At 45.0% G+C, this 141,168-nt stretch overlaps 7 protein-coding genes and 2 long non-coding RNA genes across 23 annotated transcripts; 3 read left to right on the top strand and 6 right to left on the bottom strand.

Annotated features, from left to right (window-relative positions):
• Positions 1-843: 843 nt before the first annotated feature.
• Positions 844-6,490, bottom strand: Klk14 (kallikrein related peptidase 14). The gene is made up of 6 exons (XM_034495016.2): positions 6,401-6,490; positions 6,158-6,218; positions 4,207-4,375; positions 2,080-2,333; positions 1,820-1,956; positions 844-1,431 (listed from the first exon to the last, which is right to left on the bottom strand). The coding sequence occupies exons 2-6, from the start codon at positions 6,195-6,197 to the stop codon at positions 1,279-1,281; spliced, it is 753 nt and encodes a 250-aa protein (XP_034350907.1). The 5' UTR covers positions 6,198-6,218; positions 6,401-6,490; the 3' UTR covers positions 844-1,278.
• Positions 6,491-17,380: 10,890 nt separating this feature from the next.
• Ctu1 (cytosolic thiouridylase subunit 1) lies at positions 17,381-28,116 on the bottom strand. Of its 2 annotated transcripts, none has more exons than XM_076932962.1 (3): positions 27,983-28,116; positions 19,969-20,511; positions 17,381-19,202 (listed from the first exon to the last, which is right to left on the bottom strand). In XM_076932962.1, the coding sequence occupies exons 2-3, from the start codon at positions 20,474-20,476 to the stop codon at positions 18,562-18,564; spliced, it is 1,149 nt and encodes a 382-aa protein (XP_076789077.1). In that variant the 5' UTR covers positions 20,477-20,511; positions 27,983-28,116; the 3' UTR covers positions 17,381-18,561. The 2 variants fall into 2 exon arrangements, with proteins under 2 accessions (XP_076789077.1, XP_034350765.1); XM_034494874.2 differs by lacking the exon at positions 27,983-28,116 and adding an exon at positions 23,577-23,702.
• On the top strand, positions 23,791-26,288 carry LOC143442070 (uncharacterized). The gene is made up of 2 exons (XR_013109975.1): positions 23,791-24,172; positions 25,375-26,288. It is a non-coding gene; the product is annotated as an uncharacterized LOC143442070 (long non-coding RNA).
• A 9,218-nt stretch (positions 28,117-37,334) lies between the features above and the next one.
• On the top strand, positions 37,335-46,997 carry LOC117722500 (sialic acid-binding Ig-like lectin 12). Of its 2 annotated transcripts, none has more exons than XM_076932955.1 (7): positions 37,335-37,802; positions 38,009-38,290; positions 38,480-38,527; positions 39,714-39,971; positions 40,868-40,961; positions 41,305-41,386; positions 45,176-45,326. In XM_076932955.1, the coding sequence occupies exons 1-7, from the start codon at positions 37,376-37,378 to the stop codon at positions 45,188-45,190; spliced, it is 1,206 nt and encodes a 401-aa protein (XP_076789070.1). In that variant the 5' UTR covers positions 37,335-37,375; the 3' UTR covers positions 45,191-45,326. The 2 variants fall into 2 exon arrangements, with proteins under 2 accessions (XP_076789070.1, XP_034377580.1); XM_034521689.2 differs by lacking the exon at positions 45,176-45,326 and adding an exon at positions 46,572-46,997 and having other exon boundaries at positions 37,336-37,802.
• A 471-nt stretch (positions 46,998-47,468) lies between these two features.
• Ceacam18 (CEA cell adhesion molecule 18) lies at positions 47,469-77,600 on the bottom strand. 2 transcript variants are annotated; one of them, XM_076932945.1, is made up of 6 exons: positions 77,466-77,600; positions 57,188-57,541; positions 54,613-54,897; positions 51,750-52,025; positions 49,809-49,944; positions 47,469-49,347 (listed from the first exon to the last, which is right to left on the bottom strand). In XM_076932945.1, the coding sequence occupies exons 2-6, from the start codon at positions 57,372-57,374 to the stop codon at positions 49,293-49,295; spliced, it is 939 nt and encodes a 312-aa protein (XP_076789060.1). In that variant the 5' UTR covers positions 57,375-57,541; positions 77,466-77,600; the 3' UTR covers positions 47,469-49,292. The 2 variants fall into 2 exon arrangements, with proteins under 2 accessions (XP_076789060.1, XP_034380889.2); XM_034524998.2 differs by lacking the exon at positions 77,466-77,600 and adding an exon at positions 59,660-59,823.
• Positions 77,601-77,613: 13 nt separating this feature from the next.
• On the bottom strand, positions 77,614-88,186 carry LOC117724914 (uncharacterized). 8 transcript variants are annotated; one of them, XM_076932924.1, is made up of 6 exons: positions 87,557-88,186; positions 86,993-87,062; positions 84,455-84,596; positions 83,257-83,383; positions 82,926-83,018; positions 77,614-79,157 (listed from the first exon to the last, which is right to left on the bottom strand). In XM_076932924.1, exons 3-6 carry the CDS (start codon positions 84,524-84,526, stop codon positions 77,614-77,616), a joined length of 1,836 nt encoding a protein of 611 aa, XP_076789039.1. In that variant the 5' UTR covers positions 84,527-84,596; positions 86,993-87,062; positions 87,557-88,186. The 8 variants fall into 8 exon arrangements, with proteins under 8 accessions (XP_076789039.1, XP_076789043.1, XP_076789035.1 ...); XM_076932928.1 differs by lacking the exon at positions 87,557-88,186 and adding an exon at positions 87,380-87,550; XM_076932920.1 differs by lacking the exon at positions 86,993-87,062 and having other exon boundaries at positions 87,380-88,186.
• Positions 88,187-101,624: 13,438 nt separating this feature from the next.
• LOC143442054 (uncharacterized) lies at positions 101,625-115,763 on the bottom strand. 4 transcript variants are annotated; one of them, XM_076932887.1, is made up of 4 exons: positions 115,621-115,763; positions 111,445-111,646; positions 109,335-109,461; positions 101,625-106,718 (listed from the first exon to the last, which is right to left on the bottom strand). In XM_076932887.1, the coding sequence occupies exons 2-4, from the start codon at positions 111,580-111,582 to the stop codon at positions 104,785-104,787; spliced, it is 2,199 nt and encodes a 732-aa protein (XP_076789002.1). In that variant the 5' UTR covers positions 111,583-111,646; positions 115,621-115,763; the 3' UTR covers positions 101,625-104,784. The 4 variants fall into 4 exon arrangements, with proteins under 4 accessions (XP_076789002.1, XP_076789012.1, XP_076788999.1 ...); XM_076932897.1 differs by lacking the exon at positions 115,621-115,763 and adding an exon at positions 115,576-115,594; XM_076932884.1 differs by lacking the exon at positions 115,621-115,763 and adding an exon at positions 111,737-115,569.
• LOC143442055 (uncharacterized) lies at positions 115,733-127,975 on the top strand. Its single transcript, XR_013109946.1, has 3 exons — positions 115,733-115,872; positions 118,249-118,377; positions 126,407-127,975. It is a non-coding gene; the product is annotated as an uncharacterized LOC143442055 (long non-coding RNA).
• LOC117722024 (uncharacterized) lies at positions 118,979-133,355 on the bottom strand. 2 transcript variants are annotated; one of them, XM_034520962.2, is made up of 6 exons: positions 133,190-133,355; positions 131,563-131,678; positions 130,765-130,936; positions 128,331-128,457; positions 127,972-128,073; positions 118,979-122,923 (listed from the first exon to the last, which is right to left on the bottom strand). In XM_034520962.2, exons 3-6 carry the CDS (start codon positions 130,822-130,824, stop codon positions 120,546-120,548), a joined length of 2,667 nt encoding a protein of 888 aa, XP_034376853.1. In that variant the 5' UTR covers positions 130,825-130,936; positions 131,563-131,678; positions 133,190-133,355; the 3' UTR covers positions 118,979-120,545. The 2 variants fall into 2 exon arrangements, with proteins under 2 accessions (XP_034376853.1, XP_076788987.1); XM_076932872.1 differs by lacking the exon at positions 127,972-128,073.
• Positions 133,356-141,168: the final 7,813 nt, after the last annotated feature.

The raw sequence follows: 141,168 nt of genomic DNA, 5'->3' as shown, positions 1-141,168 counted from the left end.
TGGACACTGACATCTGGCACTGGCTAAGTGGCCTCTTTAATCACAGGGACTTTGCATGACTTCTATGAGGTTTGCTATTACATGTGGGCTGCCCACTGCCAACATGTAGGTTGCACGAGCAGGGCTTTAGAGTGGACTTTTGACCATGTCTTCTGCATCAACTAGATCAAGGATTGCTGCATAGTACCTGTCCAAAATAGACAGATAACTGACCATAGTACATGTGCAGTAAGTGCTACCTGAGAGAAAGTAAGAAAAGGAGATTCATAGTGGAACAGTCTTGTGAGGTCAGCAAAACATGCTACCTCTGGATAATACTCATGGTTCTATGTCTAAAGGAGGAGGTCTGGGCCTGGACTCCTGCTCTGAGTCTAGTTTCAGGTCTGGATTCCAGTTCTGAGACAGGAGGTTGGGGGGTCTGGAGCACTGGGTCTGAAGAAGAAGAGAGTCTAGATTCATGGATCTGAGGGAAGAGGCCTGGGTCTGGATCCCTATGTCTGAGAGACAGGGGCTGGAGCTGGAACCCTGGCATTCAAGGTCATTTGTGCCCTGCCTCTGTGGGGATTGGAGTCAGGGATGCAGGTTGGAGATGAGCATGATAAATGAGAGATTGACTTCGCTGGGACTTGAACTCAGCTGTCCTCCCCTACTCTGATTAGCAGAAGAAAGACTCTCTGTGTGCAGTTAGCAAGGATGAGGCAGCTCAGAGGTGGGGAACCCAACCACAGATGGATGGATTGTGATGGGCAGACCTGAGGGACGAGTTTGGTGCCTGAGTCAGCCACTTTTCACAGCACACGGTGCTCACGGGAATAGACTAATGAAGAAAGCATGGGGGAAATGTGGGATGACTCCATTTTTATTTTTAATTATTTGGATTTTAAAGACAGTAAGAGTTTTGGAATCAGACTTCTTTGGATAGGGATATTGATCCAGAGCATCTGTACTCCGGCCTCTGGGCTCAGTGAGTCTCAAACTGTGACAACAAGCTGTGAGAGGGATTCCAGAGCCAAGACCCTGGGAAGGAAGGTGGAGCCTGGAATAAGGGCAAGGATATTGCATCTGAAGGAGAAAGCTGGGGTCTGGGAGCTTGGGTCTGAGGGAGGAGCCTGGGGTGTGGGAGCCTGGGTCTGAAGGAAGAGGCTAGGAGCTGGAGTCTTAAGTGTGAAGAAGGAGGGCTAAGGAGGACTCTAGTGTCTTGGGGAGGACTCAAATGTCTGATGGAGGAGGCTGTGAATGCACAGAAACAGCTGGTGATAATCAGATGGTGATGGATGATCAGTTGCTTTGCATTGTCCTCTGGATCCAGCTGTGGTAATTGCACAGGTTGGTGTAGACTCCTGGGTAGCCAGGCATAGCACAACGTTCCATTCCCCAGGACACAAGACCCTGGAGTTGTCCCCCACACACCAGAGGTCCCCCAGAATCACCCTGTGAGGAAGAGGAATGGGAATAGAATCAGCCACAAGAGTAAGCATCTGAGACAATAGCCCCACTCACCTCTGACTCCAGCCTCAGGCAGGGGCAGAGCTTCCCTCTGCAACATCCCCACCCAGTCTCCCTCTGTGAATCTGATATGGCCCCTCTCTCTCAGCTGCATCTGTGTCTCTTCCCATACCCCATCTCTGTCTAAGAAGTTTATCTTTATCAAACAGAAACTAAGGTATAATAACAGAGTTAAGTCCGAAGGGTCTGAGTTATCCCTGTATCTCTGTGCCCCAAGTCCTCTCAACTATATCCTCTGACTTTTCTGTTATTGAGACAGAGTGATATCCAAAACCTAGCTTCAAATTGTCCCAGAATGGAATCTGAGCCTCACCTGACAGGAGTCCTTCCCACCTTCAGGGACCCCAGCACAGATCATGCCAGATGTTATGGTTCCAGGGTAGGCTCGCTGGCATACTTGCTCGGACATGATGTTGACATTCACACACTGCAGAGCAGTGGGGTACCTGGCTGATGGGGTAGGGGATATAGAAGGGTCACAACTAAAGTACTATGGACCCAGGAGTCCAGCATCAGCCTCCTCCCTCAGACCCAGAGGTCCAGCTTTGTATTTTCAAGGTGGGGGCTTCTTACCAACGGGACTGGATATGGTCCCCCAGCCTGACACTCGGCAGGGAGTCCCTGGGCTGGCACAGGAGCTGGCCACAGAGATGGCCTTCACTGCTCGTCCCAGTCGCACCTTCCTCTGCAGCTTCAGTAACATGAGGTCATTGTTATGGGCCTGGGGTTGGTACTGGGGATGTGGCACCTGGCGAATCACACGCACCACTTGCTGCGTTGCTTCCCACTTTCTTATGTTGTGCTTGCCCAGGGCTACATGAAGAATCCTGTCCCATAAATCCAAAGAGTAAATGCTGCTTAAAGTCTGACCACAGACCATGTTCCGGCCCCATTTTCTTCCGTGGTGATGAGTTTCCCTCAGAGTCTAACCTGTGTCCCTCTAATTGTGGGCTGAGTATTTTGTGGCCTCTTGTATTCTTCCTTTCTTCACGGCCTGGGCATTCTCTCTTTACCCAACCTCATTTCATGTCCCTTCCTTTTGAGGGATATACTCAAGGGCCATTTGAAGTTTTTGACTCAGTTCCTGAGTGCTTAAAGGTTTCTCAGAGGATTACATCTCCAGACTCTAAATCAGAGTTGATATTCTAGGGAAAACACCATTATCATCTCTGGCTTAGACACGTTCTAGGCAAAGGTCAGGGTTCTAGATTTAGTCTAGATTATGGTATAATTTCTGGATTCAGATATGAGCCTAATGTTTCAGCATAAGCTATGGACTCTGCTTTTAGCTCTGTATTGCAGATTGAATTTGAGTTCTAGATGTCAGTACAGGTTCTCATTTCTAGAGTCATCTTGGGTTCCACTTTGAACAGTGACTTATGATATTAGCAGATTGATTCTGGACACTGGTGAGAGCTCATGTCTAGGTAAGGCTCTGGGTCCTAGACTAACTTTTGTTTATGAGTTGGGTTCTAGACAATGGTTTTAAGTTCTAGGCTGTGGTTAGGCTCGGGTTTCTAAATATTCATCTGAGCTTATAATCTAAACAAAGCTGTCTCAAATTGCACAACAGGTGATAATTCTAGACTCCTGTCTGTGTCCTCAACCGTGAAGCTTTAAGTTCTAGACTAAGCTATACATTATGACCTATATATAAGGAAATAGAATCTGGTTTTCATCCTTGGCTCTGTATTCTGCTAGACTCTGTTCTGCTCTCAAGTCTCTGGGTTCTAAGTTAAATTTTCATTTTGGCAGTCAGCTAGGTCACAGTCATGGTGTGAGCTATAGCCTCGACTTTCACTTCAAGGCTGAAATCTGAGCTTTAAATTCTGGTTGCAAATCAAGGAGGAACTGGGTTCTAACTCACAAATTATGGTCAGTATTCTAGGATTCAACCTCTGGGATGGAGTCAGGGTTTTAGGATGCTCAAAGAGGATCTGGTAACTAGACTCAGAGATCAAAGATATATCTAGAACAAGTTCTAGGTCCAGACTATTCTTCTGTGTGTGGGGTGTGCATGCAATGGCACACACATGTAAGCTTGAAGCCAATCACTTTGTTTGAGATAGGGTATCTCTTGTCATTCAGTTCTGCATCTTCCAGGATAGCTGGCCCACATGCTTGAAGAAATTCTTCTGATTCTTAACCTCTCTATAGGAATGTTGTGATTACAAACATGTATATTACTACATCTAGCTTTTAGGTGAGGTCTGATGATTCCAATTCAGGTTGACCAGCTTGTATAGTAAACACTTTACACACTGAGTCATGTCCCTTGGCCCTGACTATTCTTACAGTTGTGTGTTCTAGCTGCAAAAATAATTTCCAGACTCTTGTCTGGGTCATGTGCTCAGAACTGGGATCTGGGTTCCTGGTATGTTCTGAGTTTCTAAATGTAGATTATATGCTAGTCTAGAATGGGCCATTGCTGTTCCTGATGTGGCAATTGGTAACTGGATGAATATGACAAGCTTGTGACTTAGATTCTAAACCAACTGACTGGCTTTGTTATCTAAGCACAGTTCTAACTTGATGGCAAGGGCCCTGCACTCTGAATTATGCCTCTCAGCCTAGATCCTTTTCTAGTCTCCAAATCAGGACCTAGCCTCTGCACTGTGTTCTATACATGGATCTGGGTTTATAACTGACCTCTGGGACCCCGGGATCTGGAAGACATTAAGAACGAGGGAGATTACTCACGGGCGGGCACAGTGAGCGGCAGTGATGACCCACTGGTCTGACAGCAAGACTCCACCACACAGGAAGCGACGCCTGGGTCCTGCTTGTAGAGCAACCTGCCACGGCTGGGAGTTCTGGATACATGTGTAGCCACCAATAATTTTATGATCTCCTTGGCTCTGGACTATGGCTATGGGGAAATGGGTTGGAGTGGGGAAGGGAAAGGATATGAATGAATGTCCTCTAATCTCCAATGGTGTACAGTGCCCAGCAGACAGAGATCCTTCCATAAGGCTCAACATCTAAACCAGCTGCCTCTTTCTGCTCCACCAAGTGTGATACACATTCAACATTGTCCCCAACCAAACAGGACTTTTCTGACCCCCTCCCTCAATTGACCTTCATGGTTTATGTTATGTGTCCATGTCCACCTCAGCCAGGACCTGGCCACAGCCACAGCCTTTGACTCCACCCTCCCGTGAGCACTTTATTTCTTTTAGGTTGAAACAAAGTCTCACTATGTTCCAGGCTGGCCTGGAACTCCCTGCATTCTTGCTACCTCAGACTCCCAAGTGCTGGCCTTCAAGGCACACACCAGCACTCCTTGTTCCCCTGAATATTTTTGGTTTTCCATTTTTATGTGGTATGCATATGTATGTGTGCAGATCTGCAAGTATGTGGGTACATGTATTCATGGCTGCATGTGTATTTATCTGTATATGTGTATGTGAAGGTCTGAAGTTATGTTGGGAATCTTCCTTGATCACTTTTCCATGTTATTCACTGAAGCAGAGGCTCTCAAACTAATCCAGTGCCTGCCCTTATGGGTAATCTCACTAGCCAGCTTCCTTTGGGGAAACCCCTGTTTTGCCTTCCAATGCTGGAATTAAAGGATGTCCATCACAAATAGCTGTCATGTTGGCTCTGGGGATCTGAAGTCTAGTCCTTATGGTTGAGTGGAGGTGCTTTAACTGCTGAGCCAGCTCCCTGGCTCTCCAGTGCTCCCCTCAGAGTGCCATATGCCACTTCTATCCTTCCTCAACCTCCTCCAAGGAGTTCCTGTGCCCTTCCAAAGCCTCCTACTCAGTAGGTCCCCAGAGCCACTCTTTCCCCAGACTGCCCCCACACTTTCACACTCCACTTTCATCTTCCCTGACATGACCAAAAACAGCCCCACAAGCCTCTTCAGATAGAGCCCACTTGAGATGTCAGAGCCTTCTCTAATTCCTTATTTTCTCTATCTTCTGTAGCTGCCTCTCTCTGGAATCCTATTTCTTGGTATCTCCAGACTTAGAATGTGGGCATGAACTCCTAGTTAAGTGAGATACTCAGCATCAGCCCAAGCTACCCCTTCCTCTGTGTGTATATGCAATCACCCCCTGCTCAGTGTGTGCCCAGCTACCCTCCCCTCAGTGTATATGTGTAACCCTGTGACATCTGGTCTACTTGAGTCCCAGTACAAGGCCTAGAGATAAAGATGCTGTGTGGGACCCAACATGAACCATCTCAGTGGGGCTGCTCCCCTGTGTCTCTGATCCTGACTCATCAGAGATTCTTTCTCGAAGCATAGTATGTCTCCACATTCATCTTACTCCTGGGCCTTCAGATCAGCTAGTAAATGAAGCCAAAGATTAACCTCAGGTGTTATTTATCACTGTCCATCTTTGTTTGTTTTGAGACAGTGTCTCTCAGTGGCCTAGAACTTGTGGACTAGTCTAGGCTGGTTGACCAGTGGCTGACAGATGCTCCTGTCTCTGCCTCTCCAATGATAATTACAATACCCCACTGCTTCCATTTTGTTTTAAAGGAGTGAGCTCCAGGGGGTCAAACTCAGGTCCTTGTGCTTACAAGGCTGAGCCATCTCCCAGCCCCCTGGACTTTTTCTTGCCAGGCTGTCCCCCAGAGCATACTGATAACCCAGAACACATCCTTAGCTCATCTCAGAGTTCCCAGGGGAACATAGTGCTCTTACCTACAGCCAAGGCTTGGAGTATGGTCAGTAGAAGGAACATTCTGGAGCTGGAGGTCCAAGTCTAACAAATGCAGAGAGGAAGTAGAAGGGGAAAAAATCAAAGGAAGAAATCAGGGGCAGTGAATATCACTCACACTGAGACCTAGACCCTCAGTGACATGGAGTCAGAACAAAGATGTAGAGGGCAGGGTTAGAGAGGATGGGGGTCACAGGCTCCCCAGGCTGTGAAGAAAAGATGCCTACCAGGATCCAGTCACTCTGGCTCCTTGCAAGCTTGAAGAGGGAGGAGTGGTGTCTCTTCCAGGACACGCCAGCAAAGCCTTTTATCCCTGGTCTGGGCAGCTGGCCCTGCCCCCGACCGCCCTTCTGCCTTTTGTTTTTATTGCCTAGTTTCCATTCCAAGATTTTTCTGCTCTCTTCCCTCCCATCTCTGACCAGAGAAGCAGACACAATTATTAATGGGAGCCTGCCTGGTGAAAGAAGCTATAATCTGGAAAGAATGGAGGGGAGGAGGGGAGGGGCTGATCCTGAGCAGGGAGAGTGAGAGAGGTACCCAGCCTCAAAGAGCATGCAGTGGATGGGTAGGATCTAGGTGGGGGCCCTAAGGATGAAACTGGGAGGGGCAGAGGGGAAGAAAAGGAAAGGAAGAGGGAGAAAAAGAGAGAGGGAGAGGGAGAGGGAAGGAGGGAGAGAGAGGGGGAGAGGGAGAGGGAAGAAAGGGAAACAGGGAGAGGGAGAGGGAGAAGGAGAGGGAGGGAGGGGGGGAGAGAGAGAGAGAGAGAGAGAGAGAGAGAGAGAGAGAGAAGAGCAAAGACTTAGAAAGAGAGGGACACAGACCCAGAGAAAGTAGGAGAGATAGAAGGTGAGTTTGGGTGAGCCTGTAGTGAGCTCTGGAGCTGGGGGTCCCATTGCAATCTTCCCCCTCTTGGTCCCGCCCCCAGCCTTTTAAAAGTATCTAATGATTATAATTTGTCCCTCGGCCTTCGCAGGCCCATTCTTGGACCACGCAGTGACTCAGCCTGTAGTCTCTTTCCTCACCCCACCTCACTTCTCAGTGACTTTCCTCTCAGAAAAGCTCCTTTATGCCTGTCTCTCGGGGATAGTCCAGGGCCCATCTCCACACCTGTGGGAATCCACATCTCTGGCTTTCCTTGAACTATTTCTGCTAACTGGGGGTTTCATTTACTAGCTGATCTGAAGGCCCAGGAATAAGATGGATGTGGAGACATACTATGCTTCGAGAAAGAATCTCAGATGAGTCAGGATCAGAGGCACAGGAGAGCAGCCCCACCGTGACGGTTCATGTTGGGTCCCACACAGCATCTTCATCTCTAGGCTTTGTACTGGGATCCAGGCCCACCACATATCACCATTGGGGTGCTTCAGAGAAAGGAATGTGGGTTTCTCCTTTGTGCCTGTGAAACTAAGGCTGAGTATGTAATCATCTCCATTAAAACTTTAAAACACAATAAAATTCCTTTTCCTCAGAAGAATGCCTTGAATGGTAGTTGTTGTGTCTCACGCCTGTAATCTCAGCACTTAAGAGGCTGAGGCAGGAGGATTGCCATGAGTTGATGGCATTTTGGGTAATAAAGTTTCAGGCCAGAACAAGAAGAGGAAGGAGACCAAGAAGAAAAGGAGGAAGAAGAGGAGGAGGAGGAACAGAAGAAAAAGAGACAATCAAGAGGCCATGGTGCAAAAGGTTGGGGAATGAAGCCATGAAAGAGAGAAGTCACCATGACCTGCCAACCCATCACAGCCTTGTCACAGACAGCATCTTCTTCCCAGATTCTCAGCTCCACAGGATGGCAGTCAACCTGCTCAGCATCGTTTTGACTTCCAAGGCATGATTATTTAACAATTTGTGATGAATGAACGAATGAATGAATGAATGCATTACTGACCAAGTGTATGGCCTCAGCTCTAAGCTCACTGCCTGGTGAAACAGGTCAGTACAAAACTAAATTCTGTTAGAACCCCCAGGCATGGGGACCCAGTTCCAGAATTCTGCAGATGAATAGGAGTTTGCCAGGGCGGTAAGTGACAGGAGGAAGCACAGTGAATACTGTCAACAGGAAGAGGGTGTGCATAGAGGCCTAGAGAGAAGAGAAAGAGACAAGCAAGGGCGACATACTGCAGAGGCTGAGGTGATGGGATGGCAGTGGGGTTCTTAAAAGGGAGTGTGAGGCACTTCAGCATGTTTGCTGGGAGCTCTGGGAAGGTGTCTGGCTAGAGCCAGTGATGTGTCAGAGATTCCAGAGCATCTGCGATCTGTCCATCAAGGAGAAGGTGCATCATGGAGACTCAAGGAAGCCTACAGCCGCAGAGGGCCAAACGTGACCTGGGCGCTAGAAAGGAGCAGGAGGGAGACGAGAAAGATAGAAGTGTCCCTATAGCTGACACACATTATTATTTCAGTAATCTGTTGTATGTAAGTGTGGTGCAGGTGTGGAGTGTGCACACATCTAGGTGCGCATGCCTATGTGCAGGGGAGGCCAAAGCAGGGTACCTGCTGTCCTGGCCTGTTCCTCTCTTTCTATTCCTTTGAGGTAGGGTCTCCTGCTGAGCCTGCTGCTAGGTTGGCAGCCATCGAGTGCCAGTGGTCTTTCTGTCCCCACCATCAAATTGCTAAGGTCACATGCTTACATGTGGTCAAACATGGCTTTTGTATGTGGATAGTGGGAGTCTGAACTCAGATTCTCGTGCGTAAGTAGCCGGCCATCTGCACAGAACCATCTCCCCTGACCCCTGAGCATCTTGCCTGCAAGTACCACATGTGTTCCTGATCACCACAGAGGCTAGAAGAGGGCTTGGGATCCCAGGGACTGAAATTACAGACAGCTGTGGGACAGTGTGTGGTTGCTGGAAACTGAATCTGGGTCCTCTGTTAGAGCAATAAGTGCTCTTGACTCTGAGCCATCTCTCCAGCCCCAGCCTGGACGCTTCTAAATGGGACAGTGGTCTCTGAGGACAGAGGACAGCAAAGAGGCATCTTTGGAGATAAAGGGCTTTGGGGTGTGTTGTGTGGGGAGAGAGCTGAGGAAGCCATGGTGGGGAAGAGGAAGGAACAACTGGGTATCCTGGGAGACAAAGGCAGCTGAGTCTTTTTTCTTTTAACTGCTTTTCAGGACAGGAAAGTGGGACTAAGTGTATCCACACTGATGTGCTCCATGGGTACCACCCAACTCACCCACGGGCTTCTCTTCCTTTCCTCTCTCCCCGCCCCTCCCTTCTTTCCTCCCTCCCTCCACCCCTTCCTTCCTGTATGTGATGTGTGCATGTGTCAGTCTTCGTATGTGTTCACATATGTGTGTGAAGCCAGAGGTTGATGTTGGGTGTCTTCCTCCATTTTTCGCCACCTTAAAAATTACATTTTTATACCCCCCCCCCAGTGTGTGTGTGTGTGTGTGTGTGTGTGTGTGTGTGTGTGTGTAGGTACATGTGTGCAATTCAGAAGGCAACTTAAAGGAGTTGATTATATCTTTCAACTATGTGAGACCTAGAGATAGAACTCCGGTCCTCAGGTTTGGTCGTAAGTGCCTTCATTCACTGAGCCACCTTGCCAGCCCCACCCCTGGTTTTAAAAGATGGGTTTCTATATAGATCAGGTTTGTCTTGAACTCCTTCCCTCCTTCAGCCTCCAAAGTGCTAGAATTACAAGCATCGTCTACCATGTCCAGCTTTCCCCAGCTATGTTCTTTTTATTTTTATCTCAACAGGGCTTCACATAGCCTAGGTTTGCCTCAAATTTGCTAAGTAGAAGAGAATGAGCTTGAGAATTCTGTTGCTCTTGCCACCACTTCCTGAGTGCTGGGACGACAGGTGTGTACCACCATGCCTGATGTATCTAATTCTGGGGATGGAGCCTGGGAATTTAGAAAAACACGTGCTAGAGAGGCCCTCAATCCAGTGAGCCCCATCCTCAACTCTAACTCTGTTCTCTATGCAAGCTAGCTTCCTCCCTCCCTCTGTTCTCCAACCTACCTTTCTTCCTCCTGCCTCAGTACTTACGATTAATGTTTATTAAGCACCCAAGTACCAGGGGCACCGTAATAAACAAAACTGACCAAATAAGAAAAAAAAAAAAAATCCTGCCTTGGATTCTGGAAGGAAAAAAAGAGTAAATAAAGGCAACGTGTAGCCGGGCGGTGGTGGCGCACGCCTTTAATCCCAGCACTTGGGAGGCAAAGGCAGGTGAATTTCTGAGTTCGAGGCCAGCCTGGTCTACAGAGTGAGTTCCAGGACAGCCAGGACTACACAGAGAAACCCTGTCTCGAAAAACCAAAAAAAAAAAAAAAAAAAAAAAAAAAAAAAGGCAATGTGTAATTACAATAATATGTCATATAATCTTAGAGACTATGTGAGAAAAAGCAGGGGCTGGAGAGATGGCTCAGAGTTAAGAGCGAGCATTGCTCTTGCAGACACTGGAGTTTGGTTCGCAGCCACTTTAGGCTGCTCAGAACTGCCTATAAGGCCAACTCCAAGGGATCCGATGCCCCACTCTGGCCTCTTAGGATGCTTTACTCATGTGCACATACACAAACAGACATGCATGCCTACACATAATCAAAAATAATAAAACAAATATTTTGTTAAAAGGGAAGCAGGACGCTTTGGGGTAGAAGGGTCTGGCAGATGCAAGACCACAGGGAGGCTACTGTATCTGGAGAAGAATGGAAATCCAGGGGGCGTCATAGAAAGTCTGTAGACACTGTCTCCTGTCAGTATTACAGACTGGGAAACGGAAGCTGGTTGAGAGGAAGTTCCAAGTTTACCTAGCTGAGAAGAAAAGGAAGCAATGCACAAAACCCACAACTGTCCCGAATCTTTCTTCTGGCCACCCCAGGGAAACTGCCAACTGCGTCAGCACACTGTTTATGCGACCAATGAGATTTCACGTATGTTGAGCAAGTTAGCGCTGGATCCGCCCCTACCTGCGCAAGAACGGAAGCATCCTGGTGTCGTTCTGACCCTCCATTGTACTAGACAAGGAAGTCAAGATGAAATCAGAGCTCACGTGCTCAGGGTTGCACAAAGCCATGTGGCCACATGGGGATCTGAACCTACATGAAGGGCTCTTCCCAGCTGTAGTTGGGAAATATTCAAGTGGACGGTACAGCCAGTAAGTGGTGAGATTAACCCCAGATAAGAGGAAGGACGCCCATTCCATTGTCCAGGGAAGGAAGAGGGAAGGGCGAGGCTCTCTGTGGGGCGTGGGTCAGGTGGCAGGAAGCAGAGGACGTGCTTGTCTAAAGGCTTGGATGGTTTTTTGTTTTGTTTTTGTTTTATTTTGTTTTGTTTACTGAGAGAATTCACCCAGATCATCTTCAAGACCACACACACGCTCAGATGAGGCAGGAAGTACTGGAAATGACTGGGAATTGATGCCCAGGTTCCTGCAAGGGCACTGTTTTTGGCAAGTGGCTAGAACAAGGAAGCCAAGAAGGCACCTGCATTGATGCTGAGCCAGGGGAGTTGAAGATGGTCAGGGACTAGGTTGGGGTGAGAGAGAAGAAAAGACAGGAAGGCTTGGTGGTGGGACCTGCCTTGGGAGGGACAGGTGTTTGGGGAACAGGAGATCAGCTATGGGTGTGCATCTACAGCACCCCCTAGAAATGTGCCTCAGAAGGGGAGTCCTTCCTGGAGGAGATAAGAGGCCCAGCTGGGCTATGGAAAAGGGAGTGGGGGGTGGGAGAGGCAGTCTGTGGCCATGGGAAGATTATAGACCTCTAAAGTTGGTAGTACTTCCGGGTTCTTGATCTTATATTGACAGGTGCTGGGTTAGGCAGTATATAAAGGACATACCTTGACCCCCTGCATCTTCTCTGGGGGTCCAATAGACTCCTGCTTGCTTGTTTGTTTGTGACAGTGTCTCGAGTACCCAGGTTGGTCTTGAACTCTGTACGCAGCTTGAACTTCTGCTCTTCCTGCCTCCACAGGTCTGATTTCTTTTGGAGGTGGCGGTAGGGACTCTTCCCTGTGTTAGGTCTTAATTCTCCTTACACATGTTGACACATATTTTACAGGTGAGGAGACAGATTTGAGTCCCAGCCCTCCTGACTCAATGTCCCTCTCTGGCTCTAGGACTCATGTGGCTCTCTGATTACTCAGACTCCCCCGGCAGAGGATGTATCTATGGAATCCAAAAGAGGGTGGTGTCGGATGTCCTGGAACTGTGGTTTACAGGTGGTTGTATGCTGCTTGAGGTGGGTGCTGGGAACGGAACTCCAGTCCTCTGGAAGAGCAATACGTGCTCTTAATCACTCGGCCATCTCTACAGTTCTATCTCTAGATGTTTCTAAGTCAGCAGCCACCCGAAGCTGCTAATGCCTGCTAACACTGGGCATCCTTCATGGTGGTGGATGCCCTCTGATTCCTCCGTCTGTGCTATATCCTATTTATTACTGATGAAGCTCCATGGTCCATTAGAACCCAAACTGTTTCTCTCCTCAGCAGCTTAGGTCAAAGGCTAGGAGTAGTCTCTAGGTGCTGACCACATCCCTGTCTCCCAGCATTCTCTGTGTAGCAGCTGTGGTCTTAAAGCTCAAAACAGCACCTTGTCAAAAGCTGCCTAAAACCTAGCTAAGTCCTTGCTGGAATTATACTAAGTTCCAAATGCCCCAGGCACCAGCATCTAGATCTTTCTTACCTTCCACCCTTACCTTCCCACTATGTCCTCTGCCTCAGACCCCTGTGTTTCCTTGATGTCCTCAACATGGATGGTGCCTTTACACCTCAGGGACTTTGTCATTGCTGTTCCCTCTGCCTGGGACATGCTTGCTACCCCCCCCCCACACACACACACACCTATGCCATCCCTCCAATCACCTTCTCTGAACTGTGCATTCTCTTCTGTCTCTGCCTTTCTCACACTGCATGCAAGCATTTATCACTGTCGAATGTCCTTCATTGTTTTTATTTACTTTTTTATTCAGAATACAAGTCTGTCTCCAACAGCTTGAGTGTCAGCTCTGATGAGGAAAGATGTTCAGCTCAGCCCCCTCCATTAGAACCCTCATAGAAAGAAGGAATGTGTCTCTCAGAGGACTCACCCTGTCAACCAGTGAATCTACAGTATTAATCTAGTGTCTGGTACATGCGATGGGGTTACACGGGAGCAGGCCAAGCAAACAAGATCATCTCCAAACCTAGTTCTAGGTGCGCCCATCATTTTTTTTCTCTTCAGACTTGAAATCTGTCTCATTACTCAGCTTTGAGACAGTATACAGCTGAAAAAACAAGCAAGCAAGCAAACAAACAAACAAACAAACAAACTGTAGAGTGATTGCTGGAAAAGCCTAACATGGTCAAGTCCCAGGAGATAAGGCTTCTGAGCTCAGGGCATGGGATACCTACCACTGCATTAAAAAAGAAGACTGGGTTCTCTGTGTTTCAACAAGGGCGGGGGGCAGGGGAGGCGCAGGCTTCCTTCGGGATGCCCAGCTCTTTTCCCTGTCTCAGCAAGCCCTTGGTCTCTCCAACACCCTCCAGTATTTGCTAAGCCCACCTGAGTGGAAAATCTGTTCCCTTGGCTTATCAGGAGGGCATCTCTTGTATTTATATCATCTTTTAACAGACTTACTTATTTTAAATTGTGAGTGTGTGTGTGTGTGTGTGTGTGTGAGAGAGAGAGAGAGAGAGAGAGAGAGTGTGTGTGTGTGAAGGAAGCATGGGTGCCTTCAGAGACCTGAAGAGGGCATTAGACCTTGGATCTGGAGTTACAGGATGTTGACAACTGGCACACCAAACTCCAATCCTCTGCAAGGGCAGTGTTAGCTTTTTGTCTAGAAAACACAATAGGCAGTACTTGCTACTTGCTCTCAGTGGATAAGCTACCTCTCTGGCCCCTATTTACATAGTCTCTGAACTCACACAGGAGTTCTTTAAAACACACCTGGCGTCAGTAGGATTCACAACTCGTGGTGCAAGGTTTAAGCCCTTGCACCTGTTCTCAGCATGACCAGGTATTCCACACTCTCTCTCTAGTTCAGATCCTCAACCTGTGTGGGCCTGGTTGGTCCGTAGGCTCCATGGCCTCTCCCACAGAGCTCTTGGTGTTTTGAGACAGGACCTCCTCCTTACCATGTACCAAAAATTCATGATCCTTGTGCTTCTACCTCCCTGGTGCTGGGATTAGGGCTGCGTGTTCCAGCATACTTCATTTATACAGCGCTGGGGATGGAGCCCAGGGCTTTGTTGCTAAGCAACCTACCCACTGAGCCACATGCCCAGCCTAGTCCTGTCTGCCTTGAGTCTTTCCTGGCAGGCCCTGTTCCCAGCTAGAGCAGTGTTCTGCCTCCTGCATCTGGAGCAATGCCTCCCCACAGGGACAGGTGCCTCTTGTTGGGGACTCACTCGGGTCCACCATTTTACCAGACACCACTTCCCTCTCTCGTGCCTTTCCTGGCCTCAGTCTTACTCAGCTCTTGGGTCTTGGTTCAAACATCACCTCCGCATTCTATGACGCACCACACCGAGCTGGGCGCCCCACCTCTAGCCTCCCTTCTAAAGTCTCACAATGGCAAAGGTGACATGTAACCCTCTGGTCCTGACTTGTCAGTGCCTGCACCTGCTTCCTTCACTAGAGGGAGAGCCCACTGAGGGCAGGGACCAGAGCTGAGTCAATTATTTCCTCAGCAGTCTAGGCTGGGCCAGACTCAGAGATGTTAGGAAATGTCTGCAACCATGATTCTTATCATCCCCTGCTGGGAGAGCTTCAGGGCTTGCTTCTGCATCTCAACCCCTGCCCCTCACACTCTCTCCTCTGTCACCTCTATCCTGTCTGCCAGTCTCAGATTCTAGGTTAGCCATTCCCTCTTCCAGGAACACTTTCCAGCAGTCAGCCAATGACTGCCTCACTTTGTGTAGTTCTCTGCTGGGATTGGGCTGTCTCCCTTAGGCCACCCCTTTTCTGCATAAATGGACAGGACGCAATCCTCACCGACACCTGTCAGAATCGGACTGTTGCAGCACGTTACGTTGTATGCGCCTTCCTTCTTATGTCTTCTCTCCTTTTCTGGCCTCCCTCTATCTTCCCGGCCCCTTTCTTCTTCCTCTCCAGCCTTTAGGTTCTGTCCTGAGCGGTTTCTGCAGTTAGCTGCGGTACAGTCTCATGCTCAGAGTCTGTGCAAGGCAAGAACAGAAGCATCTTTGTGGAAACCCTTCCAGTTCCAAGGCTCTCTAGATTTGGAGGCCAATGCTGTCTGAGCCTGGGCTGGAGACCTAGTTTTGGTGCTCAGATGTGGTCACAGCGCCGTCTTGTGGTCAAAGGTGAACACAGCCCTTTTCTTACACCAGAGGCCCAAGAGTTGGGCAGAGTCGCTGAGATGCTCCAGAAACAAGAGGCGATCCGCTGTGCATACATTTGGAAGCCTGTCCTCTGGCTTCCAGCTTAAGGACCTAGAGCCCCTGCTCCCTCCCTGAGTCACAATTATGTGAGCCTGAGCAAGTTACTTCACTGGGTTGCATGTTCATCTACCATAAATGAGTATTAACCAAGCACTACTCTCATATTACTGCACTAACCAGGGAGGAACGCCCTCTTGGCACGGGGCCAGCCCCACAAGCGGGGAAAACTTGGAGTTATGCAATCTGCCTAGAGAGTCTTCAGTTGCCCCCTAACCGCCCCCAGCCCCTCCTCTGCTCCCCCATCCCTGTCCACAGCCAATTCTCTTTACAGCAGCCAAGGGATTTTTAAAAAGCGGTTATTGGATGGACCCAGAATAAAAGCACCCAGGAGACTGGCTTTCACTGTTAGAATAAAATTCAAGTCTTGACTCCACACACCTGGTCCAGCTGCAGATGCCTTGAAGAGATCAAGGTTATTCCTGTACCTTTATACCCTAGCTCCTCTTCTCCAAGATACTTTTGAAATTTGTCTCTCCCCTCCCCTCCCCAACTTTCTTTATATGGGTTACTGCTCAAAGGTCACCTCCCCAGAGACCTTTCCTTCATGGCTTCTTCATCCTTCCCTCTACTCTATTTTTAACAAACAAACCTTTGTGCTGGGGATGTAGCTCAGAGATAGATTATCTAGAATGCCCCTGTAAGGGGTTGAGGGTGTGGCTCCGCATGTTAGGTCCTTAATTCAATCTCCAGCATTTGAAAAAGAAAAAAACAAAAAGTGACAGTCACAATCACCTGATGTTATTTGTTTGCACATTGTCATTTTCCCCCCGGGGCTGTAAATTCGTGGAGGGGCTCCTGTCTCTGCCCATTGGAGTTTCTTGGCACCTGCAGGAGGACCAGACAAAAGGATGTCCAATATTTGCTGAATGAATAACTGACCTGGTGCTTTATAAGCCCAGGAGAACCTGATGGAGGAAAGGAATTCACTTCGGCCTTTCAGCCCTATCTTAATTCGGAAAATAGGGACCTATTTTCAAGGAGCAAACAGGTCATTTCCATGAGGACAGGGCCACAGAGGCTAAGGAGCACCCTCTGCACCTTGAGGTGGGACCTGACACCACCAAGTCTCTTCTTGGGGAAGTTTCCTCAGCCTCTCAACTTCCTAATATGGCAAGGCAGCAGTCAGAAGCCTGGAGCCCCCTGGTGGCCAATCCCAAGCATGCAGTGTCAAACTGGATATGATTGGCCAACTACTTTGACAATTGGACTCTCATCTCCCAAGATGGGAGTGAAGGCAAGACAGTTCCATTGTCACAGTAAGAAATGGCGGCTTAGAAAGGTTAAGACAGAACACAAGTTCTGTCTCCAAAGTCCAACCTTGGGGTGCTATCCTTACCCACAACAGATACCAGGAGTGGGTAAGGCAGTCTGAGATATATATATATCATATACACATATGTTGTATGTAAGGTAAGTCACCCTATTTTAGAGAGGACTGGTGACAACCCCTGTAGTCCTTGAGGTTGCCATGGGGAAGAAAAGGTACATATGAGCACCCCAGAGCAAAGATGAAGTCCCCTGGCTGCACATGGACACTCTTACTTTCCTATTGCTGCAATAAAACACCACAACCAGGGGCTGGAGAGATGGCTCAACGGTTAAGAGCACTGGCTATTCTTCCAGAGGTCTTGAGTTCAATTCCCAGCAACCACATGGTGGCTCACAACCATCTGTATTGTGATCTGATGCCCTCTTCTGATGTGAATGAAGACAGCTACAGTGTACTCATATAAATAAAAAATAAGTAAATCTTTAAACAACAACAAAAAAAAAAAACTAAAAAAACAAACAAAAACCAGTACAACTAAAACCATCTTGGGGAGAAAAGGTTTTATTTCAACTTACATTTTAGGTCACACTCCATTACTGAGAGAAGTCAGAGCAGGTACTGAGGCAGAGGCCATGGAGGAACACTGCTACTGACTGGTTTCCTCAGCCTGCTTTCTTACAGTATCCAGGATCACCTGCCTAGAGACAGGACCGCCCACAGTGGGCTAAGCCCTTCCACATCAATCATCAGTCAAGAAAATGCCCCACAGGCTTTCCTGTAGACCAATCTTACAGAAGCATTTTCTCAGGTGATCCCAGCCTATGTAAAGTTGGCAAAAACAAACAAACAAACAAACAAACAAACCAACAAACAAACAACACAGCCAGCCAGGACAGTGACCCAACAACCATGTGGAAACCACAAATTTGCTTTGGAATCTATCAGCTCAGCAGACCACTAGCTTCCAAAGACCCACAAACTAAGAGAATCATCAGATAGGGCCTAAGACCAGCAGAAGGGATTTCAGCTTGGCTGTAACCTGTCTACATGAAGTTCACACAGGCATATTTGACCAACGTCTTGATGAATGACTTTCTATTGTTCTAGGGCTGTAAATGTTTGTCCAACTGTTGCCACGGCAGTATTTCTGGGGCAACCACAATTCACGTACCCGGCCATGGAAGGTCCCAACTGGTTCAGAATAAACTTTCTCAGATACCCGTAGGTGCAAGAGCTGTGTGTGGATGAAAGAGGGACAGTGATGATTATGAATATTTCTATTACTTATGTGACTTTGTTTACCTGACGTGGGAAACAGAAAAGGAGGGCCTGGGCTACCTGAGCCCACAGAGACCCACAGAGGTATGCAGGAATGCATGGTTGTTGGTCCCTTCTCTCTTAGACCTGGCGACCCTGCCTGGGGCTCCCTGCATTTGTACAAGGTTCATGTTGCTGTACAGGGCACATCCCTCCATGGGGTACAGTCACTCCACAGGGTTCAGGTTGCAGGGCGCAGATCACTTTAAAGGTGTAGGCCACTGCATGGTATAGTAATCTGCGGGGCTCAAGTGGCTCTGCGGACACTCCACAGGGAAACAGGTCAGTCCCAGATTACAGTGCACTGAAGGGAAATCACTTCACAGTGTATAGATTACTCTACAATCGCAGGGCACTGGGGTACAATCACTTCCCTGGGCACAGGGCGATGTACAGTGCAGAGCTCAGGTCACTCTGCCACGGGGCTCAAGTCACTCTGCGATACACAGGTGGCTCCTGCCCGGTCCCCTCCATTCCCGCATGGGTTGGCTTCATCTTTGGGTTGCTTGCAGGAGCAGGGTCCTGGTGGGGCCACAGGGTCACTGGTCACTCGGCTTGGGTTCCCAGGCTGTGGCGGCTCAACTTGCAGCACCCGGCGGCCCTTGCCAATGGCCAGGCGCGGCAGACCTCGGTTGAGGCCATCTAGGAGCGCACAAGCCTGGCAGAGCTTGTGGCTGGCCAGCGCTCCGCAGCGGGCGCAAGTGCCCGGAGGAGGGGGCCTTGCTGCGGGAGCCAGAGCAAGGCGCTCTGCCGAGTGCACGAGGTCCAGCACGGCCGAGGGCCTGGCCGCCTCCAGGAGCTTAAGCAGGTCCCGAGCATGGCCACGGAAGGCCTCTGGGGCATACACACACTCCTCGGAGAAGTAGCGGAGGTGGCGGAAGTGGGCGTACAGCACCACCTCCTTCTGCGAGGCAAACTGCAGAGGCCTGCACCGGGGAAGTGCGCACCCCTCGCCCGTGGAGCCCAGCACTCCACCCCTCGCCAGTCTCCCAGCATCACCACGCAGGAAGTTCATGAGCACGGTCTCAGCCATGTCGTCAGCGTTGTGGCCTGCGAAAGAGAACTCAGGTGAGGGGGGGGGGGGGCAAAGAAGAGAAGGAAAAAGGGTCCCCGCTCATTTCCGGGTTTGAAAATTTACCAAAATCCACCAATCCCTGAGCCAGAAAACCCACCAATCGGGATTTGCTTGAAATGTCACCAATTCCTACCTTAGAAATCTTCACCCTGAAACTGCCTCCCCGTTAAATACTCTATATAAGCTTGTGCCCTGCTCAGTCCTCCAGGACTTCTCACTGGAGTAGAGGCAGCCACCTCCTGTGTCACTTTCAATCAATCTCTTCTGTGTGATTTATTGTGTGACTTTGTGGTATTCTTTGGCTCCTGACTGTCTGGATACCTTTCCCTTCAGAGCTGCAACACAGCACTTATAGCCTGTTGTTCCTGCCAATGGCCAGGTGAGGCCACCAGGAGTGCACAGACCTGGCATTTTTACATGAGGAGCCCCCCTCCCCCCCAAACCCCTGGACAACAGGGAAAGTGGAGAAGAGGCCAAGAATCCCTGGAGCCTGTAAAGGACCCTGTAGATCCCCCCTAAGGAGAAAATGTAAAAGGGACCATAGAGACCCTGGGGCCTGGGAGAGTGAGGGGGGCGTTGGAATACTCAGAACCCAGAGAAAAAAAAGAAGGGAGTGGAAATTCTTGGGGCCATAAGAGAGGAGAGAGGAGAGGGGAGAGGGAGACCCCACCCCATCCCACTCTCTTGCACTTCCTTGCACGCTACTCTTCTACATCTTTCCTGCTGCACTCCAATGCTCACCTGTCACAATGTGTGTAGCTCCCACAAGGCGTGCACCTTCCTCCAGAGCGCGCCTCCGCAGCACCCCGCAGAAGGTGCAGCAGGAGCGACTGCGGCCGGAGCCCGCGGTGCTGCGGGCCACGGCGTCCATCGTCCAGCCCCCAAAGAGATCTTCGTAGGCCACGATGGTGAGCGGCAGCTCCCATCTCGCCGCCTGACTGCGCACCGCCTCCAGCGCAGCATCGCGGTAGCCGCCGATGCCCTCATCCACGGCCACCAGGTGCAGGGTGATGCCCAGGCGTGGCGCAAGCTCGCGCAGCACGTGTGCCAGCACTGTGGAGTCCTTGCCACCAGAGGCACCCACGGCCACTACAGCGCCTGGCGGCAGCAGGTGCCCAGCAACCACAGTATGCAGCACCTCAGCCTCAAAGGCAGCACAGAAGCAGGAGCCGCACAGAGCCTGCCCAGAGCGTGGGCGACGGAGGGCAGCACGGGTCTTGTGACAGGAGAAGCACGTCGGGGCGGGCATCTTGGAAAAGAAGTGGGTCGCCTAGGATGTCTACACTGTGGAGGAGAGAGAAGGGAGTCATCTGGGGCGTCTAAGTGTAGGTTGATGGGAGAGAAGAGGGGAGCGGACCACACAAGATACCCAGAAAGGAAGCTGATCATTCAGGATGTCTGCACTTTGGAGCTGAGGGGAGAAAGAAGTGGATCACACGGATAGTCTGTGTTGTGGGGAGGCTGTGGAGACGGCATCCTACTGAGTGGCCCTTACACAGGGGAGCCCATGGGAAGAAAATGTCCTATACCAAGAAAATAAGAACCTGATGACAGGGTTTCAGGGAGACAGAGGAGAAGACATTCAAGAGATAGACAGAATTATGTCTGTTTTAGGAAATGGAGCAGAGTTTTGCGGTTACTCTTGCTACAGGCTTGATCATAGACAAATTCTAGGACTGGCCAGAACCCAGAAGAGCTTGCTATTCGGAAGCAGAGGGCTACGGATGTTTGTACTTTAGTAGGATACTTCAGGACCCGCATGCGGTCCTGATTACTTCCCCTGGAAGGCATGGCGCCCTCCTCTAGGCACGCAGAAACTGCTTGCATCTCCTCTCTCTACATCATCAGCTGTAATGAACCAGTAAACACTCTCCAGGCTCAGGCCTTCCCCCCTAGACCACCTCATCTCCAGCTTGGACTATCTGGGAGCCTCTTGCCTTTGAGAGCAGGTCAGGCTGTTCCTGGGATTTACCCACAATGATCAGAATGATCTGGCGAGTATTTGTTTACTGTCAGGAACGTCCATGAGACAGGACCAGTGCCACTGAACCCTCTCAAACAGATCTCAACTCTGACATCACCTTTCACCGAATACTGTCCTGCAGTGGAGCTCAGGCCTGTCCTTCCAGATGCTCAGACTAGAAGCCCTGATGTCTAGGACCACCCAGATCACTCATCCTGTAGGGGAGCCTCAAAATTCGAAGTCCAGTCTTGACTTGTTCTCCAGATGTCCCTAGTCCATCCTCAGAACTCATGCTCTGATCCCCTAAGAGCACAGCCAATCCTTTTGTGGCCCCAGGTGCAGACACTTCACACCTACCCCATAGCCAGCACTGTAGTAGAATTCCAGTAAATCACTGTGTCTGGGGTAAACTTTAGAGTGAAATGGCCGCCTTTCACTGTATCTAGAGTAGACATCAAAATGAATAGTTGTTTTCTAGAACAACTCTGTTCTTGAAGAAGTCATTGCAGAGAACAGTGATCGTTTTCTATTATCTATTTTCTGAAGGAGCTTTATGGTCTTTGCATGACCTTGGTCACAAGACAGTCCTGGTACACATGCAATGTCTTGCATTATTGAGTATGGCAAACAGTCCACAATAGGGACCAAAGTTGCAGGGGTGTGTGATGTTTCCTTCACAAAACATATAAATTAGAATAGGGACTTTGGTATGAGAAACCTATTTTACCCACCCCACCCCCCCGCATAAAAACAACTTTTGTGGGGAAAAAAAGGCTACCCCCACCTAAATCCTCACATACTATTTAGCTATGCAAAAAATTAATTTTAAATTAATTTTTTTCCATTTTAAAGAAAAATTTCAGTTTCATTTTCTGCTGCCCAAGAAGCATTTGTCCTAAAGGAGACACAACTTAGAGTAAACGCTAACTAAAGAGAGCCCACCATTCAGTTCATTGACGTTGGGCCTCCCGCTGCGTCAGAGCCTGATTATATTCCGTAGTGACCCTCTTTCTTCGATTGTCCTGCATAACTCAGAGCACTGCCGCAGCCGGCTTGTCCGGGTCACCGGTCTCTGCCCTGACCTCTTTTCCTTCACTGTCCTTTACACTGATTGCATATAACAACCTGCCGATCCAGCCCAGTTATCTTTTTGACAGTTCTGTGAATGATGCTAGCCCTTGCTGAATGACAGCCTAGGAGGCCCCGTGGCTCCTCCCGGAAATGCTCTCGAGTACCCCAGGAACACACCTTTCCTCTGACCCAAAGAGTTCTTTCTGATCACTAAGCCCAGCAAGCATCCCTCAGGACTCTCTTATCTCTCGTGGCTGAGCACTGCCCCTTGAAATGTATCCTCCTCAGCTGTTGACTCTATCCTTCCTCTTGTCTGGATTAGGTCCGCACCAGTGTCTCACCACTTCTCCCCAAGTCCTGCCCAGCAAGCCTAAGAATCATCTGGCTTGCCGGGCAGTGGTGGCGCACGCCTTTAATCCCAGCACTTGGGAGGCAGAGGCAGGTGGATTTCTGAGTTCGAGCCCAGCATGTTCTACAGAGTGAGTTCCAGGACAGCCAGGGCTACACAGAGAAACCTCTGGGGGTGGGGGTGGGGGGGGGGTGGGGAGGAATTCATCAGGCTCAGAGGTGCCTCCAAACGACCCACTTAGGATCTTAGCAGGGCACCTTTCAAGTGCTTCCCAAATCTGTCCCTTCTGCCTGGCTTATCTCTGTCTCCTGAGAGTACCCACCACCTTCTACTCAGCATTTAAGCAGAATGGCAGGTAAATACACTCTCTGTTCTCAGCCATCTAATCCTGTAAGGGTGTTGCTGTTGTAAGGAGTAGTTTACAGGCACATGCAGAAACAGAAAACCGGGAGAACACATCAGTAGCCCTGAGCTGATGGAGGGAACCAAGCAGATAGATACATCAGTAGTTTTTAGTTGATGGAGTGAACCTGGCTTATGTTAAATTAAGCATAATAATTAAATAAATATCTGGGATGATGAGGAAAGAATTGTATACAAACAGGCTGCAAACCCTAGAGGTAATAGCAGGCGTGGTGGTGCACGCCTTTAATCCCAACACTTAAGAGGCAGAGGCAGTTGAATTTTTCAAGTTACAGGCTAGCCTGATCTACAAAGCAAATTCCAGGGGTGCCTCCAGGTGGCCAACTCTCCTAAAGGGCAGAAGAGGAGTCTCCAGAACACATTTGACAGGGGCAAGAGAAGGCAGATGATATGTCACCACCAAATGAACAAAGCGGCCTGGCAAGAGACCAGACTAGGAGATCCTGGCCAGAACGCGAGTGCCAAATCCCTAGAAAGACTTTCAGCTCTCCGGTGGCACCACGGCCCCAAGCACGTCGGACCCGGGGGAAGAGGAACACTAACCTGAGTGGAATGGCTCTGCACTCTGCCTGCCACGCGGAAGCCTGGCGCGGAAAAAAAAAAAAAAAAATCCTGAAACTACAACTCCCATAAGGCCTTGTACTGCTTTGCCTTCGACTTCCAGAATGCAACAGCTCTAGAAGAGAGCTTGTAACTCTACAGCAGTTGGACTCCAATTCCCAGCAACACTTGAGAGTACGGCTTTCCTTCCGCCAAATGCTTCCCCAAACGCCGGACTCTGTAAGGCACACACCCGAGCCATGGAGTCTGAGCTGCGAATACTGCTGTTGCCCTGGCAACGCGAGGTCACCAGAAGGGATACTTGAAATCAGAAGTGGTTGAAATCAGAGTGGCTGAAATATAATTTCCTAGTTTTGTGAATTATCATACGCTTCTGCTGCTTGCTTGCTTCTCTATCTCTCTCACTGTTCCTCCTTCCCTCCCTCCCTCCCTTCTTCCCTCCCTCTCTCTTTTTTTCTCTCCTCAGGATCTTAACATGTAACCTAGGCTGTCCTGGAGGAACTAGCTATATAGACCAGGCTGGCCTTGAACCCAGAGACCCACCTGCTTCTTCTGCCTACAGAGTGCTAAGATAAAAGGTGCGTGCAATCTCTCCTCTTTCTGTCTTCCTTCCTCCTTCGTTAGAAAGGTGGAAGGAGTCCAGGATGACACACAGCTTTGTAACTATTCTAATATCAGTAAATTGTCGTCTTGTACTGTTTAAGGTCACCGGGAACCTGCCTCTGGAGGTGGAATTACCTGGCCCAGCCCGACTTTAGACCCAAGCATTTTGTTTTAAAGGTTTCTCCAAGACCACTTACTCAGTCACCAGCTGGCCCCCTGGTCCTGTGAAAAAGTGAAAGAGAATAGCCAAATAGCCTGAAAGTGGAAATGCTGTGTCCTTAAGAACAGGGGAGTAATTTCTTAGAAGAAAGATAGTGTATCCTAGAATACAGACGGGATGGGAACCATTCCCAGATACCTCATCCTCTATGATATCTGTGGTGGGAACGGCTAGCTGGGAGTCCATCTACCTGGGACCCTCTTCTTCAGGCAGATGCTCCTGCAGACTGGTGTGGTTCCCGGCTTCACGGGTCTGTTTCTGCTGGGTGTTTGTTCACGTGACCTGGTCCCCCGGGTCTTTCTGCAGTTTGCTATTTATGCACTTGAAATGAAAAGCACTCCTATCGTGGATCATTCTCCAGTTTCAGACAGCTTTCTACCGCTGAACCACACCCCAGCCCCTCACTAGGGGATTCTAGGTAGGGCCTGGATTAGTGAGCCACTCCTCCCAATAGTGCCAGTCCCTATGAGCCTATGAGGCTACTTTTATTCAAATGACCACAAATGTGTTACAAGTTGACAACCCAGCTTGACCATTACACTGAAGGAGGGAAAACCGATATCTGCTCACCATTGTTGTTTAAGTAGAAATTCTCACATGTCTGTCCCAGATACTGCATTTCCTGTGGCACTATTACCTTTCAAGAAAATAGCATACATTGAAGCTGGAGAAGCCTCAATTGAAGAGTTCTTAGTGTAATATGTTTAATATTTATACCCAATGATGACATATGGGGTGGGGGCTGAAATGAAAATGTGCTAGCTCAGCGACATAACTTTATTTTCTTACCTATGCACAAATTGTGTATTTACAAGCTTGATTCTACAACTAAACTGCTAGCTCTTTAGACATCTCTTTCTGTCTGTGTCATTCTACTGAGCTAGTCTGCCTTTCTCTTGAGGTCCTCCAAGCCCATGAATTCTTCTCTAGAATTCTGTTTTACCTGTGTCCTGCCAGGTGCTTCTCAGTTGTTCCTGCAAGCCCAGAGAGAAAATCCCCAACTCTGACCCAGAGCTTCTTCCATGAAACTCTTTCAAGCCAAAACAGAGAGCCACAAGGAGAGTACCTAGACAGAGCAGCTAGCCACCTCTCAAAAGTCCAATTGCTATAAAGAAGTCTCTAACTCCTTCTCTACAACCTTGGCAGGCTGAACCATGTCACCATCATAGGGGTTGGAGGGCTTCAAGTCAAGCAAGTAGAGGCTGGACCATTTCACCTTTATGGTGGGGCAGCTCCAGATTGTCCAACTGACTTTGTCTTGGGTCAAAGAGCAAAGACCACAAGACCTCTCCCAAGTAATTTGCCTTAAAATAGGCAGGAACTTTCCATACTTTAGCATTCTTATCTATGGAGACTTTTAGGGCACAAACTGCATCTCTTCAGGACACACCCAACTGCATCTGACAATGGCAATATCTTTCTAAGCTTCAGTACCAACCTCCTCTTCATCAGCATCCCAGACAAATTGACTCCAGCTAAGTAAAGGAAGGAGAGAGACTTTACCACACTACAGAGAATCAAGTACCAATACAGACATCTAGTTGATCCCCTCCATGAATGGTACCTTTCCTCAAGGCCGCCAGCTTGTCAGGCTGAGCAGGCCTGAACACACTGTTTACCCACTAGAGACGAAATAACAATGGACCTGGGAAGCTGCCTGCTTTGGAGACCCGAAGTTTGCCACAGGAGTAGAGTTGAATAGACTGCCTGCTGAGCTTGCTTGTTACACCTCCGCCTGCCTGTGATTAAGGATGCATACCCTTCACCCTCGATGCTGAGCTGAAGTGCCTAAGAAGACTCTTCTTGTGGGGGTTGGTCTTCCCCTTTTTATTTGATGGTCTTACATTAAACTTTGAGCCTTGATCAGAGAACTTTGTCTTGGCTTCATCTCTTCCCGCCCGTTTCCCTATTCTCAGCCTCTCTTACAGGTGAACCCGGTTCAGCTGTTGCTGCAGGAGGCAACACCTCCACAGCCTAAGAGCTTCAGGGGACAAGGGACTCAAAGGAGAGCTCATGAGTTGGCATACTTCAGCCTCAGTTGTCGACTATAAATTTAAGTTTTCTATGAATCATAATCAAATATCCTGCAACAGGTTGGCTATGGATTTAATTCGGTACACACCTGTTGAAGACCCCCATACTCGGGAGACCCTTCCTCAAGCCTCCGGAATCGCGACCACCCAAAGATCACAAGAAACCATACCTGGATGCAATCAGCAGAGGTTTATTAGGGAAAGAGCTGGCAGCCAGCGGTCTGACCAGGTACTCGTGCTGGAGTCAAGGTCCGACCCCCTCGGCCAGTCCTTGGAGGGTTTTAAAGGGAAAAACCACAAACCAGGGGAGTGGGATGGGGTTGTTAAAGATACAAAACATGAAAACAGTGGAACAATTCAGAGGTATTCACTCTAAATGATTAGTGTCATGTGGAAATCGCCCTGCATTCTTCTCAAAAATGTGGTTTTTACCATGCCATTGTGCCCTATCCGGCCATTTCAGATTGCTATCTTTACTTTTTCCGGCTATAGGGCTAGGGCCCCACCTAGGTGGTAGCATCTTTATCTGTAATCAGGAATGTCTTCCTGCCTTGGGCGAGGCTTGAGGAATGTAATCCAGCAAGTGTCCTTCACCTGGAAGGTGAAGGCCTGAAATCTTATTTTCAGTTCTGTAAGGCAAAAAATCTACACATATTTCATAAAATGGCCTTTATAATTTTTCACTCTACACTGTAATCTCAGCTTGTGGGATGTGGTGTAAGGCCCACTAGAAAAAGAACTCACGATCCATGGAGAACTGCAGACGCACCCCAAATCACTCACGAGAAACACAACTTGATGCAAACGCAAGAGGTTTACTGGCTAGCCAGGGCTGTCTTCCCTTCAAGCCCGCGCAGGGGCCAAGAGATTCAGCAGCCCTGAACAAAAAAAGTTTACAGCTTTTAAGGGTGAATCTACAAACCAGGTGGGGGTGGAGTTAGGGAAGGGGGAAGGCTGAGAGTGGAGTTAGGGAAGGGGGAACAGGTCACTAGGTCATCGGTCATCGATACATTTGATCTCAAATTCCTAAGATGCATGGTGTGTCACTTTATAATTGGCTATTTTGAACTAGTTTCACACTATATATCATGAGCTCCAGTTCAAGGGGGTCAGGCTTATCTCAAACTTTTAGCATCCTGGCACCAACTGTCTCAGGGCTATTAGTTCAAAGCGCGGCCAGGCTAATCTTGGGCCCATAGCATCCTGATACCATGAATCTTAAGGTTTGTTTAGTTAGGGCCATCTGTTCAAATGGTCAGCTAATTTCCTGGGACTGAGGCAACACAGTGTTTGACTTACAGGTTTTTATGTCTTTGCTTTTAAGAGTAGGGTTCAGGGGATCAACTTATGATTTTTCTATCTTTCAGTGGGAGCGGCAGCATCTGGAGCTTAAGGTCATCTGTGGCTACATAGTGAGCTTCAGGTCTGCCTACATTCCATGGAGCTTTATCTTAATCAGTGAATAAATACTATCCAATGTTGTCTGTTTAGTACAGTGTTTAATTACTTGGAAAAGTAAATTGTCGTCTTACCTTTCTGTATTAGTCACAGATCCTGTGGGCTGCTGCTTTGCTCATCTTGTGCTGAGCATCGAAACTTATCTGCATCTTCAGTGATTCGAATCAGTAAGGATGCACTTGGCTTCACTGCGGCTCCAGTTTTGCTCTGGGCTCTTTCAGGTATAAGATTCTTGGGAGCCTTAGCTCACAGGGGACCTCCTGAGTGAGCCAGGCAGAGTTGTGAGTCAATGCAAAAAGCAAGAGGAATTTTATTGTTCCAATGCATTGGGGTCGTCCTGTACCCGAAGGAGAGGCAGCAACCCCTGGTAGCCCGTTAGGCCATTTTTTATAGTTTTTAGGGGAGCAGCGTTAGGCACAATGTGATTGGCAGAACAGTGTGACTTTTTGAACTGATTGGTCTTTAGAGAATGAGGTGGCAGCCGGGCAGTGGTGGCACACGCCTTTAATCCCAGCACTTGGGAGGCAGAGGCAGGTGGATTTCTGAGTTCAAGGCCAGCCTGGTCTACAAAGTGAGTTCCAGAACAGCAGCCAGGGCTACATGGAGAAACCCTGTCTCGAAAAACCAAAAAAAAAAAAAAAAAAAAAAAAAAAAAAAAAAGAAAGAAAGAAAGAAAAGAAAAAGAAAAAAGAGAATGAGGTGGCAAGGGTTGGTCCGTTCTGTGGAATGTGTCTATGTGCTCTGGGCCTTCCCCACCCACAGGTGGGTTCCCTCCCTTATGATCTGAGGAATGTTAATCAGTCATCCAGTAAGTGTCCCATGACCTTCCCAAAGTTCCTGAGCTGACCAGGAATGTTAATTAGCCTCTGGGGGGCAGGGGGGGGGGAAGAGGGTAGACAAGTGTTCCAAAGTTCCTCTTCACAGGAAGTTACACTTGAGAAGGCAACCTTTGCTGGAGGCTGGATGGTTGACCTCACTCACCCACAAAAGCTACTCTCCATAAGAGGCCAAAAGTTTCTCAGGCTTCTAGAAGCCCCGTAAATCTATGACTAGGGATGGAGGTTGAGCTATTGGGGCCTCTAAGCCTCTCATTCTCCACTTTCAACTAGTCAACACAGCTATAGGCAGACTAGGGAGACATCTCGTTCAGTAAAGTGCCTGCTAAAGACCCGAAGCCGGTCTGCAGAACACACATTCTAAAAATCTAGACATGGTAGCATGCACTTGTAATTCCAGACTCATGGAGAGACAAAAAGACCCCTGAGGTTTATTGGCTAGCCAACTAGCCTACTTTTAAAGCTTATGTCTGAGAAGCCCCAGGTCAATGAGATTGTCCTCTGACCTCCACTTGCATGCAAACACAGGTGACTCTCCCCACATGAATGTACCCTTCACACACATACATGACCATAGGTTCAATTCATATTTTAGGTTGGGGTCTGGGAATCACCACATAAACCACTCAGACACCAATCTCAGTCAAATAGGGATAGCTTATATTGAATGGCACACCACAAGACTGATTGATCAGGGCCACAGATCAGATTTGGGAGGTGGCTGTGACTTTGAGTTAAGATACTACAGAGTTTTTAAGCCTAAAATCCACAAGCATCTGTGCCAAGTTATTTCACCAATCAGGATGTAGGGATGGGAGACTTCCTCAGGAACAGGTCTTGCTTGTACACTTATCCTGCTCCTATTGGTAGGGGTGCTCAACTGTGGTGGGGGACTTGCCTAACATTCATGTCTTAACTTGTCAACTAGGATGTCAGTTACCCCTGTACATGTCTCTTTCTGCCAAGTAGGATGTCAGTTCCCAGGGAGGTCTTGGGAACTTAAACTTTACTTGACCCCTACTAAAAATGAAAATCTTATTCCAAATAGCTTCTTATATTGGCGCAGGTGTCTCTCTTATGTTGGGGTCCATCCCAGAGGTGACTTATAAAAAGAAAAAAATCACAAAAGCTCATACACAGGTGCAGGAAGTGCTGCCTAGCAGTTGGTTCTGATCCAAACTTCTTGTGGCTAACTATACAAAGCAGTTCTAACTGACTTCTATTGTGATTGAAGAACACCAAAGCATAGACTATAACGGGATATGTAATCAGCTCCAGTGTGAGAAAGTTTCCTAGTAACAGTAATTACAACATTTGAGAAAGTTTCCTCATAACATTAGTAACAGCACAAAATGGCAGGCTAGAAAGGTAACAGTTACGTAGGCCTTAACACTTTAGAAGAGGCAGAGATGATGATATGGTTGCTGATGACAGTGGTGGCGGTGATGATTAGTGTCTCTTATACTGAATGGAATGTCATATTTGTATAGGAAATACTTGTGGCTGTTTAGAGACTACTTCCTCCAGCTGCTCACTCACCTGAGCATCTGATGCCTTGCATGATCTGTGGTGGGATGGAATCACACCTCTCAGGGGTGATAAGAGGATCAATGAGACATGCACATAGAAAACAGTTTAGTGCCTTCACTTCCTATCCCTGAGGATGGACAGAAGGATCAGGAAAATAAATCAAGCCTGTACCTCTTCTGGGTGTCTCCTTCCCAGTGGACATGGACTGTCCTCAGCATGTCCTTGTTAGCCCTTTGACTCCAGACTATGGCTTCTGTTCTGTGTGACCAGGCTCTTCTGTGGGAGCAGCAATGGCTCAGTCTCCATTGACACCATGGACAGCATCTCATCCTCTTCTTTAGGGCTCTCCACAACCAGTCTGTCCTGGGCAAAGACAGAGGGCATCCTCAGCTCTCATGAGCATATCGATCACCCACTAAGATGTTACTGCCTGTAGTGAGAATTGTGCTTTCTTTGAAAAACTCAGAAATACTATGGGAATATGTTTTCATTTTAATCCCAGGTGTGGGATATGGAGCTGCTTCAGATTGTCCACAGCAGGAGACTATGATTTGCCTTGTGCTCTGGCAGGGATGTAATTTTGCCAGCTGCAAATAGTTTTTTTTACAGTTGTATGACATTTGAAATTCTGGGGACTTTTCAGAGGGTATATAAATGCTAGAGCCCGGATAGGTGGGTGGGTGTTGTTGCTGGGGTGGTGGTTGGTTATGGTTGGGGTTGGTTGAGGTTTGTTAAGTGGTTGTTAAGAAGAAACAAGAAGCTGGGTGGTAGTGGCGCATGCCTTTAATCCCAGCACTTGGGAGGCAGAGGCAGGAGGATTTCTGAGTTCGAGGCCAGCCTGGTCTACAGAGTGAGTTCCAGGACAGCCAGGGCTACACAGAGAAACCCTGTCTCAAAAAAAAAAAACAAAACAAGAAGAAGAAGAAGAAGAAGAAGAAGAAGAAGAAGAAGAAGAAGAAGAAGAAGAAGAAGAAGAAGAAGAAGAAGAAACTAGAAGAAATTAGATGTCCTGATGGTGAAGATCAAACTTGCCCCAAGAATCTTGACACTCCCAATCAGCAGGAGGTAGTCTAATGATAATGTTGCCCCCTTTCCCCTGTATCCTTTTTTCTCTCCCATCTATTATTAGGGGGCTGTAGTGGTTTTAATAGGGTTGGTCTCCATATATTCATGTGTTTGAATGCTTGACCCACAGGGAATGATACTATTAGGAGGTATATCCTTGTTGGAATGAGTATGGCCTTGTTGGAGGAAGAATGTCACTGTTGAAGTGGGCTTTCCCAGTCTTCCCCTGGTTCCCTTTGGAACAAGATGTAGAATTCTCAGCCCCTTTTCCAGTGCCATGCCTGTCTGGATGCTGCCATCCTCCCACCTTGATGATAATGGACTGAACCTCTGAACCTGTAAGTCAGCCCCAATTAAATGTTGCCCTTATAAGAGTTGCCTTGGTCATGGTGTCTCTTCCTAGCAATGGAAATCCTAACTAAGACAGGGGTTAAAGTGTGAAAGAAAAAAAGTATAGAAGGATGGAAGAAAGAATAACCTACAGAGTGGCCAAAGACATGCTACAGCTGCCCACTAGATCTGTCCTATCTGCTTTTTCTGGAGACCTGGAGGCACAGCATCAGTGTGCTCTACCAGGCGAATGAATGAGTAATGAATGGAATGAATGAATGGAGTTTTATCCAAAGTACCATGGGACACAGGCAACAATTCATATGCATCAATTCGATCCCAATAGATAATAGTTGACCAGTGGCGCATAAGGCAGAGAATGCATGCAATTAGACAACTCCTTGCCCATACTAGCAAGATTTTTATGGCAAGATCCTACAAACCATGAAGCTTATCAAAGACTCGATCCTTATAGCACAGGGCGATAATCAGTGCACTGGCAGATTCAACATCCAGGGAAGGTGTATGTTCTTGAAAATGATACTTTGTCTTGTAGAACAAGCAATCTCCCTTGGGTCTCTTGTATAAATGGCATTAGTTCAGTTTGTGAGGGGCCATCCTTGTGACCCAATCCTTACCTAAATGTGCCGGCTAGTTTTATGGCAACTTGATACAAGCTAGAGTCACCAGAGGAGGGAGTTTCAATGAATAAAATACTCCTATAAGAGGACTGTTGGCAAACCTGTAAGGCATTCTCTTAATTAGGGATTAATGAGGGATGGCCCAGACCATTGTGGCTGATACCAGCCCAGGACTGGTGGTCCTGGATTCTCTAAGCAGGCTGAGCAATCCACAGGGAGCAAGTCAGTAAACAGCACTCCATTATGGCTTTTGGAACTTTGTCTGCCTCTAGGTTCTTGCCCTGTCTGAGTTTCTGCCCTTCCTGATTTTGACAATGAAGTGTTATGCAGAACTGTAAGTGAAATAAATCCTTTCTCCCCACGTTGCTTTTGGATTTGGTATTTCATCACAGCAATAGAAACCGTGACTAAAACACTAAGCAACTCACCTCCAAGGGACTGAAGAGATGGCTCAGTAAAGTGCTTGCTCCAACAAGCATGAGGATCTGAGTTCAGATGCCCAGCTCCACATAAAATCCGAGTGCAGGGAGCATGGCTGTAATGGCAGGGCTGGAGTGAATTAGGCAGATGCCAGGGGCTCACTGGCCAGCCAGGGGGAACGACTGTCTTAGGTGTTTGTTTGTTTTGTTGTTGATGAAATACTCTAACAAAAGCAACTTATAGGAGAAATATTTATTTATGTTCTAAGTTCAAGATACAAGTCTATTGAGGCAGAGAAGTCAGGGCAGGAGGAGCTCGAAGCATCCACAATCAGGAAGCAGAGAGCAATGCATGGAGGTGCTTGGCTCACCGTCTCCTTTTCATACAATCCAGGATCCCAACCTAGGGAATGGTACCACACACAAAGTGGGCATCTTCCCACCTCAATTAATCTAATCAAGATAAGCCCCCCACAGGCTTGATGAGCAGAGCCCCATCTCCCAAGTGATCTTAGATTTCATCAAATTGACCATCACAGAACCTGCTCAAAAAAGTAAGGTGGGGAGTGACAGAGGAATATACCCAAAGTAGAATTTGGGATTTTCTATGTGCATGCAAGTGTACCTCCCCCACCACATACACATTCCTTCCACCCACAGGGACCCACCTGTTATCCCCACAGCCTTGAGGATAAGGATCCCAATATTTGTGTTATGTAGGGACTTTAGCACTTCCATTCTGAAGCTCGGTGTCTTCTGAAAATGAGGAAGTGACACTATATATATCTTCTCAGTTCCTATGGGCTATGTGTCATAAGTCTTCCTCTCTTAGATGCAGATCATCAGGGCCTTTTCTTCCTGTCCTGCTTTCTTTACAAACTGGGGACAAGAGGGAACCAGACAGGCAATGGCTCAACCCTTCTGACCACTGAATTGCTGCAATTTCTGGTAACTAGGAGAGAGAGTATTTGAGCAAAGATGGGGTAAAGGTTGGTTGCCAATTGAAAATTCAGAAAGTGATGAGAGAGAGAGAAAGAGAGAGAGAGAGAGAGAGAGAGAGAGAGAGAGAGAGAGAGAGAGATTGTTAATTGAGTGTAGGCCGACCATCTGACTTGGCCGGTCAAGATGGCACCGGCTTCTGGTTCGACATATCAGTAAACAAGTGCACTGTGCATGCGATCACCCCCTCCCGAGCGGGGTATGCTAATGAGGTACCACAATCCTGACCAATCACCCCCTCCCGAGCTGGGTATGCTAATGGGGTATGCTAATGAAGCACTGCAATTCTGACCAATCGAGCACCTCCACACACTTTCCCCACCCAGGGATGAGGGTATATAAGCAGCTCGTCCTGGGCATTCAAGGTCTCCTCCTGCAAGAATAATGAAGTGCTTCTGCAATAAAGGCTGTTGAGAAGGATCCGGTTGTTTGCATCTTCCTTGTTGGTCGAGTGGGGCACGACAGTTGAGGATGGTGGCTAGGCATGCTTAAGCCCACATGTATTAATCAGGGTTCTCTCAAGGAACAGGATATTTATAGAATGAATATATATATGTATATATATATATATCCCATATGTGAGATATATATATATATATATCTCACATATGGGATATATTAGAGTGATATAATGATATACAACCTATGGTTCATCTACTTCAACAATGCATGACTACCAATGGAAGGACAAGGATCCGGTAGTTGTTCAGTCATTGAGGCTTAACGTCTCAGCTGGTCTTCAATGCTGGAATGCCAAAGAAGTGGGCTCTACTGCAGGAGAAGGTGTGGCACAAATTAAAGATGGATTTTCTCATATCAAAAGATCTATATTAAAGGTGTATTTTCTCACCTCAATAGATCCAGATTTAAAGTAGGTCTTTCCATTTCAAATGATTTAATTAAGGGGAAAAAACCCTCACAGGAGTCCCCAATCACTTGGGTTTTGACTAATTCCAGATGTAGTTTCGTTAACAACCAAGATACAAGGAACAAATGTAGAAATAAGGAAGGGCATAGGTGGATGACCCCGGAGGCTCGAAGTGGGAAGTTTCTTGGTGGCATTTCTCTTGTGGTATATCTCTGGGCCACTTTTCTGATGTGTTATATATTTTCCCTATCTTAAACGTTTCAAGGAAAACTGATGTAAGTCAAAAGAGACTTGACCTCTCAGGATCATCTCCAGTTTCTCCTAGCTCCCACCACAAGTTAAACATAGTCTTCTAGAAATTGCTGACCATTCTTAAGGAGAGACAATGCAAGGTTGGTGTTTCTCACTTTATGTCTGTTCAAATGAGCTCCCCCCCCACCATGACCCTGAGCAGACAATGGTCCTCTGGAGCTAGGCAAGAGTAAGAGACAACAGCAGGGAAGAAATATGTACTGGGGGACTGTGGCCATGACCAGCAGTAAAGAGCCTGTCTGAATACCAGTGAGAGGCTAGGGGCATGACTCAGTAGGAGAACCCCTTCCTAGAGTCTCCCAATGAGGCACTGACAGTGTGGTTCAGGATTAGAGTTCCTGCCTAGAATCATTCCCCAGTGAGGGGCAGGGGACATGGCTTAGTTGTAGAGCATCTGCCTAGCGTGAGTAACCCTGAATTCTGCCTACAAGAAACCTACCCTTGTACAAGGAAAGGAGTTTTACCTCTTTTAAAAATCTGTGTTATTGTAGTTTTCAAGGTCAATGCTGGAGCACTAGCAGCCCTAATAGACCAGGCTTGGTCACAATGACCTTCCATACACCAACGAAAGACATGAGAAAGAGAGAAGAGATTTGATGTAGTTTGGACACACTGGGAAGAGAAACAAAGAGTTTCAGTGACCCTCAAGTCTATCTGCAGGGTCCTGATAAGAAGTTTAGGTGTAATTACAGGGCGAGAGGTATGTATGATTAAGAGTCCTGGTCAAGCTCTGACACCACCTATCTTTGACACATTCTTGTTTGGCCCACAAGGTGGTCCAGGGAGTTTTGTCAAAACTGTGGATTCTTCCTGGGAGGTGAGTTCTGACCTGTGAATACCATCTGGACTTTAGCATTTCCCTTACCCCAGCATGATATTCCTGTGGAAATTTTAACTCTTTGAGGCCCTTTGTCCCAAAAAATAAGATAGCAAATGGAAGGCACAAGCATCTCTTTAAAATATCTCCTCTCTTGCTAGATCAGCTACATTGGATTTCCATTTGACAGTCTTCGCTGTCTACCACGTCTCAGTACACTATAATATTTCAGCCTCCATTTCCCCTCATCTACTGTGGCACTCCCCTCTGTAACCTTGCTGTATTTTGGCTTGTGCCGTGTTTGTTTTGGTTCGTCCGTTTTGAGCCTGGGTCTGCTGTAGCCAAGGCTTGGCTGAAACTCACTACGTAGCCAACCAAAACTGACCTTAGACTTCTGACCCTCTCGCCTCCTCTCCCTAAGTGCTGAGTTTGCAGGCACAGACTACCACACACAACTTGGGTGGCACAGGAGAAGGAACCTCGAGCTCTGTGCATGTGAAACAGACACTCTACCAAGCTAGCTACATGTCCAGTTCCCTTGATGGGTTTTCATAGGAAGAATGGTAATTTCCACCTGTTAGTGGCAGTATATAAAGAGTTCGTTGCAGTTTTACTCTTAATCCAGCTAACTTCTAAGTAATCGAGACTGGGCTATGGTATTGAGTTGTCAAGCTTTAAGGGCACAACAACTGAGCAGTTTTAGTCTATTTCAATCCTCTAAACGGATCTGGCTATGTCCTTGTCAAACTCCCAGTGATACTTGCATTTTAGTACTGGTCTGCTTCTCTGGGCTCTAGATCTTTCTGCATGTCTCCTGGACTCTCTTCTCATGGCGAATCCCCACTTCCTCTCTCTGTTTCCCCCTCCCTGGCTGGGAAAAAGTCCAGTCCTATTTTTCTCCCCTGTTCAGTCATTGACTGATCAGCTTCTTTATTGACCAATCAGAGAATAATTGGGGAACAATGTTTTGCAACCAGATATAGGGGCACAGAAACCAGCATTTGAACAATACAAAGACAATCTTTACACACTGCAAAATAACATTTTGCTTATTACATACCCCTCTATAATAACTAGCCATTCCGTCTGTGCTGCCTCCACTGAGTCTCTGGCTGTGAGATACTCCAGGGGCCTGAGAGCTATCTCCTAATTAGACAATGGAGCTTTGGGAACAAGGCTCAGGTCACTGTGCAGAGATGGTGTACCTAGGACAAGCTGCTAAAGGGGAGGGATGCTTCCCAGGCTGTACCTTCCAGTCCCTCTTCTTCCCTATGCCCTAGAACCATCCCCATCTTCACCAATATCATCAGCCTCAGGGGGCTCTGGGGGCTCTGGGTGGAGCGAATGCATTTTCACTGGGAAAAAAAAAAGTCACTCAAAGGCCAAGGTTAGTACAGAGAAGGAGGAGAGGGGGTCAGGCCCTGAACTGGTGAATGTGGGAGAGGTCATCTTTGGTCTCAGGAGTAGATCTCAGTGGTAGGTGGCTGATACTCAAGGGCCAAGGGTCCTGACAGTGCCTGGGTCTGAAGCTCCTCCTCCGGAGGCAGCCACTGTCCTGGTCCTCACCCCTGCTTCTGCTGGGGCTCCCCCCAGGCCTTGCATCTCTTAGTTCCTCAAAGAATTGCCTGGAGAGACAGGCTTCAGCTGGACATGCTGCTGTTTCTGCTGCTGCTCTGGAGGATAAAGGGTGTGGAGGGTGGGATTGATGCCATGAAGGGTTACACCCTCAACGTGGAAAGGAAGATGGTAGTGCAGGAGGGCCTGTGTGTCCTCGTGCCCTGTAACTTCTCCTACCCCAAGGAGACATGGAATGACTCAGACTCAATTCATGGATACTGGTTCCGGAAAAGAGCCAACAGAAATACTGATTCCCTGGTGGCCACAAACAACCAAAGGAGGTCGGTACAGAAAAATACCCAAGGTCGATTTTTCCTGCACGGAGACCTGCTGAGGAATGACTGCTCCCTGAACATCAGAAAGATCAGAAAAGAGGATGCGGGGTCATACTTCTTTCGCATGGAGAGAGGAACTACAAAGTATAGTTATCTTAAGAACACGATGACTCTGAATGTGACAGGTCAGGGGCATGGGTCTGCAAAGATGCCATGGGGGTGGGTACAGGGTCATGGGTGTCTCAGGGCAGGGCTGGGATACGACTGTGTCTTGGGAGCAGTTGGGTCTGAGCATCAAGGCTCAGGGGAGGAGCTGGATCAGAGCCAGGGCTTCCTCTGAAGCTGCACCTCACCCCATCCTGATGCTCCATTTCTCCCCTTTCCTCAACAGCCCTCACTAATACCCCCCATATTCTTCTCCTGGAGACGCTTGAAGCTGGCCATCCCAGCAACCTGACCTGCTCTGTGCCTTGGAACTGTAAGGGGAGTGCACCCCCCATCTTCTCCTGGACTGGTACCTCTGTGTCATTTTTGAGCACCAACACCACTGGTTCCCCAGTGCTAACCGTCATCCCCCAGCCCCAGGACCATGGCACCAACCTCACCTGTCAGGTGACCCTGCCTGGAACTGGCCAGGTGACCACAAGAATAACCATCCGTCTCAACGTGTCATGTGAGGCTAGGCTGCGATGCCTGTTTTTCTAATGCAAAGTGGTCCCCAGGGTGGGGTCAGGGTCTAGACACTAGGTCCTAAAATCCTGATAAGGGAGCTTGTCAGGGTGATGGCCCCCTGCCATACCCACCTAGGCAACTGCTGGGGACAGAGGGTGGTTGATGAGTTCACTGTGTCATTCTCTCTTAGATGCTCCAAAGAATCTGACAGTGACCATCTATCAGGGAGCTGACTCAGGTAAGTGCCATCTTAGGTGAAGATATAGAATCTCTTCAGCTCAGGCAAGCTTAGTCTTCTTTACACTGGACTCACCTTGGAGACAGAGGCTCCTTGTTGGGGAACCACTGGATCAACTACCCTGAAACTCCTAGGAGTTTGCACTGGCCAGTATTAACCCCTCAGTTTTCCCGATCTGCAGTGCCCCTTGAGCACTGCAGGTACAGGCTGACACACACACACACACACACACACACACACACACACACACACACACACACACAGCAGAGCCGCACCATCCAGAACCCTCTCCCCATTTATGGATCTGCCTGCATTCCCCCAGAAGCCGTGCTCTGGGCTCTTGTGCAAAGAGACACAGCTACACAGTTGGGCACTCGGAACACATACAGTGCTCTGTTTTCAGAAGCTCTATAAGTGTTCAGTCTATATGTGACCAGTGTCCTGTCCACATAGGCTGTGAGCCTGGGCTTGTCCCCCTGAGGTTCTAAGAGGAACCAGATGTCAGTAGCAGAGATTATCTTTGGTTTCCATGACCACAGTACCCAGAACTGATGGATATCTAATTCTCTGGGTTTCTAGTACCAATGGGCAGCAAGACCATGGATTTCCCTGTGCCACCAGCAATGAATAGTGAATAGGTCTTGTATCTATGACAACAGTGTGTGTCTTTGAGTGATCAACCCCTAAATGCAGGGACTGTGGCTCAACTGATAGACTACTTGCCCAGCAGGCACAAAGCCCTGGGTTCCATCCCCAGGAACACATATGCTGGGCACAGTAAGGCACACCTGCACTTGGGAGGTGGAAGCAGGAGGATTAGAAGTTCAGGATCATCCTTGCTACATCATGAGTTTAAAGCTAGCCTGAGCTATCTGAGACACTGCCTTCAATCCTCAACATCCTCTTTTCCCCCTTCCCCATCCCCCATCTCTGTTTGTCTGACTCTCAGCATCGACTCCAAGTGTACACCCAGATCACATGTTCTCTTTAATTACAAGGCTTATAGTCAAGTAGTTCACACTGAGATGAGATGTTTAGGCTCTTGCTGTGGTGATAACTGAAAGCCCATGTTTCCCTATTCTTTGCTCCCTATTGGTGTATCAGTGCCTGTGTGTCAGTGCTCTCTCTGGATTCTACTGTCACTTTTCTTAATCACATCACACTGACTCTGTCTCTTTCTCTACAGTATCCACAATCCTGGAGAACAGCTCATCTCTTCCTATCTCTGAGGGCCAGTCACTCCGTCTCATCTGTAGTGCCGACAGCTATCCGCCTGCAAACCTAAGCTGGTCCTGGAATAACCTGACTCTGTGCCCATCAAAGTTGTCCAAACCCGGGCTCCTGGAGCTGTTTCCAGTGCATCTTAAGCACGGAGGAGTGTACACCTGCCAAGCTCAGCATGCCCTGGGCTCCCAACACATTTCCCTGCTCCTGTCTCCACAGAGTGAGTGGCTTGTGGGTCAGAGGCAGGCAGGCAGGGGGAGGGTAACACCTGTTTCATCCTGGCAGTGTTCCCATTAGACCTTTTAGCTTTGGGGCCGGGGGGGGGGGGGGGGGGGGGGGGGGTGGAACCTTAGCTCCAAGTCTTGCTGAGCCTCCTACTGTGAGGAGGGTGTGGGTCAGGGAGGGGAGTTTCTTCACAGAAGCAGCTAGTCCTACAGAGGGGCTGGGACTTAAATGGCTGAGCCAAATTTGAGTACAAGGTCCTTGCTTTGGTGGCCCAGAAGGAAAGGGCATAAAATTCAAGGGGAAACCGAACCAAAGCAAAACAGTGTAAAAACAAATGTGAGACAAGTCACTAGTCAAACCTGTGTGGTGGCCCGGGTCCCATCCCGTCCCTTGGGGAATTCTAGGCAGGCGCTTAACATCTGACCTATATCCCCAGCCCTTGTTTTTTATTTTTATCATGAGATAGGCTCTCACCAAGTTTCCCAGGCAGACATTGAACTCAGTTTATCGCCCAGAAACCCCTTGAATTTGAGAGCCTCTCACCTTTGTTTCAGAAGTAGCTGGAATGGCAGGCATTCTTTATTACATCTGGCTGGGGTGAAGTATTCCTTTGCCTGTTGTGAATCTGAGATTGGAACCCGGGACCTAGTACATGCTGAGATACATTTAATGATCCAATTTTAAAATGCAAAATAATTCTATGCTGAAAAGGATACCAAACTAAATCAAGACCAACTGCTGTCCAGCTTTTTATATCCCCTCTGCCTTCTATTGTCCCTTTCCACTCAGGTCCCTGTTCTGATATCTGAGCTAGGGCTGAGAAAAGTGGAAAGTCCAGCTTCTTGCATGGGACTAGTGGAGGAGAGGTTTCTTAGCATTCTCTATCTACAGGCAGTTCGACGTTATCCAAAATGATGATGGGGACCCTTGTGGGTTCAGGTGTCACAGCCCTCCTTTTCCTGTCTTTCTGCATCATCCTCCTGGCGTGAGTATCACCCTTGGTGGGGAAGGAGAACCCAGGTGGTAAGGGATAAGCCTGCTGTCTGACCCTGAGTCCAGGCCTTGGGGAGAGACCTAGATGGGTGGAGAGTCTAAAGTCAGGGGAAGTTGTGGTCTAGGCAGATGGTGATTGTGTAGAATTCAGGAGTGTTGCAACCCTCAGCCTCCACTGTCCCAGATGGTGGGAGCCACTTTTCAACACAGGAGCCTCTGTGACAGGAGAACTGACCACCATTCACAGACTTAATTGCAAGCAGAGGGTGGGGGGAGTCTGACACTGTACCCCTTCCTACCCATACTGAGAGGCTCCTTGGTGTCCTTACACACAGAGTAAGATCCTACAGGAGGAAACCAGCCAGGCCAACTGTGGTAGCTTCATATCCAAATGCCCTCAAGGCCTCAGTTTCTCAGGTGAGTGACCAGTGTGACTATGTTCAAGCCCAGGGTCCCCCTGCCTGGACTCCTCCTCTGAGATGGATCCCAGTTGTTCTGCTGAGGGTAGTCCAGTTGGGTGTACTGCAAGAGGACCTCTCTAGCCCATTTCCCAACTCGATGACTGCAGACAGTGTCCACACTGCTTGCTCTCTCTGGCTGGGCAGGGAGAAGGATTCATTATCTTTCTCCCTGTCTTCTTTTCTACCTCAAGTAGACAGGTTCTCATCCCATCTCCCTCTTAAGGACACAAAGCTGCAGGATCCTCTTTGCCTTTTGGCTCCTGCCATGGCTGTGTGTGTGTGTGTGCGTGTGTATGCGTGTGTGTGTGTGTGTGTGTGTGTGTGTGTGTGTGTGTGTGTGTGTAGGAGTGTGCATGCATGTAGATGCACATGTAAGAGGAGGCTTGGGCTTGAGATTGATGATTGGAATCATCCTCAGTGGCTTTTCACCTCGTTCATTGAGGCAAAGCCACTTAACCAAACCCAGAGATCACTGATATGGCTATTCTCAGTAGCCAGGGATACCCTACCTCTGCTTTCTAAAGTTAGAATTATGGGTGGGCCACCACATCCAGCTGGCACTTATATCATTTCTGGGGATCCAAACACTGGCCCTCATACTTCCACAGCAAGCACTTTCTCACTGAGCCATTGCCCCAGGTCCCATCTTTTCATCCATTTGTGAAATATTAAGTACTAACAAAGACCAGATGCTAAGGACCCATCTATGAAGAACCTTGGACTCAGTCATGTCTTACTTTAGAGAGAGGTGGTTATCAAACCACTCTAACAAGCAATAATGACAAGTAAAAGATAGAGACATTTATTGTGGGTAAATGAAGGTACAGAAACTAGGAAGTGCCCAGAACCCAGAAGATAGGCTGTGTAGTTGGTTTGTTTACTACTGTCTGTCTCTCTGTCTACCTATTTATCAATCATCTGTCTTCTATCATCTATCTATCTATCTATCTATTTATCTATCTATCTATCTATGCTCTAGATTTTGGTAGTCCCATGTAACATAAAATTCACTACTGTTGCCCTTTTCACATATACAGTAGTGTAACAGATGTCTAGGACTTTTCATCTTGAAAAACTAAAACTGCTACATACCAAATAACAGCTCCCACTCCTTCCAGGCTTCCCTCCCCAAGCTCCTGACGTCCATCACTCTTCTTTCTCTTCTCTTCTTTTTCTTCTCCTCCTCCTCCTCCTTCTTGTCTCTCTCTCTCTCTCTCCCTACCCAACCCCCTCTCTCTGTGTGAGATTCTGACTCCTGCAGATACCTCCAATGTGAGACCATACTGTATTTTTCCTTTTGTAACTGGTTTACTTCATTTAACACATCCTGAGGATCCATCCATGTTGTAGCATACAAGATTTCTTGCCTTTTTAAAAGGTTGATTCTGCTGTATGTATTATATCATACATTCTTTAGCCATACTTCTGAGTTTCTTCTACCTGTTTACTGTGGTGATGTGCACATACATAAACGTGAAAAATCAAGATTGTGTTTTCAATCACACACACATGCACACACATATACATGCACACACATTGTTGGCTCATGTGGTTCTATTTTTCATTTTTTGAGAATCTGTCAACAATTGCTATTTTCTGTTTCCTTTTGTATTATTTTAATAGTGGCTATCCTAGTGAAAGTGAGGTGTTATTTCTTTGTGGTTTTAGTTTGCATTTTCTAATAATAATAGTGAATATTTTCCTGGAGGAGTATCTATTCCAGTTCTTTGTCTATTTTTCTAGTTGGGTTGTTTGTTGTTGAGGAATTCTAGATGTTCTTTAACTACCTCAGCTCTTAGTCCCTCATCTGATGTATGGCTTCTAAATATTTTCTGTAGGTTGAATGTGGTTTTGGTTAGTGACGAGGGAGACTAGATTCTGCCATTTGATTATTCCAGGCAGAGGGAGGAGCAGGCACATCTATCTATCTATCTATCTATCTATCTATCTATCTATCTATCTATCTAGTCTGTGCTTTAGATTTTGTAGTCCTCTCAGAAAGGGAAGTCAGCAGGCATTGAGTGGGAGAACAGCCATGAAGACTGTGTGAAGAGACGGGGAAGGATGGGCAGCACAGGAAGTGATTTTGAAGAAGTTGAGTGTGTAAATCATTTCTGAGCAAACAGACCACTATGAGGAACAAGATAACTGTAACTTCCATGGGGAAGAAACAATCTGTTACCTCTGTGGATGCCTCTGAATGCAACAGGAAGGAAACACTTCAGCAAGGGGAGGACAAAGACAGAGAAGGAATCCTCCCTAATGGAAGGATTCTAGAAATGATGTGGGGGAAATGTGGACTGGCTGATGGATCACTCATGAAGTCAAGATGAAGAGGATACATGTAGGCTGAGGGTAGGGTTTGAGTGACAGGAGATGAAGGATGATGAGAGAAAGAGGTTGGAAGCAGACTCGGAGGTTTACCTTACCTTGAGCAGACAGGAGGAGAGAGGTGCCAGTCACCGAGGGCAAAAAAGGAGTGGAGATTGTTTAATTACATGTGTGAACACACCCAAGTGCAGTACTCATGGAGGACAAAGGAGGGAGTGGGATCCTCTGGAGCTATAGGTAATGTGGGTGTTGGAAATTGAACCCTGGTCCTCTGGCAGAACAGTATGTTATCTTAAGCTCTGAGTCTTCTCTCTCTCCAACACTGAAGGTACTGTTTTACTGGTTGTTTTGACAAGGGTTGATGGTTCAGGTATAAACACTGCAGGTACACAATGTTTCCAGTTATGCATTTTTAGATTTGTGAGTTTTCTTTTTAAGGTTTTATTACATTTTTACATTCATTTATTTTGTGGTTTGTGTGTGTGTGTGTGTGTGTGTGTGTGTGTGTGCATTAGCAATCAGAACACAACATTCAGGAGTTGGTTCTCTTTTTCCACCATGTGGGTATCAGGGATTGAACTCAGATCATTAGGCTTGGCAGCAAGCATCTTTATCCCTGAGCCATCTTGTCAGCCCAGCTTAGAAGTTTTTAACTTAACACCACACAAAAGCAATACTCATTCTGTGGAAACCATACTTGCAAGTTTGAGTTTTGATTATTTACTAGAACCAGTAGCATGTGATTCAATACTCTTCTGTGATTCTGGGCATTAGCCATGTGCCACAGCCTCTGCTCTGTGGCTCCAGGGCCATGAGGTGTGTGGCCTATGGCTTTTCTTCTCTTCTCTTTTTCTTCTTCCTTTGTTTTAATGTGGCTATTCAATACTTTACTATAAAGTAGACATTGCGTTCAAGGATTTTGTTCTACTGTAGCTACTGTTAGTGTCCTGGGTGCATTTAAAGATAGACAAGAAATCTGAAGTGGTAGCCCGGAGGCTAAAAGTGCTCCCTGCTACTGCAGGAGACTTGAGTTCAATTTCAGCACCCACATCAGCAGCTCACATCTGCCTGTCACTCAAGCTCCAAGGGACCCAATGCGCTGTTTTGGCCTCCATGGGTACTACCCTCACCTGTTCACATACCCACACACATATACACATACATGAAAATAAAATTTAAAACATTAAATGTAGGCAGGGTTCAACTTGGTTACACCTTGGGTTACATGAATTAAAAGCATTGTCTTTTCTTTCTTCAGCCTAGTGTATGTGTGTTTGGGTGCATGTTCATATAGTTTTTATCCAATCTGGATTTTAGCTTAGTGTCACCTATGAAGCTCCTCCTGCTTACACATTTACAGGTTCTAGGTGTTTGGGGCATGAGCATCTTAAGGGGGCATTCTTCTTCCCATCAGATAAAATTTCTTTGACTAGCTGTTTCTTACCCTGCTCTACTGTACTGGAAGCTTCTGGAAGCAGGCATCACACCTGAATCAAGGCACTGCATCCGTCACTCACCCTGTCCTGCCCGTATCATGAATCATAATTAAACGTCTGTTGACTCATTTATTTTTGTTATGTGTCTTGCTGTATACTCCTGTCAGACCCAGTAACCGTGATGTAGCCCAGACTTGCCTTAAGCTCACAGGAATCCTCCTGCCACAGCCTCCCAAGTGATGGGATTACAGAAACATCATGCTGAGTGCCCAACAGATTCTGTTATGACCACCTTCAATTAACGAATGATGGGCACAAGGCTGGGGCTGAGGAGATAGCTCAGTGGGTGCTTGCAAGCATGAGGAGTTGAGTTTGGATCACCAGCACCCAAGTGAAACCAGGCACAGTAGTGCAGACCTACAACCATAGTGCCAGTGTAGGGGCAGAGACAACTGGACCTGGCCAAAATGGTAAGCTCCAGGGTTAGCAAGAGATCCTGTCTTAGAAAATAAGGTGGACAACATAAAGGAAGACACCTGATACAGACTTTTGCCTCAGCATTCACGCATGTACACACACCACACAGATGTAACACAGATACCAAAAAGGAAGAGGCCATGGTCCTATATCTCTCATATCCATTCCACCTTAGAATATCCAGCAACTACCTGAGAATATCACACATGTGTCCCTAGTACAATATAGGTGTTGGGGGTCAGAAGAACTAGATTATGCTCGTGACTGGAACTTTGGTTTGGGCTTCTCTTTATGGCTTGTTACAGTAGCACAGACTGACCTGGAACTCCCGTGTAGACCACACTTGTCTTGAACTTGTAATCAGTCTCCTGTCTCTGCCTCTGTCGCTTAAGTCTAGCATGGCAGCTGTGCACCAGCTTTCCCAGGGAGCCTGGTTGAGCTGCTTACTTATTTCTATCTCAGATTCACATCTATAAGCCAGAGACAAAAGTACTGTCTTGCTGATGGAGCTAGGGAGATGGGATGCCTGTTAAGTACTAAATGTTCTCAGAAAGTAAGAATGAAGGTGATTTCCACAAAAAAAAACAAAAACAAACAAACAAACAAACAAAAATGCACATGGTAGGCTGGAGAGAGGCCCAGGTTAAGAGAGTGTGTTGCTCTAGTGGAAGACCTGAGTTCAGTTCCCAGCACCCACATCGGGCAGCTTGCCACCTTTAACCTCAGCCCTAGGGAATCAGATGCTACCTTCTGGCATCTGCAGGCACTGCACCATAGGTGTATATACCCCTATACACATACATGTAATTTAAAATTAAAAATGTTTGTGGGTGAGTAAATGTGGGGTTCCAGGAACCCCTGCTGTCCTATCTGACTCTCTCCTTTCCCCCTTTACAGAGTCCCCTGGTTGAATCCCGGGCAGATGACAGCTCTGAGCCCCTGCCTTCTACAGTTGAGGTGGCCTTCTCCTCCACAGAAGAGGAGATACATTATGCATCCCTCAGCTTTCATGAAATGAAGCCCAGGAACCCCTGGGAGCAGCAGGACACCACCACAGAGTACTCAGAGATAAAGTTCCACAAATGACAGCATGGCCATGACTGTGGCTGGAGGGAGCATGGCAGCCACAGGAGGCTGGCTCTGGAGAAGGATTTGCCTAGGTTGGCATGTGCTGCACAGGACTTGAGAGACATTCCTTTCCTGACACAGGTGTTCTGCTACTGCCCACGCCCCTGCACAGCCCTGTCCAACCACTATTGTGCCTTGGAAATTATAGGCTTGACATTTTTCTCTTCTCTTTTCTCCTCCCTCCCTCCCTCCCTCCCTCCCTCCCTCCCTCCCTCCCTCCCTCCCTCCCTCCCTCCCTCCCTCCCTCCCTCCCTCCGCATCTCCTTCCTTCTCTCACTCTCCCTCCCCTTCTCTCTCTTGTTTATTCAAGACAGGATTTCTCTGTGTAGCCCTGGCTGTCCAGGAACTTGCTCTGTAGACCAGGCTGTCCTTGAACTCGTAGAGATCCCCCTGCCTCTTCTTCCCAAGTGCTGGTATTAAAGATGTGCACCACCACTACCCAGCACTTGACTTTATTGTAATTGTATGTGTGGATGTTTTGCCTGCATGTACATCCATGCACCACATGGTGCCTGCAGAGGCTGGAAGAGGTCATCAGATACTCTGGAATTGGAGTTACAGAGGGTTGTGTGGGGTCACATGGATGCTATCATCTGCAAGAGTAGCCAGTCATCTGCAAGAGTAGCCAGTGCTCTTAACCACTAAGCCATCTCTCCAGTACTAAGATTGATTTTTTAGATGTAATTTTTACTTAAAAACATATATTATTTGCACAATGATAGGTTTTGTATATTTTCTTCCAAGTGTATCACATATTTTGGTCATGCTCACCTCCTTTTCCTTTCAGCACCCCATTAGTTGCTGGTCTCCTTTCTCTCCCCAAATCCCTTCACAGTTTCATGCTGTATGTATTAGTTACCTTTCTTGTCTTTGTTGATAGGATGCTGACAGAAACATGAAGGATGAAAAGGCTTATTCTTGCTCATGATTTCAGTCTATCATGGTGGGGAAGGCAACATGGTGCTCAAGTGGGTACATGTAGTGGGAGATCCACATCTTGATGGACCAGAAAGCAGTGAGCTCAAGCCAGAACCAGATGTAGACACCATCTTCTATAAGTTGGGCCACATGTCTGAAAGATTCCATGGCTTTAGAAAATACTGCAACTAGCTGGGTACCAGGTGTCCAAATATATGGGCCTTTGTGGACAATGATTACATTTAAACCAAAACTAGATGGATGATAGGTAGACAGATAGATAGATAGATAGATAGATAGATAGATAGATAGATGTGACAGAAAAAGGTTACTAGATGATATGTAGATAGATGATATGTAGATAGATGACAGAAAATAGAGACATAGAGATGATAAATAATGATAGAAAGGTGGATAGATGATAGAATGTAGATGAAATAGAAAAGGTAAGTGGTAGATATAAGATAGACAGACAGACAGATAGATAGATAGATAGATAGATAGATAGATGATAGAGAAAAGATGACGATAGATAATTTGACAGAGATGTTACTCCACTCTGCTTTGCTATTTGGGACACACTACTGAATGTAGCTCAGAAAAGGTGCAGACAGAGGCACTGTGGGTGCTGAGGAGCTGCAGAACATGTCTTAACTTGGTTTATTTTTAAACATTAATTTATGTTGATGCCAATGGCTGGGCAGGGCAGAGAGAGGTGGTACTTTTAGGATTCTCAGGCTTGGGAGAGAGAGGAAGGAGGAACAAAGAGAGTAGCAGGCATTTGCAGGAGAGAAGAGATGCCATGCCTGAGAAGATGGCAGGACAGAGAGGCATGGCCACCATGTGAAGGAGCCGGGAAGGTGTGGCTTGGAGTGTGGCCCAGTTGGGCAGACCTCTTGGTCCAGAGGAGCAAAGATAGAACACAGAATTTATTAAGTGATAACTCATGATTATCAGTGGGAGGTAGATTAACCACATGGAGGTTATTAGGAAGTGGCCCAGCTGTTGTTCTATGTAAGGCATAGAAAATATAAAGGCTATGTGTGTGTTTCATTTGGGAAGGTAAACAATTGGGCAGCAGGAACCCACTGGTGGGACTGTTTATTAATTATTTATTTCTACAAAGATAGGTTATTGGAAGGGGGTACCATTGGAGAGAGGATTGGAAGCCCAGTCTCTTCCTTTCTCTTTGCTTTCTGAGAAGCCAGAATGTATTGCTTTGGCATGGGTCCAGTGTCAGGGGCAGCCTTGCTTATACACTGAAGGCCTAAAATCAGCAATCGGCCTAAGTCAGCCTGCTAACACATGGTCTTGGGTCTCTGTGGAAAAACACTCAAACAGATAGCTATAAGACATTGTAAACAGGCAGCTTTGGTGGAAATTTACCAGCCTGGATAAAAACAAGTAGTCATAGGTCTTGTGGATAGTCATAGACCTTGGGTAGCCTTGGTGGTTAGTACTAACTTAGATAAGGACAAGTAAATCATAGTCAGAGTCATAAGTGACCCATTCCCTGAACCTTCACCCAGCCGATACCCTGTTCTGGAGGATATCTGTACTCACCCTGAACACCTACGCTCCTGCATCATCCCCTTCCACACATCTTGTCTTTTTTTGTATATAACCCCTGTGTGAAAAAATTAAAATCAGCGGTTTGATCAGCCTATGGACAAGCCGCTCGTTCTTTGTGTCCCCTGTCCTACAGTTCTGTCTTCCAGGTCTTCTGATCCCAGTTCAATGCCCCGTGGGACTGAGACAGTCCAGTAGCAATGGGGCAACAGACTATGAACTGAAAGTTCTGAAACTGTGATCCAAGATTCATCTTAATTTTTATAAGTACATTGACTCAGGTATTTTGTTACAGTAACAGATAGCTGACTGCTACCATCACCACAGTCATCACTATCTCTATCACCATCATCCACCATCCACCATCACTATAACAGCATCATCTCATTATGTATCCCCTAGCTATCCTGGAGCTCACTATGTAGACTAGGTGTCCAGTTCTGGACAGTGTTGCCATCTGTCCATGTCTTCTGGGTCATGAGGCCAAGCCCTGACCCCATGGTGTAGAACAATGGTCACCTTCTGAAGCAGAATAGGAACAGGGTGTAACCCAGGATTCCACACACGTAGGCACTTCCCAGGGATGCCAATAGGATGAGAAATATCACCAAGGATCCTGGGATGTAGAACTCTTTGTTCACAGTGGGTGGTGGCCCTGGATGGAGAGGACAACAGGACAATCAGGACACTCATTAAACTCATCTCTTCACTCACTGTCTCAGCCAGAGTTTCTATTGCTGTGATACAACACCATGACCAAAGCAACTTGGAGAGGAAAAGGCTTATTTTATCTTACAGTCTATTATGAAGGGAAGGCAGGACAGGAACTCAAGCAGAAATCTGGAGGCAAAAAAATAAAGCATAGGCCACGAGGATCAAGGATTACAGGCTTGCTATTTGATTTGCTCTGCTTTCTTATATAGCCCAGGACCACCTGCTGTTGCCCAGGGGTAGCACCACTCACATGGACTGGACCCACCCACATCAGTCATTGATTAGGAAAATATCCCACATATTTGTCTACAGGCTAATATTATGGAGGCATTTTTCTCAGTTAAAATGGTCTCTTCCCAGATACATCTAGGCTTATGTAAATTGACAAAAACCAACCAGCACACTTGGCCACTTGTTGGGAGCCAACTCCTAGCAGAAAGCGGCTTTCAACTTTGCAGCCATCTTGGACCATATATTTTCAGGTTGATACTTTTCCACCCTGACAAGAGACTTGTTTTTCTAGCATATTTTTGCAAGCAGCCCACAATAACTGAGCACACTCTGACATCTTGTTTTTCTCAGGTATATCCAGCCTTCAGCTGGAGTCCACACAGCTTAGTGCCCCTTCCTGGGCTCTTTCCCTGATTATGTCACTTTCTCTCTTTGTGGAAAATGACTGAGCTGCTAGGGAGAAATGGGGGCTTTCCTTGTTTGCAAATCCACCACAAGTTCCTCTTTTGAAACCAGAATATCTGTTTCTACAGTGTCGAAACTCTCACCCGTCTTCCTGCTCTCTCCTTTGGGGGGGGGGGGTACTACACAGATGCATGGAGAACAAAGGCTGTGGGGTCAGAGTCCCTTGTAAAGGATCTCTCCACTTTCCCATTCACTATGGAGCCTTGGGTCAGGTCCTCAACTATGTTTCTTTCTTTACCTGTGAGACAGAGGTGGATGGGGTGAATGGTATTGAGCCACTCACTATGCCAGGAGACCACGATGGTCACACAGACCAGGACTGAGGCTGGCACATAGGAAGTAAATGCTGGCCAGTCTTGTCTCTGGTGGACTTTGCTCTGACTCCAGGACTGGGGACTATGCATAATTGATAGAGTGAGCAGCTGTGGACAGGTCCTTAGAGGATGAGGAGGGAGGGCGTCACTGAAGGGCTCTGGCAGGCCTTGCCCTTCCCCATTTCCTCTGCCTTGCTAAATTGTTAGATTACATTCCTAAAGCTAGACATCAAAGTCTATTCCCTTATTTGGTCACTTCCTCCTCCTGAGGCAACTGCCAAGGTCTAGCTATCAAAGTACTGAAGTCCAGAAATCAAAAGCCCTCTTTGGCTCACCTAATTAACATGGCCAATCGAAACAAAGCAATTCATCCTAACACTGGACTTCTCCCTTTCCCTTTATAAACTGTCATTTGTTTAAGGACCACATCTGTTTTCCCTCTATCCCGAGGCAGTCCTTTGTCCTTTGGCGCAAATACCCCTTTTCTTTCTCTCCCTTGTTCCTTTTCCCTTCTCTCCCATCTTCTGTCACCTGTCTTTGTCTCTTATTCCCCTTCCCTTTGTCTTTCTGGGGCAAAGATGTCTCCTTTGTGCTGAGAAGTTGGTTCTTGGTGTGTCCTATGCTGGTCCTTTCATGTCACCAGAAGCTGTGAGTGGGGTGAAGCAATGGAGGGGATTCCCGCCTAGACAAAAACACATGGGAGGCGAAGTCTAGAGGGCTTGGTAGTTGCACTCACGAGGTGGCTGGATGGTGACATCCCTGTAGAAGGCTAGCTGGGTCTCCAGGTTCTCCACAATACACCGGTAACTGCCCATTTGTTCCCAGGACAGACTGGGGAGGGTCATGTTCTCCTCTGAGATGCTTAGGAAGGAGCCGTTATGCATCCAGTGGTACTTGGGTTCTGGCCTGGAGAAACAGTTACATTTCAGCTGCACACTGGAACCAATAACAGCAATCAGCACGCCATCAAAGAAATCCGGCTGGGTCCACAGTGACACATAGTCGGGTCCATCTGCAGAGAGAGGGAAGGAGACCACAGCTATACTTATGATCCCTTGGGATGGCATCTTGTCCAGAAGACACATGGTGTCCCTCTATGTGCAACGAGCCCACTTCAGGTGATAAATTGAAACAGTAAAGGTAGCTTCTACTCTGAGCTCTTGTGGGCTAAACCTTGGTTGCCCTGCACACTATATATAGTAAACAGCATATAGCAAAGCAGAAAAGCTTAACACACCAACTGTGTTACAGGAAGCAAGCCAAGCTCTGAATGTATATCACAGTGTGTAATCTACAAAGCTCATTGCTATGAGATACAAAGCAGGGGTGGCAGGAGTAAGGGCGTACCTTGGGGGGGTGGGGGCTGCCCCCTGTGATTTCCCTGAGAAATCCTGCCATGCAACAGATCTGGTGTAAGGAAGGTTACTGTGGAGAGGGAGCAGAGGGGTAACCTGGAGAAGGGGTAGGGACAGACAGCGCCAAGAGGTCAGAGAAAACTGGGATAGAGAAAGAAAGGACGAGGGGATGGCCAGGAACACATGGGAATAGAGAGAGAAAGAGGGAGTGGGGAAGGGGGGAGGGAGAGAGAAGGCTGGGGTGATCATCAGTCTTCTTCATACACTGCAGGTGCCCCACCTGGCGACAGGTAATAACTCAAGCTATTGCTAGGTCACTGTTGCTAGGTCCCTGGGAGGAGCCTAGTGGAATTGTCTGTTAACCAACACTCATGTCATTCGATCCATAAATGTTTCATCTTACAGATGCAAATCTCAGAGGAGAGGAAGAGGGTTCAAGTGCCCTGTTCATACAACAGCAGCAACTACTTAGGGCTTAGCCACAGTCTAGGGGCCCTCAGTCTGGGTTCCAGCTTAAAACCCATAAATGGCAGCATGGAGGTGAAGGGTTGTCTGTCCTCCTGTGAATTAGTTTTCTTCAGATGGTGACAGAGAGTCCATCTTAGGAGTTCCTAACTAAAATGTGAAAATCGTTTGCAGTGTCTGATTGTGATTTTCAACTGAAATTGAATGTAAGAAACAGCTGGGTGTTGAAAGCTCAAGAGTGCCGGGCAGTGGTGGCACACGCCTTTAATCCCAACACTTGGGAGGCAGAGGCAGGCGGATTTCTAGAGTTCGAGGCCAGCCTGGTCTAAAGAGTGAGTTCCAGGGCTACACAGAGAAACCCTGTCTCAGAAAAAAAAACTAAAAAACAAAAAAAGAAAAAGAAAAGAAATAATAAGAAAAGAAAAAGAAAGCTCACGAGTTGGTGTTTACGAGTTCCTCGTGTTTGTTGGTGGGGCTGGTACTGTGCGTGGGATCCCGTGGCTTCATGCATGCTAGTGGGAGGAGCTCCGCTACTGAGCCACACCCACCTCCTCACTGGGGGATTCTATTCTGAGACTCTATCACTGGCCTGTCACTCACACAAAGATTAAGCTTTTAAATCCAACTAGCTGTTGAAGATAGCATAGTCAGTGCAATGGGACTGAGGAAAAAAAAATCGAAGGTGATTTTCCTAAATTCAGAAGAAAACAACAAAATTAGTGAACAGATTTGAAGGTTTCAGAGAGTTAACTAAATTTTAGCCTGAACATAAGTGAGGACGAAGAGATGGCTCAGCAGCTAAGAGTGCTTGCAGAGGACCTGAGTTTGGTTCTCAGTGTTCCTCCCACATCAGGCAGTTCCTAACTGCCTGTAATTCCACCTTTAGGAGATCAAACACCCTCTTTGGCCTCTGTTGGCACCCACACATACATGGCGTATACTTACACAGATATACACATATACACATAAATAAAAGCAAATAAGAAAGGTAAACTTGTGATCTGAAATGAAGAATAAAATATCGATTGTAATCTCTCTGTCTCTCTCTTTCTCTCTGTGTATGTTTGTGTGTTGGAATTATATATATGTGCATGAGTGCGTGGGCACAGATATGATTTACATGTGCGGGTCAGAGGTCAATATCACAGGCATTCCTCAATCACTCTCAAGGCATCTTTATTTTTTTATTGAGACATTTGTTTTCACACAATATATTCTGATTATGATCTCTCTTCTTTCGACTTCCCCCAGATCCTCCCCACTTTCTTACACACCAACTTCATGTTTTTTTTCTTTTCCTCTATTCAAAAGAAACAAAGCAAACAAACAAATGAAACAGAAGAAGCATCTCTCTGGCATAGAATTCATCTATTCTGGCTGGTCAGTGAGTCTCAGCAATCTGCCTCTACCCCACTAGTCTTGGAATTATAGGCTCGAACTGCCACATTCAGCATTTATGCAAATGTCAGGGTTCCCAATTCAGGTCCTTGTTTGAGGACAGTCATTCCCAGCCCCACTTGCCTCTCCCAACAAAACAAACAAACAAACAAAAACCCAGGTCTCAATAAACTCATACTGGCCATTTCTAATCTAAGAATGGGACTGTGTCCCTCTCCTGAAGTCCAGTACCCCATGAGGAGAGCAGTCATGAACCCACAAAGCTAAATACCCAGAGCTGGGATTAACCACACCTAGCTGGCTGCAGGCTGGCTCAGCCATTTTCCTGCATACGTACTAGAGTCTACCGCTGGCTTCCCTCCCACTACCACATGCACTCACAAGCCACAGTCAAGCGAATCATCTCACTTCTCTGGAGTATTTCTGGGATATCTTCTATGGCACACTGAAGATTGTGGTCGGAACGACTGACTCTGTGGATGACCAGAGTCTTGCCATCCGGGGAAATCGTCATGCGGTTACTGCCTGAGGTTGGTACAGAGTTCACATACCACTTGATGTTCGAGGAGTTAGTAAGACATTTGGCAACCACCGAATCTATGCCTTCCACCAGGGTGCTCGTATTGGCTGAGGCGTTGGCTGAGATGCCTGGATTGCTTCTCAACTCTAGATGAAGCAGAAAGAACAGGTCAGGTATAGTGTCAGCTTCTTTAAGCTTTGGGGCATATTGAAGAGATGTGAAGAGCCCTAAGATAAGGCAAAAGAGAAGCCCCAGCACTGAGAGTGGCAGAGGAGGGAGTGGTGGGGAGCAGGCTGCACAGTCCTGGGCAGGGCCTGAGCCACTCTGTACAACTGCAATAACAGCAGCTTCTTGGTCATGACTAGGGGGCCTAACGGCTGTTTTTTTCCCCCTCTGTATGACTATGTGAATTGTATATAGAACACGTTGTTTATGGATGAGAATGCTAACACATGCCACACATGCACTGAGGTAGGGCCACTTGTCACCTCTGTGTACCCCAGGTTAACTGAAGGTTGCAGTTGTAACCTTCCATGGATCCAGTATGAGTGCTGAAATTACAGATGTATTCCACATCCCCAACACTCAAACTCAGATCTTCAAAGCTTTCTTGGCAAGAGCTTTACTTACTGAGCCATCTCCCCAATCTTGTCACCTACTGCTCCCTGTGCCAGTAGTTGTAAAGTCCAGGGCCCTCATCTGAGGAGCTGGGACAGGTGGCTTTGGAACTAGTTATAACAACTCGATCCACTGTCTGAGTTTCATTCGATTCACCAAATTCTCTTCAAACATACAGAAAACAAATGGTAGACATTTGCCCTTTTTACAGATAAGGCTCAGGTTCACAGAGTATAGACTAAGAAACACAGTGTATAGACTCAGAAATAAGCAGAGGGCTTCCTGTCCTCAGAAAACTACATTTCCCCTTGGTCTTAGGACACCAGTGGGAGCTGTCAGCAGTGGGCAGATCTCCAAGGCAGCCATACTACTTTCTCCTGGCCTGGAGTGACTATCACTGTCATGGAAGGGACAGCTATAATGAGCTACAAAATACCTGGCCCTACAGTTATGGCAATAAAAATAAAATAACAAAATGATAGCTAAGTCTACGATCATACAGACATCAGGAAATAGCCTCATCCTCAAGCCCAGAGGAGGGGAGGAGGAGGTTCTTCCCTAGGTAAGTCTCCATACGAGAACACAGTCTTCACTATCACATTGTGAGATTCAGGGGACTCAGCCAGGACAATGCCCAAACTTCTGGCCCACAGAAGTCACATGAAAATAAGCTAGGACATGTCTGTGGTTCTAGCACTCAGGAAGCAGAGGCAGGAGAATTGAAAGTTCTAGGCCAACTTGGGCAACATAATGAGTTCCAGCTAGGGATTTAGGTCAGTGGCACAGCACCTGTCTAGAATCCCCAAGGGTGGCTGGGGTGTGGCTGTCTGGGGTGTGGCTGTCTGGGGTGTGGCTGTCTGGGGTGTGGCTGTCTGGGGTGTGGCTGTCTGGGATGGGGCTGTCTGGGGTGTGGCTGTCTGGGGTGTGGCTCAGCAGTAGAGTGCTTGCCTAGCATATGGAACACTCTAGGTTCCATTCTCAGTACTACAAAAATAAATAAAATTAATTAGTTACTATTTGTTTGTTTGTTTTTCAAGACAGGGTTTCTCTGTGTAGCCTTGGCTGTCTTGGAACTTGCTCTCTTATAGAGATCCACCTGCCTTTGCCTCCCAAGTGCTGAGATTAAAGACATGTGCCACCACTGCCTACTGTTTTTCTAAATAGCAGTTCTCAACCTGTGAGTCACAGCCCCTCTGAGTGGTTACATATCAAATATCCTGCATATCAGATATTTACACTATGATTCATAACTGCAGCAACGTTACAGTTATGAAGTAGCAATGAAATAATCTTATGGTTGGGGGTCATCACTACAACATGAGGAACTGTATTAAAGGGTCACCGCATTAGGAAGGCTGAGAACCACTGCTCTAAAGTATGGATGTTACACAGCAGTGGAAAATAAATACTCTCTTCAACAAGTGAACTGAGTCCTTGGACGTTCAGAATGACCCGTCTCGCCGGGCGGTGGTGGCGCACGCCTTTAATCCCAGCACTTGGGAGGCAGAGGCAGGCGGATTTCTGAGTTCGAGGCCAGCCTGGTCTACAGAGTGAGTTCCAGGACAGCCAGGGCTACACAAGAGAAACCCTGTCCCGAAAAACAAAAAACAAAACAAAACAAAACAAACAAACAAAACAAAACAAAACAGAATGACCCGTCTCTGCAGGAACAGCCCGAGAGCCACCTTCATGGCTGCCAGGGTCACTTTCAGGCAACATAGACACCAGAGGGCATGCCCTCCAAGGAATCTCCCTGTTGGAGCCCTTAGGACAAGCTTCCTTTTTTTATTGGGGCAATTGGTTGCCTGGCCAACTCACTTATGATCTCCAGCCAGCCAGTTGCTCTCTGGGTTCCGTTGCTAGTGTCCACTTCGACAGTATAGAAGCCTGTGTCATTTACCGCTGCCATCCTCACCACCAGGCTCCCTGTACGGGTCACGTTCTCACGGCCACTGTACATCGGTCCAGGGTGTCGGGTATTGGGAGGTTTATAGCTGAAAATCATGTTTGCTGTACTGTTGCCTGTGCCCCGATACCAGCTGTACTCCAGGACATCTTCTGGGACATTTTCTAGGGTCAGGATGGTCCGGTACTTCTCCACTCCTATGAGTGAGTCTGGGCTGATGAAGATCTGACCAGAAGCCTGGCAGATCTCACAAATCAGCAAACTGGCTGAGGAAACCAAAGAGGAGGGAGAGTGAGGAGGGGAAAGGGTAAGGAAGGGGAGGAAAGTGGGGGATGAGACCCAGGTAAATACTTTCTTTTTTTTTGCTTGTTTGTTTGTTTTTTCGAGACAGGGTTTCTCTGTGTAGCCCTGGCTGTCCTGGAGCTCACTCTGTAGACCAGGCTGGCCTCAAACTCAGAAATCCGCCCGCCTCTGCCTCCCAAGTGCTAGGATTAAAGGCGTGTACCACCACTGCCCGGCCAGGTAAATACTTTCACAATTGTATAACTGTCAGAATTTGAATCTTTAATGTCTCTCATGGGCTCAGAATTTTGATCCCTTGGTCCCCTGCTGGTGGCACTATTATGGGAGGCTGTGGTCTTTTGGGGGACAAGGTATTAGTGGTAGAAGCATATCACTAAAGGTAAACCTGTAGAGCTCACACCCAGCCTCTGGCTCCTGCTCTGCTCCATGCTCCTGGCATGTGCTGCCGCGTGAACAGCCTCTACCCCACCCTGCTGCTGCATGACCTGAACTGCTGTTTCACCATCCCCCCACCCATCTGCTAGACTGAAACTGAGTCAGTAAATCTTCCCTCTCCTGTTCCTGTCAGGAACTGTCACGGCGGCGATGCCAAAGTAACTCATACTATAAATAAAGAAGTCCCAGTACAGCTGGGTCTAGAGTTGGCTTAGTGGTTAAGAGCACTCACTGCTCTGGCAGGGGACCTGGCCTTGGCTCCCAGCACCCAGAGTTGGGTGGCTTACAACTATTGTAACTCCAGCTTCAGGGTCTCTGATGCCCTTTTCTGGCCTCCATGGGTACATGCATACATGTGGTGAACACAGATACATTCAAGCACACACATACATACACAGAATAGAATACACTGTTAAGAGTTTCCAGTTGAGCACTGACCCCCCCCGCCCCCGCCCCAGCGTCAAGTCCTTGTCTTATCCACTCTCTCCTTATCCTCCCTCAGCCCCACCCACTTCCCTTTGTTACTCGACCCCCAACTCATCCGTCACACGACAGACATGTGTATCTCAATAAAACACAAGATGTGACCCTGCCCTCCTCTGTTCTATAGCCTCCTATGTATGCTGGTCCCCATCTCCATACACAGATCTCTGCTCCACTCTCCCCATTTGCAGCCTCCCTGAGAACTCACTTCTTCATCCTTAGCTCTGACGTCTCCTGACCAGGCTGGCCAGGTGTCTCCTCGGGGCTTCCTAGCATCCAGAGATCCTCTCACCTTACCCTTGATCACTTAGATTTTTAGTTTGAGGGAAGACCCGTGAGGCCCAGGCAGGCAGGGCTTGCTGTGCCAGTCAGCACTGGGTAGATAGCTCTCATGACCATCCAGGGAACAAATGCAGGGAAGTCTCTCTGAGACTGTCTGACACAATTTTGATTGCAGATCTGAATTCATTGAAGTGGGTGTGGACAGGGTAAGACTTGTTACCACCGTAGACACAAGTTGGAATCGCCTGCTCTGTAATGTCTGAGGTTTGACTATGGGGGAGGTAAAGGTACCTGAGACCCCACTCTATACTGCAGGGTGAACACTGACACATTCAAGGCCAGTATCCGATCCTAGCACATCACAGTAGTTGTGAGTGTCAGGGAACATAAAGACTCCTGGAGAAGAAGGGGGTTAGAAAGGGACCCAGGCTGGGCAGGAAGAGACTCCAGATAGATAGGGGAACCCCAAGGAACACAGAGTGATTGCAGGGAGGTGAGGTCCAAGTTCACCAGTTTACATGGCAGGTAGATAGGACTGAATTCTCTCTCTCTCTCTCTCTCTCTCTCTCTCTCTCTCTCTCTCTCTCTCTCTCTCTCTCTCTCTCTCCCCCACCCACCCCCATATGTGTATGTGTATGTGTGTGATGTGTGTGTGTTCCTGCTGTGGTTGTGTGTATGCATATGTTGTCTGTCTCATTTGTCTGTGTCTCTATGGGTGTGAGATATACCCAGATGTATTTCATGAAAGTCCTGCTGAGGGTCCTGTCTCCAGTTCTCTTCCTGCTGCTTGTATCATTGGGCTTCTGAGCTATGCCTCAGCAGATCGGTTTCCTGATCTTCCTTCCCCTCGGCCTCAGAAAGCAGATTCTCTCCCCTCTTACCCACAAGGGTGAGCCACCTCCAGGGGCTACAGCTGGGCCTGGAAAGGTTCATGACCTTCTTGGGTCCTCCGGAGCTTGGCAGGTTCTGCAATGTCCCAGCCCTGGCCTCCTCTCTTCAATGTGGCTCCTCCTAGAAAGGACTCTGCCCCGCAGTGAGGGTGGACCTATGGCTGCAAGTCTTATCTTTATGGTTCTATGTTGTCCTCCAGGGTCTGCTTATCTAACTTCTATACCTATTAATATTTTTATGATTATGACGTAAACAACACCAGCTTCTTGTTAGTTTTCAAAAACTGGGAAATATGGAGAAGCAGTTACAAAGACAAGAGCATCATGTGCCTTTTGGTTGGATATTTTTTTCCAGTACTGGGATTGAACACAGGACTTTGCATGCTAGGCAAATGCTTTACCATTGAGCTATATACCCAACCACAAACAGCACGTGTGTGTGTGTGTGTGTGTGTGTGTGTGTGTGTGTGTGTGTGTGTGAGCTGAGAGGATATGAAGGAATATGTGGGTCCTAGGTATTAAACTTAAACTCAGGTCATCAGGTTTGGTGTAAGTACTCTGAAAGCAAAAGACGATTACATTTTAATGTATGTCTCCTTTCCATTCTAGCTGGCATTCATGTTCAGGACTGTGATTAATCTTTTGATCACTTTGTCTCGATTTATGACTATGCTCTTTCTACAGAATAACTTTCCATGACATACTCCCTCGTGTTCTTCACTGGATCATTTTTAAAGGCCTGCACTGACTCCATTCAAGTGAAACTTCATGAAGCCACACGCACACAAGACACATCCAGCAACAAACCACTACACGATGGCTTTTCTCCCTTTAAAACAAAGGAAAAAATTCCTACCATCTAGGGCAGCCATGGAAATGGCCCAGGGCAAGGCATGCCTTTGTTCATGGTGCTGGTGTAAACTGACTATAGCTTGCTTTCTACTGTGGTGATATAAACACCATGATCAAAAACAACCTAGGGAAGAAAGAATTTATTTTAGCTTACAACTCTCAGGTCACAATCTACCACTGAGGGAAGTGAGGGTGGAAGTTTGGAGGCAGGAACTGAAGCAGAACCCTTGAAGAAAAGCTGTCTAATTACTTGATTCTCATTGGTTACTCAACCTGCTTTTATATACAGCCCAGGACCACATGCCCAGAGGTGGAACCACCCACAGTGAGCTGGGACTTTCTGTATCAATTATTAGTCAAGAAAATGTCCTACAGACCTGCCTAAAGGCAATCTTGTGGAGGCATTTTCTTAATTGAGGTGCCTCTTCCTAAACATGTCTTGGTTTGTGTTAAACTGATAAGACCCAGCCAGCACATAGACCCACTGTGCCCCAGCTAGGACCCTCTATTGCCTTTTACCACCTTCCTGTAATAGGATAAGCCGCTGGTTACATCAGAACTCTCATGACCTAACTCTATGTGGACATACCCTCAGAGAGACTCTCTAAGGCGAGTCTGATCATTAAGTTGACATACTATCACAGGAAAGATGTCTCTGAAGTTAAGAGCACTTGCTGCTGTTGCACAGAACCCAGATTTGGTTCTCAGCATCAACATGGCGGATCACAATTGCCTGTCACTCCAATTCCAGGAGAACCAATACACTCTGCTGGCCTCTGTGGGCTTCTGCATGCATATAGTTCGCATAAACTCACCCAAGCATACATACATACATACATACATACATACACATGAACAAACAAAAACACAAGGTGTGTGTGTGTTGGAGAAATAGCTCAGTGGTTAAGAGAGGTTACTGCTCTTGCAGAGGACCCTAGAGGTTTTGGTCCCCAGACCCTATGTCAGTCTACTTTTGTACTCTAGCACCTGGGGATCTAATGCCCTCTTGTGCCCTTCCCCCCAAGCCTTGAGCAGGCCTGAGAGACCTTGTTTACCACAACAGACCAAGTGATAGGATCTAGGTGGAGTTACCCACCTTGGCTGCACAGAACACAGAAGCAGAACTGCCCCTGGGCTTGCCTTGAGACATCTCTGACCATGACCTAGAACGGATTATGGATTATCCCACCCAACTCCGGCTGAAACCAGGAGGGGTTGTGGGCTGGGCCTTCCCCTTTAAATTGAGAGATGAACATTAAAGATTTGAGCCTTGATCTGAGAACTTTGTCTTGGCTTCATCTCTTCTCGCTCTCCGTCCCCTTTCATTCCCAGCCCCCTTTTCAGGTGAACCCAGTTGACTTGTGGCTACATCCTCTTCTGGACTACATGGGCACACACATGCATATGATCCACCTCCAACACCCACACGAACACACAAATTATTGAAAATAAAAATAAATCTTAAAAATCACCCATTAAAAAAAATTATGCACCATAGCTAGATAGTGAAATCTTATCTGGGGAGAAAAAGTAGACAGTGTTCTCTCTGTATGTCGTTAAGTCCTAAGTAATTTTGACAATGTCCCAGTTACTCTGTGATGTTTCTGTCTCCTACCTCCTGACCCAAGATGGCAGTGGAAGCTTTGCCAATGTGTCCATGCATCCGAGAGCAGGAAGTGGGAGGTCTCAGGAAGAATCCCTCAAGTGAAGGACACTTTCTGAGAGTGGCTCACAGCACTGGGCTGTAACTCAGGGAAGCAACCTTAACTGGAGGAAAACCAATGGACGTAAACTTCTCTGTGGCTGTCTGTCCATATGAGGTCCTTTCTACTGAGGAAAAGGGAAAACAGGAAATTCTTCCTTGTACTTGTTTTTTTCTGATGCCAGGAATGGAGCTCAGGGTCATGCATATCCTAGACAAGTGCTCTACTGCTGAGCCACATGCACAGATTGTGGAGACAAGATCATGGATTGTAGCCTAGGCTACCCTCAAACTTGTGAGGCCCTCATTTCTACTTCCTGAGTGCTGGAATCACAGCTGTATTACACCATCCCTGACTATCTCTACAGTTTCCTATCAAAAAAGCAAAAACACCACAGTCCTTCCCAGGGCAAAGGACTTCCATTCAAACAGACATCTGGAAATACTCTCATGGCCACACCCAGATATGTTTCATCAGCTACCTGGGCATCCAAACACAGTCACACTGGCATACAGAGTTAACTGTTGCATTCGGGTGTCCAGATTAGCTGAGCCAAACTTCTTCTTACCCATCATCATCAAACTCAAGGGCAGATGTTTACCTCTGTGGTGAGTAAAGCAAAGCTACCACATTGCCCCTGTGGCATGAAGAACCATGGACCAGCAGACTCTTCTTCCTGGCTCATAAGATAGCACCTTCTCAATGGAATCTTTTGTAAAAGCACTAATTCAACTCACTAGGATTCTACCTCCTGAAGGTTCTTACCTCTTAGTACCACCACCATGGAAGTTAGAAATACATGTTTTGAGGACACTCAAATATTCAGGTCATTAAAAAAGAGTCTGGCCGGGCAGTGGTGGCGCACACCTTTAATCCCAGCACTTGGGAGGCAGAGGCAGGCGGATTTCTGAGTTCGAGGCCAGCCTGGTCTACAGAGTGAGTTCCAGGACAGCCAAGGCTATACAGAGAAACCCTGTCTCAAACCCCCCCCCTCAAAAAAAAAAAAGAGTCTGGTGTGGTGGCACAGACTATAGTGAGAATTCTGGAATTCTGGTTTATTAAAAAAAAAAAAAGAAATATTATATTTTTGCTTTAATCCTTGGTGTGGGATATGAGGTTGTTGCAGGATATTTTGATCACATTTGAACCCCAAGACTGTGCTATTTACTGAAAACACCTGTTTCTAGTTGTGGTGTGGCTCAGCCCTTAGGACATACCTTTAATCTCTCTGCCTGGAACAGACACACCCTTAGTACACACCTTTAATCCCAAACAATGATGAAGGTTAAGTTAGTTTGTAGAAGGAAGCACCCATATTTGAAAGTGAGTCAGATAGGATATGCCCAACTCTCACAAGAAGAGACAGGAAGGAGAGGCTACTTAAGAGAGCTGGGGCAGAGGGGGAGAAAGAAGGCAGTTTTAGTGAGACTGAAGGTTGTCCAGAGAGGCACATTGGGACAGATTATGCAGGAGACTACTGATAATAGAAACCACTAAGGCTCCCCAGTACTCAGTGGTGGGGAAAGAACATGCAGAACACATCTAAGTGGTGTGGGATTTCCATGCTGGATACTTGAGCTGTGAGAACATGGTCTAGTCTCAGAACCGAATGCCGAGCTTGACACACCCTTGTCTATACATGCTGCTCTAGTACTACAAGTCAAGGCTGATCCAAACATAAGCCCTGCTCTACAGACTACAACAGAGGCTTAGAAATGTTGAGTTGTTCCCTGAAGCAGGACAGCTCAGGTCTCGTATTACTGGAAGGCTTGGAGGCAGGGCCAGGCTACAGAAGAAGAGGTTCAACATTTGTATAAGACAGCTACTTCCTTCAGAGGTAGCATGGCATTGAATGGCTTTGGACCAGCCTCCCCTCTGTGGCATCTGTGAAAAGGGAAACAGAAAAGGCTGCATGTGAAGGACTAGACAGAGCCCTGTAGGGCTAGGCATAAATGTGACAGCTGCAATGGGATGGACCTTGTGCCCTAAGGGTGAAACATCATGGGGGATCCTGTGCTCATTTCCTGGGTGAACAATCTGGGGGTATTCCTTTAGCAAAACTATCATCCATCCAGACTTCATCTCTTTGTTTCACACCTCTTAACACAAGACATGCCAATGGTGAGAGAAGAGCTGTGCTTGTTGGTCCAGGTTTCTTGTTCAGGAATTCCAAATGAGGGTATCTACTCCAACCTTGGCCAAGATCAACCCAGTGGACATCAGTGAAGAAGACCAGCCCAAATGTCCTGATGCTTTACCCAACATTTTATTAAGCTTGGATGAATGGGTCCAAGTACCGCCCCTGGTATGAGTTGCTTGCTGTCTATTGCAATATGATCTGTTATTGAAGGCCTTACTAAAAACCAAAACAAAACCAACCAAATCGGTACATAAGGTCTCTCGATGATATAAAACCACACTCAATCAGGATTCATCACTTAAGGGTCCCCCAGTCAGTGCAGTGAAAAGGCTTATCTTCCATCTAAATTCTCTGATGTGTGCTAAGTCTTGACTTCTAGTCGAAGGCCTTCCCACAATCATTGCACACAAAAGCTTTCTCTACTGTATGAATTTAGTGAGCCAGCTCTAGCCACTGTATTTCAAGACATCTCTCCTACATGAAATCTCTAATGAGAGATCTTTCCAAATTTAAAAATGCAGTATCTACATGTAACGAATTTGATGATGCCCCTTTAGTTGGAATCTATTGTTAAATGACAAACCATAGTCGCTGTGATAGTAACAATTCTCCTCACACTCGTTTTGCATTATGGAACAGTTCCCCACAGTAATGGCATTCATAAGGCTTCTTTAATGTGTTTGCTGAGGAGATGACAATGCTGACTTCTAGAGGAAGGGCCTTCCTCATTTGTGACAAGTGTTCTCTCCCTAGTGTTAAGTGACATCTTTGCAAAGATGACCTGCTACTGAAAGCCTTCCCACATTCAGGACACACATATGGCTCCTCACTTGTATGAGCTGGTGATCTTGGGTTGGCTCTCAGAAGTCAAGCATTTCTCACAGTCACTGCATTTATAAGACTTCTCATCAGTACTGACTTCTGACTAAAGGCTTCCCCACACTCGTTATATATGGTTTTCTCCAGTATGAATTTTCTGGTGTAGATTGAGAAAGAATTTCCAGCAGAAGGTCTTCCCACAACAAACCATATGTAAAGTCTCTTCCCTGTGTGAATGTGATGATGCACCTTTAGGCGGGATCTATTACTGAATGGTTTTCCACAATCCTGACAGCTGTAAGACTTCTCCCCAAAATGAGTTTGAAGATAGGATGTAGGCTCTGACTCTGGAGAATGGAATTCTCACATTTGTGACATGGACTTGTGAGTTGGGCCTTAGCAGAGAAGGCTTTCCCCATTTACTACATGTGTCGGGTTTCTTCTGCCCTGTGTGCCAAGGACTGACTTCTGATTGAAGGCCTTCCCACACTCAAAACACCTAAGATCTCTTACCAGTATGAATTCGGTATCTTCAGATGGGTTCTATCACCAAAGGACTTGTGACTGAATAATCTCCTACAGGCTTCACATGCATGAGGCTTCTTATGTGAGTTCCTTGATGGGATTTCACCTCAGATTTCTTGAGGAAGGCTATCCCACATTTGTGACAGTCCAAGGGTTTCTCTCTAGTGGGTGTCATCTGGTGTTCATGAAAAGCTGACCTGCCACTGAAGACTTCTCACATTCAGCACACTCAGGTGTTTCTCCCGAGGCTGACGTTTCAAGTGGTTGCTCATGGTTAACTTTTCCAAAGTGACAATGTTTGCACATCTTCTTATGAGCACTGTTACACTTAGCATTACAAGAGCTTTCCGAAGAGTGATCAGATGCAACAGTGATGTTAAGCTGCTGTGTGATGCTACCTGGATTCTGACCATTTCCTTCTAAGTTAGGGTTAAAACCTTTTACAAATGGACATTTAGAAGACCGTATTATGTAGAAATACAATGGTACATCACGGCATTGGTTTTCCCAGGCACTACATTCACAGAGGCTGTCTGTGTTCAGTATTTTCTTATTGAGGAAGGTATCAAGACTCAAGGATGGGATCTGATTCTGCTGATCTCTCTTTGTGGAAAGAGTATCTTGTGTATTGTATGGACACATCACCTGTCAATTAAAAAAAACCTATGGCCTATGGCTTAGGCAGGAAATAGAGGTGGGACATCCAGGAGCGAGAAAGGATTCTGGGAGAGACACAGAAGGGAGATTTGCTGGGAAGATGTAACAAGAAGGACACATGGTACCTAAGCACAGGTAACTACCCACGTGGCAGAATGTAGGCTAGAATAAATGGGATATTTTAAGTTATATCTAGCCAGAGAAGAGCCTAGCTATATGGTCAAGGTTTTGTAAATATATTTTGAGTATGAGTCTTATTGCTGGGAGCATGGGGCTGGGAGCAAGAACCAAGGACTAACTTTTACATGTCTTTGTAGGGTCAACATCCTGCCACAGTTCTTGTGAAACAGAACACCTTGAACCACCTCTTGTGACTTCAGGTGTTGTACCACTTTGAACTAAAACTTTCTCAGCAACTTCCTGTGTTGCGGTGTCAAGCCAAGATTCCCCTTCTAGGAAGAGAAGGAAATGAAGGAAATAGGCACAATAACAGGATGGAGAAGGAGTCACATAGAGTTCACTTCAACTGAATACAGAGACATCTGAGTCAGGTTCTACTGATGCCGATGATGGTAATGAGTGGAACATCCTGCAGCCGTGTGGTACGTCAGACACTCATCTTTACAGCCCTCAGCAAGTGTCAGGCACCCATGCCACAGTCGTACTAACTACGGCAATGTACCTATGCTCACTGTTTTAGAAAATAACAAACTGAAGAATAGACTGCTTCAGGGAGTGGCCAAAATTACCTCACTCCTCTGCAAGGAAGATCACATTTGGAGATCCAACCAGGTCAACTTTATATAGAGTACTCAGATTCTTGGCTGTAGTAGGAAAAGCAAGGCAGGGAAAAGACAAGTCTTTCACAGGGTACTCCTGGAACAGCACCAAAAGTGCAGTAGGGAATCGGAGCAGAGGATTTGAATGGCTTGGGGAGAAATGCATATTAATGTCCGTCTATCCATTTCATGTGCTTATGGCTCTTGTTGCATTTTTGGACTGAATCCAGTTATTCTTATGCTAGAGGCCCTCTATCCATGAGCTAGAACCCAGACCCTTACATTTTCTTTATTTTATTTGTTTGTATGTTTAGATAACATCTCATGCAGGCCTAGGTTAGTTTTAAATTAGCTATGTAGCTGAGGGTAAACTTGACCTTCTGATCCTCCTGCCTCCACTCCGAAGTGTTATGATTACAGATGAATGCCACCATCCCCAGCTACATTTTCACTCTTAACAGGAACTTTACACATATATTGGCTTTGCTTATGCCCTGGATCTTACATTATGTATCTCCAGACATATTCTTAGAGTATTCCTAACTTTTCATGTTTTAGAGATCATATAAAGATTTTAGTTTACTACTAAATATGTCTAATGTAACCTATCAGAGCCATGCTGGAAAGCTTTTCTGTAACTCTCCAATATATCTCACTCAGGTGGACATGGAAATAGCCAGTGTACTCTAAAAAGTTCATGCATGTGCGTATGCAAGAGTGCCAAAGGTCCATGTGTGGAATCAGAAGATAACTTAGAGAAGTTAGTTCTTTCCTTCCACCATTTGGGTCTTGGGAATCAAACTCAGGCTTGGAGCCAGTACTTTTACCTGGTGAGCCACCCCATCATCCTTCCCCTTACTTTCTGAGACAGAATCTCGCTGAACTTTAACATTTATCACATTGATGATAAACCTGAAGACACTATTTTTGGATGGATGGATGGATGGATGGATGGATGGATGGATGGGAGAGAGAGAGAGAGAATTTACAAAGATAGGCAGAAGATAATATTTCCATCTGTTTTAGGAGATTTTCCATATTTGTTTCTGGAAACTCAAGGAATTCTAATACAACTAATGGTGGAATAAGGCGGGAAGAGCATTAGCCTTGGTACCGTTGTTCTGTTTAATGAAGGACTGCCCGAAGTACAAGCCAACATGAAGGGCTGGAGAGTAATTGCCTTCAAAAGTTAGACACAATGGTCTTATCCTACATGTCAAGTGTCACTGCTCCATGAAGCAGTGTTGAACTGGAAGAAAGGAGCAGACAAAGCAAATTGAATGTGAGTAGAGGAGGTGAGTGAACTTTTTAGAGTTCCACTCAGGTACCCTGATTTCCAAGAGGAAGCTTGCCAGTTCTTAATGTCCACCTCTGAGGGAGTCTAACATTGGCCCCACATCTGCATTTATAATATAATACATCTAACACTGATTGCACATACTGGGAGCAGGAAACAACATATATGCCCATGGGGCAAGAAAGTAGGTGGACAATGGCCCCAGAGCACTATCTACTTCTATGTGGGTAATATGTCCCTCACTTTGATACCTCTTGTATGGGAACTTAGCCTTCTGTACTTGTGTCTCCTTTCCTTTTTTGATCCTAAAGATGGTTTCCACCCTGAGACTGGCACAGCCAATGAATTAAAAAGATGTGACTTAGATTTTAAACATTTATTCCAGGAGCTTCTTGGGTTCTAGAGCATCCAGTGAAGCTTCACACTGTGTCATCACAACAGTCACCATTTCCCATTGGACCTAACAGCATATCTAGGGATGTAAAAGGAATTAAACTGCAGGGCCACCATGGCAAAAACCATTAAATACTTCTGATGTCCCAGTGTGTTTGGCAAAGGAAAGGAAGGAAATCCTCAGTAAGGCCCATTCTGGATGCCCAGGCCAGCTGTGTTCACCTATGACAAGAGGTGGTTGTAGTTTTCTAACATCACATCCTGGTACAGACATCTCTGGGCAGAGTCCAGGTGCCACCACACCTCCTGGATGAAGTTCACAGTCACATCATCAAATGACACTAATCTCTGTAACATGAATGATGCATGCACCGTTGAGGACTGGGAAATGACACACAGGGCTGGGCTGGTGGTGACTATTCATCAGACTATTCACTAGGCTTCTTATAAACACCCATTTCATGTTCCATTCTAGGGATAAAGGAAGCTTTCTTTAAACAAAAAGTCTTGCTATTATATATAAACTGTTTTCTTTATCAAGGATGCCAGACACGATTCAGTCTAACCTGAAAGAGTTGACTCTTCAGAAAAGAAAGAGTTGACTCTTCAGAAAGAGTGGAAAGATCGACCCTACAGAAGGACAGCCTAGAAGACAGTTACAAACAGCAGCACCTTTTGTTCAAAAAAAAAAAAAAAAAAAAAAAAGGCTATGGGGCCATCCTGGGGTCTTCATAAAGGAGGATTAAATTGATAACACCTGAATCTAATGATATACTTTTATTTCAGCAGAGAGATGACCAGATATCCAGATGTGGTTCGTGCCTGATAGAAAGCAACAGTGCGCACACGCCACCCACACTGTGAAGTGCTCTTCCAAATTAATTCAACTGAAATCTGATCAAGCCTCTGGACCAACGCTCTCCAGTGACAATGTAATGAGCACCTTTAAGTCAACGGCTCTCAACCTACCTCATACTGCAACCCTTTAATTCAGTTCCCAACCACCAGATTATTTCATTGCTGCCTCATAACTGTAATTTTGCTACTGTTATGAACCTTAATGTGAATATCTGATATGCAGGACATCAGGTATGCGACCCCCAGAGGGTTGTGACCCACAGGATGAGAACCACTGCTCTAAGTCATCTCATAATCTCTGGTAGTCATATTCAAAAGAAACAGACGGAATCAACGGAATCCTATAGCTTACTTAGCATCTCCAAAGTATTATTACTTCAAGATACTAAGCTTTCGGGGCTGGAGAGATGGCTCAGCAGTTAGGAGAACTTATTCTTCCAGAGGACCTGGGTTGGATTCCCAGCACTCACATGGTGGCTCACAACCATCTGTACTCTAGCTCCCGGGGAACAGATACCCTCTTCTATCCTTCACAGGCATCAGGCCCACATGGAGTGCACAGACATACCTGCAGGCAAAATATCCACACATATAAAGTAAAATGCAAAATAAAAATAAAATCACATATGCTAAGCTTTTGAAAATCACCCAGAACCTTGTAGTAGTAGTGGTACAGTCCTCTTGGGAAGCAAAGGCTTGGGCCAACCTGGTCAACATGGTCCAATCGTATTTAAAACAAAACTAAAGGCCAGTGAAATATCAGAGAAAAACAATCAAAGGATTGATGACATGGCAATCTGAACACATGTATGAAAGAAGCTTTTGGATAGCTGTTATTTCTATGGACTGAAATATCCAATGGGGGAGTGAGGATGGGAAGGGGAGACTCTTCAATAATGCAGCTCTCTGCCAGCTGCACAGGAAACTCTGGGGCCTTTTAGCATTCACGACTCTTCCACCATGCTGACACAGGGCTTTCCAGTGAAACAGGTGCCCGAGGTACTAATGCCCCTCAGGTAAACAAAAATAAACTCACTGGTTTACCAAGCTGTGCTCAATGGAAAGCAGTCCCTTGGTCTGTAGTTGTCTTCTTCATTTTGGGTACAGGAAAAAAGAGTCTACACAGGCAAATCTAAATGAAGAACTCAAGAGGCAGCATAATCAGCACGTCACAGAAGGATAAGATGAGGGGCACCTGTCTCCTGTGGTCCACTAAACCATTTCAGAAACCTGGACCCCAGGATCTGCTACTTCCAGTGTCTGTCTCTAGTTCTGGAGATCTGAGCCCAGGAAAGCTCTCGCTTGCTTCATATGACCCATCCCATTCTTGTGCTTCTAGCCCCTGGGGCTCCTGGGATAATTTCCTATCAGCAGGCATGTTTTCACTGGTTTCTACTCTTGGTATCTCTTGCTAGAAGATCTGAAGCTAGAAGCGGGGTGAGCAACTAGAGGTTCTAAGCCAAGCTGCTGGGCAGAGGTCAGCCGTGGCATCACCTGAGTACTGCAGTCTGGATGATGCTGGAGAGTCCTGGGAAGTCAATGACCCTGTGACCACTAGCCCAACACTGACCTCAGGACCCAAGTAACCCACTATGTAGACTTGGTGAAGCAGGCAAAGCTTAGGGAAGTCCCACTCTGGTTATCAGAGTCTAACTTAGTCATTATCAAAGCGAGGATGCAGGTGATGCTCACCAGCACTGGGTGGGCGTCTGATGAAGATCAAGGCTCATCATGACCAGGCACCCGCCTGGCACGCGGCAAATACAAATCAAAACCAGCAAGCTACCAACTTCATGTTTATTTAAATTTCACACAACCACTTCAGTCACGCACAGTAACCTTTAGCATTGAGGCTGGGCGCTATTCTGTAATTTGCACTATGGTCACAGGGTTAAGAGCAGACAGGGATCCGTCTCCCAGGACACACTGCCCCATTGTCTCATGTGGTCAGCATCCAGAAATAACCTTTGGTTGTTCCTCTTGACTTAAAAGCTCAAGGGGAAATTTCTGTTTTCTATTCGGTTTCTACACTAGTTCTGTGTCCATACATGACACATCACACACGCTAGTCTTTTCTGACACATCACTTAAATTCACAGACCCAATTTCTTGTGGGGTTCAAACACCTGCACTTGTGCACCAGGACCTCAAGTTACAGATGACATCATGCCTGTCCATAAGGCGTCCTTCACTACAGCACAATGCCAACATTGACACAAATAACATTTAGTATCCTTGCATGACCACAAAACTACAGTTTTACCTTCTGGTCATTGAGGCCTTGAAAGTTAACAGACATTTCCCAAAGAATCTAATTTACTGGTTTCCTAGACTTAACCCCAAACATGGCTCAAATAACATGTCCCAATATAGAAGCAGTATCATTTTGGTTACCTGTCAATCAGACAGCATGATCACAGGGTCAGAGGGACAAGATAGCACCGGTTCATACACATACACACGTCCTAAGGACACAAGTAAGGACTACATTTTCTTCTTTTCTTAAATCATCTTTTCCACTCCAGAAAAGAACATTCTGGATTGGAAATTCCCCAGAAGCCCTGGAACCTACACAAAAGCACCACCCCCAGCTCTGCTGACCGGGGCCCAGAGGCAAGTGTACATGTACTTCTGTCCTGGCATTTGTTCTATCCCTCTAAGTTTTACCTCTGGAATAGAAAAGGCATACGCAAAAATTGAGAATCATTATCTTCCCAGTTTTGGCACAAACTGTGGATAAATTAGTTTTCCATTTTTATTTTCTTTATACTATTCTTCTCTTCCTGCGAGGCAGTATTTGTCCCAGTGCCAGTCTGCCCGACCGGATCTCCACTCACTCCCCAGCCATAAAGTACTGCGGTTGCTACGTCACAGCCTTCAGCAACCGGACTCCACCGGACTTCCGCCCCAGCTCAACCACTGCATGCCCTTACGGCCACCTCAGCCATCACTCAGCACAAGCCAGCGCTCAGCAGCACAGCATCCTCACGCCACCTCAGCACACTCGAGGCTGCTGCTCAGAGCTCTGCATTCGGCCCGCAGGGGCCCCGTCCAAGTACACTAGGGAATCCCTGATGTAGTATTCCAGATTGTCTCAGTGTTCAGTGGAAATGGTCACTCCCAGCCACTTCTGTTTTTCAATTTCAGTGGCATTAGGCTCTCTCCCGAGAAGTCACGCCCACTAACACTAGTCCTGATGTGCCAGTACTACTGATGATTATTCCTGCTACTTGAGGAAGTGTCATGGCAGTACTCACAGGATCACGATATTGGAGGACAGAATTAAGGAATCTGTATTCAGTACAACTAAGAAAGAGATGGGTAAAATTAAAGGAAAAATGAACTCAAGAACATATCAAAAAGATTACACAGCAATATCAAGTTAGCTTCATCCCAGAGAAGCATGGATGGCCAACATATATAAATTAATAAATGTAACCCACCACATAAACAGGTTAAGAAAAAAAGCTACATAATCATCTCATTTAGATGCAGAAAATACCTTTGACAAAATCCAACGTTCTTTCATGACTAAAGAGTCCTGCAGTGTTTGAAGATATAAAATACAGCAAGACCACAGCCAGTATCATCCTAAACGGAGAGAAACTCAAAGCATTCCCACCAGGATCAGGAATAAGACAATGTCCACACTCCCTTTTTATTCAAATGATATTTGAAGTTTTAGCTACAACAGCAAGACAACTGAAGATCCAAGGGACACAAACAGCAAGGAAAAAAGTCAAAGCATCCTTATTTGCAGATGATATGATTTTATACACAAAAGACCCTGAACACTACACCCCCAAACTTCTATAGCTGATAAACATGTACAGAAAGTAGCAGGACACAAAATTAACACACAAAAACTAGTAGCCTCCCTATATACAAATGACAAACATATCTGAGAAAGAGATCAGAGGAACCCAATTGCCACAAACAAGCAAACAAACAAGCAAACAATTTGGGGTAACTCCAACCAAGCAAGTCAAAGACTTGTATACTACTACTACTAAAAACTTTAAGACACTGAAGAAAGAAATTAAAGAATTTATCAGGAGATAGAAAGACTGCCAATGCTCATGGATCAATAAGATTAATATTGTGAAAATGGTTATCCTACCAAAAGCAATCTACAGATTCAGCATAATCCCCATCAAAATTCTAACACAATTCTTCACCAAAACTGAAAAAAAAAAAAAAAAAAAAAAAAAACCGTTCTTAAACTTCATATGGTAACGCAGAAACAAAACAAAACAAAACACCAGACAGGATAAGTAAAGTCCTGAATAACAAGAGAACTGCTGGAGGTCTCACCACTCCACATTTCAAGTTAAACCACCAAGCCACTGTAATAAAATCAGCATGGTATTGGCATGAAAACAGACACATTGATCAATGGAATCAAACTGAAGTCCCAGATATAATTCTACACATGTATAGACATCTGATTTTTAACAAGCCAAAAATAACAGCATCTCCAACAAATGTTGCTGGTCTAACTGGATAGCTACATGTAGAAAAATGAAAAGATCCATATCTATCACCCTGCATAAAACTCTAAATGGATCAAATACTTCAGCATAAACCACATACACTGAAGAGAAAGTGGGGAATGGGTTTGAACTCATCGGCCTAGGACTTTCTAAACAGGACACTGATAACAGGGGCATTAAGACCAACAATAAATGGGACTTCATGAAGCTAAAAAGCTTCTGTACGGCAAAGGACACTATTGTTTAGGACAAAGCATCAGCCTATTGAACGGGGAAAAGCCTTTACCAAGTATACATCTAATAGAGGTATACATCTAATGTATCTAGATTATACAAAGAACTTAAAAAAAAAACAAATATCAAGAAAACAAATATCCCAATTAAAAACTGGTTGGGTGGTAGGGAAACGTGCTGTTTCTGCAGAGGACCCAAATTCGATTCCCAGTATCCACATGGTAGCTCTCAACCATTTGTAATTTCAGTTCCAGATCTGATGGCCCTTTTGGCCTTTGTGCAGGCAAACACTCATGCAACATGAACTACAACAGTAATCTCCAGTGAAGTCACGGATTTCCTGAGGTGTGAACAAATGTCTGCTTCTTCCAGATAGGGTCCTGATAACAGATCAAAGTAATGAGTCCACCAAAGTCCAACTCAGTGAACCAATGACTTAATGGGCTTACTGGAGTAGGGATGGAGGTTATAGAAAGCCTTGTATAGCTCAAAGGCAGCTGCATCTACACAAAGCCCATCCCAGCATGGGCAATGAATGTATTATCTGGAACTGTCTGTACAACTTGCAGGCAACTTTATGATCAGAGACCCTCTTGTGCCCAGCAGTAAATACTTTATAACCTTGATGAGAGGCCCATATAAATCTTACAGTTTGGTTACTTCCTGAGACTTGTGAGTGGTTTACTTCTGGCATCTTTTAAATGTTTCATTTCAAATTATATGCATCTGTTGGTACAGGAATGTACATGTGAGTACAGGTGACAATAGGGACCAGATCCTCCTGAGCTGGATTTACAGTTGGTTTTTGATGCTGGGACTCGAACTTGAGTCCTCTAGAAGAATAGTAAATGTCCGTAACCACTAAGCCTCTCTCCAGGATGGAATGTTTCAATTCAGAGGAAAATGCTATACAAGAGACCCCAATTCTGTGGATCTCTGACTACATTCTGGCAAAAGCAATGTGTCATGATAGTCTATAATGTTCACAAATTTTTGTCATTGCCATCAACTAACCAAAATTTAGCTGGATCACATCTTTTTAAATTTTGACAATTATGGATAATGTCAATTCTCAACAGGGTTTTCACTTAACCACTGTACCATAAACCCCATTTTGCTTTTTCATGCTGGGATTAAATGCATAGACCAGCACTAAGCCATACCACAGTCCCTGGGGACTCCTTAGATCTTTGTCACCATCACATAAGAACTATAGTCTCCTTATAATTTGTAACTATGTACACATATCTTCATTTGAGAGAAAGTTCACATGTGACCAAGACCACATAATAATAATGGCCACTATATGACTCCAGAATACTTTCATGCCCTAGAAAGAAACCCTGCACCCACAACCATGATGCTGTCCCTCCCTGTTCTCCTGTGGCAACCACTGAACCTGCTGTGTATTTGTGTATACACAGCAGTGTATATCTGTATATTTTCCTCTTTTGGACTTTGCACAGAAGTGAAGCTTTTAAAAAAAGGTGGTCTTCTGTCTGCTTGCTGCCACTACTGTTACTTCTGTGTTAGTCTTCACCTGAAAATGCACCATCGAGATCCTGACCAACAGGGTCTCTGTCATGTGGACAACTCCATTTCCAACCCTCTTGGCCTCTCTTAGCTGCCCTTCCAAGTCAATGTATACCTCATTCAGTACTTGAGGACTCTGCAGTGAGTACTGAGGCCTGGATGAGGATAGTGACATTGCTGCCACATAGGGGGCCCCAGTGGCGAGGGAGGGTGTATGTGGACTTGGGAGAAGATATCTCAACACACATACGTACTTAAATGCTGGCTAGACCTTACACTCATACAAATGAATGAGCAAACATTATTAGATGTGACAGATAATGTGTGTCACTTGCTTTCTGACACTTACAAAAACTCATATAACAGGGAAACGACTGCTACAATTTTCCACAAACTTTGCAATAATTTCGTAAACACATACCTCAAACAAATAACTACAGAAAGACTTAACTCAAATCATTATTTGAGATTTCATTATGTGGCAATAGTTCTTTAAAAGTCTAATACAGGGCCAGGGAGACGGCTCAGGCAGTAAAACCTTTGTCTCACATGCATGAGGACCTGAGTTTGGCCCCACAGAACTTAGGTGAAAGGCCAGGAATGACACATTTGTAGTATCAGTGATGTTGAGATGGGAGTTGAAAACCAGTGGGTCTTCAGAGCACACTGGCCACCTAGGTTAGACTACTTGGGAGGGTTCAGACCAAGAAACTCTATCTCAGTCAAAAGAAGGAAGGTGTCTACAAACGCCTAAGAAATGACACTGGAGGTTGCTGTGGATGTTTCTGCTTGCAGACACACATCCTCTGAGCATCAGTCATCATCATCAGAGCAGCTGTGTTCACACTGAAGTGACCCTTGAGGTTAGACCTGCTGTCTCTTTATAATGTTTCCTCATAGGAGGGGTGTGAAAGGCCATCAGTCCCTCAGCTACTATCTCAAATGCTCCTCCTTGTCAAATGAGTCTGTAGCCTCACTGTCTTGAAAGATACTAAAGTAGACTATGGTAGATTAACTAAAGAAGGGATGCCATCTATGCAGTTATGGGCAAGTTGTCATCCATGCTGGGGTGAGACTTTTAAGTACTGTGGCTGCCTTGGGGTCACCCAGGCTCCTGAAGGTATCCCTCACTCATGTTCTTTAAGTATGCCCAATAAACTCACCAATTCCTAAGTTGGGCTTTGGTGGAATACTTGAGAGGGGGTAGATATTTGTTTTCTTAAGAAAGGTTCTCATATTACACAAGAACCCCCACAAACACGTGCACCCAGACTAACAGCAACGTATGAATGTGGGTATTTGTACTTCTTACAAATTCTTTATTCTTTTCCTCAGGTATAAGAACTTATGTGTTTAAAATAAGCAATACATAAGCTATAATTAGGTCTCTTTATTTTAAAACATGGATAAGGAATCGACTTTGTGGTAAAGCCTTTCACATGATCAGTATCTATAGTGTCAGGTCTACTGAAATCTGACTTGCATTTGAAGGACTTTCTGCATTCAAAACCCACCTCAGGTTTCCCTGCACAGAACGAAAGACAAGAGCCTTCAGCTGTTGAAAACTTTCCCCGTCAAGGACATTTTCTTCTGTTTCAATCTGATGATGTTCCTTCAGCTGATATGTATGACCGAAGAATCACCCGCACACGCACAGCGCTCCTAAGGATTCTCACCAGTGTGACTTTGTTGGTGAGATGACAACTGGGACTTGCGCAGGAAGCCCTTCCCACATTTGTGACAGACAAATGGTTGTTCACTACTGTGAGTTCTACGATGTGCTTGTAATGAAGATCTGCCACTGAAGGCTTTCCCGCACTCAATGCACACATAGGGTTTCTCACCTGTGTGAGTTCTTCGGTGCTCACTCAGTTGGGCTTTAGAAGACATGGCCTTCCCACAGTCGCTGCATATGTAAGGCCTCTCCCCAGTGTGAATTCTCTGATGTGTGCTGAGTACAGAACTGTGGCTGAAAGCCTTCCCACAATCAGGGCACACATAAGGCTTCTCACCGGTGTGTATTCGGTTATGCACTTTAAGGTGGGACTTTCTCCTGAATGACTTCCCACAGTCACAGCATTTGTAAGGTTTCTCACCAGTGTGAATTCGACGATGCACAGGCAGGTGGGATTTATTACTGAATAACTTCCCACAATCTCTGCACTCGTAGGGCTTCTCCCCTGTGTGAAATCGGTTATGCTTCTTCAGATCTGATGCATAAACAAACAATTTTCCACAGTGGCTACATGTGTAAGGCTTCTCCCCAGTGTGAATTCTCTGATGCGTGGTGAGGACTGACTTTTGGCTAAAGGCCTTCCCACAGTCAGAACACACATAAGGCCTCTCACCTGTATGTATTCGAAGATGGACCTTTAGGTGGGATGCGTAACTGAATGACTTCCCACAGTCACGACATCTGTAAGGTTTCTCCTTTGTGTGAGTTTCATGACATGCTTGCAGGCTGGATGTACTGGTAAGTGATTTCAGACAGTCAGGACATTCATAACGTGTCTCTCCTCTGTTTGTTCCTGGATGAAAACTCAACTCAGATTTCTTAAGAAAGGATTTCCCACACATGTGGCAAATAAAATGTGTCTCTATGGTGTTAGTTGTTTGCTGCTGACACAAAGCTGACCTGGCAGTGAAGACCTTCTCATATTTGGTATATCCAACTGGCTTGTCTTTTGAAAGAATTCCATGCTGCATAAATGGTTGCTTAGGGCTAAGAACATCTGCACACTGGTCACCTCTGCATGCTTTCCCTCCTGTGCTGTGAATTGTACACACAGCACTGGAAAGGCCTTGTGTGAAGAACCAACAAGAGTCAGCAATGCCATCAGGCTGCTTTGTGGTGCTGCTCTGATGCTCACCATCTGCTTGAAGGTTGGGCTGCAACATCTTTTCACATGGATAACATCTTGGGGATCTCTTTTGTGTAGAAATGAGGTGGGGTCCTAGAGGAATGGATCCCCCAGGTGCTTCACATCCATCACAGTTGTCTGTGATTAGTGTTTTCTGGCTGAAGAAAATATCAGGACTCAAGGGTAGGATCTGGTTTTGCTGATCTGTCTTTTTAGGGTCACCACCCTGCCACAGTTCGTCCATAACGGAACAGTATGAACCACCTCTGGTGACTACGCCTGAGACATTGTTTGGAAATGCAGCTCTCACACACATTTGCTGGGGCGAGTCACGCTCTGGCTCCCCTGTTGAGAAAAGAGATGAACAGACTCGGTGAGCATGATGGAGGAGAAATCAGAGTCTGAACACAGATAAATCTGGGTCAGGTAGTAATGATTTTGATGATGGTGAGAATGGTGAGAAACGCTATCATGGCCCTTACAATACGCCACACACTTATGTAATATAGTCACTTTCTCTGCAGTGGATACATAAATTCATTGAATCCTCACAATCATCCCATAGTGCACCTATGCCTCGCTTTCCTCATGAGGAAGCAGAAGCCTCAGTCAGTGTGGCAGGACGCTTACACAATTTGTTGGGAAACTGGGTTTGGCGAAAGACAACCAATTTATGTAAGAGGTCTAGTGATTATATATATATATATATGGAGAGAGAGAGAGAGAGAGAGAGAGAGAGAGAGAGAGAGAGAGAGAGAGAGAGACAAATAAGTAAGGGAGAAAACAGACATGGCTACCACCGGGCACAGTCAACGGGCAGCCAAAATCAAAAGAAAGGATGTAAGCCATCTTCTCACCCGTTTCGTTGGTGTTCCATTTTTTTCTTTCCCTCTGTTTGTAAGGATGACCTACAGACTTCACCATGCTCCACAAGCCTTTCTCCTAATCTTTACATTCCCAAGTTTTTATTTTTTTCTTATTTATCTACTTAGTATGTTTGTGTTCATATGTGTACATGTGTTTACTCATGCATGTGGAGGCCCACAGGTTGGGTGTCATCTTTAATCACTTTTAATCTTGTTTTTTGAGATTCCCAGCACCCACGTGACCACTCACAACCATCTGTAACTCCAAGTCCAGGGGATTCAACACTCTCTTATGGCTCTGTAAGCACCAAGCACACATCGGGCAAACAGGCATCCACGAGGCAAAATACTAATACACATAAGATAACTCCAATATAGCGCAATAACATCAACATAAAAATGGTCAATGACTCCTAGGCATTTGCTCCTGCCCTCTAAGTCAGTGGCTCTCAACCTGTGCGGGTTACAGCCACTGGGGGAAGGGTTGTCGAATGACCCTTTCATAGGGGTTGCCTATCAGATATTCTGTATATCAGATATTTATATTACAATTTCTAACAGTAGCAAAATTATAGTCATGAAGTAGCAACGAAAAGAACTTTAGGGTTGGGGTCACCACAGCATAAGGAATTAAAGGGTCCCAGCATCAGGAAGCTTGGGAACTACTGCTTTAAATCAACTAAGCTTGCTTGGTTTGCTCTTTTATTCCAATTCAAAATTACTTTATGGAGTAACCAGTCCATGTACCCTCAGAATCAACTCCCATGTCACCTCGGGCTGAGGGTGATGCTACTTCCTATGAACCCCGAGAGCAGGTCTCCCCACATCCTCATGCTGATGGCTGCATCTCAAGCAGCCTTTCCTTAAACACTCAGCACACACAAAGGCTATTACACACTGTCCACTCCAACCTGTTTCCTTCCATTTACTTTAGCAGACACTGAAAAAAAATCGTCTAAAACAGAAGAAAACATTATCTTCTGCTTATCTTTAGGAATTGAATACATATAATTTTTTATTTGCTCAAACTGCTGTTTACAAGGCTTAACTCTGATGAAACAGCAGCAGCAGCAACAACAACAGAGAAGACAGCCTAATTGACAGGTTATATGCAATGGGGAAGACCAGCAGAGCAGACATTAACAGAGACCTGTAACTGTGGCTCAGAGCACAAGTGAGGAAAACTACTTTGGGACATTTGAAAGAACTGATGAATTCTACATCATACAAAATAATTGAATATTTACATCAAATCATCAGGAAAAAGAGAAAGAAATAGACTTTTTTTTTTCTGTAAGAGAAATTGTCAATAGAATATTAACCAAATTCCTAAGTGGAACCCACAAATATCATTAGGAACAAGTTTAAATCAGGATATAGGGAATTGGTTTGTACTGATCTCAGCGGCATTAAGAAACAGTCACGTAAGCTGAGCACTAGAAGATAAAAATGAGCAGGAAACATGAAGTAATAAACTCAAGAATACAGAAATGCCAAGAAACCAAAGTTTCTCATGCAAAAACGCTTTCCAACTTGGATGAAGACAACCCTAGTTTTTCCTGTCTCAAAACTAAGGAAGACCAGTCCTCTAAATAGCTAGATCTGGTAGCAGGTTTACCACACACAGAGTCCGCATTTTTTTTTTTTTTTTTTTTTCGAGACAGGGTTTCTCTGCATAGCCCTGGCTGTCCTGGAACTCACTCTGTAGACCAGGCTGGCCTCGAACTCAGAAATCCACCTGCCTCTGCCTCCCAAGTGCTGGGATTAAAGGCATGTGCCACCACTGCCCGGCAAGACTGCAGATGCTAACACCCACATCATCACAGTTGGAATGTGAGGCCTGTAGGGTTTCATTTCTGTTGCTGTGATAAAACACTCAAACAGAAAGCCACTCAGGGGGAAAAGGACTTATTTTAGATTAGCATTCTAGGTTAGAGTCCATCAGTTCAGGGAATTTAAGGTGGTGGGAAACTGAAGCAACTGGTCACATCACAGGCACAGTGAAGAGAAGAGGAAGACTGAACACATGCATCTCAACTGCTCAACTTGATTTCTGTACTCCTGCACAGTCTGTGACCTGACTGCAGGACAGTGCTGCCCACACAGCTGGGCCTTCCCAGGTCAACTAATGCAATCAATACAGTCCCCAGAGCCATGCCCACAGACCAACGTAAAAGACAATCCCTCATTAAGCCTCTTTCCAGGTGGCTCTACATTGTTTCAAGTTGATAAAACTAGCTAAGAGAGCTGAAGAGAATGGCTCTAAAAGGCACTTCCTATGAGAAAGTATGGCTGGGCTCACAAGGTGGCTCACTGGAAGGCTCACTGATGACCTGAGTTGACTCTGCACGTTGTTCTCAGACCTCCACGGGGGTGAGTGTCCTGGGCTTACCCAGAGAAATAGAGACATAAAGGTAGTAAGAGCCAACAATACGGAACATATTAAACAGGAATACAGTGGTGCCACAACTAGGAGGACACAAAAGAAGATCCAGGATGAAAAAGGACACTAATGAAGAGATAAATAAATGGGGTGAAAGAATTAGAAGACCACAAAATGATAAATCATACAAAAAATAATATATACATAGAAAATCTAGTTATATAACAGATATAATGAGACACTCTAAAAATTATGAAAAGATATCACAGAAGGGCCTAAGGAGATATAGCTCAGTGGTTAAGAGTGCCTGCTGTTCCTCCAGAGGACCCAGGTTCAGTTCCCTTCACCTACATGGGTGCTCATCACCTCTACCTCTAGCACTGGCACTCTTTGGGCCTCTTCCAACACACACACACACACACACACACACACACACACACACACACACACTCAAAAATAAACAAAGAAAGAAACACTTCCTGTACTCACCATACAAGCCATATATATATATATATATATATATATATATATATATATATGAAGTTGATAATATCAACTATTGACAATTAAGATGTACAAGCAGAAATCTATGTGTGATTTCTGTTTCATGATTTCCAAACATGGCCTGTGAATTTGTACAGACCATCAGAAGTAAACTTAAGCAGGCTTATCAGCATGGATATTACCCAGTAACGACCTTTCTGTCCCTATTACAAACTCATGACAAAATGTAGAACAGTGTTTACTACAGCACTGGCAGTGGGGGTGGGGGTGATGTAGGCACCCACTACTGAGGGGATAAGTAAGTCAGTAGGCTGATTATACCCCTCAGCTATCTATCTCCATCTGGTAATAGTCACTCACCTTGACCACACCTCTGATGTGGGAAGTCAATCCTCCCCATCTGTGTGTCCTTTACGTTCTTCATCTTGAGGATGACCTCTGGCCTGGGATACCCTGTGGATGAGAAGGATACTGGATTGTGTGCACACATCTTCTGGGGCTTTAGAGGGTATCAATGAACTCTGCATGGGCTAAGCACACAGTTCGACATCAAGTGCTGTGCAGAAAGTAACATTGAAAAGGTGCCCAACAGAGTGATCAGGAACAAGTAAGAAACACGACAGACTTGTCCGCCAAGTTCTGCAAAAAGAATATGAGGCCTGCCCTGGATCCCCAGGTCAGCCATGCTCACCCACTGCCAAGAGGTGGCTGTAGATCTCCAGCATCACGTCCTGGTACAGGCGTCTCTGGGCAGAGTCCAGTTGCTGCCACTCCTCCTGGCTGAAGTCCACGGTCACATCCTCAAAGGACATCCACCTCTGTGACAATATGCTCACTGTGAATTAGTCCTTGAAAGATACACTAAGTAGATATATGTGTTTAGTGAACCCCCCCTCCCCATCATACCATTAAACTTCCCACAAAAACAAGGATTTCACATTTTATGTTCAGGTATAAAAAAAAGTATATAAATAAATATCCTGCCATGTATTATATACTATGTCTCACCCACTCCCACCCCAAGGAGGAAGCATTTCTCTACTAAAAGTATGCAGGCTCACAGCTCTTAAGCTACATTGTGCTTGTCCAGAGCGGTGTGGGGTTCCTGGGGTTCAACCTGACAGTATGAGCTTCATCGCTGTGAGAAAACTCAGACTGGTAAAACAGCAAATGTAAAGACTCAGCGTGGGCTAAAAAGGACCATTTACAAATATACACAGAGACAATGTTGGGAGGGACACACTAAGGAGCAGTTGTCGTGCTCCATAGAGCACAGCAGCTTAAAGTGTAACTGAGATGCTCAAAGTATGGTAGAACACCGTTCTCCAGGAAAAAAGAGAGTGAAGGAGGAGAGGTAGGGAAATTTGCAGCGAATTTAGGGAGCAAAAGCAGGCTCTATTGGAGGTCTAAAGACCCTTCCAGAAGTAATAAAAACCTATCAACTGGACACAACTGGGTGGGAGTGGGGGGTGCCATTTTGGGGATACAGCTTTCATAAATCACCAACTATGCTGGGGGTGTCAGTGACACAACTGCCCAAATTCCTCATGCCTATGGAGGCCACCCTTCATCTGTGCTCCAAAGAGTAAGCCAAAAAACTCTGGTTCTGCAAGCTAAACGTGAATGCACCTACTTCTTTGACCAGCTAGTCCTCTGTCTGGGTTGAACAGGAACAGGACTCCCTAAGGAGTCATAGATGGTAAACCTAAACCCAAGAAGCCCCACAATGACCGTATCATGAGAAGATGAGGGAACGCTGGGATTTCAGCTGTCCAGGTTCTGTTCTCAACTGGAGGATCGAGGTTGTCCCAGGAAGAGAGTTCATAGTCTGACACTGCCAATGTCTCCACTCTAGTTCTGGAAATGGAACCAAAGTCGCCTCTCCTCACCTCACATGACCCATGCGGCTCCTCTGTTGTCAGCCTGCGGGGCTTCTGGCAGAAATTCACGTCGGCAGCCATTTCCTCAGGACTCAGGTGAGCATGTGGAGCCTCTGAGTAGAGCTGACAGGCAGAACTCAGCTTCCTTGTGCTAGAAAATCAGCAGCATGAATGACTTGGACTGACCCAGGAATCTACGAGGACACCAGAAGGTCCTAGAAAGGCAGTGACTGTGGGACACTCAGCCAACATTTGCACATGATTGGGTCCCTCCATGACAGGTATCAGAGATACATCGATGAGTAGTAGACATGGTAAAAAAAAAGCCCAACTCTTTCTTTTTCTGTTTGTTTGCTTTGTTTTTTTTTTTTTTTTTTTTTTTTTTTTTTTTTCTGTGTAGTCCTGGCTATCCTGGAACTCACTCTGTAGACCAGGCTGGCCTCGAACTCAAAGATCCACCTGGCTCTGCCTCCCAAGTCCTGGGATTAGAGGTGTGTGCCACCATGCCTGGCCCAATTCTTACTTTCATGAAGATCCAGAAAACAAGCAAACAAAAGACCATAATGCGTCCCATAGGCATTAGGAATCAGCAGGTCCTTAGCACTTGGCTGGCAGTAAAGAAAATATACATAAAAGAATACTCTTTCTGTTTAACCATGTTCTAATCTACTAAAGCATCTCATTTACCGTTTAAGCTGTTGTATTCTATGGAGAAAGGCAGCTGCTCCTTAATTTGTCCTGCCCAGCATTTGTGTGTGTGTGTGTGTGTGTGTGTGTGTGTGTGTGTGTGTGTGTGTGTGTGTGTTTGTAAAAGCATTCCTTTTTAGCCCATGTTGAGTCTATGTTTGATATTTTACAAGTCTGAGGACTCACATCCCTGAGCACCCACATCCCTGAGCACCCACAACCCTGAGCCCCCACATCCCTGAGCACCCACAACCCTGAGCCCCCACATCCCTGAGCACCCACAACCCTGAGCCCCCACAACCCTGAGCACCCACAACCCTGAGCACCCACAACCCTGAGCACCCACAACCCTGAGCACCCACAACCCTGAGCACCCACATCCCTGAGCACCCACATCCCTGAGCACCCACATCAGTGGCTCACAACCACCTGCAATGCAGCTGCAGGAGCATCTGAAGCCTTGGGCCGCCACATGCACCGAACTCATAAGCACACATCCCCAAACAGGCACACATCGCATGGTTAAGAGTTGAAGAACAAAAATCGACCAGGAACCAGCAAGTGTCAACTCAATCTTACTTAATTTTCACTCAATACTTTCAGCTGTATGTCACTAGAATTTGCATACCTGGTTGTCAAAGGGGCAAACGAGGCTGCCTGCTGTTTCATAATCAGACTCAAGGTCACTAAGGGCAAGGGATGAAGTCTCTCCTCTGCCTCATGGAAAACAGCACACATTATTCCTATTATCTTGAGGCAGAGTAGAAAGACAATTATGGTGACAGACCAGAGAAAGCTTGGGAGAGGAAAAGGGACCTTTATTCCTAGGGTCCCAGCTTCTCTCTACGTGCTGAAAGATGAGCAGCTTCAGACACTACTGAAGCCCAAAGCAGCACGTGTTCTCAAAAGGCATCAAGTTTCAGTTACTTAGGGCCACACTATACAGACAGCTCGATTCAGCTTAGCTCCAGCTACAGACAGATATAGACCGCGGCTAGTGTTTGCTACCCATCCCCCATTCCACCACACACCCCAAACCACCCCTTAAATATACAGAGTAGAAGTGACTGACAGCCAAGTGTGCCTGACAGCAACCTGCATACATGACAATGTCATACATCTACCAGCTTTAAAATAAACAGGGAAGAAAATGTAGAGGTGAAAAAACCCCACAGGGGTTTTTGTGAGGAAACAGAAAAACGAAAGCGGAAGGATAAGATCCCATTATAACTTGTGTCCCCTGATTACTCAGCCAATGAAGAAAAAATAAAAATAAAAATTTCTGGGAACTTCAAGTTACACTACCCACTCCTGTAAAAACCAGCACTCAGGAAGCAGAAGCAGGAGGATCCCTGCCAAGTTTGAGGCCAGCCTGGTCTAATTCAGTAAACCTCTTTGGCCTAGATTCTGCCTGGGGGAAATTCAAATTAGCCACGTCGGGCAGAAAAAGAAGTAATGAACCGTGACACACTTAGGGCCACACTATACATTCCAGACAGTTGGAGTGACACAGAGATTTAGGATTGCTGGTCAAGAGTTTGCATAATAAAGCTGTCAGGCACGGTGTGGTGGCTCCTCCCTTTTACCTTAGGAGGTAGTACCAGCAGGATCCTCCAAAGTGGAGGCCAGGGTGCTAGGTACTGCCGGATGAGGCTAATTTGAACTTCTCCTCCTCTCTCGGCTTTCACCGTGACTAGTCTTTTCAATAGCGGTACTGCACCATGGCCAACCTGTGGGGGCTGCAGGAGAACGATCACTTACCCTAAAACTTGTTTATAGTACCACCCTGCTCAACTGCTGATCACAGACCCTTGCCATGTCCATAGGGGTCCCAAGGCCATCACGGATTCACCCACATACCTTCAAGGTCCCCAATATTCGTCACGGCAATTAGGAAATTTTAGTATTTTCTTTCTCAGCACCAGCTTCCCTATGGGAAATATTAGGAAAATGGCCCGGATCCCCAGCGTTTGAACCAGCTCTTCTCCCAGCTCTGCTGGCTCGAGTCCACAGCTACGAGCCTGCAGATTGTTCCATCCCTTCTATCAATTCTGACACTGCTCAGGCTCGGACAGACCAAGGATGCTGCAGCCCCAGTGTAAGTCAAAACGGTGAATAAACTCATCTTCTATCTTTATTCACTTTTTCACCTCTCGCAGGCCAGTGTCTGATCCGGACTCCCGCCAGTCACCGACTATGTAAACACTCCCCGTCATGCAAGCAGCACAGTCGCCCTCACGGACTCACCAGCCCCAGGCTCACAGTAGCGGGTTCCATCGCCATCCTCTGTGACCCTGCTCTCCCAACTCCCACAGGACGCCCACCTCAGCTCAATCGCGGCATCCCCCTGCAGCTGCCTCAGTCATCACTCAACACAAACCAGCGCTCAGCAGCACAGCATCCTTCCCGCGCCGCGCGGCTCACCTCACACTGCACTTCAGAGAGCGCTGCACACGGCACGCCGGGTAGCCGCTCAGGATTCCCCAGTATTCAGAATCCAAACTCCCACGGCGTCCTGGTAACGATAACAACTAATCACGTGAAAATCTAACCGGAAATCGACGCTCTAGGCTACTTCTGGTTAAAATTAACTTCACCTCAGTCACCTTTCCGGCGGAAGTCGGTATTGCCCATAGCCCCTATTGCTTGCAAGTACAAAAGTTGTATTACGCATGCCCACCACCACGTGCGAAGTAACGCTTTGCCAATAGTTATAATGGTGTACAGTCTGACCTCACCAGCCCCACGCGTCACACCCCAACCCCATATTGTCATGGCTATGTCCATAGTTCAGTTATGCGGAAGTCATCATACTTCACTTTCGTTCATCCATGGGCCATTGTGAAATGTCACTGACTTAAAGTTTGAAGCCCCTTGGGTAGACATACATTTAAGAGACAGATATATTGCATATTCCTAAAATTTTTCTCTGTATTTTCACACGGACTTAAGACTCTTTTCTTCTAGTTTTCTAAAACTTGAACGCTAGGAAGAACGGTTAGTGGGAAATGGGAAGTGAAGCCATATGGAACATTAAAGGTCTAAAATGAGCCTTCTTGTACACCATCTGTAATACCAAAAATTAACCTGTAAACCCCACCTACCCAGGGACTTCCTCGGTAACTTCCAGTAACTTCCTTGGGTGCTGGAAATTGTAGTTCTTGGAAAATATCAACTACATCATGGCAAAGTTTGTTCTTATATACTCTTGGGACACATGGCTGGAGGCCATTCTCAGCTGGGAAATTTCAGGGAATGGTTCTGACCTAAGTCCATCTTTTGGTCAGTATTTAATATTTAATAAACCGTGCTTTAAAGTTGACCCAAAAAGCTGGAATTGGTTTTTCTCTGATGAATCTCAGGATTAAACACATCCTGGGAACATGTCATGGTTCCCCGAGGAAAAGCGTCTATTCTCACTTATAGGTAGAATACAAAAAACAGAAACAAAACAGAAATAAACAAATAGCAACAACAAAACCCAGAGCATAATAGAAACAGTGTTGAATGGGCTGGTGAGAAAAAAAAAAAAAAAGAATGAGGAGAGGCCAGTGAAAATAACCAGAACAATAGAATGAATATTGTTATTCCTAACGGGAAGTATGAGAATAAACTGAGATACGGTGAAAGTATCTCCAGGGCTAACCCACGCTAGCCCTGGCTGGCCTGGACTAGTTACATACCATGTGTTGGGATCATAGGCATGTGCCACCATGCCCAACTCCACATATGCTCTTTATTTTTCCCTCTGAGAAAAGACGACAAAACTGTGACCAGAGCTTTAGGGCCAAAGGGCAGCTCCTGTCGTCCTATAAGAGTAGGTGTGGTTATTGGACCTTGGTCTGTCCAAGCCTAGGCAGTGTCAGGATTGATAGAAGGGATTGGACTGTGAGGTCTGCGTATGTGCGTAAGCTGCGGGTCCAGCCACCCCTCCTAGTCATTTGTTTGCAGTTTGTCTTTAACTGCACATGGATGGGAGTAGGGTGAAGGGTATTTGTCCCCTAGTGCTCAGAGAGTATCCTGGCTGGGGAAGGGGTTAACTGAAGAGAGAAGTCTATTCAATAACAAAGAACTGACCATCCATGCTGGGTGAACAAGTGTGACTGCTTTAAGGCCCACTGCTCCTGTGGTGTGTCAAAATATAAAGAGTATAGCCCATTGTTCATGCTCTCTAACTAAGTGCAAGGAACTCACTGGTTGCCCAGGTTGAGCACTGGTGGAACTGTACTTTGCTTTGTTGTTGGGACCCTAAAAGGATGGGTTAGACAATGTTTACACTTCCCCAGCGAAGGAGTCCTAGCAATACTTATGCAAACTGGACATTCTACCATACTCCTCAGCAAAGTTGGCAATTATACACCCTGCTTTATAGACAAGAATTCATATCAAGTGATCACTAAGTAAAACGAGATGTTTGTGTCTGATGTTACCAGAGGAGTTGGAGGAGGCGAGGCTGGCAGAAAAAAGGTTGGACACCTCTTGAGGACAACAACCAGCGTCACAAAGATAACATGGCATTGAGCAGGTTTTCTATTGTGTCCTCACCTCTGTGGTGTCATCCAAAGCCAATCAGACCAGGCTGGGTGCAGGAGGAAGAAGTCCAATGGGGCCATGGACAAAATTAAGAGGTTTGCAATGAAAGGAATGGTTCTGGTGCCATTTCTTAGTATAAAATTGCTTATACATTCATCTCTCTACCAAAAAAAAAAAAAAAAAAAAAACTTCAACTCTGAGTCATAGTCTCTTGGGTTCGTGTGTGTATGTATGTATGTATGTATGTATGTATGTATGTATGTATGTAGAAGGTGAGAGAAGGACTCCCCTTGCTGGGCAAGTTCTCCTGCCCAAGAATGCCTCACTAGGATGTATAATCCAATCTAATCATATAAAACTGTGAGTATCAGTGAGGAAATCCTACCAAACCTCCCCATCACCTCAGCCTACAACGCTATGCTGCAGGTGCATTTTCTCTACCTCCAACCCCATCTCAGGATCTAGGGATGTGGCAAAATCCACAGGAAGTCTACGAGAACCTGGAATGACAAAGCCAAGGACATGGTGCAGGTGAAGGAGAATATTCTGATTATCTATTGCTACATCACCATAAATTTCACTGAATCCTAATATTTGGAGATACTATTGCCTTTTAAATTTTATGTGGACCAGGATTTAGGAAGAGCTTGGGGGAGTGGCTGTAGCCTTGGTTTTTCATACATCTGATGAGGTGCAGCTGGGTATCAGTCACAAGAATAACAACCTGGAAACTGGCTCAATCTTTAAAAATATTTAAAAAATTTTTGAAATAAAAATTTAATTACATAATTTTCTCCACTCCCTTTCTTCCTCCAACCAACCACCCTTGTTCTCTCTCTCTCTCTCTCTCTCTCTCTCTCTCTCTCTCTCTCTCTCTCTCTCACTCTCAGATTAATGGCCTCTAATTCTCTAATTGCTGTTGTGGATCTATATGTGTTCCTAGATATATAAATGAAACCTACTCATTCCATATAATATTACTTGTATGAATATGATTTCAAAACTGACCATTTAATTTTGGATAACCAATTTGGGACTTTTGCTGGAAAGGCTGTTTCTCCTACTCTCAGTTCTTCCTCTGTGGTTGAGAGTCTCCTGAAGTGGAAACTTCTAGTTCTCTGGAAAGTCAGTTCTGTCAACTGACATTTTGCTGAGGCACATGGGTGAAAGGATGTCTTCCTAAAGCAAACACTGAAAAACTTTTCCTGACGCTGACACAGGTGAAAGGATATAGCAAACACTCCATCACTCCTGTGATGGAATATATATATATATATATATATATATATATATATATATATATATATATATAACCTCACAGATAGTGGGAGATGAGTACTGAGCACTGGTTTGGTTTGCTCTGCTTCACTATTCTTTGCTAAAGACATACATTGTGTTCTTGAGCTCATCTTGTGGTAACACTACCACTGAGAGAAACTCACCCAAGAACTGCTTGTGAGGTTCTTAGAGCAGCTTGCCACTTCTGCAGCCTTGCCTCGGGCCAGTTGGTGAGCCTGGAGGTTTCTTCGGGATTGAACTACAGCTGCCTGATGTCCAATTGCTGAAAGGACTGGACTGTAGCTGCTGGTTCATGCTTGGTGTCTGCCTGCCTAGAGGACTGGTCTACAGCTGCTGAATCGTATTTGGTGTTTGCTATGGGACTGAACAAAGAAGATCAAACTTGTCCCCAAAGAACTATTGCTGAACAGGTCCACTTCCCCCACATCCTAATAACTTCTCTTCCTCACTACCTCTGCTAGGTGGAGGGCTAGAGGAGAGGTTGAACACCTATTAAAAGTAGGTTGCAAAAAAATTTATGCCTACATATTGGTGCTGATCTTGCCTTTAGGAGTCTTACCACCTTTTTGCATTCAGAGTTAGCATTTTTGAAAGACAAAGATTTGATCAGTGCTTTCCTAGCTTCTGGATCTGATACTCTTCTATTTACAGCCAGAGTAAATCTGTAAAAAGTCAGCGAATATTTCTTTTGGACCTTGCATAGTCTGAGTAAATGATTCAAATCCTTTTCTTGTTTCTTCAAACTCTTCCTAAGCACTCAAAGCTGCTGTGAGACGTAATGCCAAGTCAGATACCAGTTACATCACTACCTCAGCCTGTAAATCTTCGCTTAGCAACTGATCTTGGCAGATACTGATACCTCTGGGCCTATTTCCCTGTTCAATATCCTTAACTTCTTTCCACTATGATCACCATGGTAACCGAGGACCAATTTCTAATGTTACTTTTGTCATAGCTTTCCAGTCTAGGGGGATTATTCTATTTTCAATCACCCAATCATTAATTTAATATCTGCTTCACAAATGTTGAATGCATATCATATGAAGTAACACTTTCCTTAAAGTATTTTAAATCTAGCACATCTACAAGATGACATCCAATTTCTTCATATCTGTGGGGTGTATAGTAACCAGATAAGCAAAGGTTGATTTTCTAACAACCTTTGGCTAACTGTCTTTCATTTCATTATATGGAGGCACAGTAGGCTCTGATCTTATTTAATTCCTCTATCTTAGCCGAGTCTTCCACATTTTTATTTATAAACTTTTCTATTTTTTTCTTCTATGGCTTGTCTCTACTCTTCATATTTCTCTTTTTCTAATATCTCTAAAGCCTCTTTCTTTGAGAAGGCACAGAAAGCCATCCTGACTATTAAGACTAAAATAAGAAATATCAACATGATCACAATCAAAATTGGTATTGTGCCAATTCCAGTAAAGTCATCTATCTTCATCTTGTGTCTTTATTTTTAGACCATATAAGATGGCGTTATTGAGGGTCCAAATGCTCTGTTTTATTTTTTAAATTTTTTCACCCTTACTGCCTGCTCACGTAGCAGCAGGCTGATGTACTTTACTCTGGACCGTAGCCTGTGCTGGCATCATGTTGTTGGCCCTGTGCTTGCTGCCTTTGACATCTGTGCATGCTGTGCTGAGCCTCCTGCCAGATTACTGTGGACACACTTCAGCCTCTCTGCCCCACACGCCTTTATTCTGTGAACCTACCCTTCCTTCTGTTGTTGTTCTGTCCTAGTGACAGCCTGCAGCACAAGCTGAGGAAGACTCACTGTATATCGCATCAAGGCCTTGAGTTCAGCTACTCTCCTGCTGAGGCATATCTAGTATAAGGATTATAGAAATGCGTGACCTTAACTGACATTTCAATTCAAGGGTCCTTGTTTGGTCCCTTCTTAGTCCTGAGGACACCCTTGACTACAGGCTGCTGCAACCCATGCCAAATCTCCTTCTCATCGATGGGAACAGTGTCAGCCATACCCTCTCATTCCCTCTTGGGATGCTTCTTAGAAAACCTCCAGCCACTCTGCCTGGCTGGCACTGGACCTGAAGGGCCCCAACTTAATTGCTTTTGCAATCATATTTGGATGCAATGTCCCTTAGATAGCCAATCCACATGGCCACCTAACATCCTAGAACGCAATGTTATTTGGGACTTATATAATTACTGTGAATGATCAAGGAAATGGAAAGAGATTCCACTCCCTACATTCCCGATTTCTCTTATCTCTGCTCCAAGCCCTCTCTCTGTTCTTCCTGTTTCCCCACCTAACTCCTCTGAGCTATGAACTCAAAATCACATCAGATTCAGCAAAGGAGCCTCCCCATTATTGGCTTTAACCTTCAGTTTCTTTTCCCCACCCCTCCCCATCTCTCTCTCCCCTTCTCCCTCTCCAGCCACAGGCTGCCCTTGATCAGCCCTGTCTGGCATCCACTTTTAGCCTACTGTCAGTCTTGCAGTATGGGGACATCAAACCCAGATCCCCTTCTTGCTGGCCTCATAGGACTTGCCATGTATGACTGAAGCCCGGGATCCCTCAGGCCTAATCAGCCATCTCCAACATGAAGCCCTGGGTAGTCATCATGGTATCAAGGCAAATCATCTCCTTCCTTCTGGACACTGGAGTCTCTTACTTGGTCCTGATGAAGTTTTGGGGACCCACCTCCCTTCTTCATTCCTCTATTGATGGAACATAAGGATAGCATTAGCAACATCACCAAACCCCAGCACATAGTTGTGTCTTTAGGGGTATCCCCCTTGCCTATTCCTTCCTAGCATTACCTGTTCTGTCCCCTTGCTGGGCAGGGACCTCTTAGTCAAAATGGCATTTCCTTTGGTTCCCTCCATCTGCTAAACCCAGGCTTTCTGGCCAGTCCCCTTCTCTTCCTCCTGCAAATCATACGTTCTGATATATATATCTTCTCTTTCTGGCCTCCCATATGCATTCATAAGTGTGGGACACTCAAAACCCCTCTATAGCCAAACATTGTTTCCCTCTCATCATCCAGCTACATAACCCTTTCACTCTTGTCCAGGGTGAGACATCACCCACACACTTGGTTCTGGTTGTTTGGAAAGTTTATCTGCCTATTTTTGTGCATGTAGATGGCTATGTGTTTTCTGGTGTGTACATAAGTCTTGTGGCAAACATGGAAGCTGAGATGGAAATGGGTCAGACTCCGGTGGATGTATGGATGATGGTTGCCATGGCATGTTTTGTTTCTGACTGGTCTCCTTTGAGAATGTGAGCTTTCTGTACTCTGTTTATTGGTTGTGTTTTGCCTTCTCTGCCACTGCCAGCTGCCAGCCACCAGCCACCACTGCTCATGCCACTCACCACAGCTGCTTTGATAACCAGGGCTCAGACTTTATCTCTGGGCTTCCTGGTCACTAGATTCAGTTTAGTAGAGAATCAAATGTCTTTTGAGTATGTATAATACTAAAGTTGTTTTATGCGGTCCTGCTTTATTTGAAAACTAGCTCTGGAGCTGGGTTATGGCTCTCCATGTCTTTTGACCCAAGCGTGTTTGTTTAAAAGTTTTCCCCCAAACCTAGGTTTCATGTCAGGTGTGCCACATGACTGTGACAGGGAAAAGAGAACAAAATAAGACAAAAGGATTTAAAGGAACTTGCTTTTCAATGACTGCTCTCACTAATAACTACTCATGTGTGATGGTTTGTATATGCTCAGCCCAGGGAGTGGGCAGGATTCGAAGATGTGGCCCTATTGGAGTAGGCCTGTCACTGTGGGGGTGGGTTATAAGTTTCTCATTTTAGCTGCCTGGAAGTGAGTATTCTGGTTGCAGCCTTCAGATGAAAATGTAGAACTCTCAGCTCCTCCTGCACTATGCCTTGCTTGGATCTGCCATGCTTCCTGCCTTGGTGATTACGGACTGAGCCTCTGAATTTATAAGCCAGCCCCAATTAAATGTTGTCATTTATAAGACTGGTCTTGGTCATGGCATCTATCCACAGCAGTAAAACCCTAAGACGTCACGTCTCTGGTGAATGGTTAGTTGGGAAATGTGAAAGCTTGTGTAAGGTCTAAGGGTCTAAGAAAGTGAGGATGTTAAAGCCAGTGCTTTAAGGTATGTAAATATAGGTTGTAAAAGTATTTAAAAAGTAATCTAAGGTTATGAAAAATGTTTCAGATTTCCTTCACTGTCTAATTTTGAAGGTTCAGAGTTTTAATATTGATCAATGAAGTTCTGATATGCTGATAAAGCACTGATTACTATGATCAGTCACAAGCCCAAGATTGTAAATTTCCTTTGGTTGTCTTCTAAGTATAGACTTGAAGACGCTTCTCACTGTGCTGAAGACATCTCTGCCAAATCTATATGTTCAGCTTTCTGGATAGAAAAAAATGTTCATGCTTTTAACCTACAGCTTCTGCTTGACTTGAAGACATGAAGACATTTGTTAGCTACTTTTTCTTCAATGTGAATTTCTGTACCAACAGTGGTAATGCTAATGCATCTAAAACTTTTGTCTCTTTTTGTAAACAAACAATCAAACAAATAATTCATATAAGCTTCAGAGAGTCCAGAGATTCATAATATTTGGCTCCATCTCTCACAAGTCAAACAGATCTGTTCGGGGTTGGTCCTGTGCACTGTGTATTTAGATGCTGATTTCAATGCTCAGACGTTTGTCCACAGTCCAGATGAATGGCATGGTCAAGTATCTTTGGTCTCAGTGTTATGTAAACATTCTTCTTCATCACCTTCTGGTTAGTCAATAAAGAGCTGATTCAACCTATGACTGGGAAGAAGAGGAAGGAAGGCTGGGGCTCTGACACCAGCCAAAGGAGACCAGAGAGAAAGAGAAGAGGAGGAAGAGAAGAGGTGGCCATGAGGCTGAGGGTCTAGAAGGAATGGTGATGAGCAGGTCACTAAGGGATTCACCATGAGGTCGTGATAAGAGAGCAGCTATGAGGACACTCATGGTCAGAACTAGACAGACCAGACTCAAACTGCAAGTAACACAGTGCCTGTGGCTGGGAGGTAAATAGCTTAAAAGGTTAGAATAGCTTAGGACCTTCCTGGCTTAGGTTTGCAACTTGTTAATAATACCAGGTTTCTGTGTCTGTCATTCGGGAGCTAAAACAGGCATAGAAAACCCCCAGAGAGTTTCATTTACAGACTCTGGATAGTTACAGCCTAAATTTCCCCATTTGCCTATTCCCGAGTGTGTAATCTCTCTCCCCCCTGGTCTTGGGACTTTCCCCCTCCCACAACTACCAGGACTATGGGCCTGGAAGTTCCAAATGTAAGATTTTCCAGTTAAGTTTCTAAATTTTTATTTCTGTCCCTAATCTATATCTGTTTCAGCAAATTTCCACTCAGATGACAGGCGCCATCCAGGAATTAGCTGGGAACTATGAACTGTTCCAAATGGCTGCAAGCCCTGGACTTGTTGGAAGCTGGTATGAGCCAGTGCAGCTGATATGAATGTTCCCTAGCTGGATCTGCTAACCAGATGCTTCTGATGAATGCCCCATTAGCTGAATCCCTTCCAGACCTTTGACTAGCATTCCATCCTTCCTGGGCCCTGATAACAACATCCTAATTGCAGCAAGAAGTGGTTGCAGAAGAGAGCACACCACTCTTTATTCTCCTTATTCTCTACAATGGCTGGAGTGTTAAATCAAAAGGAAACTCCCTGGCAGAGGGGACAAAATAGCTACTTATAGTGCCTACTGGCATATTAGGAAAGGTACCTGTTAAAATAAAATAGACCCAAACCTATCAACAGGTAGATTCATTAGCTCAAATAGTTTTACAACCTGATAGGGCATTTGACCTGCTTTATGCAAGACAAGGAGGTTATTCTATGGCTTTAAGAAAAATTCTTGTTTCAATTTAAACCACTTAAAAAACATTAGAGACAACTGGAAAGAATTATATCTCCTAACAGCAGAGAAGGGTGGCCTTTCCTCAGGGAGGAATGCCGCTTCTATATCAACCAACTGGATAGTGTAAGAGATAAGATCCAACAGCTCCAGACAGATCTCCAAAACTATTAGCAGGCCCTCAATACAGAACTAGAGGCCTGAGACTCCTCTTTACACCCTGATGGTGAAGATTAAGCTTGCCCCTATGGACTAACCCCCATATAGCAGGAAGTAGTTTAATGATGACATCACCCTCTTTCCTGACCCCTGATTAGTTATAAATAGTAAACAAAAAAGGGGAAGAATGTAGGGTAACAGACCAGTGGAAAACCCCCCTGCTTGTGGTTTGACTCTCAACTCTGAGATTTAAAAATCCCAACCCCCATGACTAAGCATTAATGGCCAAACAATATTTCATGGTTAACAGATAAGCACTGTGCTTTTCAACGAGCTCACTGCACATGCTCCAAAGATCCTAGAAAAGCCTATCCTTCTATCCAGCCCTGTGATGTCTCTCTTTTCATTCGAAGGCAGCCATCATTCTGAGTTTCTCCCTAATAAATCTGTGTGAGATTTGTTGCATGGTGTGATTTTGTGTGTGTGTGTGTGTGTGTGTGTGTGTGTGTGTGGTATTCCTTGGCTCTTGACCATAAAATGCCCTTATGCTGGAAAAAACTTTTATACATTTCCCTACAGGAAATACCATATGAGCAACAGAAAATGGTCAAAATCCTGGTCCCTGGCAGCCTCACAAAAGGCTCCTCTCCCAGCTCTTCTGGGAGCACTGGAACACTTGGTCAAACCCGTATCCCCTGGCTTTTGTAAAAATCTCTTTTATTAGTCTTGAAGATGCTGTGTCCCCAGTTTGGGTCAAACTTGAATAAATTAGTTTCCCCCATTTTTATCTACTTTATGTTCTTTTTCTTCTCTTGTAGGGTGTGTCAGGTCTCACAACAGGGCCCCACTTACACTCCTGGCCAAAAAGCAGAGAGGTTGTCCTTACAGACACACACCAGCCCCAAGCTCTATTGATGCCCTTAGCAATCCTGCTCTCTGGACTCCCATAGGACTTTCACCCCCACCCAACCATGGCATCACTCTGCAGCTGCTTCAGCACAAACCAGTGCACAGCAACATGGCATCCTCCCTACTGCCGCCACTCAATTCATACCGCACCACAGAGAGCTCTTCATACAGCGTGTGTGCCAGGGCCCTAACGTCTGCCCACAAAGGCCACAAGTCCTTGTTGCTAAGAGTCCAGATTCCCTCTGTATCCTGGCAAAGATAACACTATCAGACCACCTGAAGATCTAAGCATAAACGAATATTCAAGATCCCAGTTACAATTTCCCTCAGACTTTCTTCAGGAGAAGGTCAATGAAGCACAAGTTCACTAACAATTGTGGAGCTCTGACCCTTTGTTAGTTGTTTTCCTTTAGAAACTGTCATGATGGAGGCCATTCTATAATGGTACTGAAGCCGCCATCAAAGTACTTCACTTTAGTACAGTCAGAAAAGGCTTCAGAATGTTCATGTGTAAAGTCTGTCTTACATTGGCAGGGGACTTAATTCTCTCTCTCTCTCTCTCTCTCTCTCTCTCTCTCTCTCTGTGTGTGTGTGTGTGTATAAGAGGTAGTGACACATCATATTATGAAAAAAATCACTCTCTTGGTATTTCCCACAGACTTCAAAGTTTTCTTAGTTGACTTCTTTTTTAAATTGAAGTGAAGCCCTAAAACCATTGAGGCGAGGGTCTGAAATGAACCTTCTAGTGTATGACATTTACTGAGAGCACTTCAAGGTCGCATGAGAACACAATGTCAGAGTGGGCAAAGGGACAAGGCTTGGGGGAGGGCAGATGAGCTGTCTCTTATCTCCCCAGAGGGCTCCTGGTTAGGACTCAAGACTGCGATTGGCAGTGCCAACCTCTGTGACTAAATGAAAGGCTCTGTGGCTCTTTATGCCATTCAGTTTCCTCCATCCCACCCTTCACTCTTCCAATGGTCCTTCTGTGGCTAATGAATACAGGACAGGGACAGACTACAGCACACCTGTGATTACACCAACAAAGATCAATCAGTGGGAGGCCAATTCTACCTCTTCAAGGAACTGAGGAAAACACAACAACAAACTAGCCCCTGCTCATCAAAGCATGGAAAAAGTACATAGGAGAAAGGCCTTTATGTAACAGATATAAGAGAACTAGCACTGTGTATATAATAAGGAAGGAATAAAATCAGAAATGGGGCCCTGAGGATTGCCAGGGCAGAGCTAGAGAGGACTGTGGAGATCGGATACTAGCCTGCCTGGCAGTAGACAGTTGGTTTGAGGCAATACTTAATTTTAGGGCACATTTGTTACACACAAACAAGGGCTTCATCTCCTTTGTCTCTCTTCCTCAGTGGCTCACAGAACCCTAGCATCCACATCCTAGAGAAGCTAAGAGCCCATCCATGCCAGTATCCTGACCTCTGTGCTGTATCTGTGAGCCAGGGACAACCTTACCTGGATGGCAGCTATCTTACCTTTCTGGGCCCTAAAAACCATCCACACTCTTCAGTTCACTGTTATTGTAGAACGATGACACCCAAATTATCTGCCTAGTGACCTCTCCAGGTGCTGGTGTAATTGCACTCAAAACTGTTGAGGTAGAGGCTCCTGAGTGTGGAGCTACAACACTGAATGCCTGAAGGTGTGAGAGAAAGGGGAATCAGAGCTGGGAAATAAAGGTAGTTGTTTCCTGGAGGTGCATCTGAGGGGACAGAAAAGGGTCCATAACCTATCCCTCTGCATTTGTGTTCTGTGTGGTAGTGTACCCTTTCGCATATTTTTCTAAAGATGAAAAATTTTCTCTTCCCCAAGATACTGTATAAAACCCCCAAGTCCATGTCTCAATAGGAGCAGACCCAGCTACCAGGGAGCCCTTCCGAGCTATGAAGCAGGACCTCTTCACCTCAGTTCAGATGGTCATCCCTCACCCTCCATTAACGCTAGAGAGTAACCATGGCTCATAACCAGTGTCATCATCTGTACACACGTGAGCTGCCAGGTTACTTGTTTCCACTGCTTGTCATTCCTCTGGATAACTGACACCAGAGGCAGAGGGCAACTTTCATATATAAGAATTGTGTATTTCAGGCGCCTCCGATTCATCTGCATCATTCCCAGATCCTTACTCAAGTTGAAGTGATTGTTCTAGGAGACAGAATCACATGGACAGTATTCCGAAGACACAGCTAATAGTACATCCCAGAGTATTTTGCTTAGTTCTCTTCAAGAAATGATCCATATCCAAAGCATACCTTGATCCTGGGTTTGTTCTCTGGGGTGTCAGTGGTGAGACTGGCTGTCAGAAGCACAGATGGTCCCTGTTTCCCCCGAGAAACCCAGGGCATGAGTGGACCCCAATTCTCTGGCAATGTTGTACTAATGGGCAGCCACTGCTGATTTCTTTCTGCTAGCAGAAATGTGCAATCATCTTGTATTTGCATTATGTAATTGTATCTTTTAGATCAATTCCTAAATGCAAAATGTAGCTGGATAAGGTGGCATTCTGATACTGTCCATGTGATTCTGTCTCCTAGAACAATCACTTAAACTCGAGTAAATAAGGATCTGGGAATGATACAGATGAATCAGAGGAGCCTGAAATACACAATCATGGTCATGTTGCTCATGATGGTGGACAACTCTTGATGGATATCAAAGAGATAAGTTTCTACCTACTGAATACAGGACAAAACACTTTGGTTTGGTTCTGGGGATGAACTGTGAGACAAAAATGTTAAGCATAAAAAGTGAGACATTTCTATTTCTGTAATTGTATAGCACTTGGACTTGAGGTTGGGTAACACCTGAGTTCAGAGATAAAGGAAGATCTGGAGATATATGTGTTCTCTCTCTCTCTCTCTCTCTCTCTCTCTCTCTCTCTCTCTCTCTCTCTCTCTCTCCAAATCCTAACATTAAGAGGAAGGTCCCACGGTACAGTTAGCAGTTTACTTCAGCCTCATCCATATTTCTAAAAGACCAGACCCCTAGAAGATGGAATTGTGGTGCCCATCAAGATCTGCTTTTTGAGATCTGTCTCATTTTCCACATTGAATGCTGCTCTAAGATGAGATGGTTGGGAGAAGTCAGAGCTTGGTCCTGGGTTCTTGTGGGACCTAGATATAGGTGAGTTCTCAGCACTGCCCTCAGCAAGTTGCTATTGCTGCAGAGAAGTTGTAGACACACACATCCATGATGGATTATAGTAGATGTAGGGGGATAGCTGAGTGAGAGGTTTAGAGGGCTGGGGGATGTGGCAAAACTGAGTAGTATGTAACAGGAAAAATGAACTTCTGTGTCATTTTCCAGGATGTAGCATGGTGTCATTTCTTGGTACAAATGGTACCTGTAGGTGCATACTTCTAATAAAAGTATCATCAATGAGAATTATCTTCTTTATGCACCTCCTAAAAGGCAGTGTAAAGATGAGAGAACTGCCCTCATTGGAATGCTCAATCCAATCTTAGCTAGACCTATGGACATCAGTGAGGAGGATCTGCCCAACTGCCCCATCACCCCATCCTAAAGTTGGGCTTAGTCTTAGGAGACGGGGCAGTTGATGGCAGCTTGGCAAAACTAGCCAGGAGGAAGAGGTAGCTGGTGGAGTGCAGGCTGGCAGGAGCATGATTTTGGAGCTGAGCTGGAAGCATGGCCCTGGGAAAGGAGAAAGTGTGTTTTTAAAAATTACACACAACAACATGGTTGGGTGACAAAGGGGAATATTCCGATTATTTGTTGTAACGTAACATATCAAAGTAAATCTTAATGTTCTAAAGTTACTGTTCAATTTCAAGGTTCATATTAAGTCAGAAATCTGGGAAGGATCATCTAAGCGGTTGTGGTACTGGTTTCCATACAGCTGATGAGGTATAACTGAAGTCCCAACCATAGGAATGATGTCCTGGATCAATCTTCATGTGTTTTATGTTCATGTGTGTTATGTTCTCTGGGCCTCTCCACATTGGCTGTTGGATTTTCTCATAGTATATTGGCTTCAATATGACTTGATTTACTAAATGACAGGGGAAGGCTTCATGAACAAACATTCAGATAAAAATTATAGATGCTCTACTGCTTTTAGTGTAGCCTAAAACACCATGTTATTTCTGTTATTTTACTCATTGAACTTAAAGATGATAGAGACAGACTCATCTTTCAATAGTGTAGTCAGACTTACATTGTAAGTACCTGTTGGATGGGAGACATTATGATAGTCTTTTGTAAAAGTACCATCTGGTAAAGGTAGTGGCACACCCTGGTAGTCCTAGCACTTGGGAGGTAGAAACAGAAGATTCAAGATTTCAGAGCCATCCTCTGCTATACTGAGATTAGAATAGAGCCTGGACTACATGAGGCTTGGTCTTAAAAAACAAACAAACAAACAAACACTGAAATAAACAAGAAATAGATGGTCTGAACCAATAAGGAATATTCATGTCCAGAGGGTCCTAATGAAAGCAAAAATGAGGAGTAACAATAAGGAGTAGATACCTGGTAGGTTAAGGCCATTGTCTTATAGGAAGAATAGCAACATGAAATAAGCTTAGTAAAAAAGGAACTGAAAACATAGGAACCAGAGTGAGAACAAGGGGGCACATAAGTTCAGGAATAGTGGATGAGAAAACAATGATTAGAGAAGGTACTGAGATGTAAGAGTAGAATCAGGAAGGCAGGCTATGAGCTTACATGGGCATCCCAGAGACCTCTACTGGTTTTCCTAGATTGGTTTAGAATTGTTGGCAAAACAATAAAAACTTATTTTCTCACCATGTTTAGGACTAGGATGGAAATCAATATACTGGCAAACAAATGGCTCATTTTGGAAATAACAAAGGAAGAAAGCATTCTTTTTAAAGCTTTTGTTGCTAACAGTCATCAACATTCCATGGCTTGGAGGTGTGTCACTGAAATCTCTGCCTTGATGATCCTGTTTTCCAAAATTTTTGAGTCTTCACATGACTTTATAGTAAGTATGTTACTAAGCAGATTTAGGACCAACCTTGACCAAGTTTGTCTGCATCCTAAGTTACTTACTTCTACAAAGAAGCCATTTCTACCAGGCCATTTTCTGAGGCTCTGGAAGAGTATGAATTATGGAGAAGCATTCTCACACCAGCACACATGGACTGTGGAGGCACTGGCATCAGTTCATGAATGTTCCAGGTTTCTGTATCTCATGGCACCTTGAAGGTGATGATCTCCAGGAACCTGAGACTAGACATGGTGGTAAAAAATCTAGTGAAAGGCCTAGAGTCAAAAATAGCTACTTTGTCTGCTGGCCACCATGCCAGGGACAAACCCAGCACAAGCTGTCCCTTCCTAGACAGAAACGAGGAAGGTTTTGTGACATTTAAAAAAATAGGGCTGGAGAGGTGGCTCAGGGGTTAAGAGGACTAGCTGCTCTTGCAGAGGTCACGAGTTCAATTCCCAGCAACCACATGGTGGCTCACAACCATCTGTAATGGGATACAATGCCCTCTTCACATTAAATAAATAAATAAATAAATCTTAAAAAAAAATTAGTATCATCTTGTAGAAGAGGGGGAGGAAGGATTGAAGGAGCCAGAGAGGTCAAGAACACCACAAGAAAATCTACAAAATTAATTAACCTGAGCCTTTAGGGGCTCGCTGAGACTGGACCACCAGAAGAGCATGCATGGGAAGGACCTAGGCATCCTACACATATGTAACATATATGCAGTTTGGTATTCATGTGGAACCCCTATCAATAAGAGCAGGGGCTGTCTTTGACTCAGTTGCCTGCTTTTGGGCCCCTTTCCTCTAACTGGACTGCCTTATCTAGCCTCAATAGAAGATGATGCAACTTAATAGGCCAAGGTGAGTTGATATTCATGGGAGGCCTCCCCTTCTCTTAGGAGAAAGGGAGGGAGAGGAAAGGAGGGAAAGAAGGTGAGAGGGAGGGAAAGTTCTGACCAGAATGTAAAGTAATTAATTAATGAAAATAAAAATAAAAATATTACTATCCAGCCAGGCATACTAGTGCACATCTTTAATCCTACCCCTTGGGAGGCAGAAGCAGGCAGATCTCTGTTGAGTTCAAGGTCAGTCTGGTCTATATAGTAAATTCTGGTACAGCCTGAGCTACATAGTGAGACCCTGTCTTATGTTAAGAAAAAAATTTTACATTAAACAAAAAAAATCTATTGATGTAATGTTGATGTAATTTCCAATAAACGTTTCTATAAATCCTCAAAACCTTGTAACCTTAACTTCAGAAGGTCTCAAATAATTAGTCAACATTTCTTCAACATGCAAAGAAACACAGTCCATAAAATATCTACTACAGTACAGGCATTTGTGCTTCTTCCTACAAGTTAATATTTCTCAAACATATAATTATATTTATGTTTAAACAAGCAATGCATAGCTTTTTTTTTTTTTTTTAAACTGTGGACTATGGCTTGTATAGTTTGTGTATGTATTGTGTGTAGACACCTGTGCCATGTTATGTGTGTATGTGTTTGCCTGTAGTTTGCAGAAGACAAAGATTTTACCAACTGAGTATTGTTATCTTCCTAGTCTTATTTAGATCTGTGATAACTTTTCATTAAAACCAAGGGGAATATTTTGATGAGAGAAATGGATGAGGAATTGACTACAATAAATTCTTTTATATGATCAGATAAGTGCCTGGTATGAGTACTTGAGTCTACTGAAATGACACGATTTTGAGGGACTTTCTGCATTCACAATACATGTCTCTTCCCAGTATTGCATGGATGGTACACCTAGAGTTCATGACCAATGTCTCACAGCTTCAGGAATGGTAGTATTTGTGACCTTGACTATTTGCCTTCAGCTGATACATAGCAATGACAGATTTCCCATAGGCAGAGAATCACTATAGTTTCTCTGCACTCTGAGTTTGCTCATAGGATGTTACTTGTGAATTCTGCAGGAAACCCTTTTCACCTTTGTTATGGACAAAAGGTTTGCCCCTACTGTGGATTTTACAATGTCTATAGAAAGAAGACTTATCACTGAAGGCCTTCCCACATTCAGCACACACATATGGTTTCTCGCCTGTGTGAATCCGTTGATGCTCTTTGAGATTGGCTTTAGAAGACATTGCTTTCCCACAGTCGCTGCATATGTAAGGCTTCTCTCCAGTGTGAATTCTCTGATGTGTGCTGAGAACTGACCTATCATTGAAAGCCTTTCCACACTCAGAACACACATAAGGTTTCTCCCCAGTATGAATTCGATGATGTACCTTCAGGTGGGATGCTCTCCGGAATGACTTCCCACAGTCAGAGCATTTGTAAGGCTTCTCACCAGTGTGAGTTTGCTGATGCATCTGCAGGTGAGAGTTTCTTCTGAATGATTTTCCACAATCATCACACTTGTAAGGTCTCTCACCAGTGTGAATTCGATGATGCACGTGTAGGTGCGACTTTACACTGTATGATTTCCCACAGTCATGGCATTTGTAAGGCTTCTCCCCTGTGTGAAACCGACAATGCTTCTTCAGATCTGAAGCATAAAGAAACAACTTCCCACAGTCACTACATGGGTAACATTTCTCTCCATTGTGAATTCTCTGATGTGTGGTGAGGACTGACTTTTGGCTGAAGGCCATTCCGCAGTCAGAACATACAAAAGATCTGCCATCAGTGTGAATTTGATGATGTATCTTCAATTGGGATATTTTCCTGAAAGATTCCCCACAGTCAAAGCATTTGTAAGGTCCTTCACTGGTGTGAATTCGATGGTGTGCAAGCAGGTTAGATTTAATACTGAAAGATTTCCCACAGTCGGGGCACTCATAAGGCTTTTCCCCAGTGTGGAATCGACAATGCTTTGTTAGATCTGATGCACAAACAAACATTTTCCCACAGTCACTGCATGTGTACGGCTTTTCTCCAGTGTGAATTCTTTGATGTATGGTGAGAACTGACTTTTGGCTGAAGGCTTTTCCACAGTCAGAACATGCATAAGGCTTCTCACCAGTATGTGTTCGAAGGTGCACCTTTAGGTGGGATGTATAACTGAATGATTTCCCACACACGTGGCATTCATAAGGTTTCTCCTTTGTCTGGATTCCACGAAGCACTTGCAGGCTGGACGTATGCCTCAGTGATTTGGCACAGTCAGGACATTCATAAGGTGTCTCTTCTCTATGAGTTTCTGAATGGGAGGTCAATTTAGACTTGTGAAGAAAGGTTTTCCCACATGTGTGACAGATAAAAGATGTCTCCATATTGTTAGTTATTTGCTGTTGACAGAAAGCCGTCTCACCAGTGAAGGCCTTCCCACATCCAGCATATTCAACTGGTTTGTCTTGAAAATTAATTTCATGATCCATAAGTGGTAGACTAGGAGAAAGAATGTTTCCAAACTGACTCTCATTGTATGATTTCTCTGTTTGATGAGGAACCGTACACATCCCATTAGAAGAGCCTTGTGTAAAAAAATGATTAGATCCAATAATATCATTAAGCTGCTTTATGGCATTGCTTTGACTGTCACTATTTGCTCTTGGAGGTACATATTGTGTAGACATGAAGTGGGGTTCCAAAAGAGTCGATTCTCCAGTTTCTTCATAGTCACAAGCACTGTATGCGTTCAGTATTTTCTGGTTTTGGAAAGCATCAGGACTTATGGGCAGGACCTGGCTTTGCTGATCAGTCTTTGCAGCACTGTCATCATCCTGCCAGAGTTTCTCTAACACGGAGCAATATGAGGAGCCATGTCTTGTGACTTCACTGGCTGTATCACTTAGAAATGAAGCTTTCACAAAAATTTGCTGATGTTGTGTGTCAAGCTGCAGTTTACCTGTAGAGAAGAGAAAGATGAAGGAACAGGCAGTGAACAGGATGGAGGAGGCATCACACAGAACTGAATCTGAACGGTGAGAAATCTGAGTCAGGTAGTAAGTCATGCTTATCATATGGATGATGACGCTAAGGAACACTATGTACCAAATACCCCTCCCCCACACAGCTATGTCTCCTTTGCTTGTGTTATATGTGAGGATGAGAGCTACAGTTAGTGGCCAACATCACTAAGCCGATTTCTGGGGAAGATTTGGTTTGGGCAAAAGCAAATAGCTCAACAAATAAGAGACTTAGCCATACAGATGGAGTACACAGGAGGGGATCTGCCAAGGCTATTATACGGCATTGCTGGTGGACAGCTAATATCTAAAGAATAGGCTGCAGAAAAGATGTCAGTAGTTCCGGAGAAAGGCATATTCATGTCCTTTGCCCTTTTTCTCTCTGGTTTTGGTTAAGTTCCTTTGTCTTTACTATGGTAGTGAGGATCAAAGCGGAGCCTCACTCATGTTAAGCAAGTATTCCACCCTGAGCGATAAACTCACTCTCAAATTGTTATTCTTTATCAAAAAAAAAATAGGAGGTAGACTGGAGAGTGGTTCAGTGGCTAAGAACACTTGTTGCAAACCTAGTGCAATGGAAACTCCCTGGAATCTATAAGGGTGACCCTAGGGAAGGCTCCTAGTAACACGGGATATGAAACTTGAACCAGTTCTTTTCTGTAACCAGGAAAGGCTTCCAGTGGAAGCTTCCACCAACACAGCCACAAAACCTTCTACCTACAATTTGTCCTATCTGCAAGATGTGCTGGAGTAAAGGTATCACAGAATTTGTGGGAGTAGCCAACCAATGGTCCAACTTGAGACCAAAACCACAAAAACACGACACCTGACACTATCCAGAGGGCCAGGAACTAGAGGCTGGATAGTCCTGAGGCCTAGAATAGAACCAAACCAAACCAAACCAAACCAAACCAAACCAAACCAAACAAAAACCAAACAAAAACCAAAACAACAACAAAAGGCAACAGAATGATTCTTTCAGAAATCCACCTGCCTCTGCCTCCCAAGTGCTGGGATTAAAGGCGTGCGCCACCTCCACCTGGCAGAATGATTCTTAATAATATTCTACTATACTTGTAGACCAGAGCCTAGAATAACTGTTATCAGAGACGCTTCATCCATCAACTGATAGGAGCAGATACAGAGACCCACAGCCAAAACAGTAGGCAAGGCTTGGTGAATCCTGCAGAAGAGAGTGAGGAAGGATTGAAGGAGACAGAGGGGCGAAGGACACCATAAGAACACAGACTATAGAACCAACTAACAGGACTAAGATTGAACCAAAAATCAGGAAGCCTGTATAGGTCTGACCTAGGTCCTCTGCAAATGTTATGATTGTGTAGGTGGGTGTTCTTGTGGGACTCCTAACAGTGAGCTGGGGCTGTCTCTCACTCTTGCCTGCTTTTAGGACCCCTTTCCTCCTACTGTATTGCCTCATCCAGCCTTGATATGAGGGGATGTGCCTCGTCTTATTGTAACTTGTTATATTATGCTTGGTTGATATCCCTAGCCAACCCCCTCTTTTCTGAAATAAAATAGAGGAGTGGATCTGAGGGAGAGGGGGTAGGGTAGTTTGAATAGGTTTGGCTCCCACAGATTCACGCGCTTGAATGCTTGGCCATAGGAAGTAGCACTATTAGGAAGTGTGGGCTTATAGGAGGAGGTATGGCCTTGTTGGACAAAGTGAATGTCTGTGTAGGCAGGCTTTGAGGTCTCCTATGCTCAAGCTCTGCCCAGTGTGGAATCAAGTCTCCTCCTGCCTGCCTAAGGAAGTTGGTCTCCTTCTTGCTGTCTTCTAATCAAGATGTAGAACTCTTGGCTCCTCCAGTACCATGTCTGCCTGCAGGTTGTCATGCTTCCTGCCATGATAATAGACTAAAACTGAAACTATAAGCCAGCCCCAAATTAAATGATGTCCTTTAAAAGAGTTCCTGTAGTCATGATGTCTCTTCACAGCAATAAAATACAAAATAAGATTAAACTAAGAAGGTGGTGAAGGGGTTGGGAGGAGGGGAATATATGAGAGAAGAATAAACTAAAAAAACAAAGACCATTTGTTGTTCTTGCTGATGACTTAGATTTGGTTCCCAGCAGCCACATGGCAGCTAAATCCTAACTATAATTCTAAGGAATCTGATGCCCTCTTCTGGTCTCCACAGGCACTGCACACACATGGTATGTGGACATGAGAAGGCAAAACACCCATACACATAAAATAAAAATAAAGCCTTAATACGCATACACCCCAGATTTAGTGTGTGTGTGTGTGTGTTGTGTGTGTGCATATGTAAGTGTTTGCACTTGCATGTGTTACACATACCATGGCATATATATGGAAGGCAAAATACAACTTGCAGAAATCAACCTTGCAGGCTCCTTGAGTAAAATTTACTATTGGCAACACAAAGCAACACATGTAAATAACCAAAAAGGAATGAAACATCAAGACAAAAGAATGAAAAAATCCTAAAAGACTTGGTATTCCACCATGTTCGGAAAAGAGAAACAAGGAAAGTAGGCCCAGATCTTAGATGCCCCAGGTCAGCCATGCTCACCCACTGCCAAGAGGTGGCTGTAGATCTCCAGCATCACGTCCTGGTACAGGCGTCTCTGGGCAGAGTCCAGGTGCTGCCACTCCTCCTGGCTGAACTCCACAGTCACATCCTCAAAGGACACCAATCTCTGTAATAATATACTCATTGTAAATTAACATTGACAAACAGGACATGCGTTTTTAGTTACCCCCACTTTCTACAAAATACCTATTTCTCATTGTATTTTGGGGCATAAAGGAAAAAACAACTTGCCACCTATTAAAATACTATCAACCCCTCACCAGGAGGCCAGAAATGGATCAAAGATTAAACAGCATGACAGTTATTAAGCCACATTATACTTGTCTATAGCTGTACCGGGTCCCTGGGATTTAATACTATATGAGTTTTTACTCTTAAAGAAACTCAGACTTGCCGAATAGCAAATATAAAGACCCATATGGGGCTAAAAAGGAATATTTTTAGAAATATATACAAAGCAAACTGTTGGGAAGAGCAAGTTAGACACATACCTGGGAATGTCTGTTGCTAATCAGAGTACAGCAACTTAGATGGGAAGCGATCAGTTTGAACTGGAATGTGGAATAGCATATTCTAGAGGAGAACTAGGATGGAGGTGGATGGTAGGAAAAGCCATCGTGTTTCAGGGCGTGGCAAAGAGCTCTGAGCAGGAGGAAACAGTAGCAGCCATAATGTCTAGAAACTAGTTGTCATCCAGATCACAAAGAGGTACTTGGGGGTGGGTCAAGACGGTATGGAGTTTTCAATTTTGAGTCATGGATTGTCACTTAAGTAATTAATTGCAGGGACATAAAGATCTTCCAAAGTAAAAGGCTGGTCTTACTGCATCCAGTGTGTGTCACTCAATGTGAGGGTAAAAGGATCTGCCGTTGGCAGCATCTAAGATGGAATTGCAGCCTTCTGAAGAGCAGTTCCGACTACAGCACTTTCCTCTTTGAAAATGGCTGCTAAACTACACAAGAGAAGTGCTGCTGGGTCTCTACAAGGTAGGATTTTGGGACGGTGACACCCAAACCCAGTTTTGGCATCACATGAGAGATAGAGCCAGCATGATGTGAACCTGGCAGGATACAACAGTGCAGGCATGTCGCCACTGTGAAGCATATTGCAAGAATAAAGTAAAATTGGAATATGATCATTCTCCAGAGCAGATATCTCCAGTGCACACACAATGGGAGCCACAAAGTCATCTCAGAATTGCTAGCAGCCATATGAATTACACACAGATGAAATCAACTCGACAGCCCAACATATCCAAATTATTATTTTGAGATACTCAGCTTCAGACTAAAGAGAGGGCTTCGCTAAGAGCACTAGCTTCCAGAGATCTGGGTTCAAAACCCAACACCCACATGGCAGTTCACAACTGGCTGTTAATTTCAGTTCCAGGGGATTTGATGCAGTCTTATGGCCTCTTCTGTGCACATGGCTCACAGCTATCCAAGCAGGCAAAACATCCATACACATAAAATAATATATATTAAACTACGATACTCAGCTTTGAGGAGCCAACGTGTATCTATGAGCTGGGAGAGAAAGTCTAAAGCCTCAGGGACTTGTACACATGTGTGGGAAAGAGAATGCTATGTAGCTGGTACCTTGGCACCGAACCATTCCCTTCTGGAGGAAGGGAAGAGAGGTTCTAGAGGCCACTCCTTCATGTTACATAAATCTGTACCCTGGACACACAGCTGGGGGAAGGCTGTAACAGGTATTGGTGATGCAGCTGCCCAAGTTCCCCATGTCCCTGAAGGTTGCACTTCACACATGCTACCATAATATATAAAAACAAATCTCTGCCTCACCAAGCTAGACTTGGATACACCTACTTTCTTTGTCCTGCCAATCCTCTCGGTTGAATAGGAACAAGATTCCCCAGGGAGTCAGAGATGGGCAGACAAAACTAAATCTAAGAAGCGGCACAGTGAACATGTCAAGAGAAGATGAGGAAACACTGGGGGGTTTTAGCCCTCTGTGTTTCACTCTTAGCTGGGGAATCAAGGTTGTCCTTGGAACAGGAATCCAATCTTCTGCTTCCAACGTCTACAACCTCACTAAGAAAAGTTGAACTTGGGGCATCTCTCCTCACCTCACACGATCCATCCTGCTCTTCTGCTCTCAATCGCTGGGGCATCTGGCAGAAATTCATGTCAGTAGGCATGTCCTCTGTGGTTTCTACTTTTGGTCTGTCTCTGATTTTCTCGGGATTCTGAAGATAGGTCAGCATGTGGACGATCCACGTAGAGTTGCGGGGCAGAGGCCAGCTTGGTTATGTTGGGGAAATTGGTGGTCTGCAAAGACATCAGAAAGTCCTGGGAAGTCAACGGCCATATTATCACTCAACAAACATTTATTGGCCCATGAAGAGTTGAAGGTTCTACCTGAAGGTCATCCTGTAGACACTGCGGAGCAGACAAAGCCCAGAAATGTCCAACTCTCCCTTCTACCTCTTAACTGTGACAACAGGAAGGTATTAAGTAAGGTGACAGAAAACAGGGATGCAAGTATTGGTCACTGGCATTGGAAATTGGATGCAGGATAAGGCTCATTAGCCCTCAGCTTTTAACTTGGCAGGTCGGAAGTATGACTGAAAAAAAAATTAGCTAGCTATTAGCTTATTTTCCAGACTATCTTTTCAGCTGGATGTCAGAGGCTACTGTACCCGGTGTTTTAATAGGAGGTAAATGAGGCTGTATGATGTTCCCTAACACGACCTAAGGTCATCAAATGGGAGAGAGAGGATCAGTATATACCTCACTTACACAAAATGATACACAGACCCAGTTCAAGTTTTTGTTTGTTTCTAGACACTGTTCAAACATACTAATGTACTTCACAGCCTCTTCTCTTCTAACATAGCTCTGTAATTCACTATCCTCTTCTTGATCAAAGATGAGGTATGCACAAGGACCAGGACCTCTGGTCTATAATCCTACCCTTTCCTCCTTTTTATTTTGTTATTCTGTAGCACTGGTCATTATACACTCCAGGATGGGCTCCAGGTCACAGTGCCGCGGCTCCATCAGCCTATCAAGGATACAGATATGAGCATCCCTCTGGCTGACTATGGATGTCTTCTGTAATGAGTCACTCAGCTATACTGGATGTGGTCACTCAGACCAGTGGTTTTCAGTGACCTCTAAAGACGATACAGGAGTGCCAGGTTGCAAACTACCTCCCAGTGACTGACGTGCTGCAGGACCCTGAAATTACAGCTAACACAAAATTTCTCTAGTGTGTTATTTCTTGGTTTCCACATAACCCCCAAATAACTCACAACACAAAGGTCCAAATAACAGATCCCAGGCTGGAAGCAATATTGATCCTGCTTTCTTTTTTTTGAGGTAGGGTCATGTGGCCTGCTAGCCTTGAAGTCATTCTATAACACAGGTTGGTTTTGACATTCTGATTGTCCTGCTTCATCCCCCAGTGTAGGGAATAAATGTACTCTCCAGCAAGCCTGGCTTGGAAGCAGCACTGAAAGAAGCTTCTAGAAGCTACTTTTGTCAGCCATGCCTAGAGTCTGGCTACACAAAAACACAGCTGTCACTTTAAAGGGAACAGGAACCGTGTGTTCTAGAGCCAAGTAAGTGTACCATGGCCTGGGAGCAGAGAATCTGGTTCTATTACTACCATGCTCCAGTGCAATAACAGCTTGGCGAAATCTTTGTATAGGAGAACAAAATGAAGTCATATATCAGAGTAGTTCTAAAGTACATTCATTGGTGAGAGCCAGAACTGAAGTAGGAACAACTAAGTTCATGGTGGTGGTGGTGGTGGTGGTGGGGGTCACCACAGCATGAGGAATTATACTGAAGTGTCACAGCAGTAGAAAGGTTGGGAACCACTGCTTTGGAAGGAAAAGGTGCTTGCCAACAAGCCTGACAACATAAGTTTGATACCTGGGACACACATTATAGAAAGAGAGAATAACTCCTGATAGTTGTCCTCTGACCTATACATGCACATCACACACACCCACAAAGAGGGTGGGGGGACTCTCAAAAAGTAAGGTAGGAGGGCTGAAGAGAGACTGGAGAGTATCCTTTGGCCGCCATGCTCACCGTACACATACATATACCCATAGCCAAATAAACCTGTACATAACATACATGCCCAAGCAATAATAACAAATAATGAACACTGGTGGGACCGTAAGATTATAGCACGGTGAGAAACTCTCTATTACAGGCCTCACATGCTCTCCGATGGCATTCTTAACCTTTCAGTTGTTGGAAACTAATGGGCTGTATAGGTAAAATACATAGATGGATACTGACTAACTGTTGAGGGGATCAAAGACAACTAAAGAGAGACTCCCCACCTGTAACATATAAACTCTCTACAATCACCCTAGTACTTTTCTGTTCATCAGCCTTGAAGAATCTTTAACATCTGGGAGCATCTGGTTTCCGGAAACTTTGGCTGCAGACCTACAATCCCAGCACTCCAGAGGCAGGTGGATCACAGCCTCCTGTAACTCTAATCCCAGAGGATCAGATGCCCACTAGGCACACACTTGGTATCCCTATATACAAGCAGTCAAACACTCATCTACATTAATCTTAAAAGAAGAAACACACACACACACACACACACACACACACACACACACACACACACACACGGCTGCTTTTACTAAAAAGCACTATGGATGTCGTCTTTCTTCACTTTGGCTCTGACTTAAATGCTGCTCCAATTCCTAACGTACTTCATGCCCAGCCTGGCCTCCATAATGCAGTCATCGTCCAGCCTGTGCCTCCAGAGTGCTCAGATTACAGGACAGCCATGTGCCCCCACAACCTACAGCACTACTTTAATACATACCTCTATGATTTCTAAACCTAAACCCCAAGTCTGTGCACCAGAGACAGACATGGGGACACCATGTCACTTTAACTCTCCTTCTGTTTAATGTAACCAATGTATGGAATCTCTTCCTCTGCTTTTCTTTCTTCTTCTTCTTCTTCTTTTTTTTTCCCTTAACATTTGCTTAAGAGGTGGGGATCAATTGGAGAAGGTAGCTCACTCTAGGTTAAGGAAAAAAATTTTTGTAAAAATTTTATCCTTCCTATTCAAACATTTAAAAATGGTATGTGTGCGGGTGTTCTGGCTGTCTGTGTGTCTGTGCACCATTAGCTGGAGGCCAGAAGGGATCGCGGATCCCCTGGAACTCTTCCAGGCAGTTCAAAGCCACCACGTGAGTGTGGGTGCTGGGAATGCAACTCTGCTATCCACATCTCCCTCCCCTTCTGCCTTCCATCCTCACGGGTCTCTACAGGAGGCATACTGGATGAGCCTGGCCCTTGCCTGTTTGGATGCAGGAACCCAGGCTTCTGCCTTAAAACCTTTTTACAGCAGCACCTTTCTGCTTGGCTGCCAATCACCAATCCTTATCATATTCACGGGTCCCAGGAACAGGGCAAATCTCCAATCAGACCTCACATCCGCAACGGGCTGCAATATTTATGCAAACTGGCAATTGTAATTGAATTGGGATTCGTTTTTTGTTTTGGGTTTTTTGTTTGTTTGTTTTGTTTTGTTTTAAATCCTTTTCCTGTCTTCAGCTGCATACTGGGATACAGGGAATGGAAATATCCAGAATGCCTAAGGCCAGCCCCAAGGCTTAGATGACTGTGTCCACATTAAATATACCTAAACACATCTGGCGTTCATGAAATTCCTTCTATTGCTAACACTGCTTAGGCCGACATAGATGGAGGACACTGTGTCCCAGTTTGGGCCAAAACGTAAATAAATTCATTTCCGCGTTTTTTCATACTCCGGAGTTTTTTTTTCCTCGCTTATGCCAGTTTGACCAGGAGCCAGGGCTCCAGTTACCAGCTACTCAAATAGCCCAGAAAGCAGCGCGGTCGCCCTCACAAAGCACCCTACACTGGCCCCAGGCTCCACCGCTGCCTGAGCAGCCCCGCTCGCTGAACCCTAAGCCAATCGCAGACTGAGCGGATCCCGAGCCTCCTCACGGTCTTCACGCTGAAGCTCCCGGATGCTGCAGCGCCCACTCACTGAGTCCTGCCCCGAATGCCCTCACATGGTAATTTTCACGGACGACGGTGGGAAATCCCACAGGAGAGCATATTGGGAAACGACAAAATACAGACGCGGAAAACCCGCAGGAACAGATGAAAGCGAACCGAACGACCCCCACTTTATCCACGGCATCCCCCTGCAGCCGATTCAACCATCACTCAGCACAAACCAGCGCTCAGCAGCACAGCGTCCTCTCTGCTCCGCAGCCACTCACCTCACACTGCACCTTAGAGAAGCTCTGCACACGGCACGCCAGGGCTGCGAGACTTCCGCCCACAGACACCCACAATTCCAAGGGTTAGGATTCCAAACACCCACGCTGCCCTGGCAACGACAGTCGAAACGAACTACTTTAAGATCTGAGCGGATGTGATCACTCTAGGCCATTTCCGATTTGAATAAGGGTTCTCTCGGTTCACTACCACGTAGCCTTGGATGACGCGCATGCGCACCACCACCGATGGAGGTAAATCTTGCCAGTACTTATTATGGCTCATCTGGTGGTTTCTGTTTTTTTTTTTTTTTTTTTTTTTCCCCCAGAAAGTGCCATGGCTGAACCCACATTCTAGTGACACAAAGGCAAGCATCAAAGTGCATCAATTCCATACAGCCAGGCAAGGCCTGTGGAATGTGATAGACTGAAAGTCCAAGGCTGTCTCACATTGTTAGGGGGTTTATTTACTAATTGTATGTGTCTACAATTCTAAGAGACTGTAACATTACATCTTCCTAAATGTACCTTTTCTGATTTTATTAGATTTATTTTGTGTATTTTTGCCTGCATGTTGAATTTATAGCATCCAGGACAGCTGCAAGAGCAACAAGTGCTCTTAATCTGTTTCTCTCTTTCTTCAACTTTTCTCTTTATTTTCACCAGAACTTAAATGAGTTTTTATTTTTGAGATGGCCTAACTCTGTTGGTCTGACTGGCTTGGAACTGTAGACATGTAGATCATTCAGGCCTTGGACTTTCAGACAGCCCATGGCCTTTGTTTCCCGAGTGCTGGGATTAAAGATGTGTATCACCACACTGGCCTTTTCTGATTTTCCAAAGATTGAAAACTATGCGGGGTTATTAGGAAACAGGAGGAAAAGTCATATGGAACATCAAAGGTGAGAATCTGAGATGGACCATCATGAACTTCATACTGGGGCATCTCATGGTTCAAAGAGGATAGAAAAGTGTTCTTACTTAGAAGTAAACTTTTTTCTAAGTTGCATAATAGAAACAATGTAGAACTAGGTGGGTAGTGGGAATGATGGTAAATGGAGACACCAGTCAAATGGGAAAAGTACCTAGAACTGTGGTGAATGAATTAGTAGACCTAACGTACAGTATGAGAATAAAGAAAAAAAAATAGTGAGTTGTCTCCACATTAGATACATTCTAGCCCTGGACAGTCTAGAACACTGGTTCTCAACCTGTGGGTCATGGCCCCTTTGACAAACCTCTATCTCCAAAAATATTTACATTAGGATTCATAACATTAGCAAAATTACAGTTATGAAGTAGCAATGAAAAAAATTAGGAAGGTTGAGAAGCACTAGTCTAGAGCTATGTAGACTAGGCTGGCTTTAAACTTACTCTGATCTTCTTGTCTATGTCATTCAAGTTCTAGGATTCCAGCAATGTGGAATCATGCCTGGTTCACATATGGTCTAGATCTTCCCATTGAGAACAGATTACAGGAGTGATGATTTGGGAAGCACTGTTTCATCATCAAAGATATAGCTCAGGAGTCTTAAAAGAGTGGGCTCAGCCACCCATCAGCACAGGGCAAAATTACAAACTACATGAAAGTCAGCATTGTGCAAATATCAATCTCTGCTCCTCATTTATCTACTACCTGTAAGCATATCTTTAATGTTATTTATACCTACTTATTGTATCCCAGGTACCAACTTGTTCTTCCAGATTTCTTCCCATAGTTTTACTTCTTTAGTCAATAAACAATGATCATCTATCTTGTGTCCTGAGTCACTGCTAGTTCACCAGGAAGATGGAACACTTGCCTATGGAGATGAGCCACTAGAGACAGTCAGAAGCTGAATATATATATATATACACACATATATACATATATATGCGTATATATATACGTATATATGTGTGTATATATGTATATATACACATATATATGTATACGTATATACGTGTATATATACATATATATATACATATATATACATATATATACATATATATATTCTCAGAAGTTAGTATCTATATATGAAAGAGTACACATTGTCATTGTCTTCTTGAATTACCTCACCTCATATTTTCCAGTTTAATCTAGTTCCTTGTAAATTTCATTTTATGACCCATAAAATCCCACTGTACTTACACTATAGTTTCATTATACCTCCATCTATATTGATGGATATCTGGGCTTATTCTGTTTCTTTGCTATTGTGAAGAGTAGTGGTAAACATGGATGTGTCAGTATCTCTGTGGTATGATAGGGATTCCCAAGGTGTATATCCAGAAGAGGTTAGCTACATAATTGAGTAGTTTATAATTTCAGAAACTACCATAGTGAGATCTATGGTCTCAAAACCAAAACAAGTCAAACAAACTAAACACAAGAACAAAACCCCAGACTGATTTTACTGGAGTTGCAACTAACTACATTCTCTCAAACAGTCAGTAAAGGCTCCCTTTTCTTCACATCCTCAGCAGATTTGCTTTCCATTGACGATAGCCATTCTGACCAGGTAAGAAGTTAGCTGAGGAGGTTAAACACTTTAAAAGAATTTGACTGTATGTTTTCTTCAGAGTTCTGTGCTCAGTTCCTTATCCCACATCTTTATTGACATGTTTTTCTTGTTTGCTTTTTTACAGTCTAGGTCTTTTAAAGCCATAAGCCATGATTCATAGGGACTGGATCACTGCAGCTCAGGCTTGTTTCTGTCATCTCTCACAAAGTGTGTCTCACTGGGTGGAACAGGCTGCTGCTTCAGCTGAACCCAGGTACTGTTCCTTGGCTCCCCCTTTCCCAATTATTTCCCTTCACCCTTTCCAGGCAATTATCAATTATTGCAAGTCTTTTGTTTTTTCTGAGACAGGGTCTCTGTCTCTGTTTGTCTCTCTGTCTCTTTGTCTCTCTCTGTCTCTCTCTGTCTCTCTCTGTCTCTCTCTCTCTCTCTCTCTCTCTGTCTCTCCCTCCCTCTTTTTCTCTCCCTCTCCCTCACTGGTTGTCCTGGAACTCATTATGTAGACTGTGCTGGCCTTGAACTCACAGAGTTCTGTCTGCCTCTGCCTCCTGAGTGCTGGAGTTAAAGGTGTGCACAACTAGCTGGATTATAGCATTTCAACCTCATGGGATGCCATGCTGCCAATGAAAGTACATGTTTTAGGGTAGAAAAACAATATACACAAAGATGTGGTTTTTATAAAGCTAAGAGATTCTACACAGGAATATGATTTTGAGAATAGTAATATATGTAGCACATATGGTCAAATATACTGTGAAGAGGCAGACAGTAAATATTTGTAGCTTGGAAACCACAATGACTCAGCTATGCTAGTGGAGCAACAAAGCAACCCCAGAATACATACAAACGAACATGGCTATGTCGTATAAAACTTTATTTAAAAAATCCAGGCAGGTATGGTGGCATGTGCCTTTAGTCCCAGCACATGGGAGACAGTGGTAGGTGGGTCTCTGTGAGTTCAAGACCAGCCTGGTAGGCTGCATGTCAGCCAAGGTTACATAGTGAGACCCTGTCTCAAAAAAAAAAAAAAAATCCATAACAGGCACAAGATGGCTCAATGGTTAATGGCACATGTTGAGTTCAATTCCTGGGACCCACCTGAATGTTGTTAACAAAGAACAAACTCCCACAAATAGTTCTCTGACTTTCACACATATGCCATGGCACTCATGCATGTGTACACACACACACAAACACACACACACACACACACTACACTACACTATTGTCTTATGTGTTAATGATTATATAATCAATGGTTGGGTCTGTCTATGTAGTTCACTACAGACGGTACACATGAAAAACAGGTACGATGAGCTAACATGAAAGAGGAAAGTTATAATACAAGGAAAAGTGAATGCTATAGAATTTCATTTATGGACTTATCTCAGAAGTTACTTTTATATGATGAAAAGATTACTAGTTATTGATAGTGCAGCCTCAAGATAGTGTGACTAGGGGATAGACTGCCAACACAAATTAGATTCTTAAAAGAAGAAACTCCAGTTAGGCAACAGATTCTGTGCAAATCCCCGCTAGTCTGAGGTAATACATATGTAAGAACTAATGTCATGTAAACAAATAGTGTGCAATCAGACATACATATCAGACACACTTTGACGGAGAACAGTCTTGTTTCCTTTCTTGCATTTAAACATTATTATCCCACAATAAATAGGAATACTGTTGATACAAACATCCCCAAAACTTTCCTATAGTCTGGTGACAAATGTGTCTTTTGCCATTTTTCTATAAAGAAATGTTTCTCAGCCCATTGCTGGTGTAGGGTTTCCTCCTAGGATGAATTCCAAAATCATATTACAAATGTCTCTCATGAATAGTGTGTTTATCAACAAGTAGATATTTTAAAGTATAGAAGCCACAATGTATAATAAGTTCCTTTAAAACATTCTCTTCAAGTAATTTAAAGATTATACCCAGTTAGGAATATGTTTACAAGCTGGGCAGTGGTGGTGCACGCCTTTAATCCCAGTACTTGGGAGGCAGAGGCAGGCGGATTTCTGAGTTCAAGGCTAGCCTGGTCTACAGAGTGAGTTCCAGTATAGCCAGGGCTATACAGAGAAACTCTGTCTTGAAAACCAAAAAAAACCAAAAAAAAAAAAAAAAAAAAAAAAAAAAAAAAAAAAAAAAAAGGAATACGTTTACAGACTATAAGGAAATGTGCTTCACACAAAAACTGAGCCTGAAAGTACTGTGTCTGGTATGAGCTGCTTGGTATATATTATAATCTGGCATGCTGTTAAAAGCCTTTCAACACTTAACACAGTAGTGCCTTTCTCCAGTCTAGATCCAGTGCTGCACATTGAGTTGGGATGCACTGCTGATTTCCCATCCTCTCTGCATTCCTATGTAGACAATGGACCTTCAGTGGGTTGTATTATGGAACAATTTCCTATGGCTTTCCTAAGGCTTCTTACAAGTCCGCTGATGGCATTTCAACACAGACTTCTGGAGGAATCCCTTCCCACATTTTTGACAGACAAAAGATCTCCCCCTGGTGTGAGTCATCTGATGTCTAGGCAAAGATGACTTATTGTAGAAACCCTTTCCACATTCAGGGCACACATAGGGTTTCTCGCCTGTGTGAATTTGCTGATGGGATGTCAGTGCTGACTTCTGGATGAAGGTCTTCCCACATTTTTGACAGACAAAAGGTCTCTCCTTAGTGTGAGTTATCTGATGTCTATGCAAAGATGACCTGCCAAAGAAACCCTTCCCACATTCAGGGCACACGTAGGGTTTCTCACCCGTGTGAATCCGCTGATGGTCTCGAAGTTGGCCCTTTGAAGCCAGGGCTTTCCCACAGTCACTGCATTTGTAAGGCTTTTCCCCAGTGTGTATTCTCTGATGTGTTCGCAGCACTGACTTCTGACTAAAGGCTTTCCCGCACTCACTACATACATGGTGTTTTTCTCCAGTATGAATTTTCGTGTGTAGATTGAGGGATGATCTTCGGCTGAAGGCCTTCCCACATTCGGAACACGCATAAGGTGTCTCCCCAGTATGAATTCGGAGATGCTCTTTCAGTTGGGAGGAATTACTGAATGACTTCCCACAGTAGTTGCATTTGTAAGGTCTCTCCCCTGTGTGAATTCGATGATGGACTGTCAGTTGGGATGTGTGACTGAATGATTTCCCACAGTAATGACACTTATAAGGCTTCTCTCCTGTGTGAGTTTGCTGATGAGATGTCAACTGTGACCTCTGAAAGAAGGCCTTCCCACATTTATGACAGACAAAGGGTTTATCCCTAGTGTGAGTTATCTGATGTCTTAGGAAACCTGACCTACCATGGAAGCCTTTACCACACTTAGTACACACATAAGGTTTCTCTCCTGTGTGAATTCGCTCATGTTCTTCCAGTTGGTACTTTGAAGCCAAGGCTTTCCCACAGACACTGCACTTGTGAGGCTTCTCCACCTTGTGAATTCGGCGATGCACATTCAGTGTGAATGAGTATGTAAAGGATTTCCCACAGTCCCGGCACTTGTAGGGCTTCTCCCCTGTGTGAACTCGATGATGCATCTTCAACTGGGATGCATACGTGAATGACTTCCCACAGTCACTGCATTTGTGAGAATTCTTCCCCAGGTGAAGTCTCTGGTGTGTGCTGAGCTCTGACTTCTGGTTGAAAGCTTTCCCACACTCGCTGCACACATGGTGTGTTTGTCTAATATGGATCTTCTGGTGAACGGTGAGGCTTGACTTTCTCTTGAAGGCTTTCCCACAGTCACCACATTCATAAGGTTTCTCCTTCATATGAATTTGATAATGCACTTTCAGTCGGGATGTACAGCTGAACAATTTCCCACAAACAGTACATTTGTAAGGCTTCTCTCCAGTGTGAATCGTCTCATGCGTGCTGAGGATTGACTTCTGCTTGAAGGCTTTCCCACATACAGGACACACGTAAGGTCTCTCCCCTGTATGTATTCGATAATGCACCTTCAGTTGGGATGTATTATTAAATGACTTGCCACAGTCACGACATTCATAAGGTTTCTCTCCAGTGTGAATTCGATGATGGACCTGCAGGTTGGATGTTCGACTAAAAGATTTCCCACAGTCGGGACACTCATAAGGTTTCTCTGAGTGAGTTTCTTGATGGGAGGCAAACTCTGTCTTCTGGAGGAAGGCTTTCCCACACTTGTGACAGACAAAAGGTCCTTCTCCAGTGTGAGCTGCCCGATGTTTACAGAAATCAGATGCATCATAGAAGATCTTTCCACATTCCCTGCATTCATCTGGTTTCTCATGAGAATGAACTTCTTTCTCTGCAAGTGGTTGTTTATGGATGGGAACTTTTCTGCACTGGTTACCTTTGCAGGAATTCCGTCCTTCATGAGGAATTGTACAGTCAGCATTAGAAGAGTCTTGCATGAAGAGGCGACCAGACGTAACAATATCATTAAGCTGTTTTGTGACATTGCCTTGTTCTTCACCATTTGCTTCAAGGTTATGCTTCAAATGTTTTGCAAGTAACTTTGGAGCTCCCTTTTGTGTAGAAATAAGGTTAGATACCAAGGGAGTGGTTTTCCCGGGCTCTTTACATCCGCAGTCTCTGTCTGCACTCTGTGTTTTCTTGTTGAGGAAAGCACCAGAACCCCAGCGTGGGATCTGGTTTTGCCAATCTCTTTTTGTAAGATCAGGATCTTGCCACAGTTCTTCTAAAATAGAGCACCACAAACCATGCCTTGTGATCGCACTTGCCTTATTAGTTTGAAATGCTGCATTCTCAGAAGCTTTCTGTCGAGGAGTGCAAAACTCTGATGATTCCAGTTCTGGGAAAAAAAAAGAGATGAAAAGAGTATGTACAATCAACAGGATGGGTGAGAAATCACAGGGTTAATAAACAACAAGCACAAAAAAAACATCTGTGAGGTACTGATGCCAACGAGCAGAACATGCCTACATCCCATATGGCATGCGGGACATAAGCTATGGGACACTTACTACCGGGCGCTTTCTTTATGAGGGAAACTAACTCATTTTATTCCACAAACCACCCAATAAAACAATTACAACTGCTTTCCCCGTCTTACAGATGAAGAAATAGTAATGCGTATTCTTAGGTCAGTGGTAAAGATGGCTGCAATAATCTGTGGGGAAGACTGTTTGGACAAGGGCAATGGATTTGATTTATGTAGGAGACCTAGTAGGCTGAGGTGTAGCCTCAGTGGACAGTCAAGTGTTGAAAGCGAACAGAGACCAGCAGAGCAGAGGATGTCATTAGTTCTACAGAAAAGCATACTCATGCCTTTGGCCCATTTTTCATCTACTTAAGGACTCACTGTCCCTCACTGTTGTCAGGGATGGAAGTTTACTTAATCTAGGAAAACTCTCTCTATCTTTGAACCATAACCTAAGAGCAGTAAATTTTCCTTTTTTTTTTTTTTAACATCAATTTACACATATAGTGGCCTTTCCTTACTTTTCTGATCTCAACTATATGTGAGCAGTTAAAAGCATTTGCTGCTTTTGCAGAGGGTTGGAGTTTAGTTTCCAGCACCCACAGCAGGAACCTGCTAACTCCAGCTCCAGAGGAGCCAACATCCTTGTCTGGCCTCTTTGGAAACCCTGACACATGTGGCATTTATTCATACACACACACACACACACACACACACACACACACACACACACACACACGCACGCGCACACGCGAGTGCACACACACAAAGATAAATCTAAATAAGAAAAATCTACAGCATCGATCACATATATCTAAGGGATATCTACAGAATATTACATCCAACAGAATGGAGTACAGTCCTTCTCAACAGTCCATGGAAGTTTCTCAAAAACCAAAAACCAGACCAGATGCTAGGTTACAAAATAAATTTGAACAATATAAAAAAGTTGGCACAATGCTCTGTATCTTAAAAGACCATAGTGTGATAAAGCCAAAAGCCAACAAGAAGGGAAACCACAGAAACTGCACAGACACATGGACATAGACCAATATATTCTGAGTTAACAGTAAGTCACAAAGAAGTCAGGGAGGAGATGAAAACATTTCTGGAACAAAATGAAGAGGAATGCCAACTTACCATGAGCTTTGGATACAGCTAAGACAGTTCCAAGAGAAAGGTGGTATCTAAGATACTTACATTAAAGAAATCAGAGAGAGATCAACCTAAGGTTGCGACTAAAGGTCTTACAAAATGAAGAAAAAGGCAAAATCCAAAGTACTAGATGGAAAGAAAAGAAAAAGCTGTAACAGAACAATACACAGAAGGAAACAAATGAAGCTGGGGTTCAAAAAACGACTCAGTTGTTAAGAACCCTGACTGCTCTCCCAGAGAACCCAGGTTCAGTTCCCACCACCCACATGGCAGCTCACAACTTGCTGTAACACCAGTCCTAGGGGATCAGATGCCCCCTTCTAACCTCTGTGGGCATTGCACACACATGGTGTGCACATGTTTATGCAGGCAAAACACCCACCCATACACACTTTAAAAAAAAAGTGATATTGAAAAACTCCTAGCCAAGCTGACAAGAAAAGAAGATGCAAATTAAAATTACAAATGAATAAGAGGATATCACAATGGATTCCAAAGACATATAGCAGTTTACTGGGGAGTGAGTACTTGGAAATTGTACATTAAAAAACAAACAACAAAAAAACCCTGGAAATTTTAGGGTAAATGATTAAAGTTTTTGTCACTTATAACCTTTGAAAATTAAAATCCTTCTGGGTGTAGTGGCACATACCTTTAATCACAGCACAGAGGCAGGCGGACCCCTGAGTTCCAGGCCAGCCTGGTCTACAGAGTGAGTTCCAGGACAATTAGAGCTATATAGTGAGACCATGTCTTGAAAAACAACAATAAAAGAAAACAATAAAACAAACAAAGAAAAAAACTCAAGGAAATTAAATAAAAAAGATATAAACAAAATAGATTCATAAGAAGCAGCAGTAAAGCATCCCCATACAAAGGAAAGCCCAAGAGAAGATTCACTGGGGATCTCCCCAGATCTTTAAGGAACAGGTAATGGCAACTCTCCTTAATCCTTTCCATAAAACAGAAAGGGGAGAAACGCTAAGAGACACACTGTATGAAGCTAGTGTTGGTATCTAATACCAAAGCTGGATAAGGACACAAAACAACAACAGCAGAAGCAGCAGCAACAACAACAACAATGGAAACTACAGAATAATTTCCTTGATGAAAATGTTCTTAAGAACACCTTAAGAAAAAAATTTCAAAACACATACAAGAATATATTAAGAAGCATTTTAACACATTGTGCTGAGACAATCTGTAAAGAAAATGAAACTAGATCCCCATCTTATTTCTTTAAAAAAAGATTTATTTATTTATTTAATTTTACGTGTATGGGTATTTGCTGATAGTACCTGTGGAGTTCAGAAGAGGAAGTCAGATTTCCTAGAACTGAAATTGTAGACAGTTGTGAGCTGCCATGTGGGTACTGGGAACCAAACTTGGGTGCTGTGGAGAACAGCAAGTCTCTTAACCCTGGATAACCCTGGATAAACAACTTAGACTGAAAATCTTTTTTTTTTTTAATATGTTTTTTTTGTTTGTTCTTTAGATTTATCTGTTTTATTTTTATATGAGTACACTGTCACTGTCTTTAGACACACCAGAAGACGGCATCAGATTCCATTACAGATGGTTGTGAGCCACCATGTGGTTGCTGGGAATTGAACTCAGAACCTCTGGAAGAGCAGTCAGTGCTTTTAACCGCTGAGCCATCTCTCCAGCCCTAGACTGAAATCTTAATAGATGACGTTTTGAAACTGCTAGCAGGAGACAGAAGCAAAACTTTTAAAGATACAGGCATGGGTTAGGACTTCTAGAAAAAGACTGCAATAGCACAGGGAAAAAATCCCATGAATTGATGATAAATGTGGTTATATAAAAACCTGCACAGCAAAAGAAACAGTCACCAGAATGAAGAGGCAGCTTATATAATGGGAAAGAATTTTTCTAACTATAGATTAATATATACACTATGCAAAAATACCAAATTCCCAATCAAGCAATAGCTAATATATTTAATGGATAATTCTCATAAGGCATACAAATGGCCAAGATGTCTTTGAAAACATGTTCAACATTTTTTTTTTCCCACAAGACGTGGGAATCGGGAGAGCGGGATTCGAAAGCACGTACCAAGAGCCGGTGCGCCCTCTGAGGGCAGGCGCCTTAAGGGCCTAGCCACCCGCGGTGCGCTCATGTTCAACATTTTTAGTCATCAGGGAAACACAATTTAAAACTTCTCTCAAATTCTAGGTCACCTCAGTCAGAATGGCTATTAAGAAAAGAAACAAGGCTGAAGCAATGGCTCAGTGGTTAAGAGCACTGACCACTCTGCCAGAGATCCTGAGTTCAACTCCCAGCAACTACATGGTGGCTCACAACCATCTGTAATGGGATCTGATGTCCTCTTCTGGTGTCTCTGAAGACAGCTACAGTGCACTCATATACATCAAATAAATTAAATCCTTTAAAAAAAAAAAAAAGAAACAAACAAGAAATGATGACAAGGAAAGCTACACCCCTGGGCACTGCTCCAGGGTGTGTAAACTGCTGTCGCCACTAAGGAAACCAGGGTGGAAGGTCCTCAAAGAATTAAAAATAGAACTACCATTTGACCCAGACAGACCAACCCTGCCTATATGCCTGAAGGACTCTGTATGAACATAATACTGTCATAAGCACAGCCATACTTGCACAGCCATATTTACGCTGCACTGAGAAATGGAACCAGATACATCTTGACAGATGACATTAAGAGAAGGTAAAACATACACCTCATGGGGTTTTAGTTAGCCATGAAGAAAAAATGAAATCCTGACAACTGTAGCAAAATGGACGATGGGATTTGGGCCACTTAAAGACAGAGTAAGTACCACATTTTTTTTCTTACAGGTGAACTCTAGATTTTAATTTCTGCACGTGTATATACAGGTGCATCTATATGTGTTGTATGTAAATAGTCAAAGTAAAAAAAGGGAATTCAAAAAAAAAGGAACCTTAAGGGAGGAAGACAAAAGAAAAAGAGTAATGGACACTGGTGACATTCAGGCAGAAAGGAGACAATTTGTAGTAAGGAGAGGGACCAACAAGATGAGGCTGGAGGAGTCAGTGGGGAAAGGACCAGGAGAGGAAAAGGAATGACAGCTATCACAAGAAAATGACAATGAAACTAACTTAAAAATATCCAATGAAACTATCACCAACTGTGCTGAAAGCGTTGTATCTCACTAGTGTATCTTACCCATGCTGACACAGCTGCTGTCTGCCATACTGGGGACTTTGAACCCAAGGCTCTGTACGTGTCAGTCATGGCAGCCTTCCACTCTCCCACTGAGATATGCATCCCAGCCCTAACCATGGTTATAGCGAAAAGAAGAAAAAAAAAAAAGACTAATTTCCTCCCTAGACAACACATTTATCTATATTCTCAACCACCACTGAGTTTGCCTCACCTGCTTTTTTGTTGCCAGTTTGGTAATGCCCAGTGTAGACAAACAAGGTATGCATACAAGAGTCCATGTATGACCTTCAGGAGAATATGGTGGCTAGTCAACTTAGGTATTGTTATCTCCACGATGAGGCAGCCAACTACCCACTATTCACTTCTGAGAGTCTTATCCTTACTCCTAGATCATATTTACAAAGTATTATTAGCTGAAGAGAACTGGTGTAGGAGGCAAGCTTGGTACCCATGACCCTGGTCCACATTCACAATGCACTGTAGCGTTAGCTGTAAAGAGTGAGGGAAGGGATGAATGGGGAAGGCTGGTAATGAGCCTCTAATAACACCCACCTCCGTCTAGGTCCTACTCACTCACCTTGACACCAACACAGATGAGGTGGGAACTTAGCCTCTTCTGTCTGTACCTCCTTTCTTTTCTTTAACCTGAAGATGGCCCCAGGGCTGGGAATAGGGTAGCCTGTAGTTGGAAGAATATCTGCTCAATGTGTAGCTTTAGAGGTCATCCAATAAGCTTTGCACTGGCTGATTGGAAAATTAGTATCTCATACTAGGCACAGAGTAATTAACCTGGAGTGTTGAAAAGTAATGAATTATCAGGACAAAGCATGGGGGGAAACCATGACACACTTTTGATATCCCACCATGTTCTAGAAAAAGGAGGGAGAAACATTTTCAATGAAGCCCATCCTGGATGCCCAGGCTGGCCATGCTCACCCACTGCCAAGAGGTGGCTGTAGATCTCCAGCATCACGTCCTGGTACAGGCGTCTCTGGGCAGAGTCCAGGCGCCGCCACTCCTCCTGGCTGAAGTCCACAGTCACATCCTCAAAGGACACCAATCTCTGTAACACAAAATGTAACACTGTAACACTCTATAACACACGCTCTTCACTGAAGAGGTGGACATGGCACACAGCAAAGCAGCTCAGTGATTCTTTACGTGAAAGATCATTCGGCGTTCCAGAAAGCATCTATTTCACATTATATGAATAATGTATTATGTAAATATGTATTATATATATAAGAAAGTTGATAAAAATATCCATCTTCTGTGCACTCAGATTTTCATCCTCAAAGCAGTCAGAAATGGGTTGTCACTAATACTTCAAAAGGAAGGCTTTTCTAGGCTTCAGGGAAGGCAGCTCAGTGGAGTGGTGAATTATCATGATTCACTGAGAACCAGGGAGGAGCACTCAGACTGAAGACTGCACAAAATCGATTGCGCTGCTTCATTTTAAGTTGGGGAATTAATTTTCATTTTCACGAATTCAGAAAAATCACACCTCAAAACAGCTCCAGTATCCTTGGACAAAAATAGTCCATCTGTGAACCAGAAGACTGAAAGACATATTACAAATTAAAAAAAAAAAGGCTTGAAAATGCCTTTTAAAACAACACTAGCAGGTAGATGTGGTGCATGCCTTTACGCTCAGTGCTCTGAAGAAAAAGGCAGGTGGACCGCTAACCAGTTGGAGGCTAATCTGGTCTAGACACTGAATTCCAGTCAGAGAAGGCTACACAATGAGACTCTGTCTAAAATAAAAACGAAACGATAACAATTATTAGATTAGAAAGTAAATCTGAGATATTCTGCCAGAAAAAGAAAAACAACAAAAAAAAATTAATATAGAGAATTAGGGTGAAGGAGCTGGTTCAACAGGTAAGAATGCTTGCTGCCCTGCCTGACGATGACTTCAGTCCCCAAGATATACAAAGTGAGAAAGACTCCTGTAAATTGTCCTCCAACTTCCACACAATGCCTGGGTATGCACACACCACTCCCCACAATAAAAAAAAAAATCTAAAAAAAAAAAATCAATAATTAAAAAATACAGTAGAGAATCAAGTTTGACAGGATTTCCAGGAGGGGGAGTGAAGAGGAACAAAGTTTCTGATGTGGCATCAGATGCTTCAGGAAGAATAAGGAAGTGATTCCCAACCTATACATTGAATCTAACCAAGGACAGGTACTGCTACAGAAATATTTCTAAGGCATCTCTACAGTGTGTGTATATATTTGATATATTATTTCATGTATAAGTAATGAAATGTATGGTGTATTGGAAGAATCCGGTCCAATCACGGAGCTGTGTGAGAACTCTAAGTACTTGTGAGAAAACAAGACAAGATCTGTGACCTCAGCTTCTTAAAAAAACATGGTGTTGTTCTTGGGATGGGTTTTTTATGTTCCTCCCAGGTAAAGTGGATAGGAGTGAGTTTACTTCGGAATACTCATTACAACTAAATATTGTTATTTGTTTATGTGTCTGTGTGGAAAAACACGGTTTTGCTGTGTGCGGCTTGCCTGTCCCATAAACCTTGCCCTTGCGACTGAACAAGCCTCTGAGTATAAATTATCTGGTGCTTGGAATAAAGTTGGTCACTACATGAGGCTTTAGTCTGTCTCTGTTATGGTTTGTATATGCTTGACCCAGGGAGTAGCACTATTAGAAGGTGTGGCCTTGTTGGAGTAAGTGTGTCACTGTGAGTGTGGACTTTAAGACCCTCATCCTAGTTGCCTGGAAGCCAGTATTCTGCTAGCAGCCTTCAGATGAAAATCTCAGCTCTGCCTGTACCATGCCTGCCTGGATACTGCCATGCTCCTGCCTTGATGATAACAAACTGAATCTCTGAACCTGTAAGTCAGCCCCAATTAAATGTTGTCCTTGTAAGAGGTGCCTTGGTCACGGTGTCTGTTCATAGCAGTAAACCCTAACTAAGACAGCCTCATTTCTCAGCTCTATTCTCTCAGGTCTCACTGCCTCTAGAGCAGTAAACAGTATGAATCTTAATTTTCGGCAAGGCATCCTCAGACACTCATCGTCTCTAAGGCTTACCTCACATGCATCCACATCAAATGAACTCCTTCAAGACTGTCACAAAATGACAGTGGCTATGAAATGGGACAAGAAGATACAGGAGTGAGGACTCTGCGGGCAACACGGGTTTGAGGGCTACATATATCTAAGCACCAGGAGGCAGGACAATGAGTGACACAACTGACTAGGAGGGACAGGAGCACTGGTCCCTGTGGTCTGCTCTTAGCTGCAGGATCAAGTCTGCCTCTGGACTGGGGAGCCCAGCATCTGCTACTTCCCATGTCTGTCCTCCAGTTTTAGAGAACTGGATCCTGGGCAGCTGCTGCTTACCTCACATGATCCATCCTGCTCCCGTGGGTGCAGTCTCTGGGGCTTCTGGGTCAAATTCATGTCAGAAGTTATATTTCCTCTCTTGCTTCTTTGCTGGCAGATCCAATTTTCTCAGGAGCTAGAAGCTGGGTGTCTACAGGTTGCCAGGAGAGCAGCTGAGCAGAGAGGCCAGCTGTGGTGAGATAGAAAAATATCTGGATGATGTGGCCTGATATAGGTCTAGAGAGGCAGCAGAAAGCCCCAGTGAAGGAATGACCTTGTGTCCTCAGCCAACATTTGCCTATAAGTTTCTGGGTGCTCAAGACGTCACAAGATAGACATGCTAGAACAGACAATGCCCTGCTCTGGTATTGACCAGGGTGATGACAAAGAAAACCAAAACACCATAGCCTGGGGTCTGGGGAGATAGTATAGTAGGTAAAAGAGCTTGCTGCACCAGCAAGAGGAACTGAGTTCAAATCCCCAGCTATCTTAAAAAGGCAGGCTTGGCTACAAACATCTGTAACCCCAGTGCTGTGTGGAACAAAGAAAGGAGGACCTCTGGGCTTACTGGCTATCAACCTAGCTCCAAGTTCGGTGACAGACCCAACGTCAAGGGAATGAGGCTGGGAATGATGGAGCAGGACACTCAGTAGCTCACTCTGGCCTCAGTGCAGGCGCACTTACAGACTCGCGCCTATGCCCACGCCCACACGCATACACTACATAAAACACACATGCCGAAACCCAAACAACTCCCCTTCCCTGAAGTAAACACCAAACGAGAGAGTTAGGAAGGATTCACTGCAGCTCCTGTACCTTTGACCTGTGAGAAGATGAGGAATTAACCTAGTTGTTTCCACAGTGAGGGTGCAGGTGTGTAGCCTGGGAACCGAGGATCTGCAGTGACACGAAGCTCAGTGCGCCCAAGGAACCTGCATATAAATACACATGAAAAACCGAGCACGGTCTCCGGCCGCTCTTCCTTTTCTGAGCGTTGTTAACTGTTCACCCACAGGCCTCCCCAATCCCCAACTTTCTGAGACATGGTCTCACTATGTTGCTGTAGCTGGCCTGGGGCTTTTTGTGTAGAGCAGGCTGGCCTCAAACTCAGAGTTCCACCCGCCTCTGCTTCCTGAGTGCTGGGACCACAGGTGTGCGCCATCGTGTCCAGCTCTCACAGAGCTCTTTTAACCATGTCAGCAGTATCAGTATAACCATTTCTCTTTCAGAAATGACAATAAGGTCCAGAATGCATGCACCCAAAGAGGAAGAGCAGGACCAGTCTCGTTCCTCCCCTACTCTAAACCACACACAGTGCCCATCCATGATCTCGCCGTGGGGTCCCTGTGTGCCCAGAACCCTTTCTAGTCCCTCCTGCCTTTTGAGAGCAGAGATCTGGTGCACCGTGGTTGTGGTGATGGCCGCTCCTCGTTCTCTCTGCCTTTCCAGACATTTTCGTTTTCATCTATCCCCACATCGACATCCTGTTCTCGTCCCTTAAACTCAATGGCCCAATCCCTTCCCTGCCTGGGAAACTGCACATAAACACCAGGCCCTCCACACAAAGCATTTCTCCCCTGTCCACAGTGTCTTCATGGTAGACAGGACATACACACTGACATCCTGGACTTTCAGGAACCTCTGTTAAATGACCACGGGATTAATTTAATCACAGAGTTAAAATGGGCATGCCTAGTTCCACAGAGCATTGTTACTTTGGCAGCCAAGACATTTTCACCGAAGATGGCAATTTAAAGGTTTTCAGAGAATCTTCAATAAACTCAGTACTGATGCCCAAAGAACATCCTCCAACATGAATACAGTATCATTCTGCTCAAATGCCAATCACTGACTCTCACTGTGACCATATGGTGTCAGCAGAGGCAACACTGACAAACTTCATTTGCAAAGGATCCCAGCCCTCCTGTAAAATGGGCCCGGGGATTAGAATTTGCCTTTTAAACGTATGTTTTGCAGCTCTAGCTCCCTACAGGAGACTGCATGCTGGGAATGAAATGGTCCCATCTTACAAAGGCTCATCTCCCAGCTCTGGTGCCTGTGCCCACTTCTAAGTGTGCACATGCATATCCCCTGGCTTTTGTTCCATGTGTTCTTGGTATGAGCCTCGCTGGCAGAAGCTACAGGCTGACGGAGATTGGCTGACCTTCCCAAACTGAGCCCAAACCACAAATAATCTCATTTTCCATTCGTATCTGCCTTTTCTCACAAGCCGCTAGAAAACAGCACGATCGCCCCCAGAGATGCTAGCCCCAGGCTTGCGGTAGCTGGCTGCATTGTCTCTCTCAGCAACTCAGCTCTCCCGACTCACATAGGACTCCCACCCCAGCTCAACCAGGGAATCCCCCAGCAGCGGTGTAAGCTGTCACTCAACACAAATCAGCTCTCAACAGCGCAGCAACCTCCCTGCTCAGCTGCCGCTCACCTCCCACAGCGCCGCAGAGAACTCTGCACGGGACTCGCAGGGGCCCTGCGACTTCCTCCCACGGGCTCTCAGTGTTAGAATCCAAACTCTCTCGAGCAGCGCGGGCAACAATAACAGAACCGATCTGCACGGAGATTTAAGCGGATATGACCGCTCCAGACCACTTCCGTTTACTTTGAATCAGGATTCTTTACCCTTTTCTTTCCTTGCAGAGGATGGCAAGGCGCATGCGCGCTACTACTTGTGAAGGTACAACTTGCCAATACTTCTCATGGATCTTCCTGTCTGTTCCTTTAGGGGATGTCATGGCCACTCCCACAATACACTGATACAGAGACCACCATCACAGTGTGATAGTGCCACATAACCAGGCAAAGCTTGTGGACTGTGATACAGTCAAAGTCCCAGGCTGTATCATATTTTCAGGGGATTTTACTTCCTACCTACACGTGACTATCACTTATTTCTAAGAGACTGAGGTGCTGCATATTACTAACAATACCATTTTTTTCCCTGTATTTTCTCAGGGACTTAAAAGATTTCTTTTTTTCCCCCTAAACTAAAAAGTAAATAAATAATAAAGTAATAAATAGAAAGAAAAAGAAAAGAAAACTAGGTAGGCTTGTTGCGAAATGGGAATTGAAGCTACATGGAATCTTTAAAGGTGAAGGTCTGAAATAAATGTGATACAGAGGCTTTTCATGACCAGAGGTGGGGGATCTGTTATCAATGATAAGTTTTTTTTTTAAGTTCTTCATTATTGTGTATTTTGCATACATAGAAAATAGTCTAGTGGGAGATGGAGAAGGAAATCATGCCAAGTGGGGAGAGACCAGCTGGCAGTGAGAGCGTCCAGTATAGTAGAGGGAATAAATCCATAGGCCAAAGTAGAATACTCGAATAAAAAGAAAGCTTGTGTGCAGTATCTCAAGTTAACATTCTCTAGTCCTGTGTAGACCCGACTATGGCATTGAACAGGGTGTGATCCCCCTGCCTCTGGTTTCCAAGGGCTGGGAGGGATATGCCATCATGCCTGGCTTCATGTATGATTCTGATCATCTTGAGAATGAATTGTAGTAGTGGTACTCTCATGACTAGAGTTTTGTGCCCAAAGATACAGCTCTGGGGATCCCAAAGAGCAGACTCGGCCACCCATCACCACATACCAAATTATATTAAGCTACATAGAATTAATATGCAAATATCAATTTCTGATCATTTGTCTGCTACATCTCAGCATATGATTGATACCCACACCCACTTATTGCAGCCCGGGCACCACCTAGCTCTTCCAGAGGCTCTTTTCTTATGCTTACCTCTGTCTTACAGCCTGAGCCATAACCAGTCCACTAGGAAGATGGAGCACTTGCCCTGTGGAGGTGATGAAACACAAAAGCCAGCCAGAAGCTGAAACTGTATGCCTCTCCCTTGTGCTCTATGAGACTGACCTAATGGGCAGCTGAGGAAGTTGCCCTGTAGATACCGTAAAACCACCCCATGCATCAGGAAGCTGATCCACAAGATACCCCCAAAACATTGTAAGCCAGGCATGGTGGAACAAAACCTTAATCCCAGCACTTGGGAGGCAGAGGCAAGCAGATTTTTGTGAGTTCCAGACCAGCCTGGTTTATACAGTGAGTCCCAGGCCAGCTAGGGCTACACAGTGAGATGCTATATAAAAAGAAATAGCAAAAATGTAAGCACAACAAACTGTCGGGGAGGGTAAGTGAGGTACCTGGGAGTAGTTGCTATACAACTCAGGGTACAACACCTTAAATTGGAACTGAGACGTTTTAAGCATGAGGTGGAGAACAGAATTTTCCAGAAAAGGCTGGAAGTGAAGGTGGCTAAGTAGGGAAGTCCATAACAAATTCAAAGAGATGCAAGTGAGAGAGAAAGTCCTGTGATGGTGGGACTGCAGATGCCATCCAAATCCCCAACAGTGAGCTGAGCTGGACGTGACTGCAAACCAGCACAAGCAGTTCTTTATCTATAAATAGGGCCTCCTGTGCCCCAGGTCCGCCTCAAACTTCCTGTGAAGCCAAACATCAGCTCAAGCTCTGATCCTCCTGCCTCCACCTCCTGAGTGGTTAGATTACAGAAGTGTGTCACCATACTTAATGTATGCAGTGCTGGAGATCAAGCCCAGGGTCTCTCCCTGGGCAAGCATTCTGTCAACTGAGCTGAGTCCCGGTCAGGAGTGGAGTGAGTGACCACATAAGCATTTTAAGTACAAGGCCGAGATGATCCTAGACACATTTCAAAAGCATTAGCTTTCTTTCCTACAGGAATCAAGGTAAGGCTAAGTGAAGATTTGATGGTGGCCAGATCTGCATTGCAGAAGGCCTGGAGACAATAAATGCAACCTGAATGGAGGTTACAATAGTAACACTTTTCTGCTCACCAATGGTTTCTAAACCAGAAAGGTGACACTGTACTGAGATCTTTATAGTGTGGTGTACACTTTATAGTGTACTGAGTGATAAAACTTGGATGTAGTGATAAATTTCAATACTACTGGGGAGAGATGACCTGGTGGGACGCAATAAAGCATGCATGCTATACACACTGAACTGATTATGCAGGAAAAAGCATCAAATTATAATCTGACCATGCTGCTAGGCCAGAGCTCTCAAGTGGAAGTACAGAGGGAGCTGCAAAGTTGTTCAGAGTAATTCAGAGATCTCTAGTAGTCACACCAGAATAGAAACAAATGGAATCCATTTGACAGTATTTAATTTTGCCTGAAATGTCCAAATTACTATTTCTAGATACTCAGTTTTCAAAAGCCAGTGAGCAGCTATTAAGTGGAAAAGTTAAAAAAAAATGGAGAACTCTGAAACCAGAGATATGTGTGTGAAAGAATGTTGTGGAGCCCTTTTCTCAGGAAGTATTTTCTCAATTATTATAAGGAACTATGAGGGAGCCGAAAGGGGCTGCTCCTCAGGGTTATTTCACCAGTAAACAGCTGCTGTGAGGAGACTTTGGTGATGTGGTTTCCACAGTTGCCAGCCACTTTAGGGGTAGGATGGTTCTGTAAGATTCCAGGGACCCATGCTTCTGGATCTTTAAGTAAGCCCAATAAACTCACTGGTTCACTAAGATGGATTTTGATGCAATCATTTCTTTGGTCTGTCATTTGCTCTCCATCTGCAGAGGATGTAAACAGCCTCCCCAGAAGTAATGCAACAGAGGGGTAAACTTCAACAGGAAGCAAATGAGCATGTCACAAAAAAGCTAGGTGGTAGGGGACACTGGTCTCCTGTGGACTGTCCCCTCTTATATGGAAGATGGAGGGCATCTCGTGAATAGAGAGCCCAGGAACTGCTGCTTCCCGTGACAGCTGTCTAGTTTTGCAGATTTGAACCTAAGATAGTCCCCTTACCTCACATTATTCATTCTGTTTCTTTGCTGGGGCTTCTGGGAAAATTCATGTTGGCAGGCATGTCTTTTGTGGCTTCTACCTTTGGCATCACTTGCTGGCAGCTATAATTTCCTCAGAAATAGTAATCCTGGGAATGTCTGGAGGCTCCAAGCAGTGGTGATTGGTAGAAGTCAGCTGTGGTATGACAAGAAATCTGGCAGTTTGTATTGTGTAGGATGAATACACTAAAAATGGAGACGTTTTAAACTTTCTAGTAAATACTGCGAGTGATGGAAGTTTCTGTTTGAACACTGTCTTTAATATGACTCAATTCCTAAAAAACATCTTAGTTGGTTTCAGATGTAATGAAATTCCATGTTTGGGGAACTGTAGCACTAGGGTACAGCCTGTGGAGTACTAGGGATGCCAGTCTCCATTCAAATGCTTGGCTTTCCATGACTAATGCACAATACACCTGGAAGCCTGAAGGTCAAAGCGATCATTTCTACAGCTGATGGAATAATACTTGAGACCAAGCTCACAGAATGAGTGGCGAGCTGGATCAGGATGTGTAGCATGTGACGGGCCGGCTCCAAGCCATAAGCTCAGTTGCTACTGTGCATAAACTGTGTGTGGATTCTTAGACCCGTTAAGGGAATAGACTCAGTAGTTTTGTTTATATGTATATTTGCCTTTTGTTTGTTTGTTTTGTCTGTAGGCAAGGGAGTCTATATTTTCCCAATGAATTAACATGGCATTATCTTTTTTCAGTGTTTTCTGTGGGAATCACAGTGATTGGTTTAAGATTGGCCTGTCTGGTTTAAGCCTGGGATTTCCTCATGACCAGATTTTGGTCTTGGGCAGATGCTCTGGTTACTTTTTTGTCAATTTGACTCAAACTAGAGTCAACTAGGAAGAGAAAACCTCAATAGTGGATCGGCCTCCATTGGCCTATGGGCATGTCTGTAGGGCATTTTCTTCATTAATAGTAGATGTGGGAGGGCCTGGCCTGCTGTGGGTGATGTAACTCCTGGTTGGTGGTTCTGGGTTGAATAAGAAAGCAAACTGATACGCCATGAAAGCAAACCAGTAAGCTGAATGCTATCAGTTTCGGTTCCAGTTTGCTTCCCTGAGATCCTGTTTTGACTTTCCTCACGGTGGACCATAGCCTGTTAGTCAAATAAGCCATTTCCTCCCAAGTTGACTTTGGTCATGGCATTTACCACAGCAACAGAAAGCAAACTGGGACAGACCCACAGAAACATTTCAAGGCCTCTGTTTCTTTGCATTTAAAATGAGGCTTCTCAGTATTGAAGGCATCTCTCATCAGGGGTGGGAAATCAGCTCATTTACATAAATTTCCCACCAAATGAGGTGAGGTTTTTCTTCAGGGAACTCAAGGAATTCACCAGTGCTCACTTTAACTTTGAAGACCTCGAATTGATTGCCCTCTCAGTTCTCAAAGTCTGCTCTCAACAAGCTTCCTTGGCCTATGATTGTCCTGAAAGGGCCTGGGGCTGAGGGTGTCAGTGGCACCTTCTAAACCCTCTCCACCTATTACAGACATTCAGTGGACTGCAATTCCTATGTCAGGTGCATACCCAGCTCAGAAGAAACCGCGTTGGCTCAGAGACACAAGGACTACTTAACTTGAACTGCCAACCCCCAATGGCTTATTTCTCATGTGTGGTGTGAGGTACAATCATTTTTCCTTTTGTAAGTCAGAAAACCAGGCAGGGAGGTCTTGGCACAGGAACTTGGCTCTTAGCTCTGTGTACTCAGTCAAGGTGGAATACAGATATTTTTTTGAGATAGGACATTGTGTAGTTCAGATTGGCCTTCGCTTGCTATGTAACCAAGGATGCCCCTGAATGTCTGATCCTCATGTATCTACATTGTAAGGACTAGGAGGAGGGAATAGTTATAAGCATGTACCACCACACCCAGTTTTGCACAAAGTTGGGGGGTCAAACCCAGGTCTTCGTGAATGCTAGGCAAGCATTTGTAGCAAGATATAGAACAAAATATGCAAGCCAAAGAATGAATAATAGTAATAGTAATAAAATCCAAGGGAATGGCTGGATTATGGCACTCCAGCCCATGGAATACTATGCTGCCTATTAAGGCATAGAGCATAGAATGAAAACAAACAACATGGAAACATAACCATTCTTATTAAGCCATTTTCTATTGCATTTTTATTTCTTCTGTGTATATCTGTGTGGGTACTTCTGTGGTGTGATGCTCAGAGGAGAACTTTTGGGAGTCAGTTTACACCCTTAATTATGTAGGTCCTAGGGATGGAGCTGAGGTGGTCAGCATTGGCAGCAAGGACCTTTATCTATTTTGCCATCTTGCCAGCTCATAATTTTTTTTTTTCCCAGAAAGGATTTTCTCAATCCACCATTTAGGATTTCTTTTTGGAAATTCATTATCATTAAAAAGCATTTGTGTTTTTCCTTACAATTTTGAGTAGTTTGTCTCACATAGAACGGCTTATATGTTTAAATGAACAACACACATCTAGACTTTTTTCTTAAATACAAAGTTTACAATGTCCAATGAGGTTTCTCTAAAAAATGCAATCTTGTGTGGTGATTTGAATGACAGCAGCCCCTGTACACTCATGTATTTGAATGCTTGGTACCCAGGTGGTGGACATTTGGGGAGGTATTAGGAAGTGTGGCCTTGCTGGAGGATGTGTCACTGGGAATGAGCTTTGAGGTATTAAAGCCCTCACCACTCCCAGTTAGCTTCTGTTTTGTGTATGCCAACGAGTTGGGAGTGGTCAGGTACCGTGCTGCCTGCCTTTTGCCATACTCCTCATGGACTCACCCTCTAAAACTGTAAGCCCCTAATAAACTCTTTTTGTTTCGCTGTAAGTCGGCTTGGTCATGGTGTGAAGTGGAAACTTCTAGTTCTTTGGAAAGTTAGTTATGCCAAATGATGTTTCACTGGGGCACACAGGCAAAAGGATGATTTGCTAAAGCCAAACTCGTGAAAGACTGTTTTCCTGAAGCAGGCACAGGTGAAGAGATGTTTGGATATAGCAGACATGTGAAAGGACTCTTTTTTTTGTTGTTGTTATTTATTTATTTATTCATTCACTTTACATGCCAATTGCATTTTTAAAAATTTTTTATTAGATATTTTATTTACACTTCAGATGGCATCCCCTATTCCCATTCCCCCCCACCCCCCTTAGGAAACCCATATCCCATGCCCCCTTTTCCTTTTTGCATTTATACATTTTTTTTAAAAAAAATGTTAATCATAGGCTTTATAAGTTTGGAATTGTTCAATCAGAGGTGTAACCCACTGACCAACCTAGATATAACAACTATCTTTGACTGGTGGAGATACATGAATATCTGCCTCCCTGTCTCCCCCCTCTTTCTCTCTTTCATCACCTAGCTTCTCCTCTCCTTCTTCTTCTCCTCTTCTTACTCCTTTTCTTCCTCTCAGTACTCCTCCTACCTTAGCTCCTCCTACACATCACCCTTCCTGTTAAAATGAAACTTTTCTCTCAAAATACAATTAGAGCATAATTATGCCAATTTGTACCAGTGAGGTACAGGATAGTCCTAATACCCAGTCCATCCTTTTGTTGACTAACCAGCTCCTCTGTCATCTATTCTAACTAGAACATTTAGTTCTGAACCTGGCTTTAGGATGAATGTCAGCTGACGACCATCCACTCAAATCTTTTCTCTTAAGGTCAATAGCTATATGTTTTCAACCCCATCAGAAATCCATAATGACTGAGTTAACTATAATTGTGGGAAGCACAAATCGTAGTTTCTAAAACTTAGCCAATTTATAGAGACCTCTGACCACCTGGACACTCGCTCTACTTCAAAACGTTGGAGCATCTGTTCTTCTGCCTTCTGGTCCAGGATCTTCTGACAGACCTCAGTGCTGCAGAATTATTAAGGGCTGATTACTCTGTCTAGGCAGATAATCAGTCAACTATTCTGCAAGTTTGTCCTTTTCTGGACAGTAATTTGTCTGTAGAAGGAAAGTGGCAATTCTTGCCTAGTGGCTATCTCACCACAACTGGAGTAACTCCAAGGATGCTCAATTTCTTCTTAGAATTCAATATAGGAAGCTGTCCGGAGCAGACAGGTCTCTAATGAAAATGAACATTAATACTGAAATGTTTGTCATGTCAATTCTAAGGATTTCTGATGTTTTGAAAACCAGCTATCCATGTAAGATAATCTGGACTGTTGCCTGTTAACTCCACTCAGCTATTTCTACATAAAACATAGAGAACACCCTTATAATAAACTCCAAGTCATGAATTTGCTATAGTCCCTTAACTCACAGGCTGACCATCTCAAATCAGTTAAAAAAGTTAAAGAAGGACTGGGTCTAAGCTTTGTATTCCTAAATGTGTTATACTGGTACAATGCCTATGAGAGTAACAATATTCGTCTCACTCTTATATCACTAAGAAGCTCATGCCAATGAAAACCTTAAAATTTATAAACAAAGTAAATTGGTGCCATTTAAGAATTTATATCTTCATCTTGATATTAATTATACCAATTTCTACTAATAGGTTATGGCTATGCAATAAACCCTAGCTAATCCTCTCTATTCTGACAAAACC

This window comes from Arvicanthis niloticus, chromosome 1, assembly GCF_011762505.2.
Source record: "Arvicanthis niloticus isolate mArvNil1 chromosome 1, mArvNil1.pat.X, whole genome shotgun sequence".
In the NCBI taxonomy this organism is placed as follows: Eukaryota; Metazoa; Chordata; class Mammalia; order Rodentia; family Muridae; genus Arvicanthis; species Arvicanthis niloticus.
Note: the sequence above shows the minus strand (reverse complement) of the source record. Positions and strands in the feature narration are given on the sequence as shown.

Bases quoted from the DNA above. Each gene is read 5' to 3' on its own strand.
- Ceacam18 (XM_034524998.2), bottom strand. From the start codon at position 59,711: ATGAACCTTTCCAGGCCCAGCTGTAGCCCCTGGAGGTGGCTCACCCTT. The intron at 49,945-51,749 runs GTGAGTGCAACT...CTCTCCATCCAG, and splicing joins TGTCACCATCCAGCCACCTC to GGCCACCACCCACTGTGAAC. The intron at 49,348-49,808 runs GTGACCATTGTT...TTTTTCACACAG, and splicing joins TTCCTATTCTGCTTCAGAAG to GGGTTATATACAAAAAAAGA.
- Ctu1 (XM_076932962.1), bottom strand. From the start codon at position 20,476: ATGCCCGCCCCGACGTGCTTCTCCTGTCACAAGACCCGTGCTGCCCTC. The intron at 19,203-19,968 runs GTGAGCATTGGA...TCTCTTTCGCAG, and splicing joins AGCTACACACATTGTGACAG to GCCACAACGCTGACGACATG.
- Klk14 (XM_034495016.2), bottom strand. From the start codon at position 6,197: ATGTTCCTTCTACTGACCATACTCCAAGCCTTGGCTGTAG. The intron at 4,376-6,157 runs GTAAGAGCACTA...ATTTCCCCATAG, and splicing joins ACTCCAAGCCTTGGCTGTAG to CCATAGTCCAGAGCCAAGGA. The intron at 1,957-2,079 runs GTAAGAAGCCCC...CTACCCCATCAG, and splicing joins GACCATATCCAGTCCCGTTG to CCAGGTACCCCACTGCTCTG.
- LOC117724914 (XM_076932920.1), bottom strand. From the start codon at position 84,526: ATGGCTGCCGACGTGAATTTCTGCCAGAAGCCCCGCAGGCTGACAACA. The intron at 83,019-83,256 runs GTGAGCATGGCT...TCTCATCCACAG, and splicing joins CAGCCACCTCTTGGCAGTGG to GGTATCCCAGGCCAGAGGTC. The intron at 79,158-82,925 runs GTGAGTGACTAT...TTTTCTCAACAG, and splicing joins ACATCAGAGGTGTGGTCAAG to GGGAGCCAGAGCGTGACTCG.
- LOC117722500 (XM_034521689.2), top strand. From the start codon at position 37,376: ATGCTGCTGTTTCTGCTGCTGCTCTGGAGGATAAAGGGTGTGGAGGGT. The intron at 37,803-38,008 runs GTCAGGGGCATG...TTTCCTCAACAG, and splicing joins GATGACTCTGAATGTGACAG to CCCTCACTAATACCCCCCAT. The intron at 40,962-41,304 runs GTGAGTATCACC...CCTTACACACAG, and splicing joins TTCTGCATCATCCTCCTGGC to AGTAAGATCCTACAGGAGGA.
- LOC143442054 (XM_076932887.1), bottom strand. From the start codon at position 111,582: ATGCTGACCTATCTTCAGAATCCCGAGAAAATCAGAGACAGACCAAAA. The intron at 109,462-111,444 runs GTGAGGAGAGAT...ATATTATTACAG, and splicing joins AGCAGGATGGATCGTGTGAG to AGATTGGTGTCCTTTGAGGA. The intron at 106,719-109,334 runs GTGAGCATGGCT...TCTTCTCTACAG, and splicing joins CAGCCACCTCTTGGCAGTGG to GTAAACTGCAGCTTGACACA.
- LOC117722024 (XM_034520962.2), bottom strand. From the start codon at position 130,824: ATGAATTTGACCCAGAAGCCCCAGAGACTGCACCCACGGGAGCAGGAT. The intron at 128,074-128,330 runs GTGAGCATGGCC...TTCCAACTACAG, and splicing joins CAGCCACCTCTTGGCAGTGG to GCTACCCTATTCCCAGCCCT. The intron at 122,924-127,971 runs GTGAGTGAGTAG...TTTTTTTCCCAG, and splicing joins TCATCTGTGTTGGTGTCAAG to AACTGGAATCATCAGAGTTT.